We start from the raw sequence: 127,469 nt of genomic DNA on the forward strand, positions 1-127,469 counted from the left end.
CACAGACACACTCATACATTGAAACACACACTCACACATAAGGATTCACATATAGACTCTCTAGCAGACATGCAAAGAAACACACAAACACACTCAGACTCCCACACAGACACTCAGCACTTGTTTACATTGACCCGACAAGTAATGAGGTAGACTAAAGTTTTGTAAACAAAAAAAGGAGATTTAGAAAACAAAATATGGAGTTCTGATGATCTTTTTGTAAAGGAAGATGCCAACTAAATGATGACAACAGCATGCAGTGGCTGAAAGGAAGGGCCCTGAACTGCCTAAACAATAATTTAAAGGTTAAATGATGAATTGGTGACTTCCGGAAAGGTCTTATTAGTCTCAAAGTCTGTAGAAAGATGTGAATAATCAGTAGTAAGGTCAAAATGTCCTAAAAAGGAACAGACAATGGACACACACACACACAAACTCAAACTTGCACATACACCCAAGGAAACACTGACAGAGACAGCCTCAGAAAACACACAAAGACACACACACACAGAGAAACTCACAGAAAACACACAGACATACACACAGAGAGACAACCACATAAAACACAGAAAGACATACATAGTACATACACACACCCTCACTGAGATATCCAGAGAAAACACACAAAGACATACACACACCCTCACAGAGACACCCACAGAAAACACACACCCTCACAGAGACATCCACAGAAAACACAGACGTACATACATACACACACCCACCCTCACAGAGACATCCACAGAAAACACAGACATACACACCCACCCTCACAGAGGCATCCAGAGAAAATACACAAAGACAAACATACACACACCCTCACAGAGACACCCATAGAAAAAGCTCAAAGACATATGCACACACCCTCACAGACATCCAAAGAAAATGCACAAAGACATACACACCCACCCTCACAGAGAGACCCACAGAAAAAAATACATACACACAGAGACACAAACCAAAGCACAAAGACATAAAGACAGACACCCACAGAAACACTCACAGGAGGAAACATTGATGCACCTTGCATCCCCTAAATCAACGTTGTGTGACATGCATGATAAAAAAAAAATGCAGAAATTAAGAGATCACTTTTTAAAGAATCATATTTGTAAATGTGCAAACAAAAATAATTCTGTGAATTCAAAATTGTACATTAATGATCTGGGTAGATGGCTAGATGAAGAAAAGTACTTTTAAAAGGTTGACACATGTTTGTTTTTTCCCCATTTTCCCCAACCAAAAGCACCACTTCAAATATAGTGTACAAATGTTCCCATCTGTCAGCTGTACTTATGGATTTTGAAAATGCTGTACTCTATATGGTCTTGGTGGAACCATAAGCTGTGGTACTCATACCATTAGATCTGGTTAAATGCAGGATTTAGGCTTGTTGGTATGTATTTCAAAATTAAGTCAGCTGTAGTGTAAACTGAACAGTTTTAAGTTAACCTGTCTCATTTCAAACACTGAGCAATCTTAGTCTGAGAGTATAACATTTTATACAGATGCAAAAATCTTAGATAAAATGCCTCCTTGCATCTGGAAAGTCCTTGCATAAAGTGGCAGTAAACTGGAATGTAATATATATAATGTATATAAATGTATATCTGCCAAACGGGCACCTACCATTTGTGTATTGAGGAGGAAACATTTCTGCATGGTTTTAAATATAGAATTTCTACAGCATTGTCAAATAATCATAAATACACTGCTGCTAAAAAAAATGTGTTTTTATGTACCCCTGGCCCCACCATACAACTACTACCACACTGAAGTTACAATCCGAAATTGCACAAAGAAATAAAAAACATTTGCTAAATAAGTCCTACCCTCTTTGCAAATGAAAGTGATCTGCTGTCTGACTCAGACACACACTGTACAAAGTGCCAAGTCTGTCTCACACTGTGCATAGTGGTTTAGTGCACACTCAGAAATCCTCTCAAATGCTAATACTTTACTCCTTGTAAAAACATTTCCCATGCTCAATTAGTACTCTGCTGTAGTACCCACTGGTGGCTGCCAAAATAAAATTTTTTTTTTTTTTTTTTTTAGTTCTTGCCTCATGGGGCCCCCCTGGTCCACTGGGCCCCTGACAGAAGTCACCCCTGTCACCCCCTGATGGCGGCCCTGCCTTTAGTAATTCCTTAATTAACAAGCACTGTGCCAGTTTTTTGTTTCCTTTTTTAAAAGTAGATGTTAGGGTCTGGTGACCGCTGCTTGATAAATCCCGGCGAGCAAGTTCTTGAGAGAACTTGCTGCCGTAGGGGCTTAATAAATCTAGCCCCTAATATTGGATGCTGTTCAGTTCGGCTGATAGCTAACACTAAGCTGAACATTCCTGTAGTAAAATTTGTACAGCAATACAATTTAATCTTTATTTTTGCCAGTTTGTTTAACAAATGTACCTTTACCCTAGGGATTTTGATTTTGTTGTGAGAGTGTGAATGTGAGAGAGTGTTTATATGTGAGAGAGAGAGTGTGTGTGTTTGTGTGAGGGTGAGAGAGAGAGAGCAAAAGAGAATGATAATGTGTGTGTGTGTGTGTGTGAGAGAGAGTGAGTGTGTGTGAGAGAGAGTGAGTGTGTGTGTGTGAGAGTGAGTGTGTGTGTGTGTGTGTGTGTGAGAGAGAGTGAATGTGTGTGTGTTTGTGAGAGTGAGTGTGTGTGTGTGTGAGTGAGTGTGTGTAAGAGTGTGAGGGTGAGTGTGTATGTGAGTGAGTGTGTGTGAGTGTGTGTGTATATGTGTTAGAGTGTGTGAGTGTGTGTGTGAGAGTTGAGTGTGTGAGTGAGTGAGTGTGTGTAAGAGTGTGTGTGAGGGTGAGTGTGTATGTGAGTGAGTGTGTGAGTGAGTGTGTGTGAGTGTGTGTGTATATGTGTTAGAGTGTGTGAGTGTGTTTGTGAGAGTTGAGTGTGTGTGAGAGTGTGTGTAAGAGTGTGTGTGAGGGTGAGTGTGTGTGTGAGTGAGTGTGTGAGTGTGTGTGTATATGTGTTAGAGTGTGTGAGTGAGTGTGTGTGAGAGTGAGTGTGTGTGAGAGTGAGTGTGTGTTTGAGTGTCTGCATGTGTATGAGATTCTGTGAATGTGTATAAGTAATTGTGTGTATATGTGTTCTTACCTTTGCAAGTTTGACTACACTCAAGAATAAAGTGGGCACACATTTTATTCACTTGGCCAAAAATTGCACTAGTAAAACATTTTTGCACACAGTACTCAAGAAAATTAGAGGGAACATTGAGTACAACTATGCTGAAAGCAAAGAAATCAACTCCAGGGGGTCGATTTATGAAGCAGCGGATGAAGCGGAAGTTAAGGAACAGCGGTCCCAAGACCACTGCTCCTTAACTTGTCCGTCACCTCTGAGGTGGTGGACAGCAATCAGCCCGATCAGATATGATTGGTTTGATTGACTCCCCCTGCTAGCGGCCGATTGGCTGCCAATCTGCAGGGGGTGGCATTGCACCAGCAGTTCACCAGAACTGCTAGTGCAATGATAAATGCAGACAGTGTATGCTGTTGTCATTTATCGATGTGCGGCGGACATGATATGATACAGCGTAATTACTAAGGGGCCTATTTAAGAACGACAGCATACACTCTCGGCATTTATCATTGCAGATTTGCGGCCGATTAGCAGGGGGTGTCAATGAACCCGATCGTATCCATACGGAGCTTGATAAATATGCCCCTAAATGTGTTTTGTAAAACTTTAGAAAGCTAGTATCAGAAGATAAAGAAAATTAAAAACTATCTTTTAAAATGGAATTATGTTTGTTACCCTTTTAGATTGTATTGCGTTATCTTTATTAGGGTTTGGGTTGCTGTTTTTTGAATATTATTTTTATGGGTTGCGTTAGGGGCGCCCAGATGGTGAGTTTATAGAACCAAGGTGGCAGCGACCTTAAAAAAGTTTGTGAACCACTGATTTATGGGAACATTTACTCATATACTAAACAGTTGGATATATACTGGACTAAAAAAATCCTCTTTTGCTTGATTTTTTTTTTTTATCTTTATACCTCTAAGTTTCCTGGTAATTGCTCCCCCTAGCGACACCTAGGAGTTGATGTGCTTTTAATATTATACACAGGGGTCTTTTTTAATGCATTTATATGGTATATAGAGTATGTAATTTTAAACAACTTTCCAATTTATTTCTATGATCAAATATGCTTTGTTCTCTTGGTATTCTTTGTGGAAGAGTACAGCTATATAGGTGATAGAGCTCAGGAGCATGTACGTGTCTATAGCAGTCTATGGCAGCAGTGTTTGCAACTATGTATAATATTGCTATAAACAATGTTGCAAACACTGCTGCCAGATGGATTACTAAGCAAAGTTACGGCTAGATTACGAGTTTTGCGGTAACAGGGGTGCGGAGCAGTTTTTTTCTCACCGCTCACTTACATACATCGCTGGTAATACGAGTTTTTACAAACCCGGCGTTAAAAGACAAGAAGTGAGCGTAGAGCAAAATTTTGCTCCAAATCTCACTCTAATACCAGCGCTGCTTAAGTCAGCGGTGAGCTGGTGTAACGTGCTTGTGCATGATTTCCCCATAGGAATCAACAGGGAGAGCCGGCTGAAAAAAAGTCCAACAAAAAAGCAGCGTTTAGCTCCTAACGCAACCCCATTGATTCCTATGGGGAAATAAAATTTATGTCTACACCTAACACCCTAACATGAACCCCAAGTCTATACACCCCTAATCTTACACTTATTAACCCCTAATCTTCCGCCCCCGACATCGCTGCCACCTGCATTATATTATTAACCCCTAATCTGCTGGCCCCAACGTCACCGCAACTATAATAAACATATAAACCTAAGTCTAACCCTAACCCTAACACCCCCTAACTTAAATATAATTTAAATAAATCTAAATAAATATAACTATCATTAACTAAATAATTCCTATTTAAAACTAAATACTTACCTATAAAATAAACCCTAAGATTAGGTGTAATTAGGTTAAAAATCTTGTAATTTGTTTATTATTTTCTGTAATTTAGTGGGGGGGGTTTGCACTTTAGATAATTTTATTTAATTGTATTTAATTTAGGGAATTAATTTAATTATAGTGTAGTGTTAGGTGTAATTGTAACTTAGGTTAGGTTTTATTTTACAGGCAAATTTGTATTTATTTTAACTAGGTAGAATAGTTACTAAATAGTTTTTAACTATTTAATAACTACCTAGTTAAAATAAATACAAAAGTACCTGTAAAATAAAACCTAACCTAAGTTACAATTACACCTAACACTACACTATAATTAAATTAATTCCCTAAATTAAATACAATTAAATAAAATTATCTAAAGTGCAAACCCCCCCCACTAAATTACAGAAAATAATAAACAAATTACAAGATTTTTAACCTAATTACACCTAATCTAATCCCCCTAACAAAATAAAAAAGCCCCCCCCCCAAAATAATAAAAGCCCTACCCTACACTAAATTACAAATAGCCCTTAAAAGGGCCTTTTGCGGGGCATTGCCCCAAAGTAATCAGCTCTTTTACCTGTAAAAAAAATAACAAATCCCCCCCCAACATTAAAACCCACCACCCACACAACCAACCCTACTCTAAAACCCACCCAATACCCCCTTAAAAAACCTAGCACTAACCCCTGGAAGATCACCTTACCGGGAGAAATCTTCACCCAACCGGGCCGAAGTCCTCAACGAATCCGGCAGAAGTGGTCCTCCAGACAGGCAGAAGTGGTCCTCCAGACGGGCAGAAGTCTTCATCCAGACGGCATCTTCTATCTTCATCCATCCGGTGCGGAGCGTGTCCATCTTCAAGACATCCGACGCGGAGCATCCTCTTCTTTCCACGGCGACTGAAGAATGAAGGTTCCTTTAAGTGACGTCATCCAAGATGGCATCCCTTCAATTCCGATTGGCTGATAGAATTCTATCAGCCAATCGGAATTAAGGTAGGAAAAATCATATTGGCTGATGCAATCAGCCAATAGGATTGAAGTTCAATCCTATTGGCTGATCCAATCAGCCAATAGAATTGAGCTGACATTCCATTGGCTGTTCCAATCAGCCAATAGAATGCCAGCTCAATCCTATTGGCCGATTGCATCAGCCAATAGGATTTTTTCTACCTTAATTCTGAGTGGCTAATAGAATTCTATCAGCCAATCGGAATTGAAGGGACGTCATCTTGGATGACGTCACTTAAAGGAACCTTCATTCTTCAGTCGCCGTGGAAAGAAGAGGATGCTCCGCGTCGGATGTCTTGAAGATGGGCCCGCTCCGCGCCGGATGGATGAAGATAGAAGATGCCATCTGGATGAAGACTTCTGCCCGTCTGGAGGACCACTTCTGCCGGATTCGTTGAGGACTTCGGCCCGGTTGGGTGAAGACTTCTCACGGTAGGGTGATCTTCAAGGGGTTAGTGTTAGGTTTTTTTAAGGGGGTATTGGGTGGGTTTTAGAGTAGGGTTGGTTGTGTGGGTGGTGGGTTTTAATGTTGGGGGGGATTTGTAATTTTTTTTACAGGTAAAAGAGCTGATTACTTTGGGGCAATGCCCCGCAAAAGGCCCTTTTAAGGGCTATTTGTAATTTAGTGTAGGGTAGTGTTTTTTTATTTTGGGGGGGCTTTTTTATGTTGTTAGGGGGATTAGATTAGGTGTAATTAGTTTAAAAAAATCTTGTAATTTGTTTATTATTTTCTGTAATTTAGTGGGGTTTTTTGTACTTTAGATAATTTTATTTAATTGTATTTAATTGTATTTAATTTAGGGAATTAATTTAATTATAGTGTAGTGTTAGGTGTTAGTGTAACTTAGGTTAGGTTTTATTTTACAGGTAAATTTGTATTTATTTTAGCTAGGTAGTTATTAAATAGTTAATAACTATTTAGTAACAATTCTACCTAGTTAAAATAAATACAAACTTGCCTGTAAAATAAAAATGAAACCTAAGCTAGCTACAATGTAACTATTAGTTATATTGTAGCTACCTTAGGGTTTATTTTATAGGTAAGTATTTAGTTTAAAATAGGAATTATTTAGTTAATGATAGTAATTTTATTTAGAGTTATTTAAATTATATTTAAGTCAGGGGGTGTTAGGGTTAGACTTAGATTTAGGGGTTAATAACTTTAGTATAGTGGCGGCGACGTTGGGGGCGGCAGATTAGGGGTTAATAAATGTAGGTGGGTGGCGGCGATGTTAGGGATGGCAGATTAAGGGTTAATAATATTTAACTAGTGTTTGCGAGGCGGGAGTGTGGCGGTTTAGGGGTTAATATGTTTATTATAGTGGCGGAGATGTCCGGTTCGGCAGATTAGGGGTTAAAAAATGTATTTTAGTGTTTTCGATGTGGGAGGGCCTCGGGTTTAGGGGTTAATAGGTAGTTTATGGGTGTTAGTGTACTTTTTAGCACTTTAGTTAAGAGTTTTATGCTACACCGTTGTAGTGTAAAACTGTAAAATGCAGTACCAGTCTTGACAGGAGAGGATCTACCGCTCACTTTTTGGCAGACTCGTAATACCGGCGCTATGCAAGTCCCATTGAAAAAAGAGGATACGCAATTTACATAAGTGGATTTGCGGTATTTCCAAGTCTGGCCAAAAAAAGTGAGCGGTGAGCCTGTACCTGCAAGACTCGTAATACCAGCCGGCGTTAAAAAGCAGCGTTGGGACCGGCCAACACTGCTTTTTATGCCTAACGCAAAACTCGTAATCTAGCCGTTTGTTTGTCCATTGCTCTAAGCCTGGCAAGCTTTTATGAGCACTGTGCCAAAGTATTACTATAATGTTACCATGCGTGCCAGAATTATTTTTTGTATGAAGCTTGAAAATAAAGAATAAATACTTATATAATAATACATTCATAATAATAATGAAGACAGAACATCCGATTGGACTCCCGGTCCTGCAGACTTTACATTAGAATGTTTGGAATATAAGAAAAAGGAAGAAGCATTATGGGGCACAATTATTTTAGATAGAGAGGTGGTCACAGACAATCATATAGTAGGAATAGGTCGTCAAAATTAAACAACGTTTAATAAAGATTATTAAAATTATTAGACTCATACAGCAAATATAAAAAGTATATTAAAATATCATATATACAAGCCTGCCTCCTGCATATACCGATTGTGTCACACTAATAGAGGGTGGAAACCACTACTACACTACGAAAACACAAAGATCAGCACAAAGTGGGTTATTATCCCCATCAGCCAGTGTACTGCGAGTACAAAAGATCCCTATTATAATCAAGATGCCAAAAGGCCTATCTGGTCTTTCGCAGTACAAGTTCTATTATTGAATTAGTGGTTCCACATGCCCATTAAGGCTAACAATTGCAGAGCATTGGACATATGCAGGAGGGCAGTGCGAACGCCTCCTGATGCACGTTTTAGCACTGTTTTATCAAAGGCGCCTGCCTCCCTGCTCCAAAACTATTTAAAAAAATCTAAAGCCAATCAAATTAAGTTCAGAGGCAGTGTCACACAGAGAGGTTCACCAATCGTAAAATAACTCCCACATGGGGGTAGTCCTTCTCTGCGCTCGCCGATTATCAGGCAGTTACGAGAAGGGGGTGTTTATCCTTTGGCAAATACGGATCTTCCTATAGGATTCTTTACATTAGAATAGGCCCTTGGCCATACAGCCCCTCTGTCGCCCTATAGCCACATCAGACCTCAAGTCTTTGCCAACTGGTCCTAAAGTTCCTCTTCCAGGGCATAACCTTAATTTTCTCATAACCTCCCTACCTCAAGACTATATATATTTTTTAAGTAGACAACCCAAGTTATTGGTACTATTTTGATATATTTCATGCCACTATTTTGTTGCCAAATGCGATAATATAAAAATAAATTGTTACCTTTTTCAGAAACTTTGGGTTTCTCACTGCTTATTGGTAATTTTAGAGGGACGCTAATTGCAGCTGTGCAATACATTTCTGAAATTTCCAGCAGTAAAGGGGTTAATTAGCTAGCTGGTAAGGGTGATTGTGTTGTAATTTAAGTATTACCCTCCCAACTGACAATTCCCACCTACCTGATCCCTCCCAAACAGCTCTCTCCTCCCCCATCCACACTCCTCACCACCATCTTAGGTACTGGCAGACAGTCTGCCACTATGCAGTGTAGTGTTGTTGTTTTTTTGCAGTGTGGAGATCCCCCCTCCACCCTCCCATCCCCTTGATACCTCCCAAGCAGCTCTCTAACCCTCCCCCCTCCCAGTACTGGCAGCCATCTTAGGTACTGGCAGCTGTTTGCCAGTACCCAAATTAGAGTATTTTTAAACTTTATTTATTTACTAATAATTTTTTTCTGTAGCGTAGTGGCCTCCTCTTCCCCCTCATTACGATCATTTTGTAGCCCCAAGTTCCAGGACTGCGGGCAGGTGCGGGAACACAGTGATCCCCTTTACAAGAGGCTCAAAACCGCGGAAATATCATTACATCACTAGAGTCCTTAAGACCCATTTTTCTACATTTACGTACATTTAGCCAAAAGGATTAAAGGGACACTCAAGTCAAAATTAAACTTTAATCATTCAGATAGAGCATGCAATTTTAAACAACTTTCCAATTTACTTCCAATAATAAAATGTGCACAGTCTTTTTATAGTTACACTTTTTGAGTCAGCAGCTCCTACGGAGCATGTGCAAGAATTCACAGAATATGCATTTGTGATTGGATAATGGCTACCACATGATACAGGAGTAGGGTTGCCACCCAGCCGGTATTTTACAGACACGACCAGTATTTTTAAGGTTCATGTCAATGTAGAAAATAAAGAATAAATATTGAAATAAAGCCCCTGTCAAAGTGAAACTTATTCTGAGTGTCATGAATAATAGTTATAAACAAATGAGCAATTAAAATCAGTGCTATCAGCTTTAGTTTTTGAGTTATGCTGTTTAATTATTTATGCAAATTTATGTTAATTAGCATGGCCGGTATTTTCTTCCAAGAAAGGTGGCAACCCTATACAGGAGGAGTAGAAATAGAAATTTTTAAGAAAAAAATCTAGTACTCATTTGAAGTTCAGACTAAGGGCTATTGCATTGTTTTGTTATCTTGCATTTGTTGATTATGCAAATCTACTGTATTTACTGGTCCTTTAATGTCACTTTAAAGGGACTTTCTTATATACCTGTACTTCAGTTATTAAATTTGCTTCAGTCACTTGATCTCCTTTTATGAAAAAAAGCAGCAAGGCACTTCTGTGTGCTAGCTGAACACATCAGATAAGCCAATGACAAGAGGCATAATTGTGCAGCCACCAATAACCAGCTAATTTGCGGTAATCATTCTAGCGTAAATTGCAATTGCATTCAAGCGATCACATTTACTTTCAACTTCTAATATGAGCGATAAACCTGTGATTAGCGGCTATTTATTTTTTTTTCTCTATGAAGCGCAGTAGTAGCTTGGCTGAAGTGTGTTAGCTGGTGCCTGCTTGGTGTTCCATCGAGTGTCAGTATATGAGCAACCACTGATGCTAAGTAAAGACCTCCAATGCTGTAACATCCAGGAGCTGGGTCAATTCCGTCGGTGAGCTTGGGTGTCAAGTCTGCATGAGTCGGTGATATTTCATAATGGCGGCATTATGAGTATCAGCATCGGAGGAGTTGTTCCATTGAGTGCTCTGTATGCTGTCAGGACATATCTTGCTCATTACGTAGTCATATGGAGCGTTAGCAATTCATTTTTCAAAAAGTCTCTCCAGTTTTACAAAAGATGATTGTAGGTGGTGTTGCAGCTCCGCTTCTCCCGTACAGGTCATTGTGAGGGTATAAGGGGTTGAGTTTACATGCACTATCTTCGAATGCTGAATTTTCAGTGCTCTTTCTGTGTGCTCTTAGAAATCAGTTATATGTGGTCGTTGAAGAGTTTCGGTAAGTCGGACTAAACTGACAGCACCGATAACCCGGCTCTTCCCGGGGGGGGGGGGGGAGGTGTATACCAACTACTAGGCCGCCACCTTTGGCCTTTCTCCGATCTGAGTCACCAATGTCATGAAAACAGCAAATAATTGTGAATTCTGTCCCCAGATGCCAGATCTATGGGACTACCTATTATGTTGTTCTTAACTTTGCTGTTGATAGTTGATAATCGGCAGATTATCAAGGATTCTGTTGGAGCCTACAGAAAATGCATCCAAACCGAAAAGCTGCAGGGACACGCCCCCTAGCCGCTATTTTTTTCTTTAATTGTGTCTTTGTATCTTATGCTTTTGTGGTTTCTATAACCTAGTGTAAAAGCCTGAGGTAATCTTATTTCTTATAGTTTTTCATGTGGTTAAGTAGATTTCCCTTTCATATTATTTACTAGATGACACTAATTAATCTCACACTATCTAAAATGGTTTAGAAAAAAAAAATGTATCCATTCCTCAGCGCCAGTGAGTGAATCCATTACTTAAAGAGACACTGAACCCAAATTTTTTTCTTTCATGTTTCAGATAGAGCAGGCAATTTTAAGCAACTTTCTAATTTACTCCTATTATCAAATTTTCTTCATTCTCTTGGTATGTTTATTTGAAAAGCAAGAATGTAAGTTTAGATGCCGGCCCATTTTTGGTGAACAACCTGGATTGTTCTTGCTGATTGGTGGATAAATTCACCCACCAATAAACAAGGGCTGTCCAGGGTCCTGAACCAAAAAAATAGCTTAGATTCCTTCTTTTTTTAAATAAAGATAGCAAGAGAACGAATAAAAATTGATAAAAGGAGTAAATTAGATAGTTGCTCAATATTGCATGCTGAATCACGATAGAAAAAAATGGGTTCAGTGTCCCTTTAAATAGACAGTCTACTTGATTTGTTTAAAATATAGATAGTGCCTTTACTACCCATTACCCAGCTTTGCACAATCAACATTGTTATATTAATATATTTTATAACATCTAAAACTCTAAATCTCTGCCTCTTTCTACGCCCCAGCAGACCACCTTTATCTCAGTGCATTTTATTAGCTTTTCAAGCAAGAGAGTGCTAATTCAAGTGTGCCATATAGGTAACACAGTGTTCACTCCTGTGGAGTTATGCATGAGCTAGCACTAATTGGCTAAAATGCATGTTTGTAATCAGCACTGGGATAAAGGGGCAATCACAGAGATAAAAAGTATATTTATTCAACTGTGTTAGTTATGCAAAACTGGGGAATGGGCAATAAAGGGATTATCTATCTTTTTAAACAACAACAACAACAACAAAAATAATCAAGTAGATTGTCCTTGTAAGTAATGGATTCACTGATTGGCCATTCCCTTGAGGAATGGATACCTCATTTTTTTTCCTAAACCATTTTAGTTAGTGAGATTAATCAAGTAGACTGTCCAGTTAAGTAATGGATTCACTAATTGGCTATTCCCTTGAGGAATGGATACCTCTTTTTTTTCTAAACCATTTTAGTTAGTGAGATTAATTAAGTAGACTGTCCCTTTAAGGGAATACCTTTTGAGTGAATCCATTCCTCAGGGGAATAGCCAGTCATTGAATCCATTCCGCAAGGGAATAGCCAGACAGTGAATCCATTCCTCAGGGGAAAAGCCAGTCAAGGAATCCATTCCTCATGGGGAATAGTCAATTAGGGAATCCACTGCTCAAGGGATTAGCTAATCAGTGAATCCATTCCATAAAGGAATAGCCAGTCAGTGAATCCGTTCCTCAAAGAAATAACAAGTCAGGGAATACATTCCTCAAGGGAATAGCCATTTAGGGAATCCATTCTTTAAGGAAATAGCTAGTCGGGGAATCCATTCCTCAAGGGAATAGCCAATCAGTGAATCCATTCCTCTGGGGAATAACCAGTTATTGAATCCATTCCTCGGGGGAATAGCCAGTCATTGAATCCATTCCTCAGGGGAATAGCCAGTCAGTGAATCCTTTCCTCAAGGGAATAGCCAGTCAGTTAATCCATTCTTCAAGGGAATAGCCAGTCAGTTATCCTTTCCTCAAGGGAATAGCCAATCAGTGAATCCTTTCCTCAAGGGAAAAGCCAGTCAGTTAATCCATTCCTCGGGGGATGTCAGGTATCTGTCATGTTGGAGTGTATACCTTTAAATTCAGCCTTTATATCCCTACGTAACCCAGCACCACCTGCTAATTAATTTTGTTAGCTTGTAGCATAGCTACGTTTCTGTTCATGCTATCGCACTAACCTGAAGGAAGTCTGTAACTTTCTTCCTGTCTCCTACAATCTACAGTTTATTATTCTACCAACTGGATTACTTACACCAGTCTGTAAGCAGAGCTCTTTCGTGACTTAACAACTATCTGCTGTGAACATCGCAGCCCCTTGGTCTGTCCCAGCTGTTCTCGGCTCCTGCCGCTCATACCAGACTGCAATCTGGGATCCACTCTGGATTGGACTACTGCCATCTTCTGTGACAAATAAACCTCTGCCTAGCATTACCACTCAAGATCAATACCTCATAAGTCCAAGCTTTATTACTGTGCAAATAAAGGTAATATTAAACCGAGTGGAACTGAGCCTGCTAGCTCCGCCCCCAACAGATCGACAGCTAATCTGACAGTCTCACTCTCCAGCTGATTCAACCTCTTGCATACCCTCGGGAGTGACGTCAGCAGACTCAGTTCAGTCAAAGACTTGCACACAGCATTTTGATCTCTGCTGCTGATGACTAAGCATTACTTGTTACATTATAATACAAAGGAGATTCCTGTCCTGACATACTCGTTCTAAACTGTCTGTCAAGCAGGAATTCTTGTCTATACAGGACACAACATCTTATCTCTCCTGTAACCAATATCTCAAGGCAAAATCCCTCTAATAGCATTCTCTTAAAGCTACACACACTACAAAAGCTGAAAGGTAGATCTGCAGTTGTGGTCCACAAATTCCAAACTCAGAAAAGATCAGGTTTAAGAGCCACACCACCCTTCTATTGTGACATAATTAGCCAGAAACAGAATGGACCCAGCAGAATTGCCAAATGTGGTTTACAATCTATCCCAGCGTGTCGACCAGCTGTCACAGGGATTGAGAGAGCTCCAAGTACAAAATGAGCGCTTAAATGCTCTAATTAAGGATAACACTCCTGAACCCCAGGTGTCATTACCTGAAAAAAATTTCGGAGACAGATCTGCCTTCAGGCATTTCAAGAATGCATGTCACCTATTGTTCCTAATGAGACCTAAGACATCACACAGAGAGAATAAAAGTTATGACAGTGATATCCTTTCTGCGTGCTGAGGCCAGGACTTGGGCTGATCTACTATTCGAAAATGATGATCCAATTCTGGGGACACTCTCAGGTTTTTTCACTCAGATGAGCCAATTATACGAAGATACCCAAAGGCAGCTTTCTGCAGAGACTAAGATGCAGTCACTGAAACAAGTAAGAAGGCCAGTGGAGAAATATGTGACAGAGTTTAAGCTATACATCGCTGATTCAAAGTGGAGTGAGGTCGCCCTGCGGAATCAATATAGGCTTGGTTTGTCAGAACCTCTCAAGGACGAGCTAGCACAGATCGAGCTCCCACGTACCTTAGAGGGAGTGATGAACCTCTCTGTACAGATAGACCATCGTCTCAGGGAGAGGCGTGCAGAACGACATCCCGAGTACCCATTCAAAACTCAATCACCTCAGACATCTGCCACACCTCCCAAGGACTCATCGGTCCCCATGGAGCTCGGCGTCATGAAAGGGCCCTTACAGACTGAAGAAAGGTTGCGCAGGAAACTAAAGAACTTATGTACTGTGCATCTCCCGTTCACTCTGTGAAGGACTGCCCTTTGCTGCAACGACAAAGGAAAAGTAAGTTACACCTTTTAAGTAACTGTTTCAATAGTAAGGTTACCAATCCTGCTTACTGTACCATGTCTCTTTCTCTGCAGTGGGATCGCCAGAAAATCCGAACTGAAGCAATAGTCGATTCAGGAGCATACTCCAGTATTCTAGACGCAGCAGTGATAAAGAAAAATAAAATACCCCTTGTGTTGAAAACAAAACCTGTCTCTGTCAGAGTTATTGACGGTTCTCTTGTCAATTCTGGGCCTATCATGTACCACACTATACCCATAAAAGTAACTGACAAAGGGCACGTAGAATATATTACATTTGATGTTTTACCATCACCATTGTTTCCTGTCATTCTAGGGTTATCCTGGTTGCAACTCCATCAACCCACCATTCATTGGGAGACTCTGCAACTAGATTACAACTCTATTTACTGTCAAACAACATGTTTCCAACGTCACTTGGTCCTCCAGGTGACACCGGTTCCTCTGCCAGACGAATACCGAGATTTTGCAGATGTCTTCAGCAAAAAAGAAGCTGAGGCACTACCACCACATCGACCATATGATTGCCCGATAGAACTGTTACCTGGCTCCTCCATTCCTGTAGGGCACTTATATCCATTGTCTCAACCTGAACTTCAGTTCCTAAAATAATAGTATAGCTACACCACCAATTGTATTAAAACATCATGTCTTTATTTAGCCACTTTAAAACAGACAACGTTTCGGACCCATGTCCTTATTTATGTCTCAGACATAAATAAGGACATGGGTCCGAAACGTTGTCTGTTTTAAAGTGGCTAAATAAAGACATGATGTTTTAATACAATTGGTGGTGCAGCTATACTATTATTTTTGGACTGTTTTCTTGGGACCTTGGTGCAGGTCCAATAGTTGGCACACCTGCAAACAAGTTTTGCTTAACCCTTGGTGCTTGGGCAATTTCTGAACTTCAGTTCCTGAAAAACATCCTGAAAACATACTTAGATGAAAACCTCCAAAAAGGCTTCATCAGGCCATCAACTTCCCCCGCTGGAGCAGGCATCTTCTTTGTGAAGAACAAAGATAACTCACTCAGACCAATTATCGACTATCACGAACTCAACAAGAGGATGATAAAAAACGGGTATCCGTTACCACTTATACCTAGTGGTACGACTTAGCACCGCAAAGATATTCACGAAACTAGATCTAAGAGGCGCCTACAATTTGGTGAGGATCCGAGAAGGGGACGAGTGGCTCACAGCCTTTAGAACCCGTTATGGGCTATATGAATATAGGGTGATGCCTTTCAGGCTCTGCAATGCCCCAGCCACGTTTCAATACCTAATAAATGACATCTTCAGGGATTTACTTGACGTGTGTTTGGTGGTGTATCTGGAAGACATCCTCATATACTCTGACTCTATTGAAAACCACAGGAAGCAGGTCAGATGGGTTCTTGGACGTCTAAGAACTCATCAGTTATACGCAAAACTAGAGAAATGCTTATTCCATGCTACAGAGATGTCATTTCTTGGATATCTCATTTCACCTTCAGGTGTCCAAATGGAAGACAACAAAGTCGATGCCATAAAAAATTGGCCTACTCTAAGATGCAGAAAGGACGTACAGCGCTTCTTCGGATTCACTAACTTTTATCACAAGTTTATAGAAGGATTCTCTGGCATCGCCAAGTCTCTCAGCTGTCTCACAGGAACGCATTCTACTTTCAACTGGAATTCTACTGCAGAAAAGGCATTCAGGTGTCTAAAGGAATCATTCATATCAGCTCCCATACTCCGTTTTCCCGATCCAGAGCTACAATACATCCTTGAGGTGGACGCCTCGGAATATGCCCTAGGGGCCATACTCTCCCAACGGAAGACTACTAACGAGCCCTTACATCCTGTAGCCTTTTAGTCCAGGTTGATGACAGCACCAGAGTTAAATTATCCCATTGGAGAGAAGGAGCTTCTAGTAATCAAATCCTCATTTGAGCACTGGCGACACCTCCTAGAGGGCACTAAACTTCCCATACTAGTGTATACGGACCACCGGAATTTGGAATACCTGCAATCAAGCAAGACTCTATCTGCCTGACAACTTCGTTGGAGCCTTTATTTCACAAGGTTTAAGTTTCATATCACTTACAGGCCTGGCTCGAAAAATGAGAAGGCTGATGCTCTCTCTAGAAACCTAAGTCGAACTCCAGCACAGACAGTTCCCCGATCCATTCTAACTCCTGACCACTTCATCGGAGCACTCCAATCTTCTCACAAAATGTTACGTGTAACCCAACAGGATGATATATCCTACCCAAAAGAGAGGTTACTACTCAACCCAGATGACTTATACTACTCTGGTAATAAACTTTTTATACCCCCCTTTTTAAGGGACGTCATACTACATGAACACCATGATTCACCTTTAGTAGGCCATCCAGGAACTCATAAAACAATTGATTTGGTACGCAGAAACTATTGGTGGCCAAAGCTTAATCAAACTGTCAAGGACTATGTGTCAACTTGTCCAACATGTGTGACCTTGAAACCTGAAAAAGCCCAACCATATGGGTTGTTGAAACCTCTACCAATTCCGGAGAGACCATGGCACACAGTGGGCATGGACTTCATCGTAGAACTTCCCAAATCAAAAGGATGTAACTGCATCTTAGTAGTAGTTGATCTCCATACTAAAATGGCCCATTTTGTTCCATATAAGAAACTACCTACCTCTGCTGAAACAGCTGAACTTTTCCTAATTCACATTGTGCGGTTGCATGGTCTCCCATCGTTGATTGTAACTGACAGAGGCACTCAGTTTACCTCTCGTTTTTGGAAACAGCTCTGCAAGGTGCTACAAATGAATCATCGTTACAGTACAGCTTTCCACCCCCAGACGAATGGGCAAACGGAGAGGGTTAACCATTGCCTAGAACAATACATCAGGTGTTACTGCTCCTACCAACAGGATAGATGGGTTGACTATATTCCAATGGCAGAATACGCTTATAACAATTCCGTAAACACCTCCACCAAAACTTCTCCATTTTTCGACAATTATGGATATCATCCTATGTTCCAGATGTTCCCGGAATCCAATACCATATCGCCCCATGTTAACGAATTGTCTAACTCTCTTAAAGAAATACATGACTATGTCCGTGATAACATTAAACTCTCCCAAGAGAGACATAAGACTTATTACGATGCCAGAAGAAGGAAACCACCCCCCTACCACATAGGTGATAAGGTTTGGCTCTCAACCAAGCATCTGAAGCTAAAAACCCCCTGTAAAAAATTCTCTAAAGTCTTTCTGGGTCCCTACCGCATTATCAAAGTCATTAACGAGAATGCTGTCACATTGGATTTGCCTCCTGCATTTCGTATCCATCCTACGTTTCATGTGTCTCTCTTGAAACCATATATTCTCACCTGCACTCTCCCTATAACTGAACCCCTCGTCTCAGTTGAGACGCATTATGGATTTGAGGATCTCCGGGGGATGGCTGCAGTACCTGGTGAGGTGGAAGGGTTATTCCTCCGATGATGATTCTTGGGAGCCCTCCACTAACCTCCGCACTGGCCGCTTGATAGCACATTTCCACCAAGCCAATCCGGACAGACCTGGCCCGTCTGCTGCGGTGCAGCCCCGTTGAGGGGGGGACATATCAGGTATCTGTCATGTTGGAGTGTATACCTTTAAATTCAGCTTTTATATCCCTACGTAACCCAGCACCACCTCCTAATTAATTTTGTTAGCTTGTAGCATAGCTACGTTTCTGTTCATGCTATCGCCCTAACCTGAAGGAAGTCTGTAACTTTCTTCCTGTCTCCTACAATCTACAGTTTATTATTCTACCAACTGGATTACTTACACCAGTCTGTAAGCAGAGCTCTTTCGTGACTTCAACAACTATCTGCTGTGAACATCGCAGCCCCTTGGTCTGTCCCAGCTGCTCTCGGCTCCTGCCGGTCATACCAGACTGCAATCTGGGATCCACTCCGGATTGGACTACTGCCATCTTCTGTGACAAATAAACCTCGGCCTAGCATTACCACTCAAGATCAATACCGCATAAGTCCAAGCTTTATTACTGTGCAAATTCAGGTAATATTAAACCGAGTGGAACTGAGCCCGCTAGCTCCGCCCCCAACAGATCGACAGCTATTCTGACAGTCTTACTCTCCAGCTGATTCAGCCTCTTGCACACCCTTGGGAGTGACGTCAGCAGACTCAGTTCAGTCAAAGACTTGCACACAGCATGTTGATCTCTGCTGCTGCTGACAAAGCATTACTTGTTACATTATAATACAAGGGAGATTCCTGTCCTGACATACTCGTTCTAAACTATCTGTCAAGCAGGAATTCTTGTCTATACAGGACACAACATCTTATCTCTCCTGTAACCAATATCTCAAGGCAAAATCCCTCTAATAGCATTCTCTTAAAGCTACACACACTACAAAAGCTGAAAGGTAGATCTGCAGTTGTGGTCCACAAATTCCAAACTCAGAAAAGATCAGGTTTAAGAGCCACACCACCCTTCTATTGTGACAGGGGAATAGCCAGTCAGGGAATCAATTCCTCAAGGGAATAGCCAGTCAGTGAATCCATTCCTCAAAGAAATAGCAAGTCAGGGAATCCATTCCTCAAGGGAATAGCCATTTAGCTTTAGGGAATCCATCTCTTAAGGAAATCGCCAGTCGGGGAATCCATTCCTCAAGGGAATAGCCAGTCATTGAATCCATTCCTCAGGGGAATAGCAAGTAAGTGAATATTTTCCTCAAGGGAATAGCCAGTCACTTAATCCATTCCTCAGGGGAATACCCAGTCAGGGAATCCATTCCTCAAGGGAATAGCCAGTCACTTAATCCATTCCTCAAGGGAATAGTTTGCCAGTGGGGGTCTTTGTAGCTACCTATAGTGTATAATAGATATCATTTTAAATATCTATTAGTTTTTTAGTTGTGTTTAAACTAAGGAAATTCTGAGAAAATGTAGAAACGGCTTGCAGATGAATGTTTTACACAGAGAAATCTTTTATGCAAAATGGGAGCAGATGTTCTGTTATGTATAATAAGCACTGGTTATTAGTGGGGTACTTTATTTGTATTGTATGAGAACAAATGCACCCACTTCTGAATAGGCCAGCGTCAGTGCCTTCAATGTTCTTCCTTTCTTTGTGACGTACAGACGTGACCTTGTTGTTGAAACGTCACAGACAAACCTTTTAACATTGGAATTGGCATAAACACAGGATCTCATGCCACATGCAGCAGCGACATCAAGATACAAACCAGGGCACCCACAGAAAGGATATCCCAAAAGACGGGAACTAGACTTCTCTAAAACAGCAAAATGATAGTAAAACATAAAACCAGGCTACTCTAGTGCTGAATTGACAAATACCTTTTTTTTAAAAAAATAAAGGATAATTAGCACAGCCACAATTGGCACTTCTAATTTGCTTTATTTCCTTGGTATTCTTTGTTGAAGGAGCAGCTATGCACTACTGGGAGCTAGCTATACACAATGACAAGAGGCATATATGTGTAGCCACCCATCAGCAGCTAGCTCCTGAGCCTACCTAGGTAGGCTTTTCAACAAAGGATACCAAGAAAAAGAAGCACATTAGGTAATAGAAGTAAATTACATGTTCTATCTGAATCATGAAAGTTTAATTTTGACTTTATTGTCCCTTTAAAATCAGCTCTAGTCTGGGCTGCATACGTGTGTAGTCGCCAATCACCAACCATGTTTAGCTCATTACCAATAGTGCTTTGCAGATACAGAAAGGGGTTAAACGGATATGAAAAAACAAAATGTGTCTTTGCTGATTCCAAAAGAGAATACAATTTTATATCACTTTCCAGTTAACTTCTGTTATTTAATTTGCTTTGTTCTCTTGTTATCCTTTGTTTAAAATCATGCCTAGGTAGGCTCAGGAGCATCAATACACTACAGAGAGCTAGCTGCTGATTGGTGGCTGTCCATATATACCTCTTGTTATTGGTTCACCCGATGTGTTCAGCTAGCTCCAAGTAAGACATTGCTACTCGTTCGGCAAAGGTTACCAAGAGAATGAAGCAAATTTTATAATAGAAGAAAATTTAAAAGTTGTTTAAAAATGTATGTTCAACCTAAATCATAACATTTGTGGGGGGGGGGGGGTATGTCCCTTTAAACACACAAATAAATGCATAATTATGTGCAATAGATAGAGCAACAACTAAATGCAGCAGCACATTTTTCCTCCTTTGTATCTCTTTAATCTTCTTTTCTTCTCTGAATTGATTAATTTAAAGGGACATTAAACACTAAATACACGCTAGATTGAATGATGCATTCAAAGAAAAGATTAGTCCATTAATAACATGTAGATTTATTTTCTAAAGTTTCATTAGTTGTTTAAAAAGTGACAAAATGGCGGAGTTAACCACCATAGCTATTGGACGCACTGATCAGGAGCTCCTGACTTCAATACCATAAAATATGATTTCTCCCTGACAAAGCTATTCTATTTCGATAATATCTAGTGAATACTGCTAAAAGAGGAAGCTGGGGATGCGCGGATAAAGAATTGGTGGCTGTGTGTGTGTGCCTCATACTGAGCTGAAAAACGGTGAGGGGGCTCCCTATCACAAGCTGAAGCGCCATTTTGGAAGCGGCTGTACTGCTGCCCGTGATGGAGGCCCAAGAACTGTACACTGGCATCAGAAACCTACTGGAGGAGTACGGGAGGAGAATATGTGAGAGATTGGATGCTCTTACTGTTAAAGTTCAAGCAGCGCGAGCACGTAGCGATACCACGGCTGAGGAACAAGATACACCACCGGAGTCACAGTGTGACGCAGCACCTAAGGATCCCCAGCCGCGCTCCCTAGCACTAGTGTTTGAGAGTGCGGGTCCCAAGCTGGAGCCCTGTTTTTTCTCTGTTGCCGCGATTGGATTGCGGATCTGGGAGATCACACAGCATGGCAGCCTGTACATGGGGGTAAGCTCTGGGGTGCACTACAGAGCTCACGCATTGTCCCGCTCGCTTCTTCCTGGCATCAGCTCGGCGGACTTTTCACAGCAAATCTGCTGGGGAAGTTTTCAAAGTTTCCAAATGCACCGGATGGGTATCGGATAGGAAGGTCACTTTCGCATACATTCAAGGCACTCTGGGTTTTTTTTTGTACTTACAGCACACCAGAGGTTACAGAACATTCAGGCCTGATATAACACTCTGACTCTAATGAACACTCCGCACTGAGCCTGTCTTACAGGAGAATTGCTACAGCTTCAGTTGAGGGTCTTACATCTACTATCAAAAAATGCCTAAGACGATGTGGTTTTCTGCATTTATGTCTTTACTATGTTTTCATTTTCTGCAGACTGAAAATAAGTTTACAGTGAGAGTGGCGCCAGCTCCTGTTTATGTTTGAGGAAACTGTAATTATAAAGACATGTCTTCTGATCTCAGATAAGCTTCCCATATATATCCTAGGTGGAATGTAATATAACTTAAACCTACTCTACTGACTTCTTGCTGGCTAGGAAATAGGATCTACATCCATTGCATGCTAGTTTACTGTGCTTTACTAGTAAGGGACAGCAGTGTTCTATAACCTACTATATTGTTTATGAATATTGCTATTCTTAATTTGGGGAACATGATTCTCTGAAGGCATAGGACATGTGAGACAAGGGTGAAGACCCCTGAGAAGCCTTAAAGTGTAGAATTTTTTCTTTGTCCTACCTTATATTTCCCTCAGAGGGATAGTATGCACTGTAGCTACAGTAATATATGTAGAGATAGTTAATTCCCCTTATTGCTATGTGATACCTTACTCTTTTCTTTAGCTTTAAATATTTAGCCATATTTACATAGTCATGCAAACCTTATTTCCTAATAATGCGGGGCCTGATTTAGGTACTCCATTTCTTTTCAATGTGTAGCTAGCTCCACGCATACGTGATCATCCCTAAACTAATAGACCTTACAGAGCCACACTACAGCCCCAAGTAACGCCCTTTAGAGATAACTATAGTAGACTTATGAGACATACAAATAGCTCTATGGGAGTACCATACTGATTCTTGTTAATGTGTGTTGTTTTTCCACGATAGTATTGTATCCATCTTCACTGCCCTAAATATTTCACTGTGTATTGTTTGATGTCTTGCAGCTGTCTGTACTAATTGTTAGATAACTCTGAATTACTTGTATGAACACAGTATTTAACTCTGCGTCTGCCTCTGTTTGCGGCGACACAGTGATTACTATTGGTCCAACTGTGTGCGTACCCTTGCGCAGCATTGTCTATATCTCATGTTAGCATTGGGATGGGCTCTTATCTTTGACATAAACTCCCCTTTCGAGGTATTATAGCACTACAACAGGTATGAGTTTTTTATAAGCCACATTATAGTTGATCTCTAGAAATGCTTTGTGGGGATAACTAATTTTATGTTATTCTATAACTTATGTCAATAAGCCCACCTATAAGCTGGATATCTACGAAGTTTTAATATTATTTCATGTTTTGATCTTAGTTCTCTGCATCTTGTTACCTACTTGTTAGTTTTATCTGACTTGTGTAAATTTGTTCGTGTATTTTATGCGATTGACAATTATAGGCCCAAAAGTGGTCTATATCGAGCAACACCCCTCAGTTAATAAGTTATGTATTTGAGGGTCCAAAAGTGGCCTGAGCAAACATGGAGGGACAAAAATAGAGGGTAGTTGAGAGGTTCTCCCCAACTGGTTTTGTATACTGTGAAATGAATATGTTGTTCATTGTATATCTATCTATTTCATTGAGTAACCTGTATGTTACATATTTTATTACCCTCAATAAAAATAAAAATTAAAAAAAAAAAAAAAAAAAAGTGACAAAATAAGTGTAAAGTTTTAGTGTCTATAAAACACTGGGAGCTGCCATGTTGTAACTTGTGTTACCTTCTCTGCTGTGGCCAATTAGAGACAGTTATAAATAGGTCGCTAGAGTGTGCAGCCAATGGTTGTGCTGGATTTAACAGTGTTCTGCACTTTCATTTCTAACAGGAACTGAAAAGCTCACAATTTCAGAATGGAATTACAGGCAAAGAGGATAAAAAAAAATATGAAAGTATATTGCAGAGTTGTTTTATATATACAATTTATCATTTTATATTACCATCTCAAAGTGTTTAATGTCCCTTTAATTGAAATCCAATTCCCTTTGGTAAAAGCCTAGGTGGTACCTGTAGTTCATCTTAGTGGGCATGATAACAATTCTCACACAATCTTCCCCCTTGGCCTCTGCTCCTCTACGTCTGGCATAGCAGGTCTTATCCTGATGGAGTTTTGGGAATGTCCCTTACGTTTATACTGAGATCAGTAAAGGGGCAGAGTGTGGGAAAGCATCATAAAGCCAGTGAGAAGCTGCGCTGTACTCTGACCTGGAAGGTTATATTCATAAGTCTACACAGAGGGGATGGGAGGGAGTATGGGGCATGAAAAGAACCAGGCAGGTTGGGTAGGATGTTCAATCCCTAAATGGTTTCACACAGGAATAAGTTCACAAATGCACATAAAATCTTGCTAGGCTGAAGTAACTCTTTCAGTGCTGAAACAACAGTAAATATATATTTATATATAGTTTTAATAAGATATTTGCATTCACCAAGAAGACAAATCAAGGCTTAATAAATGCTGTAATAACAATATTTTATATTTGGTCCCTATCATCTATCTATCATTTATCTATATAAATTACTCTCCCTTGTCTTCCAATGTGTAGCTGGTTCAACCCCGGAGTGCTAAGCACTTTCCCACCTGGGTGCTAAGACGTTTTAAGTTTTTTTTTAACAACATTTTTTGAACTTTTTTTTTCTTCAGATCCCTAAAACGTACACTGTTGGTAAGGTTAGGCGATTACCTTTCCAATGGTGGGTGTTGGGGGTCTGTAGCTGCTTAGATGCCTGAGATACAGGCTTCTAAGCAGCATGCCCCCTGCTCCTATACTCAACAATCGCCTAGATTAAGAGTTTTGCAGTAACAGGGGTGCAGTGCTAATTTGAACGTAATTCTCACTCGCTCACTTCCCTGCAGCGCTGGTATTATGGGTTTTTACAAACCCGGCGTTAACAGGCAAGAAGTGAGCGTAGAGCAAAATTGAGTTCTACACTGCACTCCAATGCCAGCGCTGCTTAAGTGAGCGGTGAGCTGGTTATATGTGCTCGTGCACGATTTCCCCATAGACATCATTGGGGAGAGCCGGCTGAGAAAAAGTCTAACACCTGCAAAAAAGCAGCGTAAAACTCAGTAACGCAGCCCCATTGATTCCTATGGGGAAACTAAATTTATGTTTACACCTAACACCCTAACATGAACCCCGAGTCTAAACACCCCTAATCTTACACTTATTAACCCCTAATCTGCCGCCTCCCACATCGCCGACACCTTCATTATACTTATTAACCCCTAATCTTCTGCTCCGAACATCGCCGCCACCTACATTATACTTATTAAAACCCTAATCTGCTGCCCCCAACATCGTCAACACCTACATTACATGTATTAACTCCTAATCTGCCGCCCCTAACATCGCCGACACCTACATTATATTTATTAACCCCTAATCTGCCGTCCCCAACGTCGCCGCCACTATTCTAAATTTATTAGCCCCTAAACCTAAGTCTAACCCTAACACCCCCTAACTTAAATATAATTAAAATAAATCTAAATAAAATTCCTATCATTACCTAAATTATTCCTATTTAAAACTAAATACTTACCTATAAAATAAACCCTAAGCTAGCTGCAATATAACTAATAGTTACATTGTATCTAGGTAAGGGTTTATTTTTATTTTACAGGCAAGTTTGTATTTATTTTAACTAGGTACAATAGTTACTAAATAGTTATTAACTATTTAATAACTACCTAGCTAAAATAAATACAAATTTACCTGTAAAATAAAACCTAACCTGTTACACTAACACCTAACACTACACTACAATTTAATAACTTACATAAATTAAATACAATTAAATAAATTCAATACAATAAGTTAAATTACAAAAACAAACAAACACTAAATTACAGAAAATAAAAACAAATGACAAGATATTTAAACTAATGACACCTAATCTAAGAGCCCTATCAAAATAAAAAAAGCCCCCCCAAAATAAAAAAAAAAACCCTAGCCTAAACTAAACTATCAATAGCCCTTAAAAGGGCCTTTTTGCGGGGCATTGCCCCAAAGAAATCAGCTCTTTTACTTGAAAAAGAAAATACAAACAACCCCCCCAAAAGTAAAACCCACCACCCACACAACCAACTCCCCAAATAAAACCCTAACTAAAAAAAACTAAGATCCTCATTCCCCTGAAAAGGGCATTTGGATGGGCATTGCCCTTAAAAGGGCATTTAGCTCTATTGCTGCCCAAAGCCCTAACCTAAAAATAAAACCCACCCAATACACCCTTAAAATAATCTTAACACTAACCCCCGAACATTCACTTCCCGAAGTGAATCCATCTTGGATGACGTCACTTAAACGTACCTTCATTCAGCAAGAAGACGTCGGAAGAAGAGGATGCTCTGCGCCGGATGTCTTGAAGATGGAGCCGCTCCGCGTCGGAAGGATGAAGATAGAAGATGCCGTCTGGGTGAAGACTTCTGCCCGTCTGGAGGATCACTTCTGCCCGTCTGGAGGACCATTTCTGTCCGTCTGGAGGACCACTTCTGCCGGCTTTGTTGAGGACATCTTGCAGCTTGGATGAAGACTTCTCCCGGAAAGTGAATCTTTGGGGGTTAGTGTTAGGATTTTTTAAGGGTGTATTGGGTGGGTTTTATTTTTAGGTTAGGACTTTGGGCAGCAATAGAGCTAAATGCCCTTTTAAGGGCAATGCCCATCCAAATGCCCTTTTCAGGACAATGGGGAGCTTAGTTTTTTTATTTAGGGTTTTATTTGTGGGGTTGGTTGTGTGGGTGGTGGGTTTTACTGTTGGGGGGGTTGTTTGTATTTTCTTTTTCAGGTAAAAGAGCTGATTTCTTTGGGGCAATGCCCCTCAAAAGGCCCTTTTAAGGGCTATTGACAGTTTAGTTTAGGCTAGGTTTTTTATTTTTATTTTGGGGGGGCTTTTTTTATTTTGATAGGGCTCTAAGATTAGGTGTAATTAGTTTAAATATCTTGTAATTTGTTTTTATTTTCTGTAATTTAGTGTTTGTTTGTTTTTGTAATTTAGCTAATTGTATTTAATTTATTTAATTGTATTTAATTTATGTAAGTTATTAAATTGTAGTGTAGTGTTAGGTGTTAGTATAACAGGTTAGGTTTTATTTTACAGGTAAATTTGTATTTATTTTAACTAGGTAGTTATTAAATAGTTAATAACTATTTAGTAACTATTGTACCTAGTTAAAATAAATACAAACTTGCCTGTAAAATAAAAATAAACCCTTACCTAGATACAATGTAACTATTAGTTATATTGCAGCTAGCTTAGGGTTTATTTTATAGGGAAGTATTTAGTTTTAAATAGGAATAATTTAGGTAATGATAGGAATTTTATTTAGATGTATTTTAATTATATTTAAGTTAGGGGGTGTTAGGGTTAGGGTTAGATTTAGGTTTAGGGGTTAATAAATATAGTATAGTGACGGCGACATTGGGGCGGCAGATTAGGGATTAATAAGTATAATGTAGGTGGCGGCGATGTTAGGGGTGGCAGATTAGGGGTTAATAATATTTAACTAGTGTTTGCGAGGCGGGAGTGCGGCGGTTTAGGGGTTAATATGTTTATTCTAGTGGCGGCGATGTCCAGAGCGGTAGATTAGGGGTTAATCATTTTATAATAGTGTTTGCGATGCGGGAGGGCCTCGGTTTAGGGGTTAATAGGTAGTTTATGGGTGTTAGTATACTTTTTAGCACTTTAGTTATGAGTTTTATGCTACAGCTTTGTAGCATAAAACTCATAACTACTGACTTTAAAATGCATTAGGAATCTCGGCGGTAGAGGGTGTACCTCTCACTTTTTGGCCTCCCAGGACAAACTCGTAATACCGGCGCTATGGAAGTCCCATAGAAAAAAGCTTTTACGAAATTTACGTAAGTTGGTTTGCGGTAAGGCCAAAAAAGTGTGAGGTACACCTATACCTGCAAGACTCGTAATAGCAGCGGGCATAAAAAAGCAGCGTTAGGACCTGTTTTTCACCTTCCCGCAAAACTCGTAATCTAGCCAAAGTATAAATAAAGATGCGCGGTGACATCATTACTATGACGTCACTATGCAGGCCTGATCGCCGGGGTAGGAGCCGGTGGGAGCCCCCAGATCTCCCTCAAGGTGGGAGAGTGCTAGCACCAGAGTGGGAAACTCTGTGACGGCTCAGAGCCATCATTAGCACTCAAAGGGTTAATATCTTGGCTAACTTTTTAAGCAGGGGCACACAAATAAATGTATTATATAGAGGGTCAGCACTAATTGGCTGGTAAACCCATTGCATTATACTCACACTTATGTGAAAGATAACGCCTCATAAAGATTAAACTCAGAATAAAATTATATTATAATACATTTTTGTATACAAATGGCGTTAATAAATAAATAAACAAATCCAAATGCTTAAAGGAATGCTAAAATGAGAATTAAACTTTAATGATTCACTTTCTGATGCAGCAGCTCCTACTGAGCATGTGCAAGAATACACAGTATATAGCTATTATTATTATTATCATTTATTTGTATAGTGCTGCCAAATTCCGTAGTGCTGATATGCATTTTGTGATAGGCTGATGGTTGTCATGTGATGCAAAGGGAAGGAATTTAGAACAATTGCTTTTGCATTGTCATTTTATTATGCATTTGTTGATTATGAAATTCTACTGTATTTAATGGACATAATGAAAGTCAAAATTAAACTTTCATTGTTCACATAGAGCATGCAAATTTAAGAGAATACTCAATTTACTTCTATTATCTCAGCAATGCAGTTCTTGGAGCTTGCCAGTGATTTGAGGCTACACACATAAGCCTTTTGTTATAGGTTCATCTGATCTGTTCAGCTAGGTCCCAATAGTGCATTGCTGCGCTAGAGCTGGCTTTAACTATGAGTTTAACCAATTTTATACCATGGTTATAATACTATAATATAAGAAAAAAACTATCTGTTATAGTGAGCAGTCCTTCAGCCATGGACAAGGAGCATACTATAGTGAGCAGTCCTTCAGTCACGGACAAGGAGCATACTATAGTGAGCAGTCCTTCAGTCATGGACAAGGAGCATACTATAGTGAACAGTCCTTCAGTCATGGACAAGGAGCATACTATAGTGAACAGTCCTTCAGTCATAGACAAGGAGCATACTATAGTGAGCAGTCCTTCAGTCATGGACAAGGAGCATACTATAGTGAGCAGTCCTTCAGTCATGAATAAAGAGCATGCTATAGTGAGCAGTCATTCAGTCATGGATAAAGAGCGTACTATAGTGAACAGTCCTTCAGTCATTGACAAGGAGCATGCTATAGTGAGCAGTCCTTCAGTCATGGACAAGGAGCATACTATAGTGAACAGTCCTTCAGTCATGAAAGTGGGCATACCATAGTGAGCAGTCCTTCAGTCATGGATAAAGAGCATACTATAGTGAACAGTCCTTCAGTCATGGACAAGAAGCATGCTATAGTAAACAGTCCTTCAGTCATGGACAAGGAGCATACTATACTGTAGTGAACAGTCCTTCAGTCATGGACAAGAAGCATGCTATAGTAAACAGTCCTTCAGTCATGGACAAGGAGCATACTATAGTGAGCAGTCCTTCAGTCACGGACAAGGAGCATACTATAGTGAGCAGTCCTTCAGTAATGGACAAGGAGCATACTATAGTGAGCAGTCCTTCAGTCACGGACAAGGAGCATACTATAGTGAGCAGTCCTTCAGTCATGGACAAGGAGCATACTATAGTGAGCAGTCCTTCAGTCACGGACAAGGAGCATACTATAGTGAGCAGTCCTTCAGTCATGAACAAGGAGCATACTATAGTGAACAATCTTTCACTCATGCAAGCGGGCATACTATAATGAACAGTCCTTCAGTCATGGACAAGGAGCATACTATAGTGAAAGTCCTTCAGTCATGGACAAGGAGTATGCTATAGTGAGCAGTCCTTCAGTCATGGACAAGAAGCATGCTATAGTGAGCAGTCCTTCAGTCATGGACAAGAAGCATGCTATAGTGAGCAGTCCTTCAGTCATGGACAAGGAGCATACTATAGTGAACAGTCCTTCAGTCATGGACAAGGGGCATGCTATAGTGAGCAGTCCTTCAGTCATGGACAAGGAGCATACTATAGTGAGCAGTCCTTCAGTCATGGACAAGGAGCATACTATAGTGAGCAGTCTTTCAGTCATGAACAAGGAGAATACTATAGTGAACAGTCTTTCACTCATGCAAGCGGGCATACTATAGTGAACAGTCCTTCAGTCATGGACAAGGAGCATACTATAATGAACAGTCCTTCAGTCATGGACAAGGAGCATGCTATAGTGAGCAGTCCTTCAGTCATGAATAAAGAGCATGCTATAGTGAGCAGGCCTTCAGTCATAGATAAAGAGCATACTATAGTGAACAGTCCTTCAGTCATGGACAAGGAGCATGCTATAGTGAGCAGTCCTTCAGTCATGGACAAGAAGCATGCTATAGTGAACAGTCCTTCAGTCATGGACAAGGAGCATACTATAGTGAACAGTCCTTCAGCCATGGACAAGAAGCATGCTATAGTAAACAGTCCTTCAGTCATGGACAAGGAGCATACTATAGTGAGCAGTCCTTCAGTCACGGACAAGGAGCATACTATAGTGAGCAGTCCTTCAGTCATGGACAAGGAGCATACTATAGTGAGCAGTCCTTCAGTCATGGACAAGGAGCATACTATAGTGAGCAGTCCTTCAGTCATGAAAAAGGAGCATACTATAGTGAACAGTCTTTCACTCATGCAAGCGGGCATACTATAGTGTACAGTCCTTCAGTCATGGACAAGGAGCATACTATAGTGAACAGTCCTTCAGTCATGGACAAGGAGCATGCTATAGTGAGCAGTCCTTCAGTCATGGACAAGAAGCATGCTATAGTGAGCAGTCCTTCAGTCATGGACAAAGAGCATACTATAGTGAACAGTCCTTCAGTCATGGACAAGGAGCATGCTATAGTGAACAGTCCTTCAGTCATGGACAAGAAGCTTGCTATAGTGAGCAGTCCTTCAGTCATGGACAAGGAGCATACTATAGTGAACAGTCCTTCAGTCATGGATAAAGAGCATGCTATAGTGAACAGTCCTTCATTCATGGACAAGGGGCATGCTATAGTGAGCAGTCCTTCAGTCATGGAAAAGAAGCATACTATAGTAAACAGTCCTTCAGTCATGGACAAGGAGCATGCTATAGTGAACAGTCCTTCAGTCCTGCAAGTGGACATACCATAGTGTGCAGTCCTTCAGTCATGGACAAGGAGCATGCTATAGTGAGCATTCCTTCAGTCATGGACAAGGAGCATACTATAGTGATCAGTCCTTCAGTCATGGATAAAGAGCATACCATAGTGAGCAGTCCTTCAGTCATGGACAAGGAGCATACTATAGTGAACAGTCCTTCAGTCATGGACAAGGAGCATACTATAGTGAACAGTCCTTCAGTCATGGATAAAGAGCATACCATAGTGAGCAGTCCTTCAGTCATGGACAATGAGCATACTATAGTGAACAGTCCTTCCGTCATGGACAAGGAGCATACTATAGTGAACAGTCCTTCAGTCATGGATTGCACCTGAATGACATGGGTGCAGGTGTGTTGGGGAGAGTACAGTAGCATATTTTGAGCATCTTTTAAACTAGGCAAAGGGGGGAGGGTCAGTCCAAGCATAATACAACAGACAGATCAGTCTGTGAATATGTCACACCTAGAATATCTCAAGGAAGAGATGACAGAAGGGTACACTTAGGAAATGTCACATTAGAAAGTTTGGAGGAAAGCGCACAAAGTAGCAGTAGAATGCACATGGAAATTAAATATATGGGGGAGCAGGAGCTCTTAGTTGAAGAAGAGGACTATGATATTATCACTATAACTGAAACCCCCCAACATTAGTGACATGGAGGAAACTCAACTACTAATGCAAGAAGGAAAGACTGCTAATTATACCAGTGCTGTAATTATGTGAGACTTTAACTACTCTGACATAAACTGGGCCAATGAAACTAGTAATACAGCTAAGGGTGATATATTTTTAAATGTTCTCAGGGATAACTTCTTGCCACAAGTAATAGAGGAGCCAACTAGGAATAAAGTTAGATTGGTATTAGTGCTATCAAACTATACAGATAATAAATTATATCAAACATAGAAGTCGAATTACATTTGGCTAACAGTGATCATAACATGGTCATGTTTGAAATCACTTTCCATAAGCAGTGTCTTTAGGGTTCAACTAAGACTTTGAATTTTAAGAAAGCAAAATTCAATGTTTTAAGGAAATTGTTAAATTACATAAATTGTGACAAAGTATTCTCTAATAAAAATACAGAGGATAAATGGATAACATTTAAAACTTTGTTAAATAAATATACTGTACATAGCAACACATACCACATGGTTATAAAAGTAAAATAAATAAATCCAAACCAATGTGGCTAAATAAAAATGTGTTAAGAGAAATTAGGAAAAAATGTAGGGCTTTTAAATTATACAAAGAAAATAGTACAGACTTAACATACCAAATATATAAGGAACGTAACAAAGCATACAAAAAACCCCAATCAAATGAGCTAAAATGAAAGATTAATTGCAAAGGACTCTAAGTCAAACCCTAAAAAGTTTTTTTAAGTACATAAATAGCAAAAATGATAAGAAGGGAAATATAGGTATATTAAAATGTTTGATTAAGAGTGACAGGGAGAAGGCTGAGGTACTAACCCAGTTATTTTCTTCGACCCAATGGGAGATACTTTGAAACAAACTAGAACATACAGGCCCATACCATTAATTGGGTTATCTCTATAGGATATCAGGAGAAAACAAGGCACTGTTATATGCAAACCACTCATTATCCTCGGGCATAGTAACCCAGGGCTGGCGTAAAGCTGATGTGGTGCCACTTTTTAAAAAGGGAAGCAGGACTGATCCAGCAAGCTATAGACCATTTAGTCTGACATCAATAGTGGGGAAGATACTTGAACAGATTATAAGGGATTATATTGATGAGCATATTCGTGTAAACAAGTGAGTTCAAATCAGCATGGTTTTATTAGAAATAGATCATGTCAAACTAATCTAATTAGATTCTACGAGTAAGTAAGTAAAATATAGATAAATGGGATGCGATATACTTGGATTTTGCAAAGGCGTTTGATACAGTGCCACATGAGAAATTAATGTACAAAATTAAGGGACTGGGAATAGCTGAACATGTTAGCTCATGGATAAATAAATGGATAAAAGACAGAGAGCAACGAGTAGTAGTAAACGGATCATACTCAGATTGGACAAAGGTAATCAGTGGAGTCCCCCAGGGATCGGTACTGGGCCCTGTTTTTTTAATATTTTTATTATTGATTTGGAGCAAGGATTAAATAGCAACATCTCTATTTTTGCAGATGATGCAACGTTGTGTAAGGTCATTAGGTCAGGGCAGGATTAACTTGCATTTCAAGGGGATCTACAAAAATTAGAAGAATGGACAGGTAAATGGAAAATGAGATTTAATACTGGAAAATGCAAGGTTCTACATTTTGGAAATAAAAATAAGCAGGCATTCTATTATTTAAATGGTACTAGACTTAAACCAAACAGAGGAGGAAAGGGATTTGGGAGTAGTAATAGATAACAAGCTAAAGATGGCTGCACAATGCAGGGCAGCGGCTTCTAAGGATAATAAGATACTAGCATGTATTAAAAGAGGTATTAATGAAAGGGAGGACAGCTTAATTCTGTCACTATATAAATCCCTGGTAAAGCCTTAGCTTGAGTACAGAGTGCAGGTCTGGGGACCGGTCTAAAAAAAAAACATTGCAAATTTAGAAAACGTTCAGAGAAGGGCCACATATCTAATAAAGGGAATGGAGAATTTAAAATATGAGGAGAGGTTATTCAACTGGGTCTGTTTTCTCTAGAAAACAGATGCTTGAGAGGTGACATAATTACTTTATATAAATATATGTAAGGCCCATATATAGAGATGGCAGAAGCTCTGTTTATTCCAAGAAAATTATTAGTGACAAGAGGTCACAATTTAAGGACGGAGGAAAGGAAATTTAGGGGCCTATTTATTATGTGTCCGACAGACATCGCTGAATGTGGAGAGCAATACGCTCTCCGCATTCAGCATTGCACCAGTAACTCTTGTGAACTGCTGGTGCAACGTTGCCCAATGCAGATTCGCAGGGGGTGTCAATCACTTCATACTCGCGACCAATAGGCCTCCAGGGGGTGTCAATCAACCCGATCGTACTCGATCGGGTTGATTTCCGGCGATGTCTGTCCGCCTCCTCAGAGCAGACGGACAGGTTATGGAGCAGCGGTCTTTAGACCGCTGCTTCATAACTGGTGTTTCTGCCCAGCCTGAAGGCTAGCCAGAAACACGGGCCCTCAAGCTCCATCCAGAGCTCGATTAATGGGCCCCTTGATCTAATGCAATGTAAACGTTTTTTTCACTGTAAGAGCAATCAAAATGTGCAACTCATTACCTGAGGAGGTAGTAAATGGTAATACCTTCGATACATTTAAAAATGGTTTGGATACATTTATGGCTAGAAACATAATTCAGGAATATGACTGCTTGTGTTAAATGGGTCAGCTTTTTTAATGGGATTAATTTAAGATCAACTGGAGCTATTTTACTATGTTACTATGCCATTATTATTAACCCCTTAACGACCGTGAAGTATCATGTATATCGCTGGTTATTAATGGTTTCCATGTTTATAATATTATACCCTCCCTTCTGGTTACCAGAAATAGTGTGGTCTCACCGCTCAATTCCCATAGAAAGACCAGCAACATACAGGGTATGTCACTGACTGGTCCTTAAGGGGTTAAAATATTTTTTACAATATTTTTTATTTAATATTTCAATAAAGCACCTTAAAGGGCCACTAAAACCAAACTTTTTCTTTCATGATTCAGATAGACAATACAAATTTAAACAACATTACAATTTACTTCTATTATTTATTTTGCTTCATTTTTTAGATATCCTTAGTTGAAGAAAAAACAATGCACATGGGTGAGCCAATCACATGAGGCTTCTATGTGCAGCAACCAATGAGCAGCTACTGAGCATATCTAGATATGCTTTTCAGCAAATCATATCAAGAGAATAAAAAAAATTAGATAATAGAAGTAAATTAGAAAGATGTTGCATTCTCTTGCTAAATCATGAAAGAAAAAATGTGGGTTTCATGTCCCTTTAAGATAACTAATTCTTCATGTCCTCTAACCCGACATCGCGTTAGACCCAAAGCGTATAACCTGAAGCGTATTTTACATTCTAATGTTCTAATCTAGACCTATATATCTATAGAAATATTTATTTAAAATACAAATAACATTTTCCTGTAAGTGGAGAACATTGGAATGTTAAATATTTACAGTAAATACAGAGAAACACATTATTTAATATTGTTATAGTTATTATTTAGGCACACATATATATTATAGCCCTTTGCAGTCAAATACCTGGTAATACACCATGTACATTTGAACCCTTATAAAATATTTGTATTAATATTTATATGACTAATTTTTTTCAGATAGTGTTTATATGAGTGTAACAATTTATTTTAATTTATTTATGTTTAATTTATTTATGTTGTGTTTAGTGCAACTTTTATTTTAACCCATATCCTTAATGGAAGGTCTTCAGTTGGGCTAGCCCAATGCGCGTTAAATCTGATTGCGCTTGAGTGAATGCATTTACATTTAACTTAAAGCATGCGCAAATTAACGTGCCTGTGATTTTCTTATAGTGCGTGTTTGCTAATGTTAACGCGCCACTTGTAATCTAGCCCTTTATATTTTACTTATTATATAATAATTTTTTAAAATATTTTTTAATTTATTAAGAAAACTTTGTTTTCCCATTATATGAGATTTTCATCTAAAATTTAAAAGAAATTTGCAGGAAATAAATTTCCATATAAAACAAAGTAGCAGTTATCTACTTTAACCCCTTCAATACTGGGATTTTCAGAGAAAAAACTTTAAAAAAAAAATGCTACAAATTCCCTGATATTTGTGAAAACTGAAATAGAGCATTTTTTTTCTTTTTTCTTCTTCTTTATTTACCTCTCAAAACTATATATATATATGTATATATGTATATATATATATATATATATATATATATGCAGATAGAGAGCACTCTCACTTTCAAAATCCTAATGCCAGGGTGCCAGCAGGTACATATGCACGATGGAGGAAGGCACTCACTGGTCTTTTCATCAAAAAAACTTTATTTAGCGTGACGTTTCGGGGACACACTCCCCTTCCTCAATCCAGGGGCGGTGGTACCAGGGCCCAAGTGCTTGGGGGGGCCCATAGCAGCCAGTCTATATATAGAAATGTGCAGAATGTTTACAATCCTAATAAGTAGTCTTTTTTTAGTTCAGGTTCATCTATCTATCCTCAAAAACATTATATAGCGTGGCATGTATATTATTACTATTGCTTACTACTGAGTTACCTTTGGAGGGTCCAAACATTTGTTTTGCACCAGGGTCCTTTGTTGAGTAGGTCCGCTAATGAAATAATCAGCTGCTATGGGAAATACTATATTAATGTAGGTGTTACCTTCCTACCTGATACTTCCCACCTCCATCATACCCTCCCAAACAACTGTCTTATGCCCTCATCCACACACATCTCTACTATCTTAGGTACTGGCAGATAGTCTTCCAGTATGTAGTTTTTTTATTTATTTATTACTATTTTTCTGCAGTGTAGTGGTTCTCCCTCAACCCTTCCACCTTCCTGATCCCTCCCAAACAGCTCTCGAACAGTTCCATCTCCCACTAGCAGCAGCCGTCAGACAGCTGCCAGTACCTAATTTGTGTGTATTTGTTTTTAATTATTTAAAAAAAATGTTTTTTTTACTGTAGTGTAGTGGTCCCCCACCTCCCCCCTTACCATGATCATTATGTAGAGCACCTGCAACCCACAATGTATGCCCATTCTCTAGTGCGGTGCCCCATCCCTCCCTCTCCCTTCAAAACATTTATTTTTAGGTAGGGTTCATCTGCACCCTCCCTCTCCCTCTGCCATTGGGCTGCCCACCCACCTCACACCTTCCTTGCCACACCTCCAGCCGGCACCAGCAGATGATCATTACAGACTGTGACACACACAGAGTCATTGTCTGCAATGATCAGGCATCTGCTATGGTAACGGAGCACGGACCGTGCTCTGTTACTTTATGAAGAGAGATGGGTCATTGAGCAAATACGATTTTACCAGTTATCATGCTGTAAACTGTGAAATAGCTAAGTGATACGGTTTCAAATATCAGAAAAAGTTCTAAATCTCACTCTAGAGAAAGTGGTTTGTCTATGCCTAATATCTATTACTGTAAGAAGCTGACAACACAAGGTTATCTATACTGTAAATCACAATCAATTGTTTTGTAAAAACACATGCAACTGATCTCGGTTGCCAAAAAACAAGATGGAAACCACTAACTGGTAAATCCTGTTCACAAATTTATTATAGGTGACAGGAATCCCATTTAAGAAGAAGACATTTCTGTAACTTAGGATAAGAGGTATAATTAAAAGTCACTGGGCCCCAAGCCAAGATATGAGGCAGTGCCCCTCATTTGAATAGCACCCTTTTCTAAAGCATAGCTGTGAAAATAGCTAAGTGATAAGGTTTCAAATATCAGAAAAAGTTCTAAATCTCACTGTAGAGAAAGTGGTTTGTCTATGCCTAATATCTATTACTGTAAGAAGCTGACAACACAAGGTTATGTATACTGTAAATCACAATAATTTTTTTTGTAAAAACACATGCAACTGATCTCGGTTGCCAATAAACAAGATGGAAACCACTAACTGGTAAATCCTGATCACAAATTTATTATAGTTGACAGGAACCCAATTTAAGAAGAAGAAATTTCTGTAATTTAGGATAAGATATATTGTAGCTATATTGGAATTTAACAAGGAGAAATTATAGATTATATTGTAGCTATATTGGAATTTAACAAGGAGAAATTATAGACTGATTTGCAGATGCAATTTAGTGCCTTGGAAGTATAGCATCCTGAACTAGGGATACACAGACTGCAATAGATCATAGGAGATGCAATAATGTTTAAGCAATACATATTTATATTTCAGTCCTAGTGAGACCTGTTCGAACCTAACATAGAAGATTCCATTAATTAAAGGGCCTGGATACCTTAACAGCTTATGGGAATTAACATATATACATATCCCTAGAGGGAAATCTGCTATATACGTATCCCTAGAGGGAAATCTGCTAACGAAGTTACAGTCTATTGAGCAATATAACAAACATAGCACAAGCCACTAAATAGAACAGTAGCATTGTGTGAAAGAAACAGGTTGAAACATAAAACAGACAGTCAATTTACAAAAATCGCTCATCAGGGCAAACTGCATATAGTTCTTAGGGAGTTATATCCCTAATTTACATGCTAATTAGGAGACATTTCAATATAACAATCTGGCATTTTCCCTCTATATATCAGCAACTTTTGAATATATGATGACCCTGATATGAGCGCTATGCAAATGACATACCGTACTAAAGTGAACATAAAAATGACTGCCTGCAAAAGAGTAGTTAAAGCATCAATCCCAGTCTGTTAGCCTCCATGTTCCTAAATTTAACAAAACTTGCCTGTCTATGCGTAGCTATAAATATAAACATCTAACCTACACAAGACCTATATATAAACAGTGACCATCGTCAACAACTGCATAATAGAAACCAGGTAAAGAGTGTATTATAATAACCATACATATATCATATTTACTCATACAAATTCTACTGAAGGTTCATGTCGCTAGACCGTCGTTGCCAAGTTAGTAATCATGGATTTCTACAGTCCGGTCTGCTTTAATATTAGATCTTGTCCGGGGATCGCAGACAGCGAAATGTCCCTACTTTGTGGTTCATCCGATCCCTCTTCTTCGTAGAGATGTCCCTGGTCTGAAATATATCTTGAGGTTGAAGATCTCCCACAGAGGCCAGGAGCCGATCATTAACTCTAATGAGTAGGGTATTTTTAATCCAGAAGAGCGGCTCTTTCCATCATGTAGTCTTCTATGAGGTTCTATCTGTCCTTCGACAAGGTTAATCCGGGTAAGAAGATCTGGAGTGTGTGTTGTTATCTCTACTAGACCATCATGGATCACCTGGGTGATCTTGTCAGTTTCTGGGATTCCATCATGGCTCGTTGTATGCGCAGGACTCCCATTCACTGAGTTTTGCAGGTTTATCCCTTTGACATTGCTCATGGTGCTGTGCATAGAGGCTGCGGCCGTCTCTGCAGCGACGGCCGCTTCTACACTACAATGGCCCAATGCCTCCTCCAGTGTGCTGTCAGGGTTGGAGCAGTTTACATTCTGCTCTTGTCGTTCTGTCGTTCCAGAAAAGCAATCCCTCACTAGTTGGATCAGCTTTGCAAAGTGCTCCTCCAGCATATTGCAGATATCTTCTTCCCATGTCTTTGCTGCGGACTCCATCCTGATGGCACCTGAGATAGTATCTCTATATTACTAAGCCAGGTTCAGCGTAGGGAATAGCACTTTGTTGCAAGTCAGCATCTTAATGAATATAAAGTTCAGTGTAACTCCCTTGACTGTAATTTTAGGAATTAGGGACAGCTCACAGAGCTGCTGGACCTGATTTGTCAGGAATTAGGGAGGGTAGATGAGGGCCAGGCCGTTTAGTAGGCCTCCGCTGTGTACCACATCTAATCCGGTCTGCGTGGCTGAGATTCTAGATGAGAAATATAAAAATCTGTTCCGCAGGAATGACTCTTCAAAACTGCTGTCAAATAGGACACATATTGCAAATCAAAGAGGTGATAAACAGCGGATTTATCAGCACCAGGTCTCAGCCATCAATAAAAAGCAGCCATATTGGTTGGTGTACAGACCTGCTCCCCCGGTTTCATGTCCTTTTAAAGTAAAATATTGCTACCATTTTTGCTTGATGCTCTGTTTTTAAGTCTTAATATTTAGACAGCATGGCACAGCAGGTACAATAGTTTATTGTCCATAAAGCTTTCCTATTTAAAGGAACACTAAACGCATAATAAAAGTAATCTCCAATTGCAATATCGAAATATTTTCAATATTTTTGTAATTTACATTGCGTTTTTACCATTTCTTAGCAATCCGATTGCAAAAATAGAAAGATGTCACGCCGCGCCGTTGCTAGTGGCGCAGCGTCTTCCCCATGCTCGTTGCCTAGGGCTGTGTCGGCTCAGGATGCGTGCGGCGCTGACGTCATCGCCGCACACTCCTGATGCCGGCCAGTCTCTTGGCGCCAATCACAAGGTACTTTAGCGGACAGCAGACGATCTGTCACTGCCCAAGTATAGGTGCTACTTGTGTGCTCCTGGGAGTGACAGATTGTCTGCTGGACTGATACTTAGTTGCTGAATCCTTGCCTGTCTTACTACGCTACTTGGTTAACCCCTAAACTGCTGGTCTGATACTTTGTTGCTGAAACCTTGCCTGTCTTACTACGCTACTTGGTTAACCCCTAAACTGCTGAACTGATACTTTGCTGCTGAAACCTTGCCTGTCTTACTACGCTACTTGGTTAACCCCTAAACTGCTGGACATGATACTTTGTTGCTGAAACCTTGCCTGTCTTTCTACTCTACCTGGTTAATCCCTAATCTGCTGGACTGATCCTTGTTACTGAATCCTGCCTGTCTCACTACGCTACTTGGTTAACCCCTAACTTGCTGGATTGACTTCTTGTTGCTGATCCCTGCCTGTCTCATTACGCTACCTGGTTAACCCCTACATTGCTGGACTGTCTTCTTGTTGCTGAACCCTGCCTGTCTCACTACGCTACCTGGTTACCCCCTGAATTGCTGGCCTGATTTTCTGTTGCCGTATCCTGTCTGCCTTATTTGCCTTGTGCTGTCTAGCCTGTGGTGAGTGCCACTCTCCTCATTTGCCTGATACTCTCTGCTTTGGGTTATTCCCTATCTTTCTGGCTCGACGCTGGGATAACAAGACTACTGGCCAAGTTCGGTCTGATAGAGGAGTATCCCACGAGCCTTACAAAGGATTTCCAAACCCACCAACGGTGATTATTTTCCATCATCCAATCCGGAAGGGTAACCCAAGTTATGAAAATGGATGCGTTTTGACTCTATTCACATGTGCGATATTCCGTCCACGTCATACTTAACGTCACTCCCAGCAAACCAGCAGCCCCGCTTATACCATCGTACGGGTAAGTATGGTATCAGGAATCGGATATGCGCTTGTGCGAGTCAACGAATGGCAATGGGCATGCGCCTAGTGACGACAACGTCACTTAATGATATGCACAAAATCGGAATACAATTGGCAATGGAGTTTAATAGTGCACGGCCCATATTAGAGGGTTGGCTTTAATGACGTCAACTTCGAAAGATAACATTTAATTCTATAGTGTTCAGAAAGATCGTTGGACTGTAAAAGTAGGTAAGTTATGAAATATAAACGTTTGTGATTTGAAATTGATGGTCATGTTGTGCTTAAAAAAGTAAAGTTTTGGAATCCTTTAACATAGCAAAGCAATAAACTGAATTGTATGCAACCAGTAACCATTTGTAACCCACTGATGAATAGTAGTTATAGCCTTATGATATTATATCTATCCCTGGTACCTATCATGCTCCGTTGTTTATATATTGCCTAAGGTTCTGTCAGTCAGCAATAATAAATATATAGCTAGGAAATGGACACTTCTTGGGGTTTCCTAGATATCCCATTTAACCATATTTAATTATTTGTTTAGTGTTCCTTCCCACGGGTGTAATGTTTTGACGTATAGTTTATGATAGTTAATCTTTTTTTTTTTTGTTTATCAGGAAGAAAGGTCAAACTTTTCTCTGCAATTTATGTGTTGCTGTTAAAGGGGTCTCAGCCTGTATCCACCAGTCGCAGACTCTTGGGTTCAAGCCAGCAGTGTAGAGTGAAGATATAAAAGAGCATCAGAGAGAAATCCAGAGGGAAGAGCAGGGAACAAACAGCAAAATAGTTAAGCCCAGTTTATAAAATTAAAGATACAGAAGTTTTGTTCAAAAATAATAATACAAAGGAGAAAAAAAAGCTCAAAGACTTTAACAGAATAAAAAGGAGAAGTGTACTAGAGAGAAAAGAAGGAAAAAGAAAAAACGGATTTGAGACATAAATAAGGAAACAGACATTGCAGCTGCTCCTCCGAGACACACAATGAGACAGCTTCTCCTTCTATTGGCAGTTACCCTGACCTGTGACGGCCTAAGGAGGTAAGACTACACTGTAGCCAGTACCACTGCTTTTTATGCTGAGCTTACAACATTAGATTATAATTTGTATGCACACTAATTTATAACAATTTTCATTTGAAAAGGTTGGGATTTTGGAGCAAAAAAAATCATTTTTTCTTTGTTTTTACATGTAATAAGGAAAGACATACATAGAAATACCTGGTAAATAGACATAGAACACTAGTTTATAAAACATGTAGAACCCTAGTTTATAAAACACATAGAACACTAGTTTATAAAACACGTAGAACACTAGTTTATTAAACACATACAACACTAGTTTATAAAACACATACAACAGTAGTTTATAAAACACATAGAACACTAGTTTATAAAACACATACAACACTAGTTTATAAAACACATAGAACACTAGTTTATAAAACACATAGAACACTAGTTTATAAAACACATACAACACTAGTTTATAAAACACATAGAACACTAGTTTATAAAACACATAGAACACTAGTTTATAAAACACGTAGAACACTAGTTTATAAAACACGTAGAACACTAGTTTATAAAACACATAGAACACTAGTTTATAAAACACATAGAATACTAGTTTATAAAACACGTAGAACACTAGTTTATAAAACACATAGAACACTAGTTTATAAAACACATAGAATACTAGTTTATAAAACACGTAGAACACTAGTTTATAAAACACATAGAACACTAGTTTATAAAACACATAGAACACTAGTTTATAAAACACGTAGAACACTAGTTTATAAAACACATAGAACACTAGTTTATAAAACACATAGAATACTAGTTTATAAAACACGTAGAACACTAGTTTATAAAACACATAGAACACTAGTTTATAAAACACATAGAACACTAGTTTATAAAACACATAGAACACTAGTTTATAAAACACATAGAATACTAGTTTATAAAACACGTAGAACACTAGTTTATAAAACACGTAGAACACTAGTTTATAAAACACGTAGAACACTAGTTTATAAAACACATAGAACACTAGTTTATAAAACACATAGAACACTAGTTTATAAAACACATAGAATACTAGTTTATAAAACACGTAGAACACTAGTTTATAAAACACGTAGAACACTAGTTTATAAAACACATAGAACACTAGTTTATAAAACACATAGAACACTAGTTTATAAAACACATAGAATACTAGTTTATAAAACACGTAGAACACTAGTTTATAAAACACATAGAACACTAGTTTATAAAACACATAGAATACTAGTTTATAAAACACGTAGAACACTAGTTTATAAAACACGTAGAACACTAGTTTATAAAACACGTAGAACACTAGTTTATAAAACACATAGAACACTAGTTTATAAAACACATAGAACACTAGTTTATAAAACACATAGAACACTAGTTTATAAAACACGTAGAACACTAGTTTATAAAACACGTAGAACACTAGTTTATAAAACACATAGAACACTAGTTTATAAAACACGTAGAACACTAGGTGTACTATAACAAGTTTACTAATAGGTAGTAATATAATAACCCTTGGCAGTATAAAGTTATAATTTATTTTGACTTGCATTTAGTTGTAAAACATCTTGTTTCTGTGTAAAAATTGTGCTTATCCCATACAAAAATTAGCAAATTCTGCAAAGGTTTCCTTCAAAATGTAGCACATTGCCTGGACTAGCTACATAGTAAACACTGATTGCTTAGTGCAGTAGATAAACTCATTTCTATTTCTAAATGGCCATAATTAAAGGAAATGATGTTGTATCTAAAAGAGTTTATTTGAACATGTATTACTAATGCTTTTTTTTTTTTGCTTTTTTGAAACATGGATGTTTTTGGGCTGAATAAACATTTTTTTCAGGAGTTTTCCATGTCAGCCATGCACTTCCTGATATTTTTGCTTTGAATTTAAAAAGCTTTTAATCAACCATTCCCTGACCTGTCTATCCATCCATCCATCTATCTATATTTATATCTATCATTTATCTATCCATCTATCCTATGATCTATCTATCTATCTTTTATCTATCTATCTATCTATCTATCTATCATCTATCTATCTATCTATCTATCTATCTATCTATCTATCTATACTATTATCTATCTATATTTATATCTATCATGTATTTATCTATCCTATGATCTATCTATCTATCTACCTATCTATCTATCATCTATCTATTATCTATCTATCTATCTATCTATTATCTATATATCTGTCAACCTATCTATCTATCTATCTATCTATCTATCTATCTTTATATCTATCTATCATTTATTTATCTATCCTATGATCTATCTATCTTTTATCTATCTATATATCTATATATTATCTATATATCTGTCTACCTTTCTATCTATCTATCTATATATATATACTATTATCTATCTATCTATCCTATGATCTATCTATCTATCTATCTATCATCTATCTATCTATATATACTATTATCTATCTATCCTATGATCTATCTATCTATTATCTATCTATATTTAAATCTATCTATTTATGTATCCTATGATCTATCATCTATCTATTTATCTATCTATCCATCCATCCATCTATATTTATATCTATCTATCATTTATTTATCTATCTATCTATCCTATGATCTATCTATCTATCTTCTATCTATCATCTATATATCTGTCTACCTTTCTATCTATCTATCCTATTATCTATCTATATTTATATCTATCTATCATTTATTTATCTATCTATCTATATATCTGTCTACCTTTATATCTATCTATATGTCTATCTATATATACTATTATCTATCTATCTATCTATCTATCTATCTAAAAGTACAAATAAATATAATAAAAGGGACATGCTATTTATTTTTTCTATTCAATCTAAAACAGAATGTTTTTAAATGTTCTACATTGCCTTGTTTTGTTCTGTTTTATTTATGTTCCTGTGCTGCAGAAAACCACTTTTAGTTTTACCTTAAATTTTAAAAGCTTTTACTTAACCCTTTTTCGCACAATAAATATTTGTAATATGTTTAACTGTTGCTCTTTCATATGCATTATAGAAAGTTTATAAATAATGTCACATGTTCATTTCAAAAGTTGCATTGTTTTGCACTCATGAGCAAATCTCCCTTGCTATGGCCAGTTTAGGCAGATATAAATGAGCTTCTACTTGGATCAAGAAATCACTGTGTGTGTAGCATGTTGCAGGGTAATTATTATGAACTGTGCAGGATGCATTACACAGTCTCTGAGGTGCAATTAAAAAACAATATTTTCAGAGGTAAAGTTGAGTCTATTGTCCCTTGGAGGTTAGTCATAAAAACTATTTATCATCTGTCACTAATTGAAAAAATCTTTGAGTCTGTCCGCTAAAGCACCTTGAATAGAAAGTATCTAAATAAATAATGGCCTAGATTATGAGTGGAGCGCAAAATTGCACTTTCGCAAACACAATATTTGTGCTCACTCAGTAATACCAACGCACGCAAATGTGCGCTGGTATTACAAGTTAAATGCAACTTCGCGTTCGCATTGCCTAGAAGCTTTGGGCTCACAAGAATGCGTTTCCGTAGGCTCCAGTGGGAGCCTCGTTCTCCTGCCGTGAGACACTAATACTCTGTCATTTTAATTTTTACATTGAATATGAAAAAACATGGGGTCCACAGAAATATAGTAGTATCAGTGTACAGTAGAAATAGTTACTTGTGGACATGAGCTATATGTCATTTTAAAAATGGTTAATCGTTGGCATCAAAAAGGGTCCCAAGTGCATGCTTATGCTTAGAGATAAGGAGCAAAGTTTGGGGGTGGGCATTTGACCCCTCTCCCCCCTTCCAGAAACCCTTGATATGATGTCTAACTGAACAGTACATAAAAAAGAGATTTTAATCTCTCTAATGAAAGGTCTCCAGCTGCTTTACTTTTTGTGGATAAAGAAACACAGTATTTGTGTGCACTCTTTGGTAATTTTACTCCTTACTTGAAAAGTGTCTCTCATTAATTAAATTAGGGCTCTCATTATAAATGTGTTTATTATTGCATAAAATAGAGGTTCCATATCAGACCTTCCCTTTAGCATGCTAGGAAAATGCTATTTTCACATCAACCCCTTAATATTTATGAAATATCAAGAACTTAATTTGAAAGAGGAGTTTCTCCTTTTTGCCCCCCACAACGTCGCCTCCACCTGCCTACACTTAATAACCCCTAATCTGCCGAGCGGACCTGAGCGCTACTATAATAAAGTTATTAACCCCTAATCCGCCTCACTAACCCTATAATAAATAGTATTAACCCCTAATCTGCCCTCCCTAACAACGCCGACACCTAACTTCAATTATTAACCCCTAATCTGCCGACTGGAGCTCACCGCTATTCTAATAAATGTTTAACCCCTAAAGCTAAGTCTAACCCTAACACTAACACCCCCCTAAATTAAATATAATTTTAATCTAACGAAATTAATTAACTCTTATTTAATTAACTCTTATTTAGCCAATCAGAATCAAGTTCAATCCGATTGGCTGATCCAATCAGCCAATCAGATTGAGCTCGCATTCTATTGGCTGTTCCGATCAGCCAATAGAATGCGAGCTCAATCTGATTGGCTGATCAGCCAATCGGATTGATCTTGATTCTGATTGGCTGATTCCAATCAGAATATTCCTACCTTAATTCCGATTGGCTGATAGAATCCTATCAGCCAATCGGAATTCGAGGGACGCCATCTTGGATGACGTCCCTTAAAGGAACCGTCATTCTTCAGTTGGACGTCGCCGGAAGAAGATGGGTCCGTGGTGGAGGTCTTCAGGATGGAGCCGGTCGCCATCGGATGAAGATAGAAGATGCCGCTTGGATCAAGATGGTTGCCGGTCCGGATCGCCTCTTCTTCCCGGATAGGATGAAGACTTTGGAGCCTCTTCTGGACCTCTTCAGCCACCGGATGATGGATCGCCAGCCCCCGCTTGGGTTGGATGAAGATTTTGGAGCCAGGATGGATCGGTGATACCTGGTGAGGTGAAGACAAGGTAGGATGATCTTCAGGGGCTTAGTGTTAGGTTTATTTAAGGGGGGTTTGGGTTAGATTAGGGGTATGTGGGTGGTGGGTTGTAATGTTGGGGGGGGGTATTGTATGATTTTTTTTACAGGCAAAAGAGCTGAACTTCTTGGGGCATGCCCCGCAAAGGGCCCTGTTCAGGGCTAGTAAGGTAAAAGAGCTTTGAACTTTAGTAATTTTGAATAGGGTAGGGCATTTTTTATTTTGGGGGTCTTTGTTATTTTATTAGGGGGCTTAGAGTAGGTGTAATTAGTTTAAAATTGTTGTAATATTTTTCTTATGTTTGTAAATATTTTTTTATTTTTTGTACTTTAGTTAGTTTATTTCATTGTAGTTATTTGTAGATATTGTATTTAATTAATGTATTGATAGTGTAGTGTTAGGTTTAATTGTAGGTAATTATAGGTATTTTATTTAATTAATTTATTGATAGTGTAGTGTTAGGTTTAATTCTAACTTAGGTTAGGATTTATTTTACAGGTAATTTTGTAATTATTTTAACTAGGTAACTATTAAATAGTTCTTAACTATTTAATAGCTATTGTACATGGTTAAAATAATTACAAAGTTGCCTGTAAAATAAATATTAATCCTAAAATAGCTACAATGTAATTATAATTTATATTGTAGCTATATTAGGATTTATTTTACAGGTAAGTATTTAGCTTTAAATAGGAATAATTTATTTAATAAGAGTTAATTTATTTTGTTAGATTAAAATTATATTTAATTTAGGGGGGGGGGTGTTAGTGTTAGGGTTAGACTTAGCTTTAGGGGTTAATACATTTATTAGAATAGCAGTGAGCTCCGGTCGGCAGATTAGGGGTTAATAATTGAAGTTAGGTGTTGGCGATGTTAGGGAGGGCAGATTAGGGATTAATACTATTTATTATAGGGTTAGTGAGGCGGATTAGGGGTTAATAACTTTATTATAGTAGCGGTGCGGTCCGCTCGGCAGATTAGGGGTCAATAAGTGTAGGCAGGTGGAGGCGACGTTGAGGGGGGCAGATTAGGGGTTAATAAATATAATATAGGGGTCGGCGGTGTTAGGGGCAGCAGATTAGGGGTACATAGCTATAATGTAGGTGGCGGCTCTTTGCGGTCGGCAGATTAGGGGTTAATTATTGTAGGTAGCTGGCGGCGACGTTGTGGGGGGCAGGTTAGGGGTTAATAAATATAATATAGGGGTCGGCGGTGTTAGGGGCAAAAGATTAGGGGTACATAAGTATAACGTAGGTGGCGGTCGGCAGATTAGGGGTTAAAAAAATTTAATCGAGTGGCGGCGATGTGGGGGGACCTCGGTTTAGGGGTACATAGGTAGTTTATGGGTGTTAGTGTACTTTAGAGTACAGTAGTTAAGAGCTTTATGAACCGGCGTTAGCCCAGAAAGCTCTTAACTACTGACTTTTTTCTGCGGCTGGAGTTTTGTCGTTAGATTTCTAACGCTCACTTCAGACACGACTCTAAATACCGGAGTTAGAAAGATCCCATTGAAAAGATAGGATACGCAATTGACGTAAGGGGATCTGCGGTATGGAAAAGTCGCGGCTGAAAAGTGAGCGTTAGACCCTTTTTTGAGTGACTCCAAATACCGGAGTTAGCCTAAAACCAGCGTTAGGAGCCTCTAACGCTGGTTTTCACGGCTAACGCCAAACTCCAAATCTAGGCCTAAGCTAGCTACAATATAACTAATAGTTACATTGTATCTAGCTTAGGGTTTATTTTTATTTTACAGGCAAGTTTGTATTTATTTTAACTAGGTAGAATAGTTACTAAATAGTTATTAACTATTTAATAACTACCTAGCTAAAATAAATACAAAAGTACCTGTAAAATAAAACCTAACCTAAGTTACACTAACACCTAACACTACACTACAATTAAATAAATTACCTAAACTAAATACAATTAAATAAATTAAATTAGCTAAATCATAAAAAAAAAACACAAAATTACAGAAAATAAAAAAAAAATGACAGATCTTTAAACTAATTACACCTAATCTAAGAGCCCTATCAAAATAAAAAAAGCCCCCCCAAAATTAAAAAAAACCCTACCCTAAACTTAACTACCAATAGCCCTTAAAAGGGCCTTTTGCGGGGCATTGCCCCAAATAAATCAGCTCTTTTACCTGTAAAAAAAAATACAAACACCCCCCAACAGTAAAACCCACCACCCACACAACCAACCGCCCAAATAAAAGCCTAACTAAAAAAACCTAAGCTATTGCTGCCCAAAGCCCTAACCTAAAAAATAAACCCACCCAATACACCATTAAAAAATCCTAACACTAACCCCCGAAGATTCACTTAACGGGAGAAGTCTTCATCCAAGCGGCAAGATGTCCTCAACGACCATCTTCAAGACATCTGGCGCGGAGCATCCTCTTCAAACGACATCTTCTACGGAATGAATATCACTTTAAGTGATGTCATCCAAGATGGCGTCCCTTAGATTCCGATTGGCTGATAGAATTCTATCAGCCAATCGGAATTAAGGTAGAAAAAATCCTATTGGCTGATGCAATCATTCAATAGGATTGAACTTCAATCCTATTGACTGATCCAATCAGTCAATAGGATTGAGCTTGCATTCTATTGGCTGATTGGAACAGCCAATAGAATGCCAGCTCAATCCTATTGGCATCAGCCAATAGGAATTTTTCTACCTTAATTCCGATTGGCTGATAGAATTCTATCAGCCAATCGGAATCTAAGGGATGCCATCTTGGATGACCGCGCCGGATGTCTTGAAGATGGAGCCGCTCCGCGTCGGAAGGATGAAGATAGAAGATGCCGTCTGGATGAAGACTTCTGCCCGTCTGGAGGACCACTTCTGCCCGTCTGGAGGACCACTTCTGCCGGCTTCGTTGAGGACATCTTGCCGCTTGGATGAAGACTTCTCCCAGTAAGTGAATCTTCGAGGGTTAGTGTTAGGATTTTTAAGGGTGTATTGGGTGGGTTTATTTTTTAGGTTAGGGCTTTGGGCAGCAATAGAGCTAAATGCCTTTTTAAGGGCAATGCCCATCCAAATGCCCATTTCAGGGCAATGGGGAGCTTAATTTTTTTTTAGTTAGGGTTTTATTTGGGGGTTTGGTTGTGTGGGTGGTGAGTTTTACTGTTGGGGGGGTTGTTTGTATTTTTTTTTTCAGGTAAAAGAGCTGATTTCTTTGGGGCAATGCCCCGCAAAAGGCCCTTTTAAGGGCTATTGGTAGTTTAGTTTAGGCAAGGTTTTTTTTTATTTTGGGGGGGCTTTTTATATTTTGATAGGGTTCTTAGATTAGGTGTAATTAGTTTAAAGATAATAACTATTTAGTAATTATTCTACCTAGTTAAAATAAATACAAAATTGCCTGTAAAATAAAAATAAACCCTAAGCTAGATACAATGTACTTATTAGTTATATTGTAGCTAGCTTAGGGTTTATTTTATAGGTAAGTATTTAGTTTTAAATAGGAATAATTTAGTTAATGATAGTAATTTTTATTTAGATTTATTTAAATTATATTTAAGTTAGGGGGTGTTAGGGTTAGACTTAGATTTAGGGGTTAATACATTTAATACAGTGGCGGCGATGTTGGGGGCAGCAGATTAGGGGTTAATAAATGTAGGTAGGTTGCAGCGACATTGGGGGAGGGAGATTAGGGGTTAATAAATATAATGTAGGTGTCGGCGATGTTGGGGGCAGCAGATTAGGGGTTAATAAGTATAATGTAGGTGGTGGCGATGTCCGGAGCGGCAGATTAGGGGTTAATAAATATAATGTAGTTGTCGGCGATGTCGGGGGCAGCAGATTAGGGGTTAATAAGTATAAGATTAGGCTCGGGGTTCATGTTAAGGTGTTAGGTGTAAACATAAAATGTGTTTCCCCATAGCAATCAATGGGGCTGCGTTACTGAGTTTTACGCTGCTTTTTTGCAGGTGTTAGACTTTTTCTCAGCTGGCTCTCCCCATTGATGTCTATGGGGAAATCGTGCACGAGCACGTACGACCAGCTCACAGCTGACTTAAGCAGCGCTGGTATTGAAGTGCAGTGTGGAGCTCAATTTTACTCTACGCTCACTTCTTGCCTGTTAACGCCGGGTTTGTAAAAACCCGTAATACCAGCGCTGTAGGTAAGTGATTGGTGAGAAAAAAATGCTCGTTAGCACCGCACAGCTCATAACGCAAAACTCGTAATCTAGGCGTAAGATTTTACTTTGTATATTTCTGTTTATATATACAAATTACATTGCACCTTGAATTTGCTGCATTGTAAACTAAAACTGACCCTTTCAGAAAGTGTGAGGGAAAGGGCAAGTTCCCTGGGCTGAACAGGGGAGTTCTCATGGTATGTCTGAAGCTTTTTCATTAAGCTGGTCTAACCAATTTGTCTCGCCAGCTGTATGCAGGTGAAGTTTGCTCAAAATTCACAATACACTTATTTTAACTAACAGAAAAGTAATATATACTAAAATAGAGACAAAGCAAGTTAAATTGTAGTGAAAACATTTCAGTTTAATTTGGAATTGATACAAACTGAGCCTTTATATCACCCCCAGGAGTTCTCCAGTTACCTTCTCTCTGCCATGTGAAATGTTGTATCCCAGAGAGATTCATAACTTTCTATGGAAGGAATCTCTCTGGGATTTCCAGGTTCCTCCCTTTTTCTTCGAAAATTTAGTGAGTTCTGCCCCTGTGAAGTCTGCTCTATATATAAAAACTGAAAGATGCTGAACCAAAAAAAAATCTATAATTATTGTAATATCAATAGCCCATATATTCACTTAAGAATATAATTTAGGAATCGGGGGGGGGGGGGGCAGGGTGTATATAAGTATACAGTTAAACATAAAGTAGAAAAAACATAACCACTTTGCACACACTTAGATTACAGAGGTCACATGATGGAGCCAAAGGTTAAAACATAACTTTTAATAAGACTATTAAAAAATATTGTGATGATACTGACATAAAATCAATTAAAAGAGAAACACATTTCACTGTCTGGGTACTGAGGAGAAAATACAATAAATGTATCAACATATCAAATTACCATAAGTCTATAAAAGACAGGAGGGTTCAAATGAAAAATGGAAATCCAAGGACATAGAAGCCCATTGTAAAGCATCCAGCAACTACAAAAAGATCCCTAGCATATTTCAGACTATGTTTTTGTGAACCCCACAAATAGTGGGAAATCAGGGGCATCATTTGGTTTATAACAACTTACAAAACATTTCTTAATCAAAGAGACCCTCGTAACTAGAAATAACACCAAATTAAATCCCAAAATGAGCTCAGAAAGGCGAACACCTGATGCGCGTTTCACCTGAGCTTTTTCTAAAGCGCGCTTTTTATTCAGAATTTGTAAAATCACTAAATACACTGCTATACACAAAATAAAATACAAAATAGAAAGTGCAACGTTTAAATGTAATAAAATTTCATCTGAAGTGTAAAGTGATATAAAATAGACAGCACAGTCTAAATGCAGCAGATTTCTCATGTCATGCAGTGCTATAATGCACTAGACTTGTCTCTCACATACAGAAATGCAGGGAACCCCCCTTGGAGAAGTAAATCAAAATCTGCCTTTAGAAAATTTCACTAGGGATCTCTCAGTGCTGGAGGATAATTTTAGATCATCTCACCTGAGCAGAGAGGTTTTTAATATTAGGGCCCCAGAGATAGGTTTCATGACCTTTTAGCACAGGGTTAAATTTGTATCTCTTTTACTATCCAGATATATAAAAGCACCATTATTTGCACCATTTTTGCCTCCTAACTGAATCTTCAGGCTTCTTCATCTCAACTTGTCCCTGCCTTTTCTAGTACCTGTACCCCCTTTCTCCCATCCATCATTTTCCTGGTTCCCTCTATACCATTAATATATTTCCCAATCCTACTTTTTTAAAGTTATTATTATTTTATTTTTATCATTTAGTTTTTTGCATTACTGACCATAGCAATCTATGGGCTAGATTATAAGTGGCACGCTAATGATAGCGTGTGTGAAAACCAATATCGATGAACCGTGCTACCATTAGTGCGCAAGTCCATAGTAAAGCGCACTAACCAGAGAAGGGTTAGTTCATCCTTACTTTCAATGGATATCGCGATTCGCGACCACGCTAACTTGCCATGGTATTACACAAAACACATCAAAAATACATTAAAATAAAGTATTTAACACATATACACACTTTATAGTAAAAAATATATCATTTTATTAATAAAAATGTTAAAAAAATGTAATTGCATGCCCCGTTTTAGTCTATGGGGAGAAGAAGTTAACTTTTAACTTGTAATACCCATACTAACCCTCCCACGATACATTTTTACTTTGAGCACAGTTAGTGCGCGAGTGAAAAATGTATTTAGCATGCACATCTGAGCAGTCATTTTTACCCTATGGGTGGCTGCCAGCAAAAAAGAAAAACAGAAACACATCTCTGACTTCTTTCTTTTCCATATCTGTAAAGCATTGAGGAACAGGACCTTTAATATTTAGCTAACACTCAGCGGCTTTAAAAAAAAAAAAAAAAAAAAGGATATTTAAGTGTCCAGTTTTTTTTGCGAAGATTTTAAAGGACAGCCTGCTAAAATACTGGACTGTTCGGTTGAATAGTGGATATCTGGCAACCCTAGCAACATCTCAATTATTTTTATATAATGACACTTTTCATCAAAGTATCTGTTCTTACTGCTTTTCCTCATCTCGTTACCTGACACACCCCTCTCCCTACATCCATTATAACACCTAGGGGCCAATTTATGAAAGTGCGAGCGGACATGATACGATGTAGCGTATCATGTCCGCCGCACATCGATAAATGCCGACAGCATACGCCCCCTGCAGGTTCGGGTGTCAATCAGATCGTATCAGAGCAGGTGGACAAGTTATGGAGCAGTGGTCTTTAGACCACTGCTTCATAACTGCTGTTTCCGGCAAGCCTGAAGGTTCGCGCGGAAACAGAGGCATCAAGCTCCATTCGGAGCTTGATAATTCGGCCCTTTAATCTATTTCCTGTCCTCTTTTTCTGCCTTTACCCTTCATTTTACTTGTCTCTTCTCGCTGTATGTCAGTCTCTTCCACGCCATCAGCCCTTCCCCCTTCTTCTCTGTTTGCATCTGTTCCATGTCAGGTAGGCAGACGCACAAAGTACCATGTTACGGTCTGAGAATTTCTCCCATCACTGCAAGATTTCCTATGGGAAGATTACAAAATGACATGAGAAGTTGAGTTATTTTAAAATCGACTTTGAAATAATACATTTCAATGATAAATGACTAACGGGCATATACAGTACATTAGATAAATATTCAATTTTAAATTTAGGATTATTTTTAATGCTTTTTTTAGTAATACTGATTCTTTAGAACTGGCTAGATTTTACTTAAAGGGACAGTACAGTTAAAATTAAACTTTTATGATTTGGATAGAGCATGCAATTTTACAGCTTTCCAATTAACTTCTGTGCTTCATTCTCTTGGTATCCTTTACTGAAGAGTAAAACTAGATAGGCTCATAAGAGCTCAGGAGTATGCATGTGTCTTTAGTACTCTATGGCCGTAGTGTTTTCCAACATTGTATAACAAAGCTACAAATAATTTTGCAAAAAACTGCTGCCATAAAGTAATAAGGGCACGTGCACACTTCTGAGCTCTTTTGAGCCTACCTAATTTTACTCTTTAATAATAAAAGATACCAAGAGAACAAAGGAAATTTGATAACAGAAGTAAATTGGAAAATTGCCTCCTCTACCTCAATCATAAAAGTTTAATTTTTACTTTACTGTCCCTTTAAAGGGCCACTAGAGTCAACATTAAAGTTTCATGATTTAGATAATGCATTCAGTTTTAAAAAAACTTTCTTGTATACATTATTTTTATATGCACACTTTCTGAGGCTCCTGCTCCGACTGAGCATGTGCAAAAGTGCACAGTATTATATCAGTTTTGTGAATGTCTGAAGGCTGTCACATGATACAGAAAGAGGGAAAGTTGGATTAACTTTGAAATTTGCCATAAAATGTTCTACTGCTCATTTCAAATTGAAAGTGCTATTGCATTGTCTTCTTATTGTGTATTTTTCAATTATTAAATGACACTGTATTTAGTGGTCATTTAAAGATAAAAGTGTGTCATAGTAGCGGTCAAATATAATAAGCATACTTATATTTCCAAAAACAAAGAAAATGTAGGGCAAAAATTTAGCCAAAGCTGACCTAAGTGTTAAAGGGACATAAAACAAGTTGGGATATTGACACAATATAATAATATGTACTTTAATTGCTTTACCTGCAAATTTATACAGCCGTGCCTCGCCATTAACCCTTTCTTTTAAGTTTCCGAATTGTACAGCTCTAACTCCCCCCACACATTTTCTTCTATGGCTGTATCTATATCTACCATTACTTTGGTAGAATGCAGAAGTATACAGTGATTATCTGCTGGAGCATGCCTAGAAGCAAATAAGCTGCTGTTAAATACAATGCCTGTGTTTCTGATGCTAAGGGGGGTGGATCAGACTTCTCCAGACAGCATAGCTATGTAAGTAATTTTGCTTATTTTTGAAAATTATTTTAAAATACTTGCCAGCAAGGGGGGGGCGTGTTCTAACCGCAATCATGGCAAGTCGCATAATCTAATGCTGCAAAAGACCTCCAAATATTTTGCTAAATTCTCAGGAGATTCAACAGCCTCATCCCTACCTACTATTATATTTTGAGATCCTAACTTCTGCTGTATGGAATCATACAAAAATCCGTAGTTCTTACGGCCACTTTACTTCACTCCAGATCGGTAACAGAACAGTGGCCTTCTCAGAACTCTCAACATCCTCCCCCCCCCACGGCACTACGGGTTAAGCCGTACACGAGCAGGTTCACACTAACTGCTATTCAATACCACACAAACTGAGCTATGCAAAACTTGGAAATCACCCTGCTATCATTGCTATTATACTTGAGTGACTAACTGAATGAAAACTTCGCCCAGCTATCTAGGCATATCGTTGAATGCTTTGGCGCGCATGGACACGATCTCAACGTGACAGATGGTGACTCGCTTATACGTACTTCTCTTGCTGAGAGCCCGGCATCCAGAGATACATACGTGCCGTTGTCAGCTGTAACAGAGAATAGAAACTCCAGTGGACCATATCCAGGCTAGTTATTGGGGCACCGCTCCCTTCACCACGAATGAGTCGCAGAGAAAAACTGTAGCAGCAAGCATCAAGGGGCCGTGGAGCTACATAAGTGTGTCTCAACATCAGCCTCCAGTAGACGAGACGGAGCAATCTGCGGATCTTATAGCTGAGCTTAAGTACTATTTTGTACAGACGCTAATGGTCCCCATGCTGGATCTGAAAGACCACAATCTTTCCCGTATTCCTCCTCTCTATTGGCTTTAGTCGGCTCAAGCTTTTCTCACAACATGGTGCTTCTCTGGGGGCCAAACGATCCTAAGGACTGGAATGGGGTAATTCCAGACACCAATGCACATTGTAGTTTATCTGACAAGTGACTAGATAATTTGTGTCATGAACACATATTAGATCCCTTGACGGATACAGGAGACCTGGTTTCTTAATAAATATATGACTGATCCTATGTGGATACACAACAAAATGCTACAGATGAAACCAGAATCTCAGAATCCTTAATATATTCCATTCATACCTATATTTGTTTTGATAGCAATGCTGTACAAAAGATATCTGTATATATAAAAAACAAGGTTTAGTGACTTATTAGTAATCTGTTAGTTAAACTTGCCATATACTTCATATCTTCCATGGACACCTACTGCAGGATTAATGTAACATGATCATTTTTTTAAATAGTACACTATACTCTTGGCTTAAGGCTACTTTATGTATTTAACCTATAGGGACATATTTAACAATGTGCGAGCGGACATAATACAAAGTACTGTATCATGTCCGCTGCACATCGCTGCCCATCCATTTATCATTGCACCAGCAGTTCTTGTGATCTGCTGATGCAATGCTGCCCCCTGCAGATTTGCAGCCAATCGGCCGCTTTTAGGGGGTGTCAATCAACCCCATCGTATTCGATCGTGTTGATTTCTGTCCACCGCCTCAGATCAGGCGGACAAGTTATGGAGCAGCGGTCTTTATACCGCTGCTTCATAACTTCTTGATAACTTCTGTCTCCGGCGAGCCTTCAGGCAACAAGGGGCCTCAAGCTCCGTACGGAGCTTGATAAATATGCCCCATTGTGCCTATGCTTTGGGCATCACCTAACAGTGCCCACGTATTTAGTCTGCATCAGTTTAGTTCACTTTGACTTTAATGTTTTCTGCCTGTGGCATTCCATAAGCTATGTATTGCTCACATACTGACGCCTTAGACATTATTATAAATGGGCACCAATATATTAAAAACAATATAAATCTATTTCAGTTTTGGCTCTGGTGAGCTGCCTACTAACATATACTCATTAGATCTCACATAACAATAATTGCTTGGGGCCTAAATATGAAAAGATGCAATTCTATGGGCATTTAATATTAATAAGATTATTTCTACACATCCCTAAACTTAGTCACTCCCTCATCTCAGATTTCTTAGTTATAATACTATTACTCTTCACGATCTGCTAGGACTGCATGCTCACTCTCTCATTAAATAAACTATAGGATTATTTATCCCATATACATGTTATCTGCACATAAATACTATCAGATGCTAAAGTACTAATTCATCTAGTGGCCCAAAAGTGGTCTCTATGTAACTACCATTTGACGTGACATAATATTTACAGTACAGATGGTCCAAGAGTGACCGGCGCAGTAGTTACTTCATAGCTCTGTCTTAAAATAAAAATGAGGTTTCACTCATGTTTGTCCAAACTTCTTATTAACATTTCAGACATTTACTGTCATAAAGAATGTTTTATTTCGTGCTTTTAGTATTCAGGTTGACATTTCCACACTATCACTACTAGGGTTGCCACCTCGGCCATGTTTTCCTGGACACTTATGAGTTACACATGCTGCAGGGTGTGCAGGTAGGAACATGTATTGTGCTGTTCATCAGCACTATTCATGTGATTTTCAGAACCACAATACATGTTCCGCCTGCTAACCCTGCAGCATGTGTAACTCATAAGTGTCCAGGAAAACATGGCTGAGGTGGCAACCCTGATCACTCCTAGTGTAAGTTATGGCTCTTTGGAAAGTGAAGGACCTATTTAGGGACGTAGCAATTTAAGGGGTAATTTTTTTGAAAGGAATGAGAGATGGGAATGAGTTAAAAGAGGTGTTTCCTGCAGGGCAGGGGGAGTTTTAGGAGGCGGAGATACAGAGGCGATAATAAGAGCTGCAGAACAGAAAGTAAATCACAAACCTGTTTCTTCTCTTCCCTCCCAGTCTTCCCTGTTTTCTCTTGTTAAGTGTATCCAGTCCACGGATCATCCATTACTTATGGGACACCAACTCCTCCCCAACAGGAAGTGCAAGAGGATCCACCCAGCAGAGCTGCCACACAGCTCCTCCCCCAACTGCCATCACCAGTCATTCTCTTGCACCCAACGACTAGATAGGATGTGTGAGAGGACTATGGTGATTATATTTAGTTTTATACCTTCAATCAAAAGTTTGTTATTTTATAATAGCACCGGAGTGTGTTATTCCTTCTCTGGTAGAATTTGAAGAAGAATCTACCTGAGTTTTTACTATGATTTTAGCCGGCGTAGTTAAGATCATATTGCTGTTTCTCGGCCATCTGAGGAGAGGTAAACTTCAGATCAGGGGACAGCGGGCAGATTAATCTGCAAAGAGGTATGTAGCAGCTTATTATTTTCTGACAATGGAATTGATGAGAAAATTCTGCCATACCGATATAATGTAAACTCAGCCTTAAATGCAGTAGCAGCAACTGGTATCAGGCTGTCATGTATGTATATTTTACACTTCAGTATTCTGGGGAATGGCACTTCACTGGAATTATACTGTGTGCATAAGACTTTAGCCTAATTTGCAGGGACTGGCAACAGGCTCTTTAATAACACTTAATTTATGTTAAACATTTTTTGCTGGCATGTAAAATCGTTTCATTTTCTGAGGTACTGGGTGAATAAAATGTTTTGGGCATTATTTTTTCCACTTGGCAGTTGTTTTATTTAATTTATGACAGTTTACTGATCTCTCTCACTGTTGTGTGTGAGGGGGAGGTTAAAAAATTCAGTCAGAAGCTCATTGTATTTCCTGCATGATCCGGTTCATCTCTACAGAACTCAGGGGTCTTCAAAACTTGTTTTGAGGGAGGTAATCATTCACAGCAGAGCTGTGAGATTGTAGTTGACTGTGATAAAAAACGTTTATTTCTGTAACTTTTTTTTCTGCTATCAGGGTTAGTTATCCTTCGCTAATGGGAACAAGCCTTTGCTAAAATTGTGTTTTTTACAAAGATTTGATGCTATAACCTTTCAGTTTATTAACTTTCAACTGTCATAACTCTTTCTGTGCTTCTTATAGGCACAGTACGTTTTCATATTATAGTAAATTACTTGAAAAGTATTTCCAAGTTGCTAGTTTATTTGCTAGTGTGTTAAACATGTCTGATTCAGAGGAAGACATCTGTGCTATATGTGCTAATGCCAAAGTGGAGCCCAATAGAAATTTATGTACTAACTGTATTGATGCTACTTTAAATAAAAGTCAATCTGTACAAATTGAACACATTTCACCAAACAACGAGGGGAGAGTTATGCCGACTAACTCGCTTCACGTGTCAGTACCTGCATCTCCCGCTCGGGGGGTGCGTGATATTGTGGCGCCGAGTACATCTGGGCGGCCATTACAAATCACATTACAGGATATGGCTACTGTTATGACTGAAGTTTTGGCTAAATTACCAGAACTAAGAGGTAAGCGTGATCACTCTGGGGTGAGAACAGAGTGCGCTGATAATGTTAGGGCCATGTCAGATACTGCGTCACAACTTGCAGAACATGAGGACGGAGAGCTTCATTCTGCGGCTGACGGTTCTGATCCAAACAGATTGGATTCAGATATTTCAAATTTTAAATTTAAGCTGGAAAACCTCCGTGTATTACTAGGGGAGGTGTTAGCGGCTCTGAATGATTGTAACACAGTTGCAATACCAGAAAAAATGTGTAGGTTGGATAAATATTTTGCGGTACCGTCGAGTACTGACGTTTTTCCTATACCTAAGAGACTTACTGAAATTGTTACTAAGGAGTGGGATAGACCCGGTGTGCCGTTCTCACCCCCTCCGATATTTAGAAAGATGTTTCCAATAGACACCACCACACGGGACTTATGGCAAACGATCCCTAAGGTGGAGGGAGCAGTTTCTACTTTAGCTAAGCGTACCACTATCCCGGTGGAGGATAGCTGTGCCTTTTCAGATCCAATGGACAAAAAGTTAGAGGGTTACCTTAAGAAAATGTTTGTTCAACAAGGTTTTATATTGCAACCCCTTGCATGCATTGCGCCTGTCACGGCTGCAACAGCATTTTGGTTTGAGTCTCTGGAAGGGACACTTGAATCAGCTCCATTAGATGAGATTACACACAGGCTTAAAGCTCTTAAGTTAGCTAACTCATTTATTTCAGATGCCGTAGTACATTTAACTAAGCTTACGGCTAAGAATTCCGGATTCGCCATTCAGGCGCGCAGAGCACTGTGGCTAAAATCCTGGTCAGCTGACGTTACTTCTAAGTCTAAATTTCTTAATATACCTTTCAAAGGGCAGACCTTATTCGGGCCCGGATTGAAAGAAATTATCGCTGACATTACAGGAGGTAAAGGCCATGCCCTGCCTCAAGACAGAGCCAAACCTAAGGCTAGACAATCTAATTTTCGTTCCTTTCGGAATTTCAAAGCAGGAGCAGCATCAACTTCCTCTGCTCCAAAACAAGAAGGATCTGTTGCTCGCTACAGACAAGGCTGGAGACCTAACCAGTCCTGGAACAAGGGCAAGCAGGCCAGGAAACCTGCTGGTGCCCCTAAAACAGCATGAATTGAGGGCCCCCGATCCGGGAACGGATCTAGTGGGGGGCAGACTTTCTCTCTTCGCCCAGGCTTGGGCAAGAGATGTCCAGGATCCCTGGGCGCTAGAGATAATATCTCAGGGATACCTTCTGGACTTCAAATACTCTCCCCCAAGAGAGAGATTTCATCTGTCAAGGTTGTCAACAAACCAAATAAAGAAAGAGGCGTTTCTACGCTGCGTACAAGAGCTTTTATTAATGGGAGTAATCCATCCAGTTCCACGGTCGGAACAGGGACAAGGGTTTTACTCAAATCTGTTTGTGGTTCCCAAAAAAGAGGGAACTTTCAGGCCAATCCTGGATTTAAAGATCCTAAACAAATTCCTAAGAGTTCCATCATTCAAAATGGAGACTATTCGGACAATTTTACCCATGATCCAAAAGGGTCAGTACATGACCACAGTGGATTTAAAGGATGCTTACCTTCACATACCGATTCACAAAGATCATTACCGGTATCTAAGGTTTGCCTTTCTAGACAGGCATTACCAGTTTGTAGCTCTTCCATTCGGATTGGCTACGGCTCCGAGAATCTTCACAAAGGTTCTGGGTGCTCTTCTGGCGGTACTAAGACCGCGAGGAATTGCGGTAGCTCCGTACCTAGACGACATTCTGATACAAGCTTCAAGCTTTCAAACTGCCAAGTCTCATACAGAGTTAGTACTGGCATTTCTAAGGTCGCATGGATAGAAGGTGAACGAAAAGAAGAGTTCTCTCTTTCCACTCACAAGAGTTCCCTTCTTGGGGACTCTTATAGATTCTGTAGAAATGAAGATTTACCTGACAGAAGACAGGTTAACAAAGCTTCAAAATGCATGCCGTGTCCTTCATTCCATTCAATACCCGTCAGTAGCTCAATGCATGGAGGTGATCGGCTTAATGGTAGCAGCAATGGACATAGTACCCTTTGCACGCCTACATCTCAGACCGCTGCAATTGTGCATGCTAAGTCAGTGGAATGGGGATTACTCAGACTTGTCCCCTACTCTGAATCTGGATCAAGAGACCAGAAATTCTCTTCTATGGTGGCTTTCTCGGCCACATCTGTCCAGGGGGATGCCATTCAGCAGGCCGGACTGGACAATTGTAACAACAGACGCCAGCCTACTAGGTTGGGGCGCTGTCTGGAATTCTCTGAAGGCTCAGGGACAATGGAATCAGGAGGAGAGTCTCCTACCAATAAACATTCTGGAATTGAGAGCAGTTCTCAATGCCCTTCTGGCTTGGCCCCAGTTAACAACTCGGGGGTTCATCAGGTTTCAGTCGGACAACATCACGACTGTAGCTTACATCAACCATCAGGGAGGGACAAGAAGCTCCCTAGCAATGATGGAAGTATCAAAGATAATTCGCTGGGCAGAGTCTCACTCTTGCCACCTGTCAGCAATCCACATCCCGGGAGTGGAGAACTGGGAGGCGGATTTCTTAAGTCGTCAGACTTTTCATCCGGGGGAGTGGGAACTTCATCCGGAGGTCTTTGCCCAAATACTTCGACGTTGGGGCAAACCAGAGATAGATCTCATGGCGTCTCGACAGAATGCCAAGCTTCCTCGTTACGGGTCCAGATCCAGGGATCCGGGAGCGGTTCTGATAGATGCTTTGACAGCACCTTGGACCTTCGGGATGGCTTATGTGTTTCCACCCTTCCCGATGCTTCCTCGATTGATTGCCAGAATCAAACAGGAGAGAGCATCAGTGATTCTAATAGCGCCTGCATGGCCACGCAGGACTTGGTATGCAGATCTAGTGGACATGTCATCCTGTCCACCTTGGTCGCTACCTCTGAAACAGGACCTTCTGATCCAGGGTCCCTTCAAACATCAAAATCTAATTTCTCTGAAGCTGACTGCTTGGAAATTGAACGCTTGATTTTATCAAAACGTGGTTTTTCTGAGTCAGTTATTGATACCTTAATACAGGCTAGGAAGCCTGTTACCAGAAAGATTTACCATAAGATATGGCGCAAATACTTATATTGGTGCGAATCCAAGAGTTACTCATGGAGTAAGGTTAGGATTCCGAGGATATTGTCTTTTCTACAAGAAGGTTTAGAAAAGGGTTTATCCGCTAGTTCCTTAAAGGGACAGATTTCAGCTCTGTCCATTCTTTTACACAAACGTCTGTCTGAAGTTCCGGACGTTCAAGCTTTTTGTCAGGCTTTAGCTAGGATCAAGCCTGTGTTTAAAACTGTTGCTCCACCATGGAGTTTGAACTTAGTTCTTAATGTTTTACAGGGGGTTCCGTTTGAACCCCTTCATTCCATTGATATCAAGTTGTTATCTTGGAAAGTTCTGTTTTTAATGGCGATTTCTTCGGCTCGAAGAGTCTCTGAGTTATCTGCCTTACATTGTGATTCTCCTTATCTGATTTTTCATTCAGACAAGGTAGTTCTGCGTACTAAACCTGGGTTCCTACCTAAGGTGGTCACTAACAGGAATATCAATCAAGAGATTGTGGTTCCATCTTTGTGTCCTAATCCTTCTTCGAAAAAGGAACGTCTGCTACACAATCTAGATGTAGTCCGTGCCCTGAAATTTTATCTACAGGCAACTAAGGATTTTCGACAAACGTCTTCCCTGTTTGTCGTTTATTCTGGTCAGAGGAGAGGTCAAAAAGCTTCGGCTACCTCTCTCTCCTTTTGGCTTCGTAGCATAATACGGTTAGCCTATGAGACTGCTGGACAGCAGCCTCCTGAAAGAATTACAGCACATTCTACTAGAGCTGTGGCTTCCACTTGGGCCTTTAAGAATGAGGCTTCTGTTGAACAGATTTGCAAGGCTGCAACTTGGTCTTCTCTTCATACTTTTTCCAAATTTTACAAATTTGACACTTTTGCTTCTTCGGAGGCTGTTTTTGGGAGAAAGGTTCTTCAGGCAGTGGTTCCTTCCGTATAAAGAGCCTGCCTGTCCCTCCCGTCATCCGTGTACTTTAGCTTTGGTATTGGTATCCCATAAGTAATGGATGATCCGTGGACTGGATACACTTAACAAGAGAAAACATAATTTATGCTTACCTGATAAATTTATTTCTCTTGTAGTGTATCCAGTCCACGGCCCGCCCTGTCACTTTAAGGCAGGTAATTTTTCCATTAAACTACAGTCACCACTGCACCCTATGGTTTTCCTTTCTCTGCATGTTTTCGGTCGAATGACTGGTGATGGCAGTTGGGGGAGGAGCTGTGTGGCAGCTCTGCTGGGTGGATCCTCTTGCACTTCCTGTTGGGGAGGAGTTGGTGTCCCATAAGTAATGGATGATCTGTGGACTGGATACACTACAAGAGAAATAAATTTATCAGGTAAGCATAAATTATGTTTTTTGTTTGTTTCTGATTGTTCCATTACAGGTTCTGAAGCAGATGGAGGAGTGCAGTCCTGATTCAGCTGGCTTAGCCTCCTTTGGCGGGGGGCTACATAATCATGTGGACCTTTGTAAGCCCAAAGGCATTAATTGGTAGTATGGGGTCTCCCTTCTGGACTAACAGTCTTTTGGCTGAGGGACATTTGACTATCCAGTGTTGGAGACCTCTTAACCCTTAAATTGCATGTTGGGTGTTTGCATGGCGTCATGCTTTCCCAAGTTGGGCGGAAAGGGGTGTGGCAACAAATTCCAATTTGCCGTAACAATCATAGAAGGAAGGAATTTAACAAAACAATTTAACCCCTTAAGCTTCCTAGAGACTTATGAATTTTGCAAACGTATTGTTTCCCATCTCTGGCTTTAAGGCTTCATACTCTCCTAACACACATTTACCTGTGAGCATTAATGTTTTTACCTAAAAAGATCATGTATACTTTAAACCTCAATAAAACATTATTTAAAAAAAACTTCCCAGCAATTTTTAAACATTTTTTTATGCAAACAATTTTTTTGACTTAATTAGCACTTTTAGGATATGCAGAGATCTCAACATTTTATGGCACTTTAAGGTCCTTAGGAATTGAGTGCTGAGTTGGAGTGTGTGGCAATATTGTTGCAGTGTGGAAGGAGGGGTTTGTACTCATCCTTTATAGGTGCAAAACCGAAAATCCACTTCCTTTTTGCTCCTGTGGACTCCCGAAAGCCTCCCCGCCCTCCCATCCCCTGTTTTGATTGCAGTATGTCAGGAATAGTTTTTTATGGATCCTCCTTAAGAGGCACAGTAGGGATGCAAGGCTTGTGGAGGGATAGTCAAATTACCTCTGTAAGTCAGGGGCAGTCATTTTGGCTCCACAGGTTTCATGTTGTGCAGCTCGTTGATCCCGGAGGTACTGGTTTGTACGGAATTTAGTTGATTGCATGTCAGCTCAGGTGGGTGGTCAGGGACCTAGCTGTTGGCTGTAAGGAGGTTGAGTGATGGCCATTTCAGGAAGGGTGACATCCCCAGGCCTGAGCCTGAGGGTACCCTGACTGGGTTGCGGTCAGCCAGGAACTCACTAACTGCCATATTTTTCCATGTAGCTGAGCTCTGCTTGTTCTCAGCAGCTTGGGCTTCTGACCAACTTTTGTGCAGGGGTTTTCATACTTAGGCCCTGATTGCTGCCACCTGTTTGGTTAACCTGTTGTTTTACAATTAATGGCACCATGTCTTGTCTCTGGTGTGTTGATTTATAGTTAAATGAAGTTATAGTTATTTTGTTAAGTATGTTGAAGTATATGTTATTAAAATCAGTTACTCAGGGCAAAAGGACATTTAATTCCTACTACAGTCTACACCAGAATTTGTATTGTTTAAAAAGATAGATAATCCCTTTATTACCCATTCCCCAGTTTTGCATAACCAACACAGTTATATTAATACACTTTTTACCTCTGTGATTACCTTGTATCTAAGCCTCTGTAGACTGTCCCCTTATTTCAGTTCTTTTGACAGACTTGCATTTTAGCCATGCAGTGCCCTTTTATAACTCCACGGCGTGAGCACAATCTTATCTATATGGTACACATGAACTAATGCCCTCTAGCTACCTAGGTTTAGCTTTCAACTAAGAATACCAAGAGAACAAAGCAAATTTAATGATAAGAAGTAAATTGGAAAGTTGTTTAAAATTACAAGCCATATATGAATCATGAAAATGTAATTTTTACTAGACTGTTGCTTTAAGAATAAAGTGCCAAAAAATTATTTTTTTTTGTCTTTGCTGCATCAAGAAAAGGTCATTGCAAAATGCTTTACAGTTTCACCAATAAAGCCACAGCCAGTGAGCGGACATAATAACCATATGCTAAATCACTTGAAATAGGCTTACCATCATTTTTAGAGATGAAACTGGGACCACCTGGCGCGGTGCCATTGGGGGTGTGATCAGGGGCATGGTCAAGGGGGGCGTGGCGTTTACTGGTCCTTTTAAAGTAGCAGCTTTTATGTGTATAATGTTTCATGGATACTACAAGTGAATCACACAGTTTAAATAGACCATAACACCACCCCCTAGTGAAAAAGGCACCATTACGTTGTCATGGCAACTCATACACAACATGAGCAAATAAATCATTCATCTAAATCACAGATTCTAAATAATGCCAAACATCAAGCATAATTAACAATTTCATAAAATAGTAAAAAGCATATACATCAATTTAATATCTGCAGTGTAATATGTGTTTTATGTGTCTAATTAAGAAACAGAACTGGATACTGATAAGGCATAAATACAACATTGAATGAAATAAGTAAAAAAGAAACACGTACCTGCTAAAGCTGTTTAAGAGGCTACGCTATACCATAATGCAGGAAGATTACAGCCAAAATGCTATTCCGCATGAAGTAAAGCAAGATTCACACCACCAGTCCTGCCTGTCGGCACTTCCTGGTCATACCCACATGATTCACCTAAACCTGTATCACCGGTGATGTCACCAGGGGTCGGGGGGTGCTAAATTCCTCGATAAATAAACAAAGTAGTACTACAAAATTAAAAAACCCTATGCTGCTCACTCAGCCTGTATTACTAAATGTGAACTTTGAAGGGCACAAACGCTTAGCTAAGCAGGGCTGTATGTAACAAAGCATCAGCATCCATCTATGCTGGAGAGCCACAGCCACAAACTCACAGTCAGGTCATTTTGAAAAATGTGCCCGTTCTGAAACCCGGACACATGATTCGAAACCCGGAGGTAGCAACCCTAATGGGACAGAATGAACAACCGGGTGGGACACTGGGACAGCGCCTCCAAACAGGGACAATCCCAGTCAAACTGGGACTTCTGCTAAGCCTAACTTGAAACATGTCTATGTAAAAAAAGGAAGTTATATTACCTACAAATTTCTCAACTCAGAATATTAAGTGCTCTATGAACAGTTATTATTCAGTTACTGTCAGCTGTATGTTAAACAAACAAACAAACAAACAAAAATGCCAATCAGACTCATCAGGGCCAGGGATAGGCACAGACAAAGGCTGTGGCGGACATTTTCCAAAGTTCAGACCTTAGTGAAGGACACCAAGGTACATTTGAAATGGAAAAACATTATTTTATAGTGCTTGGTATTATTATACTGATGCAGATACCACTGATCATATAACCAGCCCTCCTCTGGCTATACCCATGTGCCAGTGTCACTACTGTGTCATTATATAGTGCTGGGTATTATTATACTGATGCAGATACCACTGATCTTATAACCAGCCCTCCTCTGGCTATACCCATGAGCCAGTGTCACTACTGTGTCATTATATAGTGCTGGGTATTATTATACTGATGCAGATACCACTGATCTTATAACCAGCCCTCCTCTGGCTGTACTCATGTGCCAGTGTCACTACTGTGTCATTATATAGTGCTGGGTGTTATTTTACTGATGCAGATACCACTGACCCTATAACCAGCCCTCCTCTGGCTGTACTCATGTACCAGTGTCACCACTGTGTCATTATATAGCACTGGGTGTTATTATACTGATGTAGATACCACTGATTCTTTATAACCCAATATCACTAGCAGTCTCTTGACAAGCCACTAACTTTATTCACACTACATTTTTTTTAATTTCTATTATTTAATCAGAAAGAAAAGATATACTAAGGTTGTGGTGGACACTGCAAGGGCTAGTCACGGACACCAATGTCCGTGTGTGGACACCTTGCCTATCCCTGATCAGGGCTGATGTCACACTTTGCTTTACTGTGGTCTCATGAGATTTCACTGAAAACTCACAAGATTTCATAGTAAACAGATTAGGAAAATAACATCATTGTGCCCGGGCCTGCCAGAAGCACGCTCCATTGCAAGTCCTGGGAGTTGCATCCTGATTTAAAGGGATAGTCTAGTCAAAATTAAACTTTCAAGATTCAGGTAGAGCACGCAATTTTAAGCAACTTTCTCATTTACTCCTATTATCATTTTTTCTTCCTTCTCTTGGTATCTTTATTTGAATGTAAAGCATAGGAGACGGTCCATTTTTGGTTCAGCATCTGGGTAGCCCTTGCTGATTGGTGACTACATTTAGACACCAATCAGAAAGTGCTAACCAGATGCTGAACAAAAAAATGGGCCAGTTCCCATGCTTACATTCTTGCTTTTCAAATAAAGATACCAAGAGAACGAAGAAAAATTGATAATGAGTAAAATAGAAAGTTGCTTAAAATTGCCTGCTCTTTCTCAATAATGTACATTTCATTTTGACTAGACTATTCCTTTAATGCGCAAAGTTCCTTAACAATGGGACGAGACTACAGTACTGAAGAATGTTTTGAGGTAAAATATCTTCCTTTTTTACATAGGAATGTTCAGGTGATTTTTATAAGTTTTCAGCTTATAAAAATATGCAAAACAAAATGTATCACAGTGATAGGTTCTAAACACAAGTGAACAATAATATAAATCAATCAATAAAAATGTGAATGTAAGTCCTTTTTAATTTAGAGTGGATGGATAACAGCAATTTTGACAGAACTGTTCAGGTTGGTTCATCAAAACGAAAAAAGGAAAAACTTAGCGTGAAACTGTAAAATTCGAAGATATATGTTGTACACATTTAAAGACGCATATATAAATACACACATATCCATCTTTAGAGCTGAATATATATGTGTCTTTAAATGCAAATAAATAATAAATAAATAAATAAAGCTCTTTGTCTGCATTTTTTTCCTAACACCTAAGACCTTATATATTTGAGCCCTTATAACTTTTGTGTGCAATATTTTTTTTATTTTTTTTATTTTTTTTTTTCAAAAGAGCTTTATTATCATAAGGAAGAACAACATAGTACAAACTTGGCTCTGGTTACAATATGAGCCTAATAAATTCTTAATACAGATGTGTTTTTAGAGGTTGAACAAAAAGTCTCTAAGGCTCCGAAGAGGCTTAAATCTAACAAGTTAATTCTTATAATGGCTCTGAGATGGTTTCAGGAGGGTGATCTCTGCTAACATCGTTTGGAAGATTGTAAGCCACTCTTGGGCTGTTGGAAAGTTCATATCTTTATTGCTTAGCGAGATGTTAGTGAAGCAGAGTCCAAGATTATCATTTGTATACAAAGTCCAACAGATTTGAAGTTATTCTAACAAACAAAAATATTTCTGGTCTAGTGCTGTAGATTAAATTCTTTAAACACCTGCAGTGTGATATGTAGTGAGGTGAGCAGTAGAGATGGTGAGAAGGGGTAAGGGAGGAAGGGGGTCGTCTGAGCTGAGTGAGGTTGAGAGGGTATGTCCAGGGGGGTTGTGATAGTAGGTCATGTATTCGGGCAGTCTTGTGTCTCTCCATAGTTGGTGAGTTACCTTGTCAGTCTTTTCCGGTCTGTTTTAGTCAGTAAACCCTTCAGGTGTCTCTGTGTGCGTTCCAGCGCATAAGCATGTATTCGTGCGTCTCTAATTTGCCTAATCCGAGAAAGTGGTATCGCTCCATAAGGAGCAAGTTGTCCACCTGCTGTTTCCATGCTGTGAGATCTGGGATATCTGTGGATTTCCATTTTTGAGGTATCAGTGATTTGGCGCTGTTTAACATTATGTATAATAGGTTCTGTTTAGCATTATCTTTAAGGTTTGGTAGGCCATGGAACAACAGCAGGCCAGGATCTTTATTTATATTTGTGTCTAATGTTTTGTTGATATGTCCCACCACACTCTCCCAGAATGCATCCAGTTTCTCACAGCTCCACCACACATGGTGCATGTCTGCGGGCGCGCCACACCCCCTCCAGCACCTGTTGCTAGCCGTATGATATATCTTTTGCAATCTCACGGGGGTGAGATACCACCTAGACATGTATTTGTAATTTGTCTCTTGAATTTTGGCTGATACTGAGGCTTTTTTATGGTTGCGAACAGTGACGTGCAGTGACGTCAGAGGCTGGTGAGGCAGTGGCTAGGATACGCCTTCATTCTTTAGATATCCTTTGTTGAAGAAATAGCAATGCACATGGGTGAGCCAATATCACATGAGGTATCTATGTGCAGCCACCAATCAGCAGCTACTGAGCATATTTAGATATGATTTCCAACAAAGGATATCAAAAGAATGAAGAAAATTTGATATTAGATGTAAATTGGAAAGTTATTTAAAATTGCATGCTCTTTCTAAATCATGAAAGAAAACATATGGGTTTCATGTCCCTTTAAATGGTGTCTTGGAAAACTGGTCAACTTAGTAAACATTTGATTTTAGTCTAAAGGATTGTAACAGAAACTCTTGCCAGATAACAAAATGCTTGCTCTGATTATGAGATCTAGAAATCCACAGTGGTGGCTGGTGAATTTTCAAGGTAGTGGGGCGCTAGACCCCACCCCTTAAAATAAAGCCCCACCCCACAGGTAGCTTCACCCACAAAGGGAGTAAACACATAGTTAAAGTATACCCAGCTGTGCAACCATCACTGGTGAATGAGTCAGAGACAATTTCTGCAGCTCTCAAGCAGTACTTTAACTATGTGTTAACCCCTATTCTCAGAACAAACAGAACTCACACATGTGATTTTAAAGAAAAAAACCTCTTAAGCACTAAAGTAAGGCTGTGATCATATAGTGACCACTGATAGAATATGGACAAATTATCATTATTATGAAGACCAATCTATTCCAAAAATCTGTGAAAACATATGTTTAATCAATTCAAGTACAAGGCATATATAAATTATATATACAGTGTATATATATATATATATATATATATATATCTTGTAAATGAATTGATTACATATAATTTGTATACATATATTCTTCATACAATAAAATGTCAAGCAGTCTTGGGAGGGACATACACTTAAAAAAAATCTTCACTATGCCTTTATTATAAAATGTATTAAAAGACACAAAGATATTAAGCAGTTCTCTCTCTCTAGGTAGCACAAGCATAGTTAATGCCATGGGGATTGAGAGAGTAATTTATAACTGATTCTGTTTACTTATGAACACGGCACTCTGCAGAATGCTCCATGACCTCTCCTAACAGAAGTGCTAAAGCAGCATGGGGCAGCAATACCGGTAATAAATCAAAAGGATATCCTACACTGAATCAGAGAGCCGACATTAAGCAGGAAGCAAGCAACTGAACTTATCACCCAATATCTCTCCCTGTTCTTTTCTTCATGAAGGCTGCTTGCTAACGATACACTGTGCACACTGCACAGACAGCTGAGCTGAGTGCTGACAGGACTCAGGAGAGAGGGCAGGAAAAAGAGCTTAGCTACAAAACACAGCCCAGCGTTCATAAGGGCTGCAATCATGCTCTCACATAGATAAGCTAGCATTTCAACCAGTCAGTGCTTAATGGTCTTCGATCTATATTGTAAATAAAAATTATGTATATTATCATAATATACATAATTTTTATTTACAATATAGATTGAAGACCATTAATAATATATATATATAATGTTCCAATACACAATGACAGCTCCATCCGATCCTACATTACCTAACAGTGTTTCCAGCATTTCTAGTTCATCTTGTTGTATACAAAACAACATTCATATTAAAAAATGACTAGCCACATTATGAACAGTTATTAACATGTTTAACCTAAGTGGTTAGTGGTCTGGTCGGAGGTTACTTACCTGAGAGAGAATCCGGTCGGGTCATCAGTGTCTCTCTTCTCTTCTGTCACTCTGACTCCACCAGGTCCGGCACCCACATGGCACTGGCTCCGCTTCTCTGACTCTGTCCACCACTGTCCTCCTCCTCAGTCCTCTGAGTCTCCTCCAGGCTCCAGGCAGCACACAGTCCTGTCCTCCAGGGCAGCCCTCCTCCACAGACAGCCACAACACAAGGCCCACAATCAGTCAGTTACTAGGCTGCACTGAAACAGCAGCAGCATGGGCACGCACAAAGACTTGCTCAGCAGCTCCCTCCACACTGACAACTGAGTCTTCCCGCCAGCCAGAGTCTGATGTGTCGGCGCTACGTCATGACCCAGTCTCACACCTGTCAATCAGCAGCCCAGCAGGCACGCCTCCCCGCAGTGCTGCTGAATGCCTGATTGGCTCAAGTGATGTAGGTCATCATGGAGGCGGTTTTGAGAACCGCCTCCAATGAAGCTTGTATGATGGCCGGGCGAGTCACCAGTGGGTGGCGCTGCTCTGTAGTGAGCAGACAAAGTTATTTAGATCCATTGTTGCGCAATTAATGGAGGGCAGCGGACCGGCTCACTGCCTCCTAATTGCGCAACAATGGATGGTGATTTTCCAGCGCAAGCGCACAGCGCACAGTAACTACTGTAATGAGTAGTAATCGCCATCGGGGGTGGGGGGGGGTACCCTTGGGGGGAGGGTGGGCATGGTAAATAAATTAAGATGAAAAAACACTTTTTATTTTTAAAATAAATATTATTTGAAAACTTTTTTTTTCCCTCATTGGACAGGGTAGGCACTGCCTACCCTGCCTCCTATTACTGCACGTCACTGGTTGCGAAAGATTCGCATCCATTCTGCGTGTGTGATAACTAGGTTTAGATCTCTAGTCCATCTGTGGCAGTATGTGGGCAATTGTTTGCTCTCAGTGTCCATCAGTATCCCATACAGCGTAGATATGAGGTGGCGAGGAGGTAGTGTAGAAGCGCATAGGTTTTCGAAGCGTGTGTACTGTCTTTTAAGGTTTTTTTTGTGAGTTATGGGAGTTGACATAATGTGTAAGTTGTGCATGTATGTACCACCCTTGTGGAGTGTCACCTATTATTCCTCCCAGTTCCGTCAAGGGTAGCGTCCGACCCTCTTTCACAATTGTGCTGACAGATCGGTCTCTTAAATGGGTCGGGGTCGCTGCAGCGTCGTTAGGCTTTTTCATAAAAGGCAAATCAGGGTTTCCAATGAGTGGGGTCAGTGGTGCTGGTCTGGTTGTTATAGATGTGCTAGTATGTAGCAATGCATCCCATCTTTGAAACACCTCTTCTAATAGAGGGTATTTGCCGATGGTCTCAGGTCTATGTTTTTTCTGAAGCCAAGCCAGTCCTCCCACATTTCCCGTATTTAATATGTCTCTATCCAGCTCTACCCATTGTTTAGAATTGGAATTGTGGCTCCACTCTACCACCCTCTGTAGTCGGATTGCTAGTCTATACTGGTCTAAATTTGGTAGGCCCAGTCCACCTTTCTCCCTGGCTAAGTAAAGGGTTCTTCTAGGGACTCTGGGTCTAATTCCTCCCCAAATGAATTTTTCGATATTACCCTGCAGCTGGCTTAAGTAGTCTTTTGGTAAGGGGATGGGCAGCGCTTGTAGTATATAGAGAATGCGTGGTAGAATATTCATTTTTACTGTGTGTATCCTACCTATCCAGGACAGTGTTTTACCTTTCCATCTAGAGAGGTCATTTGTGACTTCTTTTAGTAAGGGGATGTAATTGCTTTTAAATAGATCATTAAAGTGCTGTGTGATTTGTACGCCAAGGTATTTTATCTGAGAATTTTGAACCTTTATTGGGCTGGTGAGTTTGAGGTTTGCTATATTTAGGGTGGGGGTGTTTATATTAAGTAATTCGGATTTATTTAGATTTAAATGTAAGTTTGAGACCCGTCCATATTCTTCAAATGTTTGTAGGAGAGGTGGAAGGGATTTGTCTATTTCAGTGAGGGTAAGCAAGATATCGTCCACGTACATTGCTAATTTGTATTCTTTTTCTTTAGAGAAGACGCCCTTGATTTCCCTATGTGATCTGATCTTGCATGCTAGTACCTCAATGGACACAGCAAATAGCAGTGGTGATAGGGGGCACCCCTGCCTAGTCCCGTTTCGGATATTAAAAGGCTCTGAAAGAACTGAATTAGTTCTAATCCTTGCAGTTGGTCCGGCATATAGGGAGAACGCATTTTCAATAAAGCCGTTACTGAAGTTCATTCTTCGCAGGGTGGCCCTGAGGAAGTCCCAGTCCACCCTGTCGAAGGCCTTCTCGGCGTCTGTAGATATGAGAACTAGGTCTTGGCCTGTGTTGCGCGCTAGGTCCGCAAGCTGCAACACTTTAATAGTGTTGTCTCTCGCCTCCCTCTCAGGTATAAAGCCTACTTGGTCTGATGAGATTAAATGCCCTAAAAGGGGGCTTAGTCTGTTCGCTAACACCTTGGCGAATATTTTAATGTCTGTGTTCAGGAGGGAAATAGGCCGGAAATTCTCTGGGATGTCGGGGGATTTACCTGGTTTTGGAATCATAACAATATGGGCCTCCAGCATTGATGCCGGAAAGCCGCCTATTTGGTTAATTGAATTGAAAAGGAGCGATAGCTTCGGGGCGAGCACACAAGCAAATTTTTTGTAATACTTAGCCCCAAAGCCATCTGGGCCTGGGCTTTTTCCAGATGGGATTGATTTGATGGCTTTTAGAATTTCTTTGACACTAATTGGGGAGTCTAGCTTTTCTGCCTGACTATCGTCTAATTTAGGTAGGTTTATTCCCTCTAGATAGTTGCTTATTGCGTGTTTCTTTGAAATATGGGATTTGCTGCCTTTGTTGGTGTCGTCCAGGTTATATAAGGTCGCGAAGTAGGAGCGAAATACTTCTGCAATTGAAGTGCTGTCATGCTTGGTCTGGTTAGTTTTATTTCTAATGTGATGTACGTGTGTTTTTAAATGTCTACGTTTCAGTGCTCTAGCTAGCATTTTCCCTGCCTTATCTCCTTGCTCGTAGTATTTTTGCCGTAATCTCAGCGCCCTCTTTTGCTGTTCGTGTTGAAGGAGAGTGTTAAACTCAGTTCTAGTCTGTTTCAAGCGGGTTTTGAGGTCAATTTTTTGGGGATTCTTTTTATGCTCTTGTTCTAAGTGTCTGAGATTTCGTAAGAGAGTGTCGTGTCTATCTCTGTGCTGTTTGAGTGATGTGGCCTTATGTTTCATTAGTATCCCTCTGATTACACATTTGTGTGCCTCCCAGATATTAGTCCAAGTTATTTCTGGTGTGTCATTTATCTGAAAGTATTCCACCATCTTTTTCTCTACATCTGACTGTATCATTGGGAGGTCCAGCATACTGTCATCTATTCTCCAAATGTATGGGGTAATTGGGGAGTCTGGCCATTCTATCTGGCATGTCACGGGAGCGTGATCTGACCATGTGGTTGGCTGTATAGAGGTATGTCTGACAAGTGTGAGGCCTAGAGAGTCAGTGAGGATATAATCGATCCGTGAGTAAACTCCGTGTGGGTTGGAATAAAAAGTGTAGTCTCTGACTGAGGGGTGGAATGTGCGCCATACATCATATAGGGCCAGGGTGTTTATCTGGTTGTTTATGTGATTGATGTCTCTTTTGGGTACGTTTGATTTGCCTCCTGACGTGTCAATCATAGGATGAAGTGGGACATTCATATCCCCACCCATAAATGTCACCCCTTTCATGTTGTCCAAAACTCTCCCCAAGAGTGCACGCATGAAGGTTGCTTGAGCTTTATTGGGGAAATATACATTTATGATGGTGATTGGTCTGCCGTATAGCAGGCCAAACAAGATCAGCATCCTGCCATCTGAATCTTTTTCTACCTTTGTAATTTTTAATGGGATATTTTGTCTGATGAGGATTCCCACTCCGCACTTCTTTGTTGGCCCAGAGGAGAAGTATGCAGTGGGATATAAACGGTTAAACCATTTTGGCTCAAGCCCTCTCTTAAAGTGTGTCTCCTGTATTAGTACAATGTCCCCCTTTAATCTGTTTAGATCATGAGTTATGATTGATCTCTTTTGTGGGATATTGAATCCCTTGACATTTACTGTTATGATGTTCACCCTGTGTGCAGAGTTTGCTTTATGTGGCGCTGTCATCTCTGGGTGTTAGGTTGTGTTGTAGGTGTGTCGGGGTCTGGGGTTTTACCTTTGGTGTTTCTCCTCTACCTACCACCTTTCGGGTTTCTACCAGTAGCTATCTGTCAGTTGAGTTTGTGTGGTCAGTCCCTGTATCTATGGGGGAGGAAGGAGGAGGACTGAGGGAGGGGGGAGGGATAAGTTATGGTTTGTGTCGGGTTGGGTGTTCTGGGGTAGGATAAGTTACTTTGTACTGGCTTAGTCAGTGAGTCGAGTCGTCTGTGGTTCAGTTAAACTAAGTAGGGGGAAGGGGCCCCTTCCCCTAGTGGCAGTCATAGTATGCATCAAAAGAGAGTCATGCATTTTGTGTGATTAAATGTGGTTTTCGGAGGGGGGTGTATTAAACAGTCTAATATGAGGTTCAGTAGGGGATTGAGCTTGTGCTAGTGCAGGGGTGGTCGGCAGACGTATAGCAGTGTACAGCCACAGACCATAAGACTTTTCATCTAAACCAAACATTTTCTATGTATTTATCTTGCAACAGGCTAATCATAGTAAACAGTGATAACTTATAAACAGCAGTGAATAACAGGTATATTCTATCTTATGGTAACATTATTGTAGAAACTCTACTGCAGATATAGTGTGTAATGTATAGCAAGGGTGATTGTGCTTCTGGGTGCGCTGAATCTATCTCTAGGCGTAACCATTGCTTTTCTAAGTGCTATGCATATATTTTGTCAGTGACGTTAGCCATTAACAATTTACGCTGAGCTATTTGTTCTGTACCCAATGGTCTTTAAGGCATGCATACATTCACTATTTTCTCAATGTCTAGTTTCAGTTACAATTGCAACCTTTCTAGGTATCAAATGAATAAATTGCCAACAATCATAACCAACAATATTAAATATAAAACCACAATTTCTATACTCATCTGTCCTGAAGACATGGGTACTTTCAAAGTTCCTCTAAATATAGTGGGATAAAGTCCTCATGCTGATAGAACTTGGGTGATAGTAGAAAAAAAATAGATGCAGTAAGACAAAATTATTATAAAGACATGTCCTGATGTTCTGAAATTGTAGGTGCTGACTGTCCTGTAGTGTCTTTAGAAATTGTTGTAGAAGGTCTTCTGGTTCTTTGTGGTTGCGGTAAATCTGTTGGCATCTGAATCTTTATTTGTAGTGCTTCGCAGAATGCAGGTATATCTTCTAGTGTGCGTAGAGACGCTGTTTTTTCCCCTTTTGTGGCCAAGATGCTTACTGGGAACCCCCATCTATAGGGAATCTTTTGCGCCCTCAGGACAGTTGTCACAAATTGCAAGTCCCTGCGTTTTTGCAGAGTAGCTGGGCTGAGGTCTGTAAATATTTGGATGTTTATGCCAGCATGTGTGATCTGATTTTTCTGGCGGGAGTGCCTTAGTATCTCTTCTTTTTCCGCGTAGTTGAGAAGTTTCACAATGATATCTCTCGGTGGGGCTTTTGACGGTGGTTTGGCCCTTAGTGCTCTATGGGCACGTTCAATAGTGACATCTGGGGCTGTGTTTGTTCCCTTTACAGTTCTAAAGAGGTCCTGTAGGTATCCTGGTATAGCAGGGGGATGTATACTTTCAGGGACTCCTCTTATCCTCAAGTTATTGCGACGCCCTCTATTGTCCAAGTCCTCAACTTTTTCCATGAGGTTGTGTATAACCTCCTCTTGGTCGTATGAGAGCTGAGATAGATGTTGGATGTCCTGTGTAACAATATTATGTCCTTCTTCCAAGGTTGATAGTTTACGTTCCACTTTTTTATGTCTTTCTTCATTTCATTAAACATCTCTTTCATGTCAGACATAGCTGCCTTAATGTCGTCTTTAGTGGCTAGGAGTTGCAAGTCTGCTTTAGTAATCTCGCATGGGACACCTGTAGTCTGCATGTCTGGAGTTTGTGTGAGTTTAAGTGCCATTTTGGTAGTGTCTATGGCCTGGGCTGTTATACTGTCAAGCGGTTTCAAGTACTGGTTAATTTTTTTTGCTCTGGCCGGGGTGTCTGCCTTAACGTTCTTTTTAGCTGGCATAACCAATGCTTAAAGGCTAGATGTTGTTGCCTGTGAGGTAGTTGCTCAAGTATAGCCTGTTCTGTAATTATTTTCTTGTTTCCAAGGCGTGTGTCACAGATTCCTGTGCTGTGTTGTAAAGACAGGTGTTGCCTTTTAATGCTTGCCTGGGGCCATTTTATGGACAGGTATTAGGTCTGAATAGTCTTTAGTTAATTATTGAGAGGTATTATCTGCCCTTACAATCATTACAATCTGGCAGTGTGCTGCATGCAAACAAGAGGCCCCTGGAAAATAGATTATGCCTCCACGTGGTCTGCGTTAGGGGATTAGTAATGGCTGTTCTTTTTCACTCAGGGCCTTTCCTATTTTGTGTTAATAAATAGTTTCATATGCCCTAGTGAGCTGTTTTGTGGAGTGTCGCTACTTCGGGCAGGTTACTCCAGGGTTGCGTGGGCTATTTTTGTTAATCTATATTGCCCAGTGTGAGTGGTGGTCAGGGTTTCTTAATTAGTTTTGCCGCGGTGCGGTCCGGTGCTCATCTTACCCCCTTGATGTGTTGTATGCCTGGGAGTTGTGCGGCGAGTCTGCCCCATCAACCGGTATATCTTCTGCTGTGTCCGTGTATGCCCTGCTTACTAGTGATGCAAGGCCTTCATCGCCGTTCTCTCATGTGCGGCTGTAGCGCTGCGTATTCAGGCTGCTTGTCGCAGAGTGTCTCTTTCAGGTCTGCCGCCACTCGCTACTGTTTTTTTCTTTTTCTTTATACTGGGATCCGGCCCCTATATAATCCCCTCTGTCTCCCTGGTGATTATAAACCTTTTGCCCCCCTCATCTTATCTTAAATTGCACATCTAGGGGAAAGGGGCCCAGGAGCTTCTCTAACAAGCGGCCATTATCCAGCGCGGCCAGGCTCCGCCCCCCTGTGTGCAATATTTTTTATATTTTTTTTTTATTAGATGGTGTTATGATGAGTATAAGTGTACTTTGTAATGTATTTTTGATGGGTTTTTTGACACTTTTTTGTTTTGCAAAACAGTTAAAGGGACAGTCTAGTCAAAATTAAACTTTAATGATTCAGATAGGGCATGCAATTTTAAACAACTTTCCAATTTACTTCTATTATCTTATTTGCTCAATTCTTTAGATATCCTTTGTTGAAGAAATAGCAATGCACATGTGTGAGCCAATCACACAAGGCCTCTATGTGCAGCAACCAATCAGCAGCTACTGAGCATATCTAGATATGCTTTTCAGCAAGTGATATCAAGAGAATGAAGCAAATTAGATAATAGAAGTAAATTAGGAAGTTGTTTAAAATGGCATGCTCTCTCTATATCACGAAAGAAAAAAATTGGGTTTCATGTCCCTTTAACCACAGCTCTGAGGACGTGCTAAAACGATGAGCGTTAACTTGAATTGTGCTCAAGTGATCACATTTACTTTCAACTTGTAATACGAGTGCAATTTAACCTGTATGCAAATGATTGCGAAAACCCAATTACTCTTGCATGCAAATGTTTGCGCTCCACTTGTAATCTGGCCCATTATTTTTAAGTATGCATAATTTATTAAAAATAACATATAACAGTGCTAAGTTCCCGTAAAACCCTTGGGTGCAATTCCATCTGGGACTTGAGTTTTATTTACCTTAATATTATCCATTCTTTTCTTGATATCCTTTGAGATAACCCATTTAACGGTATGGGCTTGTTGTATGTTCTAGTTTGGTTCATAGTATCTCCCATTGGTTCCTTTTTGTTTAACACTCTTTATTTCAACCCACCCAGTCTCTACATTATCACCTGTATCATCATAAAAATCTTCAGATTCCTCCACCCCTTTTATTACTCCTGTCCCTCCTAAATAAAGTATAACCCTCTAAGTTAAAGGGACAGTATACACTCATTTTCATATAACTGCATGTAATAGACACTACTATAAAGAATAAGATGCACAGATACTGATATAAAAATCCAGTATAAAACTGTTTAAAAACTTACTTAGAAGCTGTCAGTTTGGCTCTGTTGAAAAGGTAGCTGGAAAGCCCACTGCAAGTGGCAAATAAGACACTCCCCTCCTCCCCCTTCTTTTGCATATGAAAAGACCCTTTACACAAGCAGGAGCAAGCTGGAGAAGGTAGCTGACAGTATTCACATAAAACTTTGGGGCTTGGTTAGGAGTCTGAAAATCAGAGCAATGTTATTTAAAAATAAGCAAAACTATACATTAATTTTAAAAAAAAAACTTTATGGGCTATATAAATAGATTATCTACAAAACATTTATGCAAAGAAAAAATGAGTGTATAATGTCCCTTTAACTGTCCATTCATGTGAATCATCCCACCAGGTTTCAGCTATACTACTGATATCATAGTACTCTTCTCCAACTAAGAGTTTTAGCTCCCCCATTTTACCCATCATGCTTCTTGCATTTGATGTCATACATTTAATTTCCATGTGCTTTCTGCTGCTACTTGGTGCACTTTCCTCCAAACTTTCTAATGTGACATTTCCTAAGTGTACGCTTCTGTCATCCTTTCCTTGAGATGTTCTAGGTGTGACATATTCACTCATCTATCTGTTCTATTATGTGTATATACCTGTATACAGGTAGCCCTCAGTTTACACCGGGGTTAGGTTCCAGGAGGAATGGTTGTAAATCGAAACCGTTGTAAATTGAAACCCAGTTTATAATGTAAGTCAATGGGAAGTGAGGAAGTTAGGTTCCAGGCCCCTCTCAAAATTGTCATAAGTAACACCTAATACATTATTTTAAAGCTTTGAAATGAAGACTTTAAATGCTAAACAGCATTATAAACCTAATAATATAGATTGTGTCATCATCAAACTAAGTTTAATGAACAAAAACATTTGCTAAACATCAACTAATAAAATAATTACACAACAGATTGGATCATCATCAAACTAAGTTTAATGAACAAAAGCGTTTTTTACTTGCATTTTTCTGCAGACAATTCTCTGCATTGTTAGCATGTTAGATAATATTGGGTCTGCACCTATTCTATGCATTTCAATCTGCAGTGACTAATAGGCAGTTAGGCACCCTCACCTCAAGCAGCTGGACAGGAAGATAATAGGGAAGTGGCTGCTAGATCTTGCTCGATAGCTCTGGTCTGATCTGTGTACACAGATCAATTTCAGGCTGTTAAACTAGCTTAACTTTGCTGAAACACAAGCGGACAGCTCCACCTACTGGCTATTTTAATTAGTGCACTGATTTTCAATGCATTTCAATAGCAGTCCCATGACTGAAAAAAAGGTTGTTATTCTGAAACGGCGCAAATTGAACCGGCGTAAACCGAGGGCCACCTGTATATATATATATATATATATATATACACACACATACATACATACACACACACACACACACACACACACAAGACATACATTTGTATTAAATCAGTAATGTGAGAGTCTTTTCTTCCTTTCTACAGGATCTCACTCAAGCGGATGCCATCAGTCAGGGAGACACTACGTAATATGGGGGTGAAAGCAGCTGATGTGTTTCCTGCATTGAAGCTAGAGGCTTTGGGTAATGGGAACAGCAACAATAAAACTGCACCAACAGTGCTTACAAACTACTTAGACGTGAGTATATCTATAAATAAAAGCCTTTATGACTTCTTCATGCAAAGCATATATCAAACAAATACATCAGAATCATCACATCACTGATATATGCTGGTTTTATGGAGAACATGCAAATAGCAGAAATAGAAAAGCTCTGAAGAAAGTTTGTGAGTAAATTTATTTCCAAATAATCTCAGAAAATAAAAGGTACTAATAATAAGTGAATGAATTCTTCTAATAACATGCATCCAGTATGGCATGCTTATATTACTGGTAGGAAGAATAGTACAGGGATTAAAGGGACACTTAAAATTAAACTTTCATGATTCATTCAACTGTCCTACATTCTTCAAAATAACAATTTAAAAGGATGTTGCACACAAAGATTTTCATATTAAAGAGCAGCATTTGATATTTTTTTGCCGGAAAAAGCAGTTTAAATTGACACTGAACCCAAAAATGTTCTTTCGTGATTCAGATAGAGCATGCAATTTTAAGCAACTTTCTCATTTACTCCTATTATAAAATTTTCTTCATTCTCTTGGTATTTTTATTTGAAAAGCAAGAATGTAAGTTTATATGCTGGCCCATTTTTGGTGAACTAACTGGGTTATCCTTGCTGATTGGACAGCACCAATAAACAAGTGCTGTCCATGGTCTGAACCAAACATTTGCTGGCTCCTTAGGTTAGATGCCTTCTTTTTCAAATAAAGATTGCAAGAGAACGAAGAAAAATTGATAATAGAAGTAAATTAGAAAGCTGCTTAAAATTGCATGCTCTATCTGAATCATGAAAGAAAAAAATGTGGGTTCAGTATCCCTTTAAATGCAAACTAACATATCAGTATCAGTTGTGCACTTCCTACTTGTGTTCATTTCAATGAGTATTATTAGCATTACTAAGCAGGTGCATTCATTTAGTAATGAATGCAAATTCTTAAGGAAAAATTTATATTTGTTTCTTTTTCATAAAACGAATAATCAAACCAACTAAATTTAATGAAAATGAAGAAATACTGCCAAAATGTGTCAGCATTCATTTGTTTTCTTTAAATTACCCATAGAATTGAACATTACCTCTAGGGCGCTGGAGAGCCACGCTTATCCTGACCATTCTTCTTAGATCCCCAGGTATGCTAATAGCCTGCTCCTGAACTCATCCGCCGCCTCTGAGGCGGTAGACAGCAATTCGCCCGATCGCATACGATCGGGTTGATTGACACCCCCTGTGAATCTGCAGGGGGCGGCATTGCACAAGCAGTTCACCAGAACTGCTTGTGCAATGATAAATGCCGACAGCATATGCTGTCAGCATTTATCAATGTGCGGGCGGACATGATGGATACAGCAGATCATGTCCGTCTGCACTTTCATAAGTTGGCCCCTAGGCCTTCTACTCGCTCGGCCCTGAACTCTAAGAGGAAGGGTCGGGATTACCACAGCTCTCTAGAGTAAGAATGTAATGCTACAGGTTAATTTTTTCACCTATACCAAAGGAACATTTACATTCATTTAACAAAAACTAATGTAAATATTCCAGGAATATTCGGTATTCATTTTGTTTAAAACAAAATAAATATCGAATGTTGCAGCAGACAAAAATTCAGGGAAACTAATTTAGAAAGATTCAAAAGATTTGGCTGAACAAAATGTTTTCGTCACTGCACATGTTAAGTAAGTACCTATCAATCACATTTGGTACAGTGCAACTGCAATATTAAACCTGTTATTATGCATCATATTTGGATATACAAAGGAAATACAGGTACAAATCTCCAAATCCAGAATTTTACCAAAATCCAAACTTTTTTTTATTCATGTATTTAAAACAATAAAATTATAAACTTCCATTTCCCCCTTACAGCTAATTCACAAACTTCTCTGTCTGAATGTTTGTTTGTTTTTTGTTCTAAAATGCAAATGCTAATATTTATTTTAAAACAACTGTTACCTTTCTAATTACAGAACTGTGCTATCTTTATGAGGGCAAAATGTATAGAAAATGGATACAAATTATATAAAACTACCTTTAGGTTGCATGTATAAGCTGTATTATTGTATGTAAATATTGCCTAAATGATATAAGATATTGTTGTTTATACTTAGTCCCATTTTACAGATGTAAATATACAAATATTCCAAAATCCAAACTATTCCAAAATCCAAACCTTTTCTGGTCCCAAGCAGTTTGGGATTAAGGGTTTCCTATCTGCATACATATTCATGAATATTAGGGTATTTGTATGGATCTGGTACAATTTAGGAATAATTCTGCAAATTTTAAATGATAATTTTGAGTTTTGCTAGATTTGTTTATATGTTACAGTTAAAGTGCAGAAACAGTTAATGTGCACATTACCTAGCTAATCTGCAGATTAACTGATTTGCTCAGTTAAAGTGCAGAATCTGCACTTTACCTAGGTAATGTGCACATTAACTGCTTCCGTGTAGTTAAAGTTGGAAAAGTTTGTTTCTCTCATGTAAACTGTTTATTGATAAAGAAGCCGAAGAATGTTCCGATTTCGGCCGAGGGCAGATACGCTCCAGAGTGCTCTGTTCTAATCACCTAGGTAATGTGCACATTAACGGCTTCCGTGTAGTTAAAGTTGGAAAAGTTTGTTTTGCTCATGTAAACTGTTTATTGAAAAAGAAGCCGAAGAATGTTCTGATTTCGTCCAAAGGCAGATACGCTCCAGAGTGCTCTGTTCTAATCAGAGCCTCGGGCGCCGCAACTGTCTCTGGGAACCTTACCATGGGTCCCAGCCCGCACGTCTTGAAATTTTCTGTCTGGGAAATTATCTATCGAATCTATCTATTTATTATAGATTCGATAGATAGATAGATAATTTTCCAGACAGAGAATTTTAAGACGTGCGGGCTGGGACCCATGGTAAGGTTCCCAGAGGCAGTTGCAGCGCCCGAGGCTCTGATTAGAACAGAGCACTCTGCAGCGTATCTGCCCTCGGCCGAAATCGGAACATTCTTCGGCTTCTTTTTCAGTAAACAGTTTACATGAGAGAAACAAACTTTTCTAAAAAGCTAAAGTGCTTGAAAGTGTATTATTTGTTTTTCAACTGTATTATCACAGATACATTACAGCTAGAATGGCAGATATTTCACATTCTCAGTACGATGTTCTTACATTTATTTGTGCTCATTGCATAATTCCACAATCGGTTGCAGGGAAGTCGATTCTGAAACAATTCAGAATACAGAATGGGAAATATACAATGCTTAGAAGTGTAGAGGCCAAGATGCTAATAAATGTAAAAACAGAATGAGAGCAGTTGTTATACCCTTCGGAAAACTACTATAAACTTGTTAAGAAGTTGAAGTGTGTCTGGGCAATGAATGATGCATAAAGTGCGCCGCACTGCCCTTTAAGATTTTGTTTTTACCTCCATTTTCAGAAGAAAGTGCCCCAGTTCTCTAAAAAAAAATGATGTGAACTGATTATCATAGGAAAAACCATGGGACTCCCGTTACCGCTAAAGTGCATTTTTTGTACTTTAACTAGTGCCTAGTAGGTAGGTAATGTGCAGATTACTTAGGTAATCTGCAGATTACCTAGGTAATTTGAGAAATGAAACAATTTTTCTGCACTTTATCTGATCACCCTAGTTAATCTGCAGATTAGCTATGTAATGTGCACATTAACTGATTTCTGCACTTTAACTGTAACTGCATATATATATAGAATCTGGTGTTTTCTTAGTTTGGAAATTATAAGTGTATATCAGATTTCATTGATCTTTTTTTTTAATGCAAAACTAACATGAATCTAGCAAAATTTAAGTATGTGTAAAGTTAAAGGGATACTAAAACTACATTTTTTCTTTCACGATTTAGATAGAGCATGCAATTTTAAGCAACTTTCTAATTTACTCAAGGGAGTCAAATCACTTCTGTTTACATATATTTATGGCAGCAAAAGAGGCAAATTATTGATTTGTATGTTACTGGCAGCCAAGGGGTAAAATTACTGCACAGTTGTGGAAAATATACATTAAAGTGAGGGCTAAGGTAAACCTTTTTAGAGAGGTCATTGTGCCCAGTCACTGACAGATTGCCCAGTATTTATGTGGAGGACAGATGGAAATGTTGTAATGCCTGATTTGTTGTCACAATATACATGTTCAAATTACAGCAGGCTCATTGTTGTTTGAATTACTTTTTCACTGAGAGTTAAGACCCCATTGCTTGCTAGCTACAGCCCTACTGAAGAAACAGAAAGGCCATACGGAACTGCCGTGTGTTCCCAAGTGGAACAGCAGTGATTCAACTGGTGAGAAATTTTGATTCAAGTTCACAAACTGAAACCTTCCGCAACCATGTGTTGACAGTTTATGGGACTAAAATTATCAGTTAAAAGAAGCATGGAAATGGTTCAGAGAAGAAGGACTCCAGGAAGAGATTTACAAAAACAGCAGTCTGTTCTGACATTGTTCTTCCGAGGAAAGGTTGGTTTAAACCACTGATCCAAAGTTGCTCAGACTCAGACGCAACAGTTCTTCCATTGGTTTAACTCAGGAAGAGGAAGACAATTCAAATCCCACCAAAATGTAATCCTCTATCTTTACCTGAATATCACGTCACAAGCTGGAACACTGGTGCCATATGCCTTTCATTGCCAAGACTGTCTCTGACTACTTTGACCTTGGCTATTATAACAACATATTTATACACAGGGTAGCTGAAAACTACTCTACTGTAGTAGAGACTGGCAGAATTTACCATCTTGGAAACACAAAGACCTACAGTAATAGCCTGGAAAAGATAAGTGATTTTACAGAGTTTATGCCCAACAAAATCAAGAAATGCAAGGAGGCAATATTTTCTACTGTTAAAGTGAATGTAAATTTTGATGCTTAAGTGCCCGGTTTTTAAAAATTTGATTAAAAACAGGGGCACTTTAATTCATCAAAATTTACAGTTCACTCCTGTTGTGAAAAAAAACGTACCTTTTAATCTTCACAGCAGCTCCAGCTTCCTCCGGTCATCGCAAGCCATTTCTGATGTCAGAAATGATGGATAGGTCATCCTCCAATCACAGCTTCCCCCCTGGGGGAATCAGTGTCTGATTCAACGCTGTAATGGGAGGAAGCCAGATTCCTTATTTTAGACCCAGGAAGAGGCTAAGTTTAGGTAAGATTTTTTTTTTCACAACAGGAGTGAAATGTAAATTTTGATGAATTAAAGTGCCCCTGTTTTTAATCTAATTTTTAAAAAAACGGGCACTTTAGCATCAAAATGTACATTCACGGGGGCGTGTCCAACCACCGACCAAGATGGCTGCTTGCTAAACTTTGTCTGATTGTGGGTGCTGATAACACTGCTGGTTGTCCCTCCGGAACCTTTCAGACCTTATTCTTTCATCGAGATTCGTAACAAGCATTATCTCTGGAACAAGTACATGTGACATTTGTATAGCACTTAGAACAAGCAGCCAGAAATTGAGAAGGTACGCAGCAGAGGCCTGGGAGCAGCCTGTACTTTTCTCTACCCCCCATTACTCTGATTAAATCAGCATATTCAGCTAGTTACGCTGACGAAAGAACACCTACTAAATAGGGACTATCTGTTTAATTTTTACTACTCTAATTTCTCAAATTATCCAACTAGTTGTGTTGTAGCAAGACTACCCGCCCGAAGTTACTATGGAGGACAATTTCAGTTACAAACTTATAGGGCTACTAAGTGCTCAGTTTGCTCATGTGGAAGAGGAGGTAAAACGGGCTTTGCGCCAATCTATGGAGGGGATTACTACAGAAGGAGAGGCTGATTCAATGAAAGCTCATCATCTGAGATCTGAAAAGGCCCTACTATTTCCGCCATCATTTACAACCGAGGCGGATGCGCCTCAAGAATCAGAGATTCCATTTATTACTCAGGAGCCTGACGCCATAACCCGGCATGGGGCACATCCACAACAGGAGACTGGGGTGCAGGAGACAAATCAGGAAGTACCGCTGACTTCAATATATATGATACTACAAGACGCCATCCCAGATGAATATGTCTGTCATGAGTTAAGCATTTTCGGTAATGCTCGCCAGCTCACGGAGCACCATACTGTAGTACGGCCTCGGACCCTTGCCCCCCTGTTAGAGGAGAAACTGCCAAAACCCGCTGCGAGGCGGCCGATCGGGGCGGGTAACGTACACTCTTTGGTGAGGGATCCTAGCCAGAATTTACTGATTCAGGAGTGTCGGAGCTGCAAGTCAGTGGGACTTATGGAGGTTGGACTGTATATGTTCAATACCCCACCATTAGAAGATATTGAGGGAGGGCCGCGCCCGGCTCCGTTCTGCCTCTGCTTTGGCTCAGAGTCCTACTGCTGCCTTAGCGCTTATAACTCTGTTGGGATCGGGTAAACCATCAACTAAGTGGCAAATGAAGCTGGACTCTTTCTTAGAACTGCATTTGTTGTCTGGTATGATACCTGCTAGAGCCCTCTCCATATTCTGCAACTAGTATGCCAGACAATAAGGCTGCTTAAAAGTCTAAGGTCCCTGCTATACATAGAAAGTTTGGTTTAGCTTTATTTAGTTTAATTAATGTTCGGATTGTTATTTTTTTAGTGTTACACATTCTGTTCACCTAGGTCTATATATATGTACTACTTGGCCTGCATGTATACTAAGATTTCTGCTCATGTTTTCTAAGTAAATATGGGTCGGGGGAATAACGGGAGGGGTTAGACCCCTGACTTCGCAGTCTGATATATTCTGTATTAACATAGCCTATAATTTTACTTATTTATGCTGGGTGAGACATTATATAGAATGAAAAAATGTATATCTCATATTTGAGCTAGACCCTGTATAAGTTATAAGAGGACAGGCCCTCCACTAGAGTTGGATCATTGTATATTAGTCCCTTATAGAAGAAATAATGACAATATTAGACTATGTATAATGCTCATATTAATGTATTGTTGTAATTACAGCCTTAACCATAGCAAGCTTTTACCATATCTTTTTACAATGGTCCAAGAGTGACCTTGGTATTACTATATTTCCTCCCCTGGGTCATCTAAACTTTACTGAGTCCATGAGCGGCTCTGTGTATATTTGGAGGAATTTTCAAAATGTAAAATGAGGTATCATTATTATATAATAATGTGTGCAACTCTGAGCTTTTATGGATAATCATTTATTTTTATGTTTTGTTTTACAAAGGCCCAAATGGGGTCTTATATTCCCCACCTTCTGTAACATACCCTTATTAGCGACTAGGGGTCCAAGAATGGCCCAGCTAGTCTTGAACAGAAGGTTTATATCAAAAAGGAGAAAAATGAGGTTCAAGTTGATATAGTATGTCACTTTCTTGCATACCATTAAGCTAGTTTATCTAAACTGGTCTATACCTATATTACATGAATATGTTTTTATTTTCTAGGTCTTACTTGGGTTAGATTAGATGTAAGACATTGGTATGTAACCTTACCATTTCTTTATGTTTGCTTTTTGCCTTTTACTTTGTATGATTATAAGCCTCAATAAAAAATAAAATGTGAAAAAAAAAAAAATGTACATTCACTTTAAGTTACTATCCAGTCTAGATGAGATTAGAATGAAAGAAGTGTCCATTAAAGTTGCTATGAAGTAAAAATTAAATAACCAGGAAATCAAAGCAGAAGCGAAAGAAAAGGGAAGGTTCAGAAAACAACCATTTGATTATGTAGGTACAAAATACATGTGAAGAAGAACAGTAGAAGAAAATATAAGGCAAATCCAGGACCATCAAAATAAATTAGAAGAGTCATTGAGTTACGTGACTCAGTTAAACAGAAAGTGGAACATGTGGAGTCTAAGAAAGCTTTAGAGGCTGAAAGTCAGAGCCAGCAACAACAGATAGATCCCTGCATTAGAAGGCAATGCAAAGCAATGCAGTTCTAAAATTCTAGCAATCCTGCAGTCCAAAAGGATGTCATTTTTCTACTGAATTCAGGATATAGATCTGAAGAAACCATTTATATTTGCAAAGATAAATGAATCAATCAAAACAAAGAAAAGGATATGTCAAGCAGGGGCCCTCTCTGAAAAAGTACTTGAAAATACAGTTTTGCTTTAAACAGTAACCTACATTTTCCCCTATGTGAAGAACATTGGAATGTGAAATATTTACAGTACAAACACAGTTAAACACTTTATTACATTTAAATATGAATATTGCATAAATGTGATTTGACATGTTTTCAGAGACTTGACTGCAAAGGTCTCCAAAGCACTTATATATACTGTATATGTCTATGGGGCCAATTTATCAAGTGTCTGGCGGACATGATCCGATGTAGTGATCATGTCCACCAGACATCGATAAATGCCAACAGCATACAGCATACATGTATGTATGTATCTCTATGTTAAAACCCTTTGCGCCTGCACCTCATACACCTGAGACCTCATATCTTTAAGCCCTTACAACTTTTTAATGCAATATTATTTTTTTTATAATTTGTATCAGGCAGTGTTATTATGATTGTAAATGAACTTTTCAATCTATTTCTGATGTGTTTTGTGCCACTTTTTTGTCTTGCGTGACAGTTAACTAGACCTATGAAGTTGCGCTACCCTGACACGTGTTAAATTCGATTGCAGTCAAGCGAATGCGTTTACATACAAATTATAATACTCACGAAAAAATCCAATATCGCTCGTGCACAACAGTTAGTGCGCCACTCATAATCTAGCCCTAAATCAGTTATTCTAGTTTGTGCAATCTATGCTAGCGATATAATGCTGGAGCGGTGCTGTAGTTCCCTGTTTTACCAGCTTGCTTGTTTAAGCTTTTAATATATAGTGTATGCGATATCACTTTTTATAATCCCTGCTGCACTTGATATATTGCTGGTCACCTTCTGTCTTGCAATCGTACAATGGTAATCGGCTACAGGCTATTTATCAAGCTCCGTATGGAGCTTGATGCCCCGTGTTTCTGGCGAACCTTCAGACTCGCCAGAAACACAAATTACCTGTCTGCTTGCTCTGAGGAGGCGGACCGAGATCGCCACAATTCAACCCGATCGAGTACGATCGGGTTGATTGACAACCCCCTGCTGGAGGCCGATTGGCCGTGAGTCTGCAGGGGGCGGCGTTGCACCAGCAGCTCACAAGAGCTGCTGGTGCAATGCTGAATACGGAGAGCGTATTGCTCTCCGCATTCAGCGAGGTCTGTTGGACCTGATCCGCACTGTCGGATCAGGTCTGCCAGACCTTTGTTAAATAGGCCTCAATGTCTTATTGATCGATGTTATATTAGAATGTCTGTTTTTTCCATAACCATAACTCCAATCACTAATATTAACCCCAGTCTATAACCATAACCCCAATCCCTAACCCAAACCCCTAATATTAACCCCAGTCCATAACCATAACCCCAATCCCTAATATTAACCCCAGTCCATAACCATTACCCCAATCCGTAACCCTAACCCCAATCCATAACTTTAACAAAAACAATAACCCTAACCCCAATCATTAATACTGACCAAAATCCCTAACCCCAATCCTTAACCCTAACCACAATCCCTAACCCAACCCTTAATATTAATCCCAAATCCCTAACCCAATTCCTATTCTAATCTTAAATCCAGTGCCTAATACTAACCACAATCCCTAGCAAGAGATCCATCCCTAACCCCAATCGAAAAACCCTGAAACCAACCTAGAACTTGAATCTCTAACAAGAATCAATCCCTTAGCAACAACTCAAGCCCATAACTCTTACCCAATCCCTAATTTCAAGATCTAAAACCAGCTCCAATCCCTAACAACAATCCAATCCCTCATATTCAAATAAATCCTAATCTGTATCCCTAGACTAAAAATGATCCCTAATTACTATTTGAGATTAAAGGGACACTGAACCCAAAAAATTTTCTTTCATGGTTCAGATAAAACATGCAATTTTAAGCAACTTTCTAATTTACTCCTATTATCGATTTTTCTTCGTTCTCTTGCTATCTTTATTTGAAAAAGAAGGCATCTAAGCTAAGGGGCCAGCAAATTTTGGGTTCAGAACCATGGACAGAACTTGTTTATTGGTGCTGTCCAATCAGCAAGGACAACCCAGGTTGTTCACCAAAAATGGGCCGGCATCTAAACTTACATTCTTGCTTTTCAAATAAACATACCAACAGAATGAAGAAAATTTGATAAAAGGAGTAAATTAGAAAGTTGCTTAAAATTGCATGCTCTATCTGAATCAGGAAAGAAAACAATTGGGTTCAGTGTCCCTTTAAGGTTATCACATTCTGCACGGAGATCTCATGGAAAGATTGGTGTCTGCTTACACACAAGCTTTACCTGCAAGATCTCAGTCATGACATTTATCTAGTAAATGCACAAAAGTAAATAAGCAAATAACTTAAAGGGACATTAAAGACCTCTTGCCTTTCTGCAATAATTAAAGGGATACTTAACCCAAATTTTTCTTTCATGATTATTCAGATAGAGCATGCAATTTTAAGCAATTTTCGAATTTACTCCTATTATTAAATGTTGTTCATTCTCTTTATCTTTATTTGAAAAAGCAGAAATCTAAGCTAAGAAGCCGGCCCATTTCTGGTTCCCCACCCTGAGTAGCGCTTGTTGATTGGTGTCTACATTCCCTAGAAAATCCACCAAGCAAAATCTGTAACCTAGGTTTTAAAAATGCTGCAAATTGTCTCAACCAGCTATTTGATTTGCATCATTTACATGATACAATTTGCTTTTTGGTCTCTCTAAGGACTGTGGGACATAAGCACTTTTTTTTTTTTTACACAGAAAGCAAGAGGCATAAGAGACTTAAAGGGACAGTCTAGACCAAAATAAACTTGATGATTCAGATAGAGCATGTAATTTTAAACAATTTTCCAATTTACTTTTATCACCAATTTTGCTTTGTTCTCTTGGTATTCTTAGTTGAAAGCTTAACCTAGGAGGTTCATATGCTAATTTCTTAGACCTTGAAGCCCACCTCTTTCAGATTGCATTTTAACAGTTTTTCACCACTAGAGGGTGTTAGTTCACATATTTCATATAGATAACACTGTGCTCGTGCACGTGAAGTAATCTGGGAGCAGGCACTGATTGGCTAAACTGCAAGTCTGTCAAAAGAACTGAAAAAAGGGGCAGTTTGCAGAGGCTTAGATACAAGATAATCACAGAGGTTAAAAGTATATTATTATAACTGTGTTGGTTATGCAAAACTGGGAAATGGGTAATAAAGGGATTATCTATCTTTTAAAACAATAAAAATTCTGGTGTAGACTGTCCCTTTTAAAAAAAGCTGTCTTAGGGGAGCACACAAAGATTTTGAAAGTAAAAAAAGTATAAAGACAACTCTTTAATACCGACCTGAAATGACAGCTAAATTACACAAAATTATAAAAGAAATGTTCAAGCCAAAAGCAGGTGTCTCTGAATAGCGAAATTAAAGGGACAGTAAACACCTTGAGATTTTGAAATGTTTAGTTATGCATAATGAAACAGCTTTACAATATATTTTAAATATTGACTTTGCCCCTTTTTCATGCAATTTAGCTTTGAAAATTGAGCAATTTCTACTTCTCAGAATATGAATCACACCCTGCTGACTTCTCAAGGCTAACCTTACAACATATCGTTCACTAATTGGCTTTAAATGATAATAACTGCAAAACAGAGTACTTTATACTTATATTACTTTATGACAGTTACTAGTCTTGTTGTCTGCACACTAAAACCCAGATTGGCTCCTCCAAATAAGGCAAATCATTGCCGTAAAAAGGATGTTAATTTGTTTTAAAAACTTTAAGACTTGGCTGCTATGTTATTCTATATTAATGATGGCTAACCTTGACAACCCAGATATTTTGAAACAGCATTTCCCATGATGCTTAGACACTCTGCTGTCTACTTGAGCATCATGGGAAATGTAGTTCTGAAACATCAGGGGTGCCAAAGTTACCCATCACTGTTCTATAGCAACAGACATGTCTGGTAATTACAAGATGTTTACTGTCCCTTTAATTTATCTCCAGGTAGTTCCATTTTAAATCCTATGGATATAACGACACAACAAGCTAGAAAATAAACGGAAAGAAGGGGCACCACATAGTGTAAAAGCAACAATTTCACATCGCTAAATATAAAAAATCCTTGTAAGAGCTACATTCATAATTCAGTCAGCGCTTGTGCAGTGCTACAAAGACGGCTGGCATTCTCAGTACCCACGTCACAGAGTATCTTTTTCACATAGTAGATAAGTTGGGACAATCATTTCCATAGTGTTCTGGTAAATCAGCAGACAGAATAAAGTTATATTTATTTCCACTAATGTAAACCAAGCAACATTTTTTTTTGTGGGTGCCCTTACACTGAGAGCATAAGAGATATATGAAGTAATGGCTTAAACTCACAAGATTTATAGAAATTTGTCTCACTATGTTTTTTTTATTGCAGACACAATATTTTGGTGAAATTAGTATTGGCTCCCCTCCACAGACGTTCAAGGTTGTGTTTGATACAGGGTCTGCCAATCTGTGGGTGCCATCTTGCCGCTGCTCACCCCTCTACAGTGCATGTGGTGAGTTTCTGTACAGCTAACACTTTGCAAAAAATTTTAAACTGCACAAAAACATTGTTTTAATTGTACATACTACTCTATATTGCAATAAAAGTAAATAAAATAAAACAAACAGGCTTTTTTTAGAAGTCTGCACTATTTCTGATCTGGTTTGCTGCTTTATACATACTGGGCTGTGATTATCGCCTAAAGCAGGGAAAAAGGCATCAGTTTTAGCATTATAATGACATTAAACACCTCTTGCGTGTATGTAAAATCTGTTCTTATCCAGTTATCCCTAGAGAGGCAAAAATAAAAATCTGTAACCTGCAAATCATACACAGTATATGGTGTAGGAAATTTTGAAAACCTAAGTTACATATTTTGCATTTTGTCTTCTGTAGGGAGCGTTGAATAAGCAAAGATTTTACAAAAAATGTAAGAGGTATTATGTCCTTTAAAAAAAAAAAAAAAAAAAGACTTATGCAGCTTTATTTATTTTTCTAAAAAAACACATTTTATATTGGAAAGTGTGTTAGAACAGTATGATAGGGCTGGGTCTATTCACCTTAAAGGGACATAAAACCCCAAAATATTTTCTTCATGATTCCGACAGAGCATACAATATTAAAGGGACAGTAAAGTCAAAATTAAACTTTCATGATTCGGATAGAAAATGCAATTGTTAACAACTTTCCAATTGACTTCTGTTATCAATATGCTTTGTTCTCTTGGTGTCTTTTATTGAAGAGTAAAACAAAGTAGGCACATAAGAGCTCAGGAGTGTGCATGTGTCTTTAGTGTTTTGCAACATTGTATAACAAAGCAACTAATAATGTTGCAAAACACTGCTGACATAGAGTACTAAAGACACGTGCACACTCCTGAGCTCTCATCAGCCTATCTAGTTTTACTCTTCAATAAAAGATACCAACAGAACATAGCACATTTGATAACAGAAGTAAATTGGAAAGTTGCTTAAAATTGCATGATCTATCTGAATAATGAAATTTTGACTTTACTGTCCATTTAAGCAACTTTTCAATTCAATTATATCATCAAAATTGCTAAGTTCTCTTGGTATCCTTTGTTGAAAATCATACCTAGGTAGGTTCAGGAGCTGGGGGCTAGCTTCTGATTGGTGGCTGCACATATATGCATCTTGTCATTGACTTACTCATTTGTTCAGCTAGCTCCCAGTAGTGCATTGCTGCTCCTTCAAGACAGGATACTGAGAGAATGAAGCAAAATTAGAAAGTTGTTTAAAACCCTATGCTCTTTCTGAATCATGAAAGAACAATTGTGCGTTCTATGTCCCTTTAAAGGGACACAAATCTCAAAAATAAACTTTCGTGCTTAAGATACAGCATGTCATTTTAAGAGACTTTTCAATTTACTATTATAATCAAAGTTACTTTGTTCTCTTGGTATGAATAGCTAGGTAGGCTCAGGAGCAGCTATGCACATATGCCTCTTGTCATTGGCTTACCACACATATGCAGCTAGGTCCAATAGAGCATTACTGTTCTAGAGCTGACATTAACTATGTGAGTAAGCCCTTTGCAGGGGATAAACACATGGTTAGGTCAGGAGCAAGCTATATTGCAATAATAAAATGATCTAGCATATTAGAGCATTTTCTATTTTTACTTTTATGTCAGGGACATGAAACTCATTTTTTTTCTTTCGTGAGTCAGATAGACCAGTGTTTCTCAAACGCATTCCTCAAGTACTCTCAGGAGGCGTTATTTTAATTATAGCTTAACTAGAGGACAGATGAAATAATCAGCTGATGGGTGAGAGCAGGTTACCATGGTTACTGATCAGCTGATTACTTCACCTGTGCACTAGTTCCTCTATAATGAAAAACCTGACCTGTTGGGGGTATTTGGGGACCATGGTTGAGAAATACTGAGATAGACCATACACCTATCCAATTTACGTCCAATATCAAATGTGCTTCATTCTTTTGGTATCCTTTGCTAACGGAGCAGTAACGAACTACTGGGAGCTAGCTGAACACATGAAGTGAGCCAATAAAAAGAAGCAAATATTTGTAGACACCAATCAGCACTTAGCTCCCAGTAGAGCATTGCTGCTTTTGAGCCTACCTATACATGTGTTTCAACAAAAGATACAAAGACAACAAAGCAAATATGATAATAGAAGTAAATTAGAAAATTGTTTAAAACGGCATGCTCTATCAGAATAATGAGAAGAAAAATAAGATATTCATGTCCCTTTAAATTCTTAAATAGTGCATGTTTTAGGTTTCTATTCATACACTACTCAGTAAGCACCCATGCATAAAATGACTGGCACATGAATCCTATCCCACGCACCCAGAGTTCCCTCTAAGGTAACATGTTGTGAGCAGCCCAGCAGTGAAATAGTTAATTAGGGAACCACACCCTGCACTTAGCAAACACTACACAATGCAGACAGCAAGGTACAATTCCCTTATTAACTGTTTCACTGCTGGGCCGTTCACAAAATGTGACACAACTCTGCCTCTGTCTGCTGCTCTCTCACGCGCACAAACATTGCTCTGTAAAAACAAAGTTGTGTTTTGCTGTATATACACACTGCTCGACCACACAATATATTTTCTTTATACCTTTTACGGTCACTCAGTGGTCCATTCCCAAAAAGATGCCATTTCATCACATGATACTGTACTTTCTTTCTAACAGTCTCCCACAACCAATATGATTCCTCAAAATCTCTAACATACATGGAAAATGGGACTGGTTTTTCCATACAGTATGGATCAGGGGGAGTGAGGGGCTACTTAAGCCAGGATCTTGTGATGGTAAGTGGGACTGGGTATCTGTCAATACGATGCTTGCTGTATCTCTATGTCAGTGGTCCTTTTTATTGCAGCACTCACATAACCAAACCTCTCATAACTAAAAATGAATTAGATGATTTTACAAGCACACAAACATACAAACACACTGTCATATGCTCACGTGATCACACACACAGACAAACATAGGGCTCGATTCTCTAAAGATCCATGGTCTGGCAATATTATCTAAGAAGTTTTGTCTGTTCGGAGAGGTCCCTCAAAGAATTTCTGAAAAAAACAACTTTTAGCTTGGGAACTGTGTAATCTCACTATTCAGTGCTCTGGATGTGAAGATGGAAACGCCTACATAAACTTTATTACAATATATAATCTTTACAAAATCCAAAGTTTTAAGGTGATTTCTTTCCATGCCAGTACGTTTTTGCTCATCATGCCCATAATCACTCAGACACACACACATAAAGATCACACATAAACACAACACACTTTTCTTTCATACAGGTGGTGAGAGCCCACGATCCATTACTCATGGGAATTATTCTTCCCTACCACTAGGAGGAGACAAAGATTCCCAAACCCAAGAGCTCTATAAAATCCCTCCCACCTCACACATACCTCAGTCTTTACTTTGCCTCTGCTGGAGGTAGGGTGATTCTTCATTGAAAGGGGTTTTCAGTCTATGTTGAGGCCCGTTTCCCCTCAGAGTACAGTGCTTGTCAGAGTGATGTATTTGGGGTATGAATTATGTTTATTGCATTGTTTTCACCTCATGGGAAATCTTTCATAAACCCTCTGACATGGGTCGCAGGGATGTGTCTTCTGCCTCCTTTTATGGATCTACAGATATATTCCTATTCCATAACCTCTGATGATATGTTTCAGTACTGTTTTGGTTGTCTGCTTCTTGATTGCTAGTGGACGAGTGTCTATTGGTAAGAATATTTTATTTTTTAAAACAATAGTAACATATAGACACTAATTTAGCTATTTTATGGGCACTTTTTGATTTTAAAAGTTTTTCTAAATATTTTTATATATATTGCACTGAGACAGATCTTTCACTATTTCCCTTGCTTTTGCATGCAGCAGTTTTTTTTTGCGTGCTTGCTTTTTTGCGTGCTTGCTTTTTTTGCGCATCAGCCTTTTCTCGCGTGTGGGACTGCGCATGTCGGGTTTACGCTCTTTGGATTAGCACATGTCCCTTAATCTCTTAGGAACTGCAGTTATTTTTGTGTGCTGGGTTTGCTTATCGGTTTAGCTTTTAGTAAGGTTTTTTTAATAGTTTTTATAGCTTTGCTTTGCTATATGCTTTAATGAAGCAGCAGGATTCTGTCCCTAAATTTACCCAAGAAACCCAGTCTCCTGAACACCTTTCTACCATTATTAGGTGTGCTTATTGTAAAAAGCTGAAGTGCCATCTTCAGTTCATTTATGTGGCTCATGTTTAGATTTGTTAATGCATACAGACCAATCTAATACTGTTTCTTTGGGTACTATTGCACCTACTCTTTGTTCATTACAGGTTAATGCTGAAGAGGTGCCTCCTGCATTAAGTCTTTCATCAAGGCTGTGTTGGCTGTTCTCCAGCCTTCAAATAAGCGTAAAAGGTAAATTCCGATTTTACCTTCTACAGGTGCTATGTGCCCTGATCCCAGGGATACTGTTGTACCTTCAGATGGTGAAGTTTCCTCTGGGGATGAGGATTCCTCATCTGAAGTGGAACCTGATATTTCCTCTTTTTAATTTAAAGTTTAACATATTCGTTCTCTTTTAAAAGAGGTTTTTATTCACTTTAGGGGTTAAAGATCAAAAAAATTCTGATGATAAACCTTGTAATCATTTAAATTCAGTTTATAGGACAGTTGTTAATCTCCCTGACTTTTTCCCTGTGCCTGATGCTGTCTCTGACATGATTGCTAAGGAAAGGTCTAAGCCAGTTGTGTCTTTTAATCCTTCTGCAAGGTTTAAAAGGTTATATCCTTTACCTGCTGCTAATGTAGAGTTATGGAAAACAGTTCCCAAGGAGGATGGGGCTATTTCCACTCTGGCTAAATGTACTACTATTCCTTTGGAAGACAGTTCTTCTTTTAATGTAGAATCCTTTCATAGAAGGGCTTTTTTTACATGCTGGTTATATTCTCAGGCCAGCTATTTCTATTGCTGATGTGGCTGCTTCTTCTGACTCTGTTAGTTCAAATTTATTGAGTTTGCTTCAGATTGCCAATTCTTTCATTTGTGATGAGTGTTTGATATTATGAAAATTAATGTCAAAAGCATGTCATTAGCAATTCTCGCCAGGAGGGCCTTCTGGCTTAAATCCTGGAATGCTTATATGGTATCCACATCTAGATTACTGTCTCTTTCTTTTCAGAGAAATAAGTTATTTGGGTCTGATTTAGATTCTATTATTTCTACTATTACTGGAATAAAGGTAAATTAACTTTTCTTCCTGAAGACAAGAAGTCTTAAGGAAAATCTAAACTTTCTAATAGTTTTCATTCCTTTTGTCAGAATAAACAGCAGACAACTGACTCCTCTGTTCAAAAGCAATGTTCCCCTGGTTCAGTCTGGATACCCAATGCTAACTGGAGCAAGTCTAAACAGGATAAGAAATCTGTACCCTCTTCTAAATTCACATGAAAGTGCGGCAACCGACCCAAAAGTTCTGGTAGGGGGCAGATTAAGCCTCTTTCAGAAGGGTTGGTTTCAGTCTGTCCCAGATCCCTGGGTTCAGAATATTGTTTCTCAGGGATATCAAATTGCTTTCAGATCAAGGCCTCCCAGGTAAAAGTTTTTTTTTGTCCAATCTTCCAAGGAATCCTGTAAAAGCTCAAGCTTTTATTCAATCTGTCTCAGATCTGGAAGATATGGGACTGATTACTCCAGTTCCTTTGCAGGAACAAGGGATCTCTTCATTGTTCCAAAGAAGGAAGGCACTTTCAGACCTGAACAAGTTTGCAAGGATTCCATCTTTCAGAAAGGAAACTACCAGGACTATTCTGCTTTTTGTTCAGAAAGGTCAGTTTATTACCACAAGAGATTTAAAGGATGCTTACCTTCATATTACAATTCACAGAGAACATTACCAGTTTCTGAGGTTTGCTTTTCTGGACAAGCACTTTCAGTTTGCTGCTCTTCCATTTGGTCTGTCTACAGCTCCAAGAATATTTGCCAAGGTTCTCGGTGCCCTTTGTTAATTAATCAGAGCTCAGGGTATTGCAGTATTTCCTTACCTGAACGATATCTTGGTTCAAGCTCCATCTTTTCTTTTAGCAGAATTTCACACCAATTAACTATTGTTTCTTCAAATACTTTGTTGGAGGAACAATTTTCCAAGGAGTTCTTTAGTTCCTCAGGAAAGGTTACTTTCCTGGGTTTCAAAATAGACTCAGTGTCCATGAGTCTTTCTTTAACAGAGGAGAATCGGTTGAGATTGGTGTCAGCTTGTAAGAACCTTTTGTCTCTTACGTACCCTTCAGTGGCTCTGTGTATGGAAGTACTAGGTCTCATGATTGCAGTTTCAGATGCAATTCCATTTGCTTGATTTCACATGTGACCTCTTCAGCTTTGTATGCTGCATCAATGGTGCAGGGATTATACTCACCTGTCTCAAAATATATTTTTAGATCCCAGTACAAGTCAGTCTCTAACCTGGTGGTTGGATCATCAGTTTATTATCCAGGGGGCTTCTTTTGCTCATCCTATCTGGACTGTGATCACTACATATGCAAGTCTTTTAGGTTGGGGAAGTTGTTTGGGGGTCTCTGTTAGCACAGGGGGTTTGAGATCCTTGGGAGGTGAGTTTGACAATCAATGTTCTAGAACTCTCTGTTGAAAAGGGAGTCTTATCTCCATTTCCAGACAGACAATATTACAGCAGTAGCTTATGTCAACCATCAAGGGGGAACTCACAGTTCCCTGGATATGATGGAAGTGTCTCAAATTCTGTCGTGGGCAGAAGCCTATTCTTGTCTAGTTTCTGTGATTCACATCCCAGGAGTGAACAATTGGGAGGCAGACTTTCTCAGTCATCAGTCTCTACATCCAGGGGAGTGGTCTCTTCATCAGGATGTGTTGAATCAGATTGTGGATCTTTGGGGTCTCCCAGAATTAGATCTGATAGCCTCTCATTTGAACAACAAACTTCCCAGGTACTTTGCAAGGTCCAGGGATCCTAAGATAGAGGTAGTGCATGCTCTAGTAGTTCATTGGTCATTCCAGCCTGCTTATTTGTTCCCTCTTCTGGTTCTTCTTCCCAGAGTGATTTTCAAGATAAGGCTAGATAACTAATGTTACGGTACCAACAGGATACCAAGGGTTAATACCAGATGGAAGATGCCCTGAATGTGAGATCAGCAACTCACAACCCAGCTAATTCGCCCCTCAAACACGAGACCAGGCTCCACATTGAAGGTAAAAACAGAATGTACTTTATTGAGGGCTATATGCCCAGTATTTATGCAGGTCTGAGACCAGATGGGGGGTTGAAAGTGTATTGTACATTAGATAGAGGGAAAACACCTTTTGACATGCCACAATAGAATTACATTACTTAAGCAGATAAACAATTTAGTCTTTCTTATCACTTGGGCGTCTGCTCTCTGGATGTGAGTAAACAATGTGAATGTTTATCACTAAACTTAATTACAGTACACAATAGCTGAGGCTAGCAACCTTGTCTTTAGAAAATAGCTTCTTAAAGCTGAACAAAGTTAACTCTTTCAGTACTGACAGAAGGGTCTGTCACATAGCTCCCTCCTAGTGGAACATTCCGGCAGACCCGGCTTGACCCTTTGGCGGGTCAACCTGGGGATGACCGGACTAGGGTGGTAGGCATGTCAGTTTGCCGGGACAATCCATCTGCATTCCCGTTTAGCTTACCGGGCCGGTAGCTGATGGTGAAGTTATAGGGTTGGAGGGCTAAACTCCACCGCAGCAATCTGCCATTGTCTCCTGAGACCCGGTTAAGCCAGACTAAGGGATTGTGATCCGTTATGAGGGAGAATTCTTGTCCGTATAGATAAGGATTCAGCTTCTTCAGTGCCCAGACCAGGGCTAAACAGTCCTTCAAAATATCATCGGCTTCTTTATGTGGTTTTTGAACCTGCTCTTTATAGGTTTCCACAATTCCTTCATACTGACATAGGGTGCCCTTGAGTTGCTGCACCTCACTATGAGCCAGCGCCAGCTTCTCCTCCAGTGTCGCTAAGTTTGTCTTTAATGTTTCATGTTCCACTCTCAAGCTGGTGCTTTCTGCAGTCTGTCGGTGCAGTTTGTCTAGCAGAGATTCCCATTCTAAACGTGCTTTTTCCTCTGCGCTCCTCTTCTCTCCCGCTAGCACTGTTACGTGATTGTTTATTGTGACCATTTCCTCCTCTACTTGACTCTTCTCCTTCATCAGCGCATTGTAACGGGACTTCCACGTATCAATAGCGGATAGAGATTTACTGAGCTCAGCATCCTGGGGCTTAGCAGCAGGTGGGTCAGGCTCTGCTGCACGGATCTGGGCACGGGTAGTCACAGGGTTAACATCAGCGGGACCTATAGGAGCGTAGGCAGAAACAAGGGGGGCCAAGTTATTTCCAAGGAGAACATCAGCTGGTAAGTCCTTCATGACCCCCACATTCACAGGTCTAGCGCCCACTCCCCAATCCAAATGTACCCGGGCAACAGGTAGGCAGAACACAGTGCCCCCTGCTACCCTCACAGCCACAGTGTCTCCAGTGTGCTGTTTCTCAGACACCAAGTTCTTTTGAAGCAAGGTCATGGTAGCACCAGTATCCCGTAGACCACTGACCTCCTTCCCATTCACTTTAACCAGTTGCCGGTTATTCCGGTGGGCAGCTTGCACAAGGTCTGCTTCATGTAGGATGCCCCAGCATTCTTGCTCCTCTACATAGTGGGCCGCAGGCTGAGGGTTACGTGGGATTCCGCCGGCGGGTCTTCTCCAGGACTGTGCTTGGTTCGCTGCATTAAGGGGACACTCTGTTCTTTTGTGCCCTAGTTGCTTACATCCAAAGCACCGAATAGGTTGTGAGTAGCCCCGCAAATTGAACCGGGCTCTCTGAGGGTAGTTCGTGGCCGGAGGCCGTGTGGTATAGCGGTGCACCGGGGGTTGGTAACTGGCAGCTGCTGGGGTGACTGGGGGTATGTACTCCACTCTAGCAGGGGGCTTAGTGGTAGCAGTGTCCAGTTTGCGGGCATCCGTATACTCATCTGCCAGGCGAGCAGCTTCATGCAGGGTGTAGGGTTTACGGTCCTGAACCCACTCTCTAACTCCTGCTGATAACTTGTCAAAGCAATGTTCCAACAGGAATAGCTGCAGCACCTCTTCCCCAGATACGGCTTGGCACCCCGCCATCCAGTAAGATGCTGTGCGGTGCACCTTATATGCCCACTCAACGTAGGAATCACCAGCTAATTTAACAGTGTCTCTGAACCGCCTCCGGTATGCCTCCGGTGTAACCGAATACCTGGAGAGCAGAGCCTTTTTTACAGTATTATAATCCCCAACTTCCTCATCTGTAATGGCCCTAAAAGCCTCTCTGGCCCGGCCGGATAATTTTCCGGATAATATCGTGACCCAGTCCTCTGCGGGTACCTGGTGTAGTGCACATTGCCTCTCAAAATCCGCAAGGTACCCATCAATCTCTCCTTCTGTTTCCAGGAAGTTTTTAAAAGCTGCAAAATTTACTTTTCTCTTTTCCACTGGGGTTGCTGTGACTTGGGATGCTGCAGCGCCGCTTTGGCGAAGTAGGTTGGCCTCCACAGCGGCTATGACCCGGTCGATAATTTCCGCAGATGGGTTGGGGCCATAATGTGCCAGTCTTATTTTAACCGCCCGATCAAAGCTTGCTTCTTCGGGGGTTCTGTCTGATATGCTGGGCCCATTAGTTCCTTCGGTCCCTGGTACTCCTTCCATCTTAGTCAGTATTGTAATAATCCCCCTCTTCCTGAGGTTACTGGCTTGTGTAGTTGCTCTTCTGGGCGATAAGGATCATCCCGTCGCTTGCCACCAATTGTTACGGTACCAACAGGATACCAAGGGTTAATACCAGATGGAAGATGCCCTGAATGTGAGATCAGCAACTCACAACCCAACTAATTCCCCCCTCAAACATGAGACCAGTCTCCACATTGAAGGTAAAAACAGAATGTACTTTATTGAGGGCTATATGCCCAGTATTTATGCAGGTCTGAGACCAGATGGGGGGTTGAAAGTGTATTGTACATTAGATAGAGGGAAAACACCCTTTGACATGCCACAATAGAATTACATTACTTAAGCAGATAAACAATTTAGTTTTTCTTATCACTTGGGCGTCTGCTCTCTGGATGTGAGTAAACAATGTGAATGTTTATCACTAAACTTAATTACAGTACACAATAGCTGAGGCTAGCAACCTTGTCTTTAGAAAATAGCTTCTTAAAGCTGAACAAAATTAACTCTTTCAGTACTGACAGAAGGGTCTGTCACAACTAATTTGTTATCCTGATTGCCCCAGCATGGCCTTGCAGAATTTGTTATGCAGAACTGGTTCAGATGTCAAGCTGCCCTCCTTGACCTCTTTCTCTGCAGCCAGACCTTTTGTCCCAAGGTCCTTTTTTCCATCCGGATCTCAAGTCTCTAAATTTCATGGCATGGAAATTGAACACTTAGTTCTGAAATATAGGGGTTTCTATGATTCTGTTATTGAAACTATGATTCAGCATGTAATCCTGTTTCTAGGAAGATTTATCTCAAGGTTTTGAAAACTTTCATTTCCTGGTGTATAAATCATGTTTTTTTCCCGGCATTCAATTTAAACCTGTTATCAAGCCTATTTCTCCTCCTTGAAATCTCAACCTAGTGTTAAGAGTTTTGCAGGCTCCTCCTTTTGAGCCTATGCATTAATTGGACATTAAACTATTTTCTTGGAAAGTGTTGTGTCTTTTGGCTATTTCCTCTGCTAGAAGAGTTTCTGAATTGTCTTTCTTGTGAGCATCCTTTTTGGATTTTTCATCAAGATAAGGCTATTTTATGGACATCATTTAATATTTTGCCTAAGGTTGTTTGTTCAGACAACATTGGTAGATAGATTGTTGTTACTTCTTTGTGTCCTAAGCCTAAAAATGCTTCTGAAAGATCTTTACATTCCCTGGATGTTGTTAGGGCATTTAAATATTATGTTGATGCTACTAAGGATTTTAGACAAACTTCTAGTTTGTTTGTTCTTTTCTCTGGGCCTAGGAAAGGTCAGAAGGCCTCTGCTCTTTCCTTAGGTTAAAACATTTGATGCACAGAGCTTATTTGGAGGCAGGTCAGCCTCAGCGGATTACTGCTCATTCTACTAGGTCAGTTGCCACTTCTTGGGTTTTTAAGAAAGAGGTTTCAGTTGGTGAAATTTGTAAGGCAGCTACATGGTCTTCTTCGCATACTTTTACTACATTTTACCATTTTGATGTCTTTGCTTCCTCAGAAGCAGCCTTTGATAGAAAGGCTCTTCAGGCAGTTGTCCCAATTTGATGATTATGACTATTTTTTAAGTGCATTAAAAAAATTTTTAAAAAAAATTCTTTGGGGTTATTGATTTATTTTCTCAGTAAAAAATATATTTTTAAATCACTTCCTTTGTGTTATTACTTGTGAACTCCACAGCTTGGTTATTAGTTACCATGAGTTATGGATCGTGGACTCTCACCACCTGAATAAAAGAAAACATAATTTATACTTATCTGATAAATTCATTTCTTTCATGGTGATGAGAGTCCACGAGACCTCACCTTTTGTTTTTTTGGGGTTAGTTTTTTTCAGCACATTCTTTTTTCCCTGCTCCTTTTTGGCTCTTATTCCTTTTTCTTACCTCACTTGCTTGGCTATACGTTAGACTGAGGTATGTGTAAGGTGGGAGGGGTTTTAAAGAGCTCTAGTGGTTTGTTAATCTTTGCCTCCTCCTAGTGGTAGAGAAGAGTAATTCCCATGAGAAATAGATCATGGACTCTCACCACAATAATGGAAAGGAGTTTATCAGGTAACCATAAATTATGTTTTTCTCACTTTCCTAAGCTTCATCTTTCTTACCCTTTGCAGATAGCGAATATTAGTGTCATCCAGGTGTTTGCTGAGGCTACTGCGCTGCCTGCTTACCCCTTCATCTTTGCTCGCTTTGATGGAGTACTGGGCATGGGATTCCCTAGCCAGGCTATTGACGGTATCACTCCTGTGTTTGACCGGATCCTGTCTGAACAAGTCCTGCCGGAGGATGTCTTCTCTGTGTATTACAGCCGGTGAGAGCAGATGTGGAAGAGGTCCAGAGAAAGTTAAATGAATCTAAAATAGAGGGAATGCGAGTACAAGTGCTGCATTTATTAAATGTGATTCTGTTCAGTATGATGTTATCCCACAGTGTTTTCAATGCTTACTATAGATGGCCCTGAAGCAGAAAATGCTGCATGGCAATGTGGTCACACAGTTATCACTAGCCAATAAATCTTTTTAAGTAGGCATGTATTTAACCCTTTCACTGCTATGGACATAACCCCGCTATATGCTTTGAAAAAAACATGAAACATCAGAAGATGCCCCCCTTGCCATTTCACTCTGTAAAATCACATCTGCTCTGGTAACCAGGGTCTCCTTTCTTTGCAGACTTTACAAGTGAGAAGATAAGTCCCCCAATCCCTCCCTATGACGTCACCCCTACTAACATGGTGCTCTACTTGGTAACAGACTTTCTGCCTGCACCTCAAAACACTAAGCAGCCTCCTCTTGGTATTAGAAACATCTCTGCTATGTCTTCCTCTCCTTTAAATACCAGTTTTTCACTTTAAAAACTCATGACATGTTCCTAACTATATACGTGTTAGTATAAGTAAAAAGAATATCCATAGTCACTGGTCTTTTTATACAAAAAACCCCCACAATGATTTACTTTATTCAGGTAATGTTTCGGGGAATACAGCTCCCTTTCCTCAGATCAGTATATTCTTTTTACTCTTTCTACATGATAGCTGTTACTGACAACGAGTTCGATGAGAGCATTTAAATAAAATGTAGTATCTCTAAAAAGTCAGCAGGTAAACAAGCTTACGCGTTTTGGCTAAATTACATAGCTGTTCATGACACCCTGGCAGAAGTTGTTGTAAAATAGTAAGAGTGCTAATCCACAAAATAGATAGATAGATAGATAGATAGATAGATAGATAGGTAGAAGATAGATTAGTGGATAAATAGACACACAAGAACATACCGTTAAGAACCTCCTATATCTCAATAGGCAACTTCACCTTGCATAAGTATTCATTATTTGCCTATGTTTCATGTTCATATTTAATCTCATAAAGTTCTATAACTATTAATCTATAATTTCACATTTGTGAACTCCAATATTTTTTACAAAAACATCAAAAACATTAAAATAAAGTATTACACTCAGATATAAACACATTTTAATAAAAAAATATATATAATTTTAATATTGATAAAAAGGATTTCAAAGGGGATATGGTATTTGGCAAGGTGTTTGACTGGAAAGGGCTGGTTTTGGCAATGGCAAGGTGTTTTGAATGGAAATGTATGTATACATGTCTATATATGTATATTTATGTGTTTATATGTGTAAACATACGTACAAAGTGTATATAAACATATAAACATACACACACACATATATATATATATATATATATATATATATATATATACACTTTTGAGCCCTTCCCAGTCAAATACCTTGAAACGTGCAATATCATTTTTAATATGTTTTAATGTATTTTTATACAAATACTTGATATTTCTATGTTCTTTACATAGAAGAACATGTTATTTTTATTTATCTATATATATAATAAAAATAACATGTTCTATGTAAAGAACATAGAAATTTCAAGTATTTGTATTGTATAGGTATAAATATTTACAAAAAGATAATTATATATATATATATATATATATATATATATATATAGAGAGAGAGAGAGAGAGAGAGAGAGAGAGAGAGAGGGAGAGAGAGAGAGAGAAATATATATTTAAAAATCAAAAGAACATTTTCTTCTATGTGAAGAAAATAGGAATTTAAAATATTCCTAACGCACCTTCGGCTTTAGCGCATGTGATCTAGCGCAGTGTTAGGTTAGCATGCGAGTGATAACTAATATGTTTTTTTGTAGTGCTCCCCATATAAGTCTATGGGTAGAGCGATTTTGCGGGGTCGTAATATCCAAAGTCCTAAAGTTACCGCATGACCAAAATACTAACTTTTTACTTTCAACTTGTAATATTGGTGCTATTGTGGCCACAAAATATTTTTTACTTTGAGAGCAGTTAGCGTGCGAGCGGAATTTTTTTTAGCAAGCCACTTGTAATCTATCCCATAGTAAAATAATGGAATTAGTTAAAAATAAAATGCTTGAATGAAATAGAACATTTAACTTTTACACTAGATGCTCTTTTAGTGAGTCCTAGCAGGAGAGGAATTTTATCTAAACATTCTGTCTATATAGATGATACCGGGCACAAGAGATCTGAGTCATTACACATATGATATAACATTTTGCTATAAAACTGGAATCTGTATGGCACCATATAATCTCTCTATTTCATCCTGTATAAGCATAACATCACTTTCCCTGTTTACTCTCTTAAACAACCTGTCTCTGTAGCACACAACGCTCTCATGTGCACATATTACTTTCTGTCTAACATCCCACATTAATCCTTACTGCCCATATGTCCATGCGCTCCACAGCTCGTCCTGCTGGAACCAAGTAAATCTATCTCCTCTCTCCAATGCCCTGCTGCCTGTGTTTTGTAACGTTACTATTCTGTATGATCATAGGGATGCACATCTGAATCCAGGAGGGGAAATTATCCTGGGAGGCTCAGATCCTTCTTATTACACTGGGAACTTCCAGTATCTAAGCCTCAAAAAGAAAGGACACTGGCAAATCAACATGAAAGGGTAAGGGACATTTCTGTCAGATATAAAGCCGCATAACAATTATTGTATGGGTGCCTAAAAGGCAATGACACTCATAGTTTTCACTAGACTAATACTGTGACATATTTAATAGTCTGTGTCATGATGTTAAATAATTAGCGTTGTCAGCTGTCCGCCACCAAATTATCGGGCAACCAGCAGGTTATCAGGGGATTCAATTTCTGACTGGTTGGATTGTGATGAGAATCTATGGGTGCTACAGCCATATAGATTTAGTCAGATTCCATTTTCTACAAGCACTGTTAGTTTTATGCCCATTATAGACTCAAAGTCAAAGAATGCTACAGAAAATCCTGTCACATATAAACCTACATCAGATTATTACCTACAGCCCTGTCAGCTATATGTTCCCATCAAATCAAATCTTTTAAGTGATATTATTTCCACACAAATATTTGTACTTGGAATACTGAACAGTCTAGTTAATGGGCTATTGTAGTCGAAAAATGACATTCTCTAACCCATTAGAGCATTTTAAGACTATGTGTTAAACTCTTACAATGGGGTTAAACTCATAGTTAAAGTGTTGCTCAGGACTGGTGGTGCTCTGCTGGTCCCAATCCCAAGAAGAAATTGATTATTGCATGTAAAAAAATTTTTTAAAGGCCCTTTAACTAGACTGTCCAGTATTCCAAATACCTATCTAGTAAAATATTTATGGGGGGGAAAAGAACACTTTGAGGCCTATGTATCAAAGGTATTGCGGACCTGATCCGACAGTGCGGATCAGGTTCACAAGACCTCGCTGAATGCGGAGAGCAATACGCTCTCCGTATTCAGCATTGCACCAGCAGCTCACAAGAGCTGCTTGTGCAACGCCGCCCCCTGCAGATTCGCGGCCAAATGGCCGCCAGCAGGGAGGTGTCAATCAACCCGATCATACTCGATCGGGTTGAATTGGGGCGATTCTCTTCCGCCTGCTCAGAGCAAGCGGACAGGGTTATGGAGCAGCGGTCTTTAGACCGCTGCTTCATAACTGCTGTTTCTGGCGAGTCTGAAGACTCACCAGAAACACGGGCCCTCAAGCTCCATATAGAGCTTGATAAATGGGCCTCTTTATATTAACCCTTTAAATGCTGGATATCTAGCAACCCTTTTGTTATATCCCCATTAATTTAACTAATGGACTATGGCAATTTGGCACCAAATTTTCTTTATTGCTGAATAATGCAGAGTGAAGGCATGATATTTCCTAGGCCAATTAGGTTCACCCCATTATTTGGGTAGCAGAAGATTTCAAGTTATTTAACCTGTATCCTGATACCCTGATGAACAGATAGATAGATAGTGTAGATAGATTGATAGATAGATAGATAGATAGATAGATAGATAGAAAGATAGATAGATATATTGAGAGAGCTAGAGATATTGAGAGAGATATTAAGAGAGATAGATTTATTGATAGAGATATTGATAGATATACTGATAGAGATAGATAGTAGAAATTAGTTTAAATTGTTGGGGTTTCAGATTTACAAGTGCAAAAGGCAGCACAATAAATACACAACTTCTGCAGAAATATTCACAGTTTACTACCAGTCACTCAAATCGCTCTCACTTCGGTCTAGCTAAATAAAAACGTCCAATTATGGATTTTCTGGATTTGCTACTTTTCTAACTTATAGGGTGTCCTCTATTCTGCAGAGTTTCAGTTGGAGCAGAGATCTTGTTCTGTATGGAGGGGTGCACAGTGGCAATCGACACCGGAGCTGCTTATATAACGGGCCCAGCTGGATCAATATCTGTTCTCATGAAAGCCATTGGGGCAACAGAGTTAGCAGAAGGAGAGGTAAACAAGTCTACTAATAGCAGGAGTGCATAAACCACACAAACATATGGTCTTTTGTTGAATCTTTTATGTAAAGTATGAGAGACTGACAGTAATGAAATAAACCACAAGGGGGAAGTATTAACTACTTTAATACTTGTAAAATGCTGAGTTATTTACCAGTCAGTGTTAAATATAGCAAGAAGTCTATTTTAGTCACCTGCATTATTTTTTTCTATTAGTCAAGGACTAGTGGCCCAGTTGATATATATTTATAAATCTATTTTGAGCATTTTTTTTAGTCTCACAGCCTTTTTTACTGGGCTAACAATATCACACTTGCTAAGTTCACTTTTTAACAAATACAGGCCTAGGTTGCAAGTGGAGCAGAAAACTGTAAGCGGTCTGGAGCATTAAAGGGACAGTACACTGTAAAATTGTTTTTATATGAATGTATTTTCAATGACTTGTTATACCAGCTGCAGAGTATAAAATGTATGAGAAATTGCATTTTCAGGTTTATTTGTGTATATGAAGTAGCTGGTTTTGTGCTTTTAAACCACAGCCTATTACAATGGGTTGAGCTTCAGGTAATATCAGATCTTATTATGTTATCACTTTGTGTGCACACACTTGCTTCCTTTTCTTATATTTGTCTAGAAAACCAAAGCTCGATATTTAGAGAGAACAATGGGAAATTATCATTTTATTACTTAAATATCCTGCCCCCCCCCAAGAGTGTAATCTCTTCTGCTTTTGTAATCTGCTTCTGTGTTTACTTAGGCTATTCAATAGAATATACTCCAGTATAGAAACTTTCAGTATAGGCTGGGATACCACAGCTATTTCAGATGCCAAAATAGGGGTAAAGGAGCTACTTGTAAACAATTTAAAACACTCCAGTAGGTAAAATGAATAATTGGGAACAATTTAAAGGAGAGAACAATTTTGGGTGAACTGTCTCTTTAACATTGTTGGCAAGAAATATATAGCATTTGCATTTTTTGGCGTTATTATAACAAAACTTTACCCAAAAGATTGTAATATAAGGGCATTGAGCACACTACTACCTAGAGTTGCCAGTTGCCCTCCATCTAAATACTGGAGAACCTGTGATTGAGCAAGAGTGGTAGTTGGGGTCACACAATGGCCCATCCCCAAAGCTCTGCCTTAAACCCCACCATTTAAATTTTTCATAACTAAGTACTGATTGTATCCCCTTGGCTGCCAGTACAATACAGCCACACACTGCAGTGATTTCACTGCCCCCTCCCTTTACCGTGGCTACCAGTATAACAAACAGAACTGTGTTTGTTACCCAGAAACTACACAAAACACAGAAAGAGTAGTACCTATGACTGCGAGTAACATATAAGACTGTATTTTTTTACCCTTTACTATCATATTTGAAATACATAGAGGAATAAGATGCCTTCAAAATGTAGCTGCTGCTTAGGGAACTTTAAAAACTTAGCCATATAAGTGTCCATTTTTTATGCATGGATTTTGCTGAAATACTGGACTGTTCAGTTAAATTCTGGACTCCTGGCAACCCTACTACTACCACTTTTTGTTATCAATTAAAAGTATAGGGCACACTATTTCTGTTTCTGTTGTATTAAAATGCTTTGGTTGAAAACCAAAAACTTGAAATAGCCAATGAATCGTCAATGATTTTTGTTTTTCTGTTGGCCTGCAAATATTACTGTTAAATATGTCAGTGCTCCCAACCATCCTTTTTCTAATAAAATGGTCCTAAACCCTCCAGTAGCTCTCCCACACTTTATAAATGTCCTGGTTTACCAGTCCCGACATACCTATACCACTTCCCACCCCAGCAACACCCTATCTCATTGAGACTCCTCCCTGAATCATTGTGACTCCTCCCCCATGTTGCTTCAACTATGCCCCAGGATATCCCTAACCCAGCACTCTGAAGGCATCTTTTTCATACTCATCAGCATAATGAGATCTGTGATATAGATAATTCCTCAACTAGTAAGAAACCCTCACAACCAATGGGAAGTCTCGTAACACAGCTCATTGTAAAAGAGCTTTCATACATGATTATAAGCACGTAAGATAATTGTATATGTACATTAGCAATGTTAAACAGACATCATTACATCACAATTTTATAGCAAGATTTACATAATCAGGCCCTATGTGTTTAACCTCTAAATGGATTCAAAACCAAGGTAAAATGCCACTTTAAAAATTTAGAGCAATTTAAAAAAAAACAAAAAAAACAGAATGTCCCTTTGGGGTAGACGTGTGCACGGGCGAATTTTTTTTTTGTCCAATAGATAAGTTTTGAATTTTTTCAAAAGTTTAATTCGGCTGAATTTTGTCCATGGAGGCATTTGGTTCTGATGAATATTGTATTTGGATTTGTTACCGTTATTTAGAAAGGGAACAGCTAATATAGACAATTAATATAAACAAAAATCTTACATTATAGGATTTGAACAATTAAAAGAAACTATTTTTGAATGTTAAAAGAACATTCAACTCCTGTATGACTAAAATAAAGCATTTAGTGCCTGACCGGCTGTCTCTAATATCAGTCATAAGAAATACTATAGTAGAATTGGACATTGGACGATGGACAAATGAATGGTAAGACCCACTATACATCATTACAAACAAAGGAGCTTATTAACCAAACAATATAACTCCTCCCTCCTTATTCCTGCACTTATTTCGGCGCTAAATGGCATGAACAAATAACTAATTTAATCAAGCAATCATTTGTTTTTTTGTCCGTTTCATCTAAGAATGTATTCGGCTGTTCGTATATCAAACAACTTGACGAATCAGCAAAGATCAAACAAATTTGCATTTGTTTAAAGACCGAATGCACACCTCTACTTTAAGGTGATGACTATAGAGAATAAATGCTTATTTGACAAATAAGTCTGCTGCATTGAAGAACCCCTTCAGATAAAAACTCGTAAATGAATCCACCAAATTACTATTTTGCTATGTTGTTTGTTTTCAGTTTGTGAAACGTTGGTTCCCCCAGCATTTTTGGTCCCCCCCCCTTTTATCTTAGTCCTCTTACCCTACCTTATGTGTTTTTTTCTTTCTTCACAGTACATTGTGGATTGTGATAAAATTACGCAGCTTCCGGATATTTCCTTCCATATGGGAGGAAATGCATATACACTTAAGGGACAAGCCTATGTTCTTCAGGTATGTCTGAGAAATTCGTGTTTTGTGTTCATTCTGATATACAGTATATCTGCTCTCCAGGCCTCTACTGATAGATTTTATTAAATGTTAGTTGCCTCACATGTCCCCAGGGCGGAGCAATAAATACTTGCTTAACAAGGGTGACCAAAATGACTCCTTTAAATAAGGGCTGTTATACTTTCTAGGTTCCAAAGTGGCTGAATTAAATTGAGTTTTACTATTTGTTCCCAGAAATCAAACCATAAAAATGTCTTTAAGCCAAGTTAATGCACCTTGCCCATGAGGTCTCACCCGTACATTCAATCAGAGGCTCTACTAACTGAGCTATTAAGAGCTGATGATTGACTGAAATGCTCTGTGCATGAGCAAAGTGGCTTCAGTCTCTTTATAGGTGGAATACAGCTTGAGAAGCTCAAGTTACTTTAAACGTAATGGCTTGGGGATACAGCCTCTGATTGGATGAATCTTTAAGGCATTCTTTCACAAAGACAGATGCATTTACAAAATTTAAAGCTGTCAAATTTATTAAATTCTAAGTGGAAAAAAAACTATAAAAAACAATAACACATCTGTTAAAACCACATTTCTCAGACTCCACTGATGGACTGTGGTATCTGTTGATCTGAGAACAGTTGATCCTTCTTCCCTTTCGGGATAGCATTGTCTGAATAGTTGTGCCCATCACTCTGGCTAGCATGTTTACCACTTGATCTGATCAATAGCTGATCCCATAACATTGTCAGACATCATCACCCTTTGATCCGATGAACAGTTGTGCATATCACCCTAAAAAGCATCATCACCCCATGATCTGATGGATAACTGGGCCCATCAGCTTGAGACAAATTTGCCACTTGATCTGATAAATAGCTGTGTCCATCTCCCTGATAGACATCATCGCCCTTGATCTAATGAATTACTGTGTCTATCACCTTGACAAACATCCTCACCACTTGATCTAATGGATGAATGTGCCCATCACCCTGACAAACATCATCACCCTATGATCTGATGGATATAGTTATACATTACCCTGACAAACATCCTTACCCTATGATATGATGAATATATGTATACATTACCCTGACAAACATCCTCACCACTTGATCTGATGGATGAATGTGCCCATAACCCTGACAAACATCATGATCTCTTGATCTGATGGATAGCTGTGCCCATCACCCTGACAAACATCATCACGTTATGATCTGATGGATATGTATCCATTACCCTGACAAACATCATCATCATCCCTTGATCTGATACACATCATGACCTCTTGATCTGAGGTTTTGATTTGACCATCACCCTGACAAACATAATCATCCCTTGATCTGATGGATGTGCCCATCACCCCGATAAACATCATCACCCCATCAAGATCTGCTGGATAGTTTTGCCCATCATACTAATAGATGTTATGTATGTATAGCTAAGTCCCCTAGTGCCATTTTTTAGCTGGACACTAGCTCTGAAGGTACGCTGTGTCAACTGCCCTACTTATAGGGACAGTGTACTGTAAAATTGTTTTACCCTTAATGTGTTTTTATTTACTTATACCAGCTGCTTATTTTGGTATATGAAAGATATATATATATGTTAATTGAAACCACAACCCAATGAAATGGGCTGAACTTGCAGGGAAAGCAAATATCATTAGCTTACCTCTCTTTTATTTACACAAAATCCTCCTTGTCTTATCTTTCTATACACAGTAGTGATACTAATTATGTTTAATAGAGAGAACAATGGAAAATTAATATTTAAGTACCTCTCTGTCAAATCCCCTACTAGGACCATCATTTCACCCTCCCCCTAAATATTCTTGTTTACAGAGCTTTTCTATAACCATTACCTAAGTATTGAAGTTTTCAGTATAGGTGGGATACATAAGGTAAAACCAGCTATTTCAAATTACGAAATCCAGGTAAAATGGCTATCTGTAAACAATTTAATACACTCCAGCAAGTAAAATGGATCCCTGGGAATACATTAAAATAGAGAAAAACATCACAGTACACTGTCTCTTTAAGTCTAAAAATCTGTGTCCCTCATAATAATTGATAGCTGCACCCTAACAATGCTTTCATTATGCTGACCTACAACTGCCTGTTGTGTACTGACAAATGTTTATTATTCCTGTAAACAGTCATAGATCTAATTCAGACAACCATGTTACTGTTTGAATAGATAGATGTGGCCCTTATACTAACAAACTGCATTGAATCTTGCCCTAACATTATACATATGCATTTGTACTGACTATAACAGTGTCCCCTAGACTAAAAGATAGTTACACAGTTATTACAATATTACAAATTTCACAATAAAAAAACAATGGATAGATTTTACAAGTAACCCATTAAAGTTATTGCACTGACGTGTGTGTTTAGTGCACATGAAGAATTAGGGGCATATGTATCAAGCTCCAAATGGAGCTTGATGCCCCGTGTTTTTGGCGAGCCTGCAGGCTCTCCAGAAACAGCAGTTATGAAGCAGCGGTCACAAAGACCGCTGCTCCATAACCTGTCCGCCTGCTCTGAGCAGGCGGACAGACATCGCTGGAAATCAACCCGATCGAGTACCATCGGGTTGATTGACACCCCCCTGCTGGCGGCCAATCGATTGGCCGCGAGTCTGCAGGGGGTGGCGTTGCACCAGCAGCTCTTGTTTGGTTTATGTGCGCTACACTAATTTTATATATGTGCACTAACCTTAAGAGTTATATTATGGTGTGTTATGTATTTATTAATTCTAAAATATTGAAAAATATTAATAATTAATGTACATAATTATTATAGATGCACTTAAAATTCTAAAAAATAAATAGAATATATATGTACTGTATATAAAACAGTAACTATAATAATTAATAATTATTAATATTTTTTTAAAGATTTAATATTTGCATAACGCACCTTAAGATAACTCATTCTTCTTCATGTGCGCTACTAAACACTGCATCAGACCTACAGCATGAAACCTGCAGCATGTTATGCATATTTTAAATTCCAATGTTCTTCACATAGAAAAACAAAATCTTTTAATTTTTAAATATACAGGGAGTGCAGAATTATTAGGCAAATGAGTATTTTGACCACATCATCCTCTTTATGCATGTTGTCTTACTCCAAGCTGTATAGGCTCGAAAGCCTACTACCAATTAAGCATATTAGGTGATGTGCATCTCTGTAATGAGAAGGGGTGTGGTCTAATGACATCAACACCCTATATCAGGTGTGCATAATTATTAGGCAACTTCCTTTCCTTTGGCAAAATGGGTCAAAAGAAGGACTTGACAGGCTCAGAAAAGTAAAAAATAGTGAGATATCTTGCAGAGGGATGCAGCACTCTTAAAATTGCAAAGCTTCTGAAGCGTCATCGAACAATCAAGCGTTTCATTCAAAATAGTCAACAGGGTTGCAAGAAGCGTGTGGAAAAACCAAGGCGCAAAATAACTGCCCATGAACTGAGAAAAGTCAAGCGTGCAGCTGCCAAGATGCCACTTCCCACCAGTTTGGCCATATTTCAGAGCTGCAACATCACTGGAGTGCCCAAAAGCACAAGGTGTGCAATACTCAGAGACATGGCCAAGGTAAGAAAGGCTGAAAGACGACCACCACTGAACAAGACACACAAGCTGAAACGTCAAGACTGGGCCAAGAAATATCTCAAGACTGATTTTTCTAAGGTTTTATGGACTGATGAAATGAGAGTGAGTCTTGATGGGCCAGATGGATGGGCCCGTGGCTGGATTGGTAAAGGGCAGAGAGCTCCAGTCCGACTCAGACGCCAGCAAGGTGGAGGTGGAGTACTGGTTTGGGCTGGTATCATCAAAGATGAGCTTGTGGGGCCTTTTCGGGTTGAGGATGGAGTCAAGCTCAACTCCCAGTCCTACTGCCAGTTTCTGGAAGACACCTTCTTCAAGCAGTGGTACAGGAAGAAGTCTGCATCCTTTAAGAAAACATGATTTTCATGCAGGACAATGCTCCATCACACGCGTCCAAGTACTCCACAGCGTGGCTGGCAAGAAAGGGTATAAAAGAAGATAATCTAATGACATGGCCTCCTTGTTCACCTGATCTGAACCCCATTGAGAACCTGTGGTCCATCATCAAATGTGAGATTTACAAGGAGGAAAACAGTACACCTCTCTGAACAGTGTCTGGGAGGCTGTGGTTGCTGCTGCACGCAATGTTGATGGTAAACAGATCAAAACACTGACAGAATCCATGGATGGCAGGCTTTTGAGTGTCCTTGCAAAGAAAGGTGGCTATATTGGTCACTGGTTTCTTTTTGTTTTGTTTTTGAATGTCAGAAATGTATATTTGTGAATGTTGAGATGCTATATTGGTTTCACTGGTAAAAATAAATAATTGAAATGGGTATATATTTGTTTTTTGTTAAGTTGCCTAATAATTATGCACAGTAATAGTCACCTGCACACACAGATATCCCCCTAAAATAGCTATAACTAAAAACAAACTAAAAACTACTTCCAAAACTATTCAGCTTTGATATTAATGAGTTTTTTGGGTTCATTGAGAACATGGTTGTTGTTCAATAATAAAATTAATCCTCAAAAATACAACTTGCCTAATAATTCTGCACTCCCTGTATATTTCTATATATATATCTGATGATGTTAATGTAAAATATATATCTTTACCTATATGAACATATATACAGGTATAGGTATATTACATGTGTGTGTGTGTGTATATATATATATATATATATATATAAAGACAAATTAGGTAAAGTGGCACACACCATCCATCCACCATCCTGGTGCACTGCAACAGAGGTAAATGCAGGAAAATATCCAGAACACAAACTTAAAGGTAAAGCGTGTATCCGGAAAACAGCAGGCAACACAGGAAACTTTGTAACAAGCCTTTTAATCGACAACATGTGAAGAAAAATAGGACCTTAACCCATAACGTTTCGGTTCGGCAGCGAACCTTTCTCAAATGGAGCCCATGGAATATATATATATATATATATATATATATATACAAGGAGCGAGTAAGGTGCACTCTCACAAACAGTCTTTCAAAGCCAGAGTGCTGAATAAGGATTAGGTACAGCAAGTAAGAGACAGCACTCTCTGGTCTTAGTTACAGCAAACAATGTAGTCTATTCAGTGACGTTTCGGGGAATACTCCCCTTCATCAGAGTCTGATGAAGGGGAGCATTCCCCAAGACGTCACTGAAGACTAAATTGTTTGCTGTAACTAAGACCAGAGAGTGCTGTCTCTTACTTTATATATATATATATATATATATATATATATATATATATATATATATATATACAAATACAATTTTCCAGAATGTGAAGAACATTGAGAACATTGGAATGTGAAATATTAATAACTCCTGTCGGGTTTAATATAGTGTCGGGTTAGCGTGTGAGTGATAAGTGTTTGACTAAGTTAACAAGTTTGCGATATCCAAAGTCCTTTAGTTAATGCATGTCAGGTTTTGTGCATGCACAAAATTTTTACTTTCAACTTGTAATCTAAGTGCTAACCTGCTAGCGCAAAACCTTTACTTCTGTATGTGTTATTGCTAGAGTATATATGCGCTAAATAGCGCACCACTTGTAATCTAGCGCTAAATGTGTTATCATTTTATTTCCTCTCTATAGCAATCGCAGTTTGGGGAAGAGGTTTGCTCTGTGGCTTTCTCTGCTTTGGATATTCCTCCTCCCACAGGTCCTCTCTGGATTTTGGGTGCCACATTCATTGGACAGTATTACACAGAATTTGACAGACACAACAATCGCATTGGATTCGCCACATCCCTCTGACCTAAGAAAAAAGACTGGGAAGGATTTAGAAGAAAAATGTGATAAATTTTAATGCTGCAGTCACATAAAAGAAATGACAGATATTTCAATTTACTGAATGTGTGATGGCTAGGAGGTCTAACATAGTTTTATCATATTTTTTTTCTAAACAAAGATCTGAAAGAAATTGTCTTGCTCTTATGTTTGGAGTATGCAAAGAAATATTTGGTTAAAATTTATAATGTTATTGCTGAACAAAGAGGGACCACTTTATTATCTTTGTGATGTAGATGAAACTTAAATAAAATAATTTTGTATATATAAAACAGTGGTACTTGTAATTGTAATAGAAGGCAAAGGGGGTGTATGAGATTGAGTTGGCAAAGAACAGGGTAGGCTTTCCACAAGGCACCATCAAATCTGACATTCAAAATAAGAGTAACACAATGAATTTGAAAGAAGAGACACGTAAATCCTAGTGTTTCTAGGTGTCCTGTATTCAACCGGACAGTCCAGTATTTTAGCAGGCAGTCCAGTAAAATCTTCACAAAAATACTGGACACATAAATGAATGTTAAATGTAAAAGGCCTCCTATGCCTCAATTAATTACAAATATGGAGCAGAAAGAAGTGAGGGGCAGCCAAGGGGGTCAAACCTGTACTGTTTACATGTGTTACTGACAACCAAAGATTTGTATGTTACTGGCAGCCAAGGGATACACTGACTGCTTAGTTGTGACAAATATACATGGCAGGATCAAAAGTGAGGTTTAAGGTATAGCTGTGTTAGGCAGGTATTATGTGACCTCACAGGCCATTGTGCCCACTCACATACAGATTGTTCAGTATTTTTATGCAGGAGAGCAGTGAATATCCAGCACCAAAAATCTACAACACATAGAACCCAATAATCTAAAATGATCAGTCAGTGCCACCAAATCCATGAAGGCTCATTTTACAATGTTAGGTGTGTATCTTTCTAAGGGGTAAACCTAAAATGTCTGCATACAATGGCAATATACATAAATACAGTATAGTACTCAGTAGGGATGATCATTCAGATGATCTGTTATAAAGCAAATGCCGAATATGGCAACCGCCAACAGCATTCGGCTATTTTCAGAGCCAGATTTCTTCTTGATTTGTGCAAATTCAGATCTTAGTGTTGCAGTTTCACAAGGATAAATCCGGCTCTGAAAATAGCCGAATGCCACTAGCAGCAGCTATACTCGGCATTCAATTTATAATGAAACGTCCGAATGCAAATCTTTTGTACTCATTTTGTCTTCAATTTACTCAGGAAAACATTTTATTCAATATAAACTATAATCCCGGTATGACCGGGCAGCCCCGGAATCAGGAAGTATGTCCAGTATCTTGGGTCATACTGAATGTCCTGAACTCCTCCCTCTCTCTTCTTTTCATTGCAAGAACAAACATACGCTTCCAACCTCTTACTTGGACTTTCCCCAGGTTGTTTGTTAGTTTCTTGCTGTTAAAAGGATTGCAAAGAGCCGTGGGACCAGCTCAGCTTCCAGCATTGCTGATTGGCCAGTTGGCCACGTGACCCAATATAAGTCATCAAAGGATGCTGCGGGAGTCATTTCTATTTTGAGTGAATCCGGGAGTAACGCTGTATGGACCAGCTTGGTTCCTGCATAACGGTGGGTGGGATGGGACCAGGTGATCTGCACAAATATGGATTGACTTCTTATGTAAGGCAAGTGCTATAATTATGGAGCTAACAGTGTAGCAGATCAGTTAGAATGGCAATTATACGGAGTCAGTCTTTAAACTATCATCATTGTTGCTTTATCAGTATATTTCTCCTACATACCACACAATGTTCTAAACAGAGCAGGACAATTTTGAGGGGCAGGCCAACTGCCCAATGCACCAGGGGCAATTAGATTTTTTTTTATCCTGTGCTGCGTAATTTCAAAGCCCTATAACTTTTAGAGCCCCCCACCCCCACTTCAAGCACTCTCCCCTCACGTTAATGAACTGCTACTGCATCCAATTAGTTTATATCACTGTGCAGTTGTGTGTGTATGTATGTATATATATATATAAATATACATTTATAAAATGTATGCGTGTGAGTGTACACCCCTACCATCACAACTATAAAATATATAGACATACAGTATACAGTAAATAAAAACATATACAGTGCGCTGGAATGACCTTAATAGGCGGGATCAAACTGATATACTACAGGAAAGTTCTACTCTGTGAAAAGCATTACTGGGCTAAAAGAAGTTGCACCCAGGTGGTAAATCGCCATAGAACAGGCTAACAATGTTATTGAGCTGGTTCCTCGTTCCTGTGAGTGCAATTTTCTCTGTGTGTGTATATAGCACTGATTTTGCTTTGTTCTCTTGGTATTTTTAGTTTAAAGCTAAACATAGGCGGTTTATATGCTAATTTCTTAGACCTTGAAGGCCACCTCTTATATGAATGCATTTTGACAGTTTTTCACCACTAGAGGGTGTTAGTTCATGTGTGTCATATAGATAACATTGTGCTCAGGCATGTAGAGTTACCTAGGAGTCAGCACTGATTGGCTAAAAGGCAAGTCTGTCAAAATAACTGAAATAAGGGGGCAGTTTGCAGAGGCTTAAATACAAGATAATCACAGAGGTAAAAAGTGTATTAATATAACTGTGTTGGTTATGCAAAACTATGGAATGGGTAATAAAGGGATTATCTATCTTTTAAAACAATAAAACTTCTGGTGTAGACTGTCCCTTTAAGGTACACAGTCGAAATAGTTAAAAAAGACGTTAAAATGTAAAGGACTCATATTTCTATCATGAGATGAGTCTTGCAGCATTGGCACATGCGCTAAACAGGTTCCTTGGGTGTAAATAACGTTTTTTGGCTCAAGTTTGTCTCAAAATATGCATTGATTGATTTAAAGGTAACTTACATTAAAACCAGCATCATTTGATTTGTATGAGTTTTATTTTTTTTATGAATGTTTAGTGTTTCCTGTCATATTCATTTGTCCCTGTGAACATCTAGAGGCTAGTGAGCTTCATTACGTTCAATTGCGGTAGGCTGGCATGCTCCTTTTTTTTATAAAATATAACATAAATCATGACCATAATATAAAATTAGCCATAGGCAATCACAGAAAAGTGCATACTGACTATGATTAAACAAGAGAAGGTACCTGTAATGTTTTTGAATGGATTTATTTTTTTACTATCAAGGCTAGTGAAGTAATTTTAGAAATTCCATTAAAACAAACATGTATACTCCTTTTTTAAACAACTGTGCTGTGTTTCGACAAGATATTTACTTTATTAAGTTGCTATAAACCTATGTATACACAGAAAGTAAGAAAAAAACACTAATGTTTCCAATGATAACAAGAATAAGCCAGTTGGAGAGTGCAGGAGTCATATTTTCTACATTTTTTCGCTGTCAACAGAATATGAGTCACATAGCTGGTTATATTATGTTGCAAATGGTGAGATTTAGAGGAATTTTCTGTGATCACAGCTCAGTATATTACTAAAACAACATGCAAACATTTGCTACACATAAGGGTGGCGCCATATAAATCCCTGGAGAGTGTCTTTGTGGAATCTGTCCCGTAGGTTGGGCAATTTTATGCCATAAAAAAACACTGAACTTGCTTATATCCCAAAATGGCAATTTACAATACCACAATATATTTTCTTTTATGGAATGTTGTTCTTCCAGCTTTTAGAGTTTCCATGGTAACCAAGTAATGCCTTAAGCAACAGATTGCCTCCAGCGATTATCAGCAGCATTGTTTTTTTCATTTTTGGTTTGGTGAAAACAGCCCTGTAATTAATGTGTACCAGTCCTGTTTGGCTGATTACAATCCAAATTTGTGATAATAAATGGCATTTTTTTTCCATTTTTAAATTCCTCAGCTAAAAGGACTTGATAAACCACACATAGGGGCCGATTTATCAAGGACGGAATGGCCCCTGATGCCCCTGTTTTCAAGCGAGCCATCTGGCTCTCCGGAAACAGCAGTTATGAAGCAGCGGTCTTAAGACCGCTGCTCCTTAACTGGTCCGCCTGCTCTGGATCTGCGGACATCAATCCACACGATCTCATACGATCAGGCTGATAGACACCCCTTAGCCGCAAATCTGCAGGGGGCAGCAATGCATAAGCAGTTCACAAGAACTGCTTGTGCAATGATAAATGCCGACAGTGTATGCTGTCGGCATTCATCAATGTCTGTTGGACATGATCCGCTGAGCGGATCATGACGGACAGACCAATGATAAATTGGCCCCATACTCTTGATAAACCACAGACATAATGCATACCTGACATACTCTTGATTTGTTCTTGATAAAGGCAATATAATTGCTGAAAAGCATAGAGCCAATAGAATTACAGTAGCTCTTATTCTATTGGCTAATCAAATCAGCCAATAGAATTATAGTAGCTCTCATCCGATTGGCTGATTTGAATTTGAAGGCTCAAATCAGCCAATAGGAATTCAAGGGACGCCATTTTTAATCGCGTACCTTGAATTCCGATTCAGTGTACGGCGGTGATCTATGAAGAGGATCCTCGATGCTCCATGGCTCCGGTTTTCAGTTCCAGCGTCGCCGATCTTCAGTTCCTGCATCGTCGGTCTTCAGTTCCAGGGAGGACAGTCATCAACTCCGCAGTCATCGTTCTTCTACTCCTCCACTCCGCGCCGGCTGGTTCCTGGAAGAAGAAGAGGTTGCCGTCTGGAAGAAGACTACTCCGCCTGGAACAGGACCTTCTCCGCTGGTCTTCAGGACAGGTAAGGAGCACTTGGGGGTTAGACTTAGGTTTTTTCTAAGGGGGGATAGGGTGGGTTTAAAAGTAGGGGTGTGTGGGTGGTGGGTTGTAATGGGGGGGTGTTCTTTTTTTTCACAGGTAAAAGAGCTGATTACTTTGGGGCAATCCCCCACAAAAGGCCCTTTTAAGGGCTGGTAATAGAGCTGATTACTTTTTGTAATTTAGTTTAGGGTAGGGACATTTTTTTTTATTTTGGGGGGCTTTATTTTATTAGGGGGCTTAGATTAGGTGTAATTAGCTTAAAATTCTTGTAATCTTTTTTTATTTTTTGCAATTTAGTGTCTGTTTTTTTTTTGTAATTTAGTTTAGTGTATTTAATTATATTTTAGTTTAGATAATTGTAGTTTATTTAATTAATTGATAGGTTAGGATTTATTTTACAGGTAAATTGGTCATTATTTTAACTAGGTAGCTATTAAATAGTTATTAACTATTTAATAGCTATTGTACCTAGTTAAAATAAATACCAAGTTACCTGTAAAATAATTATAAACCCTAAAATAGCTACAATGTAATTATTAATTATATTGTAGCTATCTAAGGGTTTATTTTATAGGTAAGTATTTAGTTTTAAATAGGAATATTTTAGTTAATAAGATTAATATTATTTAGATTTATTACAATAAAGTTAGGGGTGTTAGGGTTAGGTAGGGTTAATATAGTTAATATAGTTAATATATATAATAACTATATTAATTATTAACTATATTAATAATATATATAATATAATAACTATATTAACTATATTAACCCTAATATAATTAGGGTTAATATAGTTAATATAGGTGGCGGCGGTGTAGGGGGATTAGATTAGGGGTTAATATATTTAATATAGGTGGCAGCAGTGTAGGGGGATTAGATTAGGGGTTAATATATTTAATATAGGTGGCGGCGGTGTAGGGGGATTAGATTACAGGTAAAAGAGCTGATTACTTTGGGACAATGCCAGCAAAAGGCCCTTTTAAGGGCTGGTAATAGAGCTGGTTACTTTGGGGCAATGCCCCGCAAAAGGCCCTTTTAAGGGCTGGTAATAGAGCTGGTTACTTTGGGGCAATTTCCTGCAAAAGGCCCTTTTCAGGGCTATTTGTAATTTAGTTTAGGGTAGGGACATTTTAGTATTTTAGGGGGTTATACATTTATTATAGGTGGCGGCGGTGTAGGGGGATTAGATTAGGGGTTAATCATTTTAATATAGGTGGCGGCGGTGTAGGAGGATTAGATTAGGGGTTAATAATTTTAATATAGGTGGCGGCGGTGTAGGGGGATTAGATTAGAGGTTAATCATTTTAAAATAGGTGGCGGCGGGGTAGGGGGATTAGATTAGGGGTTAATCATTTTAAAATAGGTGGCGGCGGGGTAGGGGGATTAGATTAGGGGTTAATTATTTTAAAATAGGTGGCGGCGGGGTAGGGGGATTAGATTAGGGGCTAATCATTTTAATATAGGTGGCGGCGGTGTAGGTTGATTATATTAGGGGTTAATATATTTAATAGAGGTGGCGGCGGTGTAAGGGGGTCAGATTAGGGGGTAGTACATATAATGTAGGTGGCGGCGGGGTAGGGGGCTCACATTAGAATTAGTATAGTTAAAATAGGTGGCGGCGGTGTAGGGGGATCATATTAGGGGGTAATATAGTTAATGTAGCTGGCGGCGGGGTCCGGGAGCGGCGGTTTAGGGATTAATATATTGTTAGGAGTGAGAGGGTGGATTGCGGATAGAGGGGTATATGTGTTGGGATGATGTTTGGGAGGCGTGTTAGACAGTAATGGGTGATTTAATACTTTAGTCAGTTTTTTTAGGCGGCGGGCAGTTTCTAAAGTGCCATAACTCACTGGCGACTCCAGAAATTTGTACTTACGCAGATTTCTGGACATCGCTAGTTTGTCAGTCTTACGGCACTTTAGCATCTGACGGCACCGTATATGACATAGCTCGAGTTGCGAGCTGAAACTACGGGCGGCACAGGTTTCGCGCCCCAAGAGCTTTCAGGAAACTGGGTCTGCCTAGTATGGTTCCTCTCAAATCCCCTATTCTGTGTGTGCATGCTCATTTAACTACTCCTTAGACTACACAATTCTGCATGTGCATGCTCATTTAACCGCTCCTTAGACTACACAATTCTGCATGTGCATGCTGTAGGGTTACTTCTTTTGTTCCTTAGCTCTGCTCTGACTGCTAAGGGTGCAGCACACGTTTTCTTCAGGGCCCTGGGGTGACCACTGAAATCACACACACATGCAACTGAGTGTTTTCACAAGAGTCCCCTTTATTGAAGAACACACAAAGAATTTATAGTGATGTATACGTCATACATGAGGTCACAGGAAATATATAAAAAACGTAGTTAACTTCACATCTGCATAAGGGGCCCACAGGAAATAAGAATGTTGTTATAGCACATAACAGAATATGCCCATATAACCATTTGTAGAGACGATCATATATTGGAACCATATGTTACAACTTATACAAAAGAAACTTGT

The 127,469-nt window shown here is 39.2% G+C and overlaps 1 protein-coding gene across 1 annotated transcript; it reads left to right on the top strand.

The window, feature by feature from the left end:
- The first annotated feature begins 41,989 nt into the window (after positions 1 to 41,989).
- On the top strand, positions 41,990 to 120,485 carry REN (renin). Its single transcript, XM_053704694.1, has 9 exons — positions 41,990 to 42,234; positions 81,943 to 82,096; positions 94,510 to 94,633; positions 97,306 to 97,424; positions 106,495 to 106,691; positions 109,241 to 109,363; positions 111,047 to 111,191; positions 114,267 to 114,365; positions 120,019 to 120,485. The coding sequence occupies exons 1-9, from the start codon at positions 42,179 to 42,181 to the stop codon at positions 120,178 to 120,180; spliced, it is 1,179 nt and encodes a 392-aa protein (XP_053560669.1). The 5' UTR covers positions 41,990 to 42,178; the 3' UTR covers positions 120,181 to 120,485.
- Positions 120,486 to 127,469: the final 6,984 nt, after the last annotated feature.

The sequence above is a fragment of the Bombina bombina genome, chromosome 3 (genome assembly GCF_027579735.1).
Source record: "Bombina bombina isolate aBomBom1 chromosome 3, aBomBom1.pri, whole genome shotgun sequence".
NCBI lineage: Eukaryota > Metazoa > Chordata > Amphibia > Anura > Bombinatoridae > Bombina > Bombina bombina.

Bases quoted from the DNA above. Each gene is read 5' to 3' on its own strand.
- REN (XM_053704694.1), top strand. From the start codon at position 42,179: ATGAGACAGCTTCTCCTTCTATTGGCAGTTACCCTGACCTGTGACGGC. The intron at 82,097-94,509 runs GTGAGTATATCT...TTTTTATTGCAG, and splicing joins TGCTTACAAACTACTTAGAC to ACACAATATTTTGGTGAAAT. The intron at 111,192-114,266 runs GTAAACAAGTCT...CTTTCTTCACAG, and splicing joins CAGAGTTAGCAGAAGGAGAG to TACATTGTGGATTGTGATAA.